Source organism: Oncorhynchus mykiss, chromosome 25 (assembly GCF_057628025.1).
Source record: "Oncorhynchus mykiss isolate SJ-2025 chromosome 25, ASM5762802v1, whole genome shotgun sequence".
Classification (NCBI taxonomy): domain Eukaryota; kingdom Metazoa; phylum Chordata; class Actinopteri; order Salmoniformes; family Salmonidae; genus Oncorhynchus; species Oncorhynchus mykiss.
The window spans coordinates 90,717,238-90,861,416 of record NC_143046.1 but is presented as its reverse complement, the minus strand read 5'-3'; the positions used below and the strand labels follow the sequence as shown (position 1 = coordinate 90,861,416).

General features: G+C 44.5%; 4 protein-coding genes across 10 annotated transcripts in view; 1 reads left to right on the top strand and 3 right to left on the bottom strand.

Moving 5' to 3' along the window:
- Positions 1 to 3,677, bottom strand: part of slc39a8 (solute carrier family 39 member 8) — a 27,498-nt gene extending 23,821 nt beyond the window's left edge. For both annotated transcript variants that reach the window (XM_036963121.2, XM_036963122.2), the window contains exon 1: positions 3,004 to 3,677. In XM_036963121.2, coding sequence (XP_036819016.2) covers positions 3,004 to 3,231 — 228 coding nt within the window. In that variant the 5' untranslated portion in view covers positions 3,232 to 3,677. The remainder of the gene's footprint in view (positions 1 to 3,003) is intronic.
- Positions 3,678 to 25,160: 21,483 nt separating this feature from the next.
- Positions 25,161 to 61,197, bottom strand: LOC110505938 (RING finger protein 145). 4 transcript variants are annotated; one of them, XM_090221470.1, is made up of 12 exons: positions 61,015 to 61,197; positions 60,249 to 60,553; positions 58,716 to 58,824; positions 57,993 to 58,084; positions 57,375 to 57,616; positions 55,612 to 55,787; positions 46,520 to 46,660; positions 43,333 to 43,515; positions 34,354 to 34,501; positions 34,132 to 34,231; positions 33,039 to 33,295; positions 25,161 to 27,028 (listed from the first exon to the last, which is right to left on the bottom strand). In XM_090221470.1, exons 2-12 carry the CDS (start codon positions 60,415 to 60,417, stop codon positions 25,850 to 25,852), a joined length of 2,796 nt encoding a protein of 931 aa, XP_090077596.1. In that variant the 5' UTR covers positions 60,418 to 60,553; positions 61,015 to 61,197; the 3' UTR covers positions 25,161 to 25,849. The 4 variants fall into 4 exon arrangements, with proteins under 4 accessions (XP_090077596.1, XP_090077597.1, XP_090077599.1 ...); XM_090221471.1 differs by having other exon boundaries at positions 58,716 to 59,481; positions 61,015 to 61,184; XM_090221473.1 differs by lacking the exon at positions 33,039 to 33,295.
- Positions 61,198 to 61,422: 225 nt separating this feature from the next.
- On the top strand, positions 61,423 to 98,905 carry cpxm1a (carboxypeptidase X, M14 family member 1a). 3 transcript variants are annotated; one of them, XM_090221466.1, is made up of 13 exons: positions 61,423 to 61,817; positions 71,689 to 71,798; positions 71,971 to 72,110; positions 74,768 to 74,852; positions 75,634 to 75,787; positions 79,872 to 79,966; positions 80,233 to 80,356; positions 84,258 to 84,454; positions 85,218 to 85,397; positions 89,870 to 90,164; positions 93,538 to 93,677; positions 94,090 to 94,192; positions 97,044 to 98,905. In XM_090221466.1, exons 1-13 carry the CDS (start codon positions 61,517 to 61,519, stop codon positions 97,382 to 97,384), a joined length of 2,265 nt encoding a protein of 754 aa, XP_090077592.1. In that variant the 5' UTR covers positions 61,423 to 61,516; the 3' UTR covers positions 97,385 to 98,905. The 3 variants fall into 3 exon arrangements, with proteins under 3 accessions (XP_090077592.1, XP_090077594.1, XP_090077593.1); XM_090221467.1 differs by having other exon boundaries at positions 61,485 to 61,817; positions 70,672 to 71,798; XM_090221468.1 differs by lacking the exons at positions 89,870 to 90,164; positions 93,538 to 93,677; positions 94,090 to 94,192; positions 97,044 to 98,905 and adding an exon at positions 89,562 to 89,624 and having other exon boundaries at positions 61,463 to 61,817.
- Positions 98,906 to 114,133: 15,228 nt separating this feature from the next.
- On the bottom strand, positions 114,134 to 140,988 carry marc1 (mitochondrial amidoxime reducing component 1). Its single transcript, XM_036963123.2, has 7 exons — positions 140,577 to 140,988; positions 131,624 to 131,794; positions 129,302 to 129,467; positions 123,898 to 124,038; positions 120,768 to 120,829; positions 116,323 to 116,394; positions 114,134 to 114,634 (listed from the first exon to the last, which is right to left on the bottom strand). Exons 1-7 carry the CDS (start codon positions 140,825 to 140,827, stop codon positions 114,508 to 114,510), a joined length of 990 nt encoding a protein of 329 aa, XP_036819018.1. The 5' UTR covers positions 140,828 to 140,988; the 3' UTR covers positions 114,134 to 114,507.
- Between the last annotated feature and the right edge of the window lie 3,191 nt (positions 140,989 to 144,179).

The following is a 144,179-nucleotide window of genomic DNA, read 5'->3' as shown; positions in this document are numbered from 1 at the left end:
CCACTAGTACCAGATAAAACCAAGTCACACCACTAGTACCAGATAAAACCAAGTCACACCACTAGTACCAGATAAAACCAAGTCACACCACTAGTACCAGATAAAACCAAGTCACACCACTAGTACCAGATAAAACCAAGTCACACCACTAGTACCAGATAAAACCAAGTCACACCACTAGTACCAGATAAAACCAAGTCACACCACTAGTACCAGATAAAACCAAGTCACACCACTAGTACCAGATACTACCTAGTCACACCACTACCTAGTCACACCACTAGTACCAGATACTACCTAGTCACACCACTACCTAGTCACACCACTAGTACCAGATACTACCTAGTCACACCACTAGTACCAGATAAAACCAAGTCACACCACTACCTAGTCACACCACTAGTACCAGATAAAACCAAGTCACACCACTAGTACCAGATAAAACCAAGTCACACCACTACCTAGTCACACCACTAGTACCAGATACTACCTAGTCACACCACTACCAAGTCACACCACTACCTAGTCACACCACTAGTACCAGATACTACCTAGTCACACCACTAGTACCAGATAAAACCAAGTCACACCACTACCTAGTCACACCACTAGTACCAGATAAAACCAAGTCACACCACTAGTACCAGATAAAACCAAGTCACACCACTACCTAGTCACACCACTAGTACCAGATACTACCTAGTCACACCACTAGTACCAGATAAAACCAAGTCACACCACTACCTAGTCACACCACTAGTACCAGATACTACCTAGTCACACCACTACCTAGTCACACCACTAGTACCATATAATACCTAGTCACACCACTAGTACCAGATACTACCTAGTCACACCACTACCTAGTCACACCACTAGTACCATATAATACCTAGTCACACCACTAGTACCATATAATACCTAGTCACACCACTACCTAGTCACACCACTACCTAGTCACACCACTACCTAGTCACACCACTACCTAGTCACACCACTACCTAGTCACACCACTACCTAGTCACACCACTACCTAGTCACACCACTACCTAGTCACACCACTAGTACCAGATAAAACCAAGTCACACCACTATTTCAATGTAATATATATATATATGAAATACCAAGGAATATACTCACAAAATGTAATTATATGGTAACACATTTTAGTCCCAAAGGTAAGTATTACTGGTAATACAGTCCTGGAAGGCTGTTTCAAAGTAATACCTAAGAAACATCAAAGAATATACATGGTCATGTATCATTTATTACCATGTAATTACCCATAACATACCTTGAAGTCATCTTCTCATCTTACCTTTTACATTCGTAGTAACAAGGCTATAAAATGAGCTTGGGTGTCTGTTTCCACATTGATAATAGTGTCGTTATTTGTAAGGTTGCACTGGATTGGATGACTCCTTCCCATAAAGACAACATAAACATGTTGTGTTTTTTTTACTCATAAAAAGCTGTTTTTATTTTAGTCCATTCAAACAGACCCCATGTAAAAGAAAACAAGCACTCAGATCAGGTGTTGCCAATTAGCCAACACACCTGAACACACTTAACAAGATAGAAGATAGAGGGTTTTTTTTAAGCTGAGAAAGGAATATTCTGTATACCTTAAAAAAAAAAAAAACATTCTTAGAACCTTCTTTGAACGTTACAACCATTGGTTGATGCATGCAACGTCCCGAGCAGTAGAACGCAACCAATATCTGTGATGCTGCTCCTTGCAACGTCATCTCGCTGAGTCTACCTTTAAATTAAAGTCAATCTCAGTGGGACCCGCAGATTCTGAAACTTGAAAACCCCATTAGAAAAAAAAGCTTGAGAACCCCATAAATGTTTCACCCACTATTTAGAGAGAAACTAATTGAACATAATTAATTATGTTTTTATTCTTATTTTAGAGTCATTTTTTAAACGGGTTTGTTAATTATTTTAGATGACTAAATCGTTTTTTAATGATTATTTATTGTTTTAGTTTCAGTGGTTCGAATAGATTCAAATGTTAGCTCCATCTTGGTTGCCCAGTGGATTAATTCCATTGACAGAGAATAGAGGATTATAGGTTCAAATCTCACTGATGCCGTGTCACAATGAAGAAATGTGTGTTTGCATGATTAATGCCTAAGGTAATGAATTTCCAAGTGTCCTATCTGTGCTTGGAATTATTTAAAAAAAAAAGTTTGCCCAAAAGAAGCTAGCAGTGTTAATAAAAGTCTAATTGAAACATTCGGTGAAAGTTTTAAAGATAATTTCTGTTTTCATAATTTTAATTTTCCTCCCAGGAACACTTTCAAGTAACCAGAGTAAAACGTTCTCAGAACATCCCTGCAACCTACAAATAAATGTTTCCAGAAAGGCATTTTCGCTTCAGTTCTCAGAACATCGGGAAAAAAAAGTTCAGTTTTACCGGTCAAGAAATGTATGGCTTCGTTCCCAGAACCAATGGGAAACCAACCATTGTACGTTTCAACAACTTCCAAGGAATCAAATGAGCTAGCTGGGTTACTATTGCATAATAAAAACGTACTATCTCATGATTATGACTTACTTTGTCATTATTATGACTTACTATCTCAACAGGCTTCCATAAAAATAAGACCGTTAATTGCATTACATTGTGCTGAGTAAGTCATTACTGAACATTGTATTTTTCAACAGTGGTCCTAAAAAAAAAAAAAAATTGATAACCTATTTCATTTTTTTTATTCTATTGATACCTTCTTGAATTTGCTTATAAGCACCGTAGAAACGGATTAAAATGTAATATATTTGAATGAGTTATCCACCCTGACATTTTTTGAAACGCAAGGTTTTTATTTTCACGGTTTCCTCATTACCATCGGAAAGTGACGTCATCGTTAGGACTGCTAGCAGAATAGTAGTGAATAACAAGATCAATACAATATTCATGGAGGGGGGGGGGGGGGGGGGAAACACTGTTTTGGGAGGAAAGTTGTTAAATGGCCTTAAATATATGGCGCAATGTACCTCAGAATTCATAAGTGGGTTTTCCTCATCCACAATAAAAGCTGGTCTTCTGGTTGATATTAGCAGCAGAAAGTGTTCAAGGTGTGCTGTTGAAATAGAGCCATTTTCACCGTAAAACCGCAATATGTCCTCAAGAAAGCCTTGTCCTTTCTTACTGTCCACTTGTACACATTTCGATAATGAAATAAAAAGAAGCGCGCACGTAACTAAAGATCTGAAGTGATACATTATATCTGGCGAGGACTGATCCTGGAGTCGCGCTGGAGAAAGTTTTGATGCGTCGCTTGCTCTAAAGAGAAAACGTGGAAATACTGCATGGAGTTTTCATTTAAATAAATATGCTTACAATCCTACAGAAAAACGGAAGGAACGCTTTTCAGCGAGGCAAAGTGTTCATCGATCCAAAGCTATTTCCTTTAACTTTCCGTTACATGTCATTATAATAAGGACTGCAATGATAAAGACAGGTCCTGTTGCACATTCAACTCCGTTCGTTCTGGGATGTTCACTGAATGAATCCTAGCAGGGCTATGCTATCAGTAGTTGCAGAGATTAGAAAGCGATCCAGCGGTTCAAAGATCACCTCGGCATGAGCCGGTTGGAAGGCGAATATTGAGGTGACTGTTTCTACGACATTTAGTGGCACAGGGGGGCTGTTTCAATGGGTTCTTTGTGACTTTTTCACTTGCTTGCCGACGTGTTCACTGAATTACCGTATTACAACATTAAAACGGCGGGTTAAATGGGGATAAATTGAGAGCCCCCTATGAGAAAAACGCACATGTAACAGGGAGTGCCAAATTCCTAATGGTAAAATGGACTGTTGCTTCAATCCGTGTGTTAACATGTGTAGTTTGTGGAGCAGGGACACTGAAGACCTTGTGAAATATAAAGGGAACTTCTTAGGTAATGTTCTTACTGCCTCGTTGTGGATAGTGGATATCACTTCATCCAATGACACAGTAACGGTACTAAAAGCCTCACCCAGAACATTGGCATTATATTCTAGTCTGAAATAGACTAATCTAATCTGAAATAGACTAATCTAATCTGAAATAGACTAATCTAGTCTGAAATAGACTAATCTAATCTGAAATAGACTAATCTAATCTGAAATACTAATCTAGTCTGAAATAGACTAATCTAGTCTGAAATAGACTAATCTAATCTGAAATAGACTAATCTAATCTGAAATAGACTAATCTAGTCTGAAATAGACTAATCTAATCTGAAATAGACTAATCTAATATGAAATAGACTAATCTAATCTGAAATAGACTAATCTAGTCTGAAATAGACTAATCTAATCTGAAAGACTAATCTAATCTGAAATAGACTAATCTAATCTGAAATACTAATCTAGTCTGAAATAGACTAATCTAATCGGAAATAGACTAATCTAGTTTGAAATAGACTAATCTAGTCTGAAATAGACTAATCTAGTCTGAAATAGACTAATCTAATCTGAAATAGACTAATCTAGTTTGAAATAGACTAATCTAGTTTGAAGTAGACTAATCTAATCTGAAATAGACTAATCTAATCTGAAATAGACTAATCTAATCTGAAATAGACTAATCTAGTTTGAAATAGACTAATCTAGTCTGAAATAGACTAATCTAATCTGAAATAGACTAATCTAATCTGAAATAGACTAATCTAGTTTGAAATAGACTAATCTAGTCTGAAATAGACTAATCTAGTCTGAAATAGACTAATCTAATCTGAAGTAGACTAATCTAATCTGAAGTAGACTAATCTAATCTGAAATACTAATCTAGTCTGAAATACAAATCTAAAATGTATCTACATTTACTTTATTATTGCAAATTCCTTATTTACATTGAATCTCACAAACAACATTGTTCATCCACATACCTGAGTAGGAGTGTTCAACTTCCAAGATAAAGTATATCGCAGTATTATTTTAGTTTAGGAATTTCTGGGTATACTGGGTACTGTAGGGGATCAGTAAACATCTCTCAAAGAGGTGATAGAGAGGGTTTAGCTGTTAGGTATTGGGTAGAGGATCAGTAAGTATGTCCGAAATGGCACCCAATCCCTATATAGTGCACACCTTTTGACCAGGGCCCATGGGGCTCCAACCAAGACCAACCAAGACCCGTGGGGCTCCAACCAAGAAGAACCAAGACCCGTGGGGCTCCAACCAAGACCTGTGGGGCTCCAACCAAGAAGAACCAAGACCCGTGGGGCTCCAACCAAGACCCGTGGGGCTCCAACCAAGACCAACCAAGACCCGTGGGGCTCCAACCAAGACCAACCAAGACCCGTGGGGCTCCAAACAAGACCAACCAAGACCTGTGGGGATCCAACCAAGACCAACCAAGACCCGTGAGGCTCCAACCAAGACCAACCAAGACCTGTGGGGCTGCAACCAAGACCTGTGGGGCTCCAACCAAGACCAACCAAGACCCGTGGGGCTCCAACCAAGACCAAACAAAGACCCGTGGGGCTCCAACCAAGAACAACCAAGACCCGTGGGGCTCCAACCAAGACCAACCAAGACCTGTGGGGCTCCAACCAAGACCTATGAGGCTCCAACCAAGACCAACCAAGACCTGTGGGGCTCCAACCAAGACCCGTGGGGCTCCAACCAACACCAACCAAGACCCTTGGGGCTCCAACCAAGACCCGTGGGGCTCCAAACAAGACCTGTGGGGCTCCAACCAAGACCCTGTGGGGCTCTAACCAAGACCTGTGGGGCTCCAACCAAGACCTGTGGGGCTCCAACCAAGAACCCGTGGGGCTCCAACCAAGACCCCGTGGGACTCCAACTAAGCCCAACCAAGACCCGTGGGTTCCCAACCAAGACCAACCAAGACCCGTGGGGCTCCAACTTCCAAGATAAAGTATATCGCAGTATTATTTTAGTTTAGGAATTTCTGGGTGTACTGGGTACTGTAGGGGATCAGTAAACATCTCTCAAAGAGGTGATAGAGAGGGTTTAGCTGTTAGGTATTGGGTAGAGGATCAGTAAGTATGTCCGAAATGGCACCCAATCCCTATATAGTGCACACCTTTTGACCAGGGCCCATGGGGCTCCAACCAAGACCAACCAAGACCCGTGGGGCTCCAACCAAGAAGAACCAAGACCCGTGGGGCTCCAACCAAGACCTGTGGGGCTCCAACCAAGAAGAACCAAGACCCGTGGGGCTCCAACCAAGACCCGTGGGGCTCCAACCAAGACCAACCAAGACCCGTGGGGCTCCAACCAAGACCAACCAAGACCCGTGGGGCTCCAAACAAGACCAACCAAGACCTGTGGGGATCCAACCAAGACCAACCAAGACCCGTGAGGCTCCAACCAAGACCAACCAAGACCTGTGGGGCTGCAACCAAGACCTGTGGGGCTCCAACCAAGACCAACCAAGACCCGTGGGGCTCCAACCAAGACCAAACAAAGACCCGTGGGGCTCCAACCAAGAACAACCAAGACCCGTGGGGCTCCAACCAAGACCAACCAAGACCTGTGGGGCTCCAACCAAGACCTATGAGGCTCCAACCAAGACCAACCAAGACCTGTGGGGCTCCAACCAAGACCCGTGGGGCTCCAACCAACACCAACCAAGACCCTTGGGGCTCCAACCAAGACCCGTGGGGCTCCAAACAAGACCTGTGGGGCTCCAACCAAGACCCTGTGGGGCTCTAACCAAGACCTGTGGGGCTCCAACCAAGACCTGTGGGGCTCCAACCAAGAACCCGTGGGGCTCCAACCAAGACCCCGTGGGACTCCAACTAAGCCCAACCAAGACCCGTGGGTTCCCAACCAAGACCAACCAAGACCCGTGGGGCTCCAACCAAGACCCCGTGGGGCTCCAACCAAGACCCCGTGGGACTCCAACCAAGCCCCGTGGGGCTCCAACCAAGACCAACCAAGACCCATGGGGCTCCAACCAAGACCAACCAAGACCCGTGGGTTCCCAACCAATACCAACCAAGACCTGTGGGGCTCCAACCAAGACCAACCAAGACCCGTGGGGCTCCAACCAAGACCCGTGGGGCTCCAACCAAGACCAACCAAGACCCGTGGGGCTCCAACCAAGACCAACCAAGACCTGTGGGGCTCCAACCAAGACCAACCAAGACCCGTGGGGCTCCAACCAAGACCCGTGGGGCTCCAACCAAGACCAACCAAGACCCGTGGGGCTCCAACCAAGACCCGTGGGGCTCCAACCAAGACCAACCAAGACCCGTGGGGCTCCAACCAAGACCTGTGGGGCTCCAACCAAGACCAACCAAGACCCGTGGGGCTCCAACCAAGACCCGTGGGGCTCCAACCAAGACCCGTGGGGCTCCAACCAAGACCAACCAAGACCCGTGGGGCTCCAACCAAGACCAAACAAAGACCCGTGGGGCTCCAACCAAGAACAACCAAGACCCGTGGGGCTCCAACCAAGACCAACCAAGACCTGTGGGGCTCCAACCAAGACCTATGAGGCTCCAACCAAGACCAACCAAGACCTGTGGGGCTCCAACCAAGACCCGTGGGGCTCCAACCAACACCAACCAAGACCCTTGGGGCTCCAACCAAGACCCGTGGGGCTCCAAACAAGACCTGTGGGGCTCCAACCAAGACCCTGTGGGGCTCCAACCAAGACCTGTGGGGCTCCAACCAAGACCTGTGGGGCTCCAACCAAGAACCCGTGGGGCTCCAACCAAGACCCCGTGGGACTCCAACTAAGCCCAACCAAGACCCGTGGGTTCCCAACCAAGACCAACCAAGACCCGTGGGGCTCCAACCAAGACCCTGTGGGGCTCCAACCAAGACCCCGTGGGACTCCAACCAAGCCCCGTGGGGCTCCAACCAAGACCAACCAAGACCCATGGGGCTCCAACCAAGACCAACCAAGACCCGTGGGTTCCCAACCAATACCAACCAAGACCTGTGGGGCTCCAACCAAGACCAACCAAGACCCGTGGGGCTCCAACCAAGACCCGTGGGGCTCCAACCAAGACCAACCAAGACCCGTGGGGCTCCAACCAAGACCAACCAAGACCTGTGGGGCTCCAACCAAGACCAACCAAGACCCGTGGGGCTCCAACCAAGACCCGTGGGGCTCCAACCAAGACCAACCAAGACCCGTGGGGCTCCAACCAAGACCCGTGGGGCTCCAACCAAGACCAACCAAGACCCGTGGGGCTCCAACCAAGACCCGTGGGGCTCCAACCAAGACCAACCAAGACCCGTGGGGCTCCAACCAAGACCCGTGGGGCTCCAACCAAGACCCGTGGGGCTCCAACCAAGACCAACCAAGACCCGTGGGGCTCCAACCAAGACCAACCCAGACCCGTGGGGCTCCAACCAAGACCCGTGGGGCTCCAACCAAGACCCGTGGGGCTCCAACCAAGACCTGTGGGGCTCCAACCAAGACCCGTTGGGCTCCAACCAAGACCAACCAAGACCCGTGGGGCTCCAACCAAGACCCGTGGGGCTCCAACCAAGACCAACCAAGACCCGTGGGGCTCCAACCAAGACCAACCAAGACCCGTGGGGCTCCAACCAAGACCAACCAAGACCTGTGGGGCTCCAACAAGACCCGTGGGGCTCCAACCAAGACCTGTGGGGCTCCAACCAAGACCCGTGGGGCTCCAACCAAGACCAACCAAGACCAGTGGGGCTCCAACCAAGACCTGTGGGGCTCCAACCAAGACCTGTGGGGCTCTGGTCAAAAGCAGAACACTATACAGGGTATAGACCACAGGGCACAGACAGGGTACAGACAGGGTACAGGATAGGGTCTCTCAGTGTCAGTATACATCTCTGAGGGTAGTAATGGTTACATCTCTGAGGGTAGTGATGGTTACATCTCTGAGGGTAGTAATGGTTACATCTCTGAGGGTAGTGATGGTTACATCTCTGAGGGTAGTGATGGTTACATCTCTGAGGGTAGTGATGGTTACATCTCTGAGGGTATTAAGGGTTTCATCACTGAGGGTAGTGATGGTTACATCTCTGAGGGTATTGATGGTTACATCTCTGAGTGTAGTAAGGGTTACATCTCTGAGTGTAGTAAGGGTTACATCTCTGAGGGTAGTGATGGTTACATCTCTGAGGGTAGTAAGGGTTACATCTCTGAGGGTAGTAAGGGTTACATCTCTGAGGGTAGTAATGGTTACATCTCTGAGGGTAGTGATGGTTACATCTCTGAGGGTATTGATGGTTACATCTCTGAGTGTAGTAAAGGTTACATCTCTGAGTGTAGTAAGGGTTACATCTCTGAGGGTAGTGATGGTTACATCTCTGAGGGTAGTAAGGGTTACATCTCTGAGGGTAGTAATGGTTACATCTCTGAGGGTAGTGATGGTTACATCTCCGAGGGTAGTGATGGTTACATCTCTGAGGGTAGTGAGGTTACATCTCTGAGGGTAGTAAGGGTTACATCTCTGAGGGTAGTAATGGTTACATCTCTGAGGGTAGTGATGGTTACATCTCTGAGGGTAGTGAGGTTACATCTCTGAGGGTAGTAAGGGTTACATCTCTGAGGGTAGTAATGGTTACATCTCTGAGGGTAGTGATGGTTACATCTCTGAGGGTAGTAAGGGTTACATCTCTGAGGGTAGTAAGGGTTACATCTCTGAGGGTAGTAAGTGTTACATCTCTGAGGGTAGTGATGGTTACATCTCTGAGGGTAGTGATGGTTACATCTCTGAGGGTAGTGATGGTTACATCTCCGAGGGTAGTGATGGTTACATCTCCGAGGGTAGTGATGGTTACATCTCTGAGGGTAGTGATGGTTACATCTCCGAGGGTAGTGATGGTTACGTCTCCGAGGGTAGTGATGGTTACATCTCCGAGGGTAGTGATGGTTAAGGCCTGGGCTAGGTACTGGGTCCTAGTGAGACCCCAGGTGTCAAAGGTCAGTCAAATCAAATCAGTGTTCTGTTCCTGGTGACCATGAGGAATACGCTGGTGCTGAATCGTCCTGTGTCGTCGCCCACATCCAGCCACAGGAAGGCAGATACACCAGAGAAATGGAGGGTCACGGTGTGTCCTGCCACCTCGTTCTGCTGCACCTTTGGCCTGAGAGCAGAGGACATTACGTCAGTCATATGCCCTGTCCAGAAACAACCCCTATATATTAATGACGACTCGGGTCCTTTCCACTCGACAGTCGAAGACTTTGTCTCCAGTCGCAGACTTCTCATCTATGGAGCAAAGTTGTTTACGCAGAGCTCCGAGAATTCTCTCTGAACATTCTGCTTCAGTGAACGCTTTTCTCATTGCATGTAGTGCTGAGCGGCTCGGGTCCCCCCCAACACTGCATCCGGGAGAACCATGTTGTACTCGCGCATTCTTTTGTACCGCTGTTCAAAGTCAATTATGTCGTCAGCCATTGCAACCGGAAATGTCTCTCATAACTCTGTCAAAGTTTGAATACGCCTCGTAAACACGGTCTTTCTCCTCTTTAGGAAACACCAAAATCCAGTGCTCTGGTCCAGTGGCGAACCGTCATTCCACCTGTTTGGGCCTGTTTTACATGTTATTTTGGCATTAATACGTGTCACATATCAGTTTGAAAACAATGTCAAAAATAAATAAAACATTGATTTAATAAAGCCGCGTATAAACATGAGCTGTGTTTGGATACCCATACTCACTACATACTTAATGAGTTATTATACTACATACTATTCGTTCATTTTGGTATACTGTAAACAAACGGCATCCTTTCAGTTGAGCGTACTAGCATCCTTTCAGTTGAGCGTACTAGCATCCTTTCAGTTGAGCGTACTAGCGCTTCGTCTGTCTACTGGAAGTTGATGCTGTTGCTATTCAACCTCTTGCTAGCTTGTTAGCATAACAAATGACTAGCTAGATATTTTATGATTTCGGGTGTGTTCGTAAATTAAATGGGGAGTGCCAGAGTGCCTTCAGAGTGTGCTCTGGGTGTTTGCAAATTAAATGTGGAGTGCCAGAGTGCCATCAGAGTGTGCTCTGGGTGTTTGCAAATTAAATGTGGAGTGCCAGAGTGCCTTCAGAGTGTGCTCTGGGTGTTTGTAAATTCAGAGCAGTATCAGATTGTCCTTTTGTAAATTCAGAGCATTTCGCTCTTGGAGCACTCTGGCCAAGAAGTAGGGTTTATCTGAGAGTTCTGACCTAACAAGCGTTTCGCTCTCGGAGCGCTCTGGCCGAGGAGTAGGGTTTATCTGAGAGTTCTGACCTAACAAGCGTTTCGCTCTGGGAGCACTCTGGCCGAGGAGTAGGGTTAATCTGAGAGTTCTGACCTAACAAGCGTTTCGCTCTCGGAGCGCTCTGGCCGAGGAGTAGGGTTTATCTGAGAGTTCTGACCTAACAAGCGTTTCGCTCTGGGAGCGCTCTGGCCGAGGAGTAGGGTTTATCTGAGAGTTCTGACCTAACAAGCGTTTCGCTCTTGGAGCACTCTGGCCGAGGAGTAGGGTTTATCTGAGAGTTCTGACCTAACAAGCGTTTCGCTCTGGGAGCACTCTGGCCGAGGAGTAGGGTTTATCTGAGAGTTCTGACCTAACAAGCGTTTCGCTCTGGGAGCACTCTGGCCGAGGAGTAGGGTTTATCTGAGAGTTCTGACCTAACAAGCGTTTCGCTCTGGGAGCACTCTGGCCGAGGAGTAGGGTTTATCTGAGAGTTCTGACCTAACAAGCGTTTCGCTCTGGGAGCACTCTGGCCGAGGAGTAGGGTTTATCTGAGAGTTCTGACCTAACAAGCGTTTCGCTCTGGGAGCACTCTGGCCGAGGAGTAGGGTTTATCTGAGAGTTCTGACCTAACAAGCGTTTCGCTCTGGGAGCACTCTGGCCGAGGAGTAGGGTTTATCTGAGAGTTCTGACCTAACAAGCGTTTCGCTCTGGGAGCACTCTGGCCGAGGAGTAGGGTTTATCTGAGAGTTCTGACCTAACAAGCGTTTCGCTCTGGGAGCGCTCTGGCCGAGGAGTAGGGTTTATCTGAGAGTTCTGACCTAACAAGCGTTTCGCTCTGGGAGCGCTCTGGCCGAGGAGTAGGGTTTATCTGAGAGTTCTGACCTAACAAGCGTCTCGCTCTCCGAGCGCTCTGGCCGAGGAGTAGGGTTTATCTGAGAGTTCTGACCTAACAAGCGTTTCGCTCTGGGAGCACTCTGGCCGAGGAGTAGGGTTTATCTGAGAGTTCTGACCTAACAAGCGTTTCGCTCTCCGAGCGCTCTGGCCGAGGAGTAGGGTTTATCTGAGAGTTCTGACCTAACAAGCGTTTCGCTCTGGGAGCACTCTGGCCGAGGAGTAGGGTTAATCTGAGAGTTCTGACCTAACAAGCGTTTCGCTCTGGGAGCACTCTGGCCGAGGAGTAGGGTTTATCTGAGAGTTCTGACCTAACAAGCGTTTCGCTCTCCGAGCGCTCTGGCCGAGGAGTAGGGTTTATCTGAGAGTTCTGACCTAACAAGCGTTTCGCTCTGGGAGCGCTCTGGCCGAGGAGTAGGGTTTATCTGAGAGTTCTGACCTAACAAGCGTTTCGCTCTCCGAGCGCTCTGGCCGAGGAGTAGGGTTTATCTGAGAGTTCTGACCTAACAAGCGTCTCGCTCTCCGAGCGCTCTGGCCGAGGAGTAGGGTTTATCTGAGAGTTCTGACCTAACAAGCGTTTCGCTCTGGGAGCACTCTGGCCGAGGAGTAGGGTTTATCTGAGAGTTCTGACCTAACAAGCGTCTCGCTCTCCGAGCGCTCTGGCCGAGGAGTAGGGTTTATCTGAGAGTTCTGACCTAACAACGGCAGTCAAGCATCCAAGCTAACTGGCTAACTTGCAGACTTCCAGACACAACACCTCACTCTGACCATTTTACTCCCCCTGTCAGAGCTGGTTAGGCTTCTTCATGTTATCCAGAGCGTTGGTGACTGTAAATGTGCTGCTGGCAACAATTGAATTACGCTTTTTTTTTGCCATCGTTTTACTGACGCCGGCGTATTCAACGGGCGTTGAGCGTTAGTAAATTCATCATTCTGCGCTCTGGCACACTCAGATGAGAGTGCTCTGAAATCGGAGTAGATAGCCAGAATTAACCATGTCCATTGAGAACTCACACCAACTATACCACTTAGCTAAGAATGACATGAATAATCAAGTCAATAAACATTGGGCATTTCAAACAATATATATATATATTTCACCTTTCTTTAACCAGGTTGGCCAGTTGAGAACAAGTTCGCATTTGCAACTGCGACCTGGCCAAGATAAAGCAAAGCAGTTCGACACAAACAACAACACAGAGTTACACATGGAGTAAAACAAACATACAGTCAATAATACAACAGAACAAGTCTATGTACAGCATGTGCAAATGAGGTAGGATAAGAGAGGTAAAGGCAATAAATAGGCCATGGTGGCAAAGTAATTACAATATAGCAATTAAACACTGGAATGGTAGGATGTACAGAAGATGAATGTGCAAATTGAGATACTGGGGGTGCAAAGGAGCAAGATAAATAAATAAATAACAGTATGGGGATGAGGTAGATTGGATGGGCTAATTACAGATGAGCTATGTACAGGTGCAGTGATCTGTGTTAGTTATATTAAAGTTAATACACTGCCTGGCAAGTTAGATGTATTAGTAACCAGCTAACGTTAGGTAACTAGGTAACATAGCGGAACACACTGCAGTAATGCTATGCGGTTCGTAAGGATAGCGTAGCTAACAAATTGTCAGCCAACAAAACATGTAACGTAACTTATTTGAAAATTCATTACTTTATTATACAATTTTCTCAACATTTTGTCACAAAGCAATGAATTTGTATCAGTTCTCGTCGGATTTCGGCTACATATTTTCCTGGCATTTTCTTCAAATCTGAAAACGTTGTGAAGCCACGCCCATTTTGTGAAGAATTGCATTATGGGCCCTAAAAGTACAGAAAGAGTGTCCTCTGTTTTTATACTTCGTATTTAGGGAACTTTTGGCACACTTACTATATCCATACTATGGCCAATAAGCTGACTACATAGTCAATTTACGTCCCACATAGTGCAGTTTAGTATGAGTATTTGAACGCAGCTACGGTCTCTCTTTTTGCTTTCTTTGAGTAAGGCAGCTCCAAAGTGCAGGTGTTTCAGCCTAGCTCAGTGCTTTCTGTGGTGGTGGGGCAGCGGGCGGAAAATTACAGAGGGGTTGGGTTTGGTAATGTTCTCTAGTTGCGCCGTGATTGGCTCAGTGTCCTGTCACTCATGGGGACACTCCATCGCTGCAAAATCTACAGGGAGAGCTGGAAAATTCAAGCCCCTTGGATGCTGCCATAGTTACATTAAAAGTGCCCATCCAAGGAGGCTCAATGTAATTTGATGTGAAATCACATTATATCTACAAATCACAAGATATCTACAGTAGCTTTGATTGGACTGATCATGTCAACATCATACTTTCAAAATCTTAGCTAGCTAGCTAGAAGTCATTGTGAATTAAGTCGACAATCTACTGGCAAATCCTATTCAATCCATCAATCTCATACGAAGAGAAATAATGAAGAGAAATTATAGATAAAACACATCGGTGCTCTTCGGCCATTGGACATAAACATTACACAAGTTGGAAATGAGTGGTTTGGAAGGACCCAGTCTCTAACTGCAAGCATTGCAAAGCAATCCCTAGCCTGCTATTCAGTGGAGTGGACGTGTGGTCCAAGTCTGGGTTTAAGGGTCTCTTTTCCAAGTTTAAAAGGATAAACATTTAACATTGGCCATGCTGTCAATCCAACATGACTTCTTCCGCACTCAAAACAACTGGAAAATCTCAGACTTCAGTGAATTCAAGACATCTGGGAACTCGGGGGGGGGGGGGGGGGGACGAGCTCCGACTGGGAAAATACGTTTTGAACGGTCATCCAACTCGGAATTGCAAGTTGGGAACTCTGGCCTCTTTCTAGAGCTCCAACCTGAAGATCACTGACGTCGTCATGATTCCAAGTCGGGAACTCTGGCCTCTTTCTAGAGCCCCGACCACTGACGTCGTCATGATTCAACATAGTTTTTTTTTCTTCAGAATTTGATGACAAAAATTTTCCCACAAGAAGGACCGCCGTGCCACCTTCCTGTTCAAGTGAGCACAGCACAACAAGGTGAGTCCCAAAATGTATTGTATGCTGCTGCATAAATTATGTAATATGCCAGGGAGATATGTATTCTGTAGCTAAGAAAGTAATACTAAGTGTATGTTGTGTAGTAAGCTGTTAGTAGCCCATGTGCCTCACCCTAATAATTTGGTCCCTTTCCACCTCATAATTTAGCTTACTGTTCTGACTTGGTGGTGCACATGTAGCCTATAGCTTGTTTTAGAGAAACATATTCAAATATTGTAAAAGCTTTCATTGTCTGCTTATGTATGCCCCCTTTATTTATCCTATGGTTCTGACTTGTACAGGGAGAATACTGTAAGGGCCCAGTGGCGATTTTAGCACGTAACTCTTCGTGTTGTGGGCCCACAAACTGTTAGGGCCTACATAAAGCTGTCCCAACACCTTACCACTGCTACACCTGGCTATCGGCAGAGACTTGTCTGGCAGCGAAACAGTTAATTCAGCCTCATTTACTGCCTTTAAAAGAAACAGAGCTGATATGGCTGACTTGCTTGAACAAATATGGGTTCTCCTGACAATTGATATGTACAAACTATGGCATAAGACAGGCCTGAGCAAAGGTCGGCCTGGGGGCCATATGCGACCCGCGACCTGATTCAATACGGCCTTTTGCGCTAGAGAAGTTGTGAAAAACGTATTTGTTATTCAAATTAAAAACCCAATGAATACTCTTCTTTGTGAAATGATTGTAACTCCCACCAATTGTGGGACATTTATTTTGAAAGCACGTATAAATAACAACTGTGTAGTGAATACTCAGGGAGAAAAAGGTGTAGATTCACGCGAAGAGCACGGCAGGTGTTCATTTCGCCTTGGCAGAAGGCAGGAATCGTGGTCACAGGCAGGCAATGGTCATACACAGGTGGACAAACAGGCAGATGAGTCACAACTAGGACTGAAGGCTATAACTGGTTCTCACAAACGAGTTAGGAAAAGGCTTAGTAGAGTCAAAACGAACAATACCTCACAAAGGCACAAACAGAATGAACTGAACTAAATAAGGAGCTGATGAGACCAGGTGAGTAACTAACACAGGTTAAATCAATGAACAAACATGAAAGACAGGGCTACGTTCCAGAACACAAAGAAACAGGGCTACGTTCCAGAACAAAAAGAAACAGGGCTACGTTCCAGAACACAAAGAAACAGGGCAACGTTCCAGAACACAAAGAAACAGGGCAACGTTCCAGAACACAAAGAAACAGGACTACGTTCCAGAACACAAAGAAACAGGGCAACGTTCCAGAACACAAAGAAACAGGGCAACGTTCCAGAACACAAAGAAACAGGGCAACGTTCCAGAACACAAAGAAACAGAACACAAGGTTGACTAAGACAATAAATACAGAACCTTACAAACTGCACAAGGACAGACAGTGACTGACAGGTTGACACACACACCACAGTTACAAATAGTAGCTAGCTAGAAATTCTGTAAAAGAAAAGGAAAGTAGATAATGAATGTAGGGTGTTCCAGCAAGAGCGGACATCGAAACATTTATTTATTTAGGTATCAGGGAAAGCTGTGTGCTTAGTGTCCAAAGAGAGCATCGCTGTCTTGAAAGACTACAACTTGTCCCGACACTTCCAGACGAGGCATGCAGAGAAATATAGGAATATGTCTCCTGAGCAGAGGGCAAGTGCATCGAAAGAGTTGCTTCCTCAGTTGCAAAAGCAGCAATGACTTTTCACAAATATTCTTATGAGGTCACAACCCCAGACATTGAAATGACAGAGGAGCTTGCTTCAGTGCAGTCAATGAAGAGCACAACCACGGGGAAAGATTTATTGGAGGAGGTTAATAAGTGTGTGGCAAAGCTGAGACTTGAGTTTTGAAAAGTTATCCAGTGTGACCTCTGATGGGTGCCCAAACTTGACAGGAAAAAACATTGGCCTTTTGAAAAGGACACAAGATCAAGTAGCTGAGCTGAACCCGGATCAGAAAATTATTTTCCTGCATTGCATTGTTCCTCAGAAGTTGCTCTGTCAACGTGTTCTGAAAATGAGCCATCTTGTGGATACAAGCACTAAAGTGGTCAACTTCATAAAGAGCTAAATCTTAAAACCACAGGCAGTTTGTCTCACTGTCGGAAGAGAGAGTCGGGTCATGCAGATCTTCCCTACCACACAAACGTGAGAGATGGCTGAGTTTGGGGAAGGTGCTTAAAAGGGTGTGGCATCTGAAGTCAGAGATTGCTGAATTTTTGCAAATGAAAGGAAAATAGGTGGATTTCCTTCAACTGCAAGATGAAGAATGGTTGGTTGGCTGATTTCTCCGACACCGTGGACATCATGGCCCTCATGAATGAACTGAACTCCAAACTACAAGGGAAGGAAGGGCCTTTTTACACATCAGATGTACAGCCTTGTCAAAGCCTTCAAGGGAAAACTACTCCTCCTGACCCGCCAAGTAGAAGCCAACAATCGCACCCACCTTCCGACACTACTAGTCTGTTCGCTATCAGACGACCTTCCGACACTACTGGTGTGTTCCCTATCAGATGACCTTCCGACACTACTAGTCTGTTCCCTATCAGATGACCTTCTGACACTACTAGTCTGTTCCCTATCAGATGACCTTCTGACACCTCTAGTCTGTTCCCTATAAGATGACCTTCTGACACAACTAGTCTGTTCCCTATCAGATGACACTACTAGTCTGTTCCCTATCAGATGACCTTCCGACACTACTAGTCTGTTCCCTATCAGATGACCTTCCGACACTACTAGTCTGTTCCCTATCAGATGACCTTCCGACACTACTAGTCTGTTCCCTATCAGATGACCTTCTGACACTACTAGTCTGTTCCCTATCAGATGACCTTCCGACACTACTAGTCTGTTCCCTATCAGATGACCTTCTGACACTACTAGTCTGTTCCCTATCAGATGACCTTCTGACACTACTAGTCTGTTCCCTATCAGATGACCTTCTGACACTACTAGTCTGTTCCCTATCAGACGACCTTCTGACACTACTAGTCTGTTCCCTATCAGATGACCTTCCGACACTACTAGTCTGTTCCCTATCAGATGACCTTCTGACACTACTAGTCTGTTCCCTATCAGACGACCTTCTGACACTACTAGTCTGTTCCCTATCAGACGACCTTCTGACACTACTAGTCTGTTCCCTATCAGATGACCTTCTGACACTACTAGTCTGTTCCCTATCAGATGACCTTCTGACACTACTAGTCTGTTCCCTATCAGATGACCTTCTGACACTACTAGTCTGTTCCCTATCAGATGACCTTCTGACACTACTAGTCTGTTCCCTATCAGACGACCTTCTGACACTACTAGTCTGTTTTCTATCAGATGACCTTCTGACATTACTAGTCTGTTCCCTATCAGACGACCTTCTGACACTACTAGTCTGTTCCCTATCAGACGACCTTCTGACACTACTAGTCTGTTTTCTATCAGATGACCTTCTGACATTACTAGTCTGTTCCCTATCAGACGACCTTCTGACACTACTAGTCTGTTTTCTATCAGATGACCTTCTGACATTACTAGTCTGTTCCCTATCAGACGACCTTCTGACACTACTAGTCTGTTCCCTATCAGATGACCTTCTGACATTACTAGTCTGTTCCCTATCAGATGACCTTCTGACACTACTAGTCTGTTCCCTATCAGATGACCTTCTGACACTACTAGTCTGTTCCCTATCAGACGACCTTCTGACACTACTAGTCTGTTCCCTATCAGATGACCTTCTGACACTACTAGTCTGCTCCCTATCAGATGACCTTCTGACACTACTAGTCTGTTCCCTATCAGATGACCTTCTGACACTACTAGTCTGTTCCCTATCAGACAACCTTCTGACACTACTAGTCTGTTCCCTATCAGATGACCTTCTGACATTACTAGTCTGTTCCCTATCAGATGACCTTCTGACACTACTAGTCTGTTCCCTATCAGATGACCTTCTGACACTACTAGTCTGTTCCCTATCAGACGACCTTCTGACACTACTAGTCTGTTCCCTATCAGACGACCTTCTGACACTACTAGTCTGTTCCCTATCAGACGACCTTCTGACACTACTAGTCTGTTCCCTATCAGACGACCTTCTGACACTACTAGTCTGTTCCCTATCAGACGACCTTCTGACACTACTAGTCTGTTCCCTATCAGACGACCTTCTGACACAACTAGTCTGTTCCCTATCAGACGACCTTCTGACACTACTAGTCTGTTCCCTATCAGACGACCTTCTGACACTACTAGTCTGTTCCCTATCAGATGACCTTCTGACACTACTAGTCTGTTCCCTATCAGACGACCAGGGGGAGAAGTATACATCACTGCTGCTGTGTCTCTTTGAACGGTGAGATTTCTCGTCGTTTTGGGGATTTCAAAGTGTTGGAGAATGACATGCTGTTGGTTTCTTCTCCTTTCACCTTCAATGTGGATAACGATCCCACTGACCTGCAACTTGAGCTTATCGATCTTCAGTCTGATGCAGTGATTGGAGAACTATTCAAAACAATGTCACTGACGAGGTTCTATGCACATCTCGAAGAACAAAATTTTCCAAAGATTAGGAGTCGAGCTCAGAAGATGTTTGTACTGTTTGGGTCAACCTATGTATGTGAACAGACATTTTCAGTGATGAAATATAACAAGTCATCTCTTACCGACTCTCACCAATCCTGCGCATAGCGACATAGGAAACTATACTTGACTTCACTGCTCTAGTCAACGCCCATCCGAGACTTCACTCCTCACATTGATTGAGTAGTTTAAATGTAATGTTGAGCTCTCTCTCTCTCGTGTTTCTGTGCATACCCGTTAACAAGAGTTCAGACAGACGTTAATTAACCGGCACAACAGCCTAGTAACGTTAATTAACCGGCACAACAGCCTAGTAACGTTAATTAACCGGCTCAACAGCCTAGTAACGTTAATTAACCGGAACAACAGCCTAGTAACGTTAATTAACCAGTGTAACGGATGTGAAACGCTAGCTTAGTTACCGGTGGTGCGCGCTAAATAGTGTTTCACTAGTGGAGCGATGGGTAAAGATGCTTCGTGGGTGACTGTTGTTGATGTGTGCGGAGGGTCCCTGGTTCGCGCCCGGGTATGGGCGAGGGGACGGTCTAAAGTTATACTGTCACACCGGCACAACAACCTAGTAACGTTAATTAACCGGCACAACAGCCTTGCTACAGACTGCAAAAGTTAAAATGGGGTGCGTGAATATGGGATTATGCTGAGTGTCATTATTGTAACTTTTATAACGTTTGCACGTCATTATTTGACCCTTTATCTTTTTTGACACGCAAAGACCCAAACGGCGTTCGATAGATACGCGAGATGATTCTCCATCATGTTTGCCCCTCTCCATAACCCCAATGATGACAACGGACAATTGGACCCACCAATATTTAGTAAGCGTAAATAACGGGTAAATTACCCATGCCTATAATGCACGTAAAAACTAACGTTAATGCTAACGTTACTTCACAACAATGTTACCGTTATCAGGCCCGTTTCAGCAGGTTGTTCTCCGAGGAACTTGCTTTGGTCTCTCCACAGTAGTTATATGCTGCCATGTTATCAATTAAACTACCTCAAGTGGCAGTTTAGAATTAATCTCCAATCTAATTGTATATATATATATATATATATATATATATATATATATATATATATATATATATATATATATATATATATATATATATATATTTTTTTTTTTTAAACTTGTTTTAATTAATTGAGCAACAGGTTTACAATTAATCTAGGTTTAAAGTGAAAACTACATTTAGATAAGAGGAATTATTTAATTTAACTAGGGTTCATTTAAAACTAGGTTTAAAATTTGGTGCAACAAGATTAATAGATCAACCTTGATTTGACCCGGTTTAAGAGTCAATCGATGTTGGTGCAACCCACCCTGTCTGTGTTTACAGGAAGTAGTAACAACATTGACTTTAGATCACAACAACACATTCACCAAAATACACATGAATGGATTTCTGAAAATACGTAAAACACCACAGGAGTCCTCTTACATTTGGGAACTTTACGGTCCTATTGATCAAACAACCATGAAAAGGTCGGCTATATTTCCCCATATGCACATCAACAAGATCAACAACTAATGCTAGCCAGAGCTAGATGAGCTCAAATCTAACGAAGGTAAACACTAAATAAACCTTCTTTAAACCTGTTCAGCTAGTTGACCGTCAAAAATTGCACTGATAAACGATGGGAAATAGTAATTAGCCTGCTCGTCTTTCTGCAGCTTGCCTGCCAATACATTCTTGTGACCGAGCAGAGCATATGAGCGTGGAGCCGAAGTTTCCCAAAGGCTGTGCGCGTCTTCCTTCTCGCCTGCTCCAGTAGCGCTCACTACACTAACTCAGGGCATGCCCACTCCAGCATGCATTTGTAGTCTACTTGTGTGCTGCTATAGCCCCTTGCTTTAGCTTCTGTCATTTACTTCGCTAAATATTTTCATAAAGAAACTGGTAAAACACACAGGTGGAAAATCAAGATGACTTACAAAGATGAGGACGACCAAACAGAGGGAGTGTGGTGGCGTAGTGTCCACATCTATATCATCATTGTGGCGTATTTACTATGTGTACATACTAACAGAAAGTAATGAGGTGGGTAGCTAGCTAAACTTATCATTGTAGCAAAGTATTAAAAAATAATAATCCCTTAAAGAGTTTCTTCATTTTCATTCTATTACCATAGAAGACTCATCATCGCTTTTGGCCCAATAGGCATATTCTTTCAATGAGCTTTCTGTTTTGATAGGATTATTTTACATACAATCCTTTAGGTCTACCTACAGAACAAAAATAAATAAAAGAAACGACACATCCTGCCCAGCTTGGCAAGAGTGTCCCTGAGGGTGTTTAGCATCCCACTGTTTAGCATCCCACATCCCACTGTATCGGCAGGATAGAACAGCGGCCTCTGGTAAGAACAAAGCGTAGCGGGATATGTATATTTGTAAACAACAGCTGGTGCACCATATCTATAGAAGTCTCAGGGTTTTGCTCGCCTGAGGTAGAGTATCTCATGATAAGCTGTAGACCACACTATCTACCTCGAGAGTTTTCACCTGTATTTTTTTTTCGTGGCGGTCTACATACCATCACAGACCGATGCTGGCACTAAGACCGCACTACCAAATTCCCACCAACATGTTAAATGTGCAACCAGAAGGGAAAAAAAATCTAGACCCCCTTTACTCCACACCCAGAGATGCATACAAAGCTCTCCCTCGCCCTCCATTTGGCAAATCTGACCATTATTCTATCCTCCTGATTCCTGCTTACAAGGAAAAACTAAAGCAGGAAGTACCAGTGACTCGGTAATATGGAAGTGGTCAGATGAAGCAGATGCTACGCTACAGGACTGTTTTGCTACCACAGACTGGAATATGTTCCGGGATTCCTCTGATGTCATTGAGGAGTACACCACATCAGTCACTGGCTTTATCAATAAGTGCATCGAGGACGTCGTCCCCACAGTTACCATACGTACATACTAGGGAAGGGAAAAGGACATTTTTTGTCCGATACCGATATCCAATATTTTCCTTGCCCAAAAAAAACAAAACCGATATTTAACATTTTAACTACCTTTTAAGCATTCTAGTACAGTTAAATAGTTAACACACACATACACACACGGGCACAGTAGTCTAAGGCACTGCATCTCAGTGCAAGAGGCGTCACTACAGTCCCTGGTTCAAATCCAGGCTGTATCACAACCGGCCGTGACTGGGAGTCCCATAGGGGCGGTGCACAATTGGCCCAGCGTCGTTCGGGTTTGGCCGGTGTAGGTCGTCACTGTAAAGAAGAATTTGTTCTTAACTGACTTGCCTAGTTAAATAAAGGTTACACACACATCACACCACAATGACCAAAAAGTTATTTTGTTGGCATTTACGTATGTCCCCATTACCAGTAAAACATCATCAAAACCTATTCGAGGCAAGTAACACTGAAACATGCGTGCTCAGTCCCCTCCTGTACTCCCTGTTCACTCATGACTGCACGGCCAAGCATGACTCCAACACCATCATTAAGTTTGCAGATGACACAACAGTGGTAGGCCTGATTCACATTCACATCGACAGGGCTGTAGTGGAGCAGGTTGACAGCTTCAAGATCCTTGGTATCCACATCACCAACAAACTATCATGGTCCAAACACACCCGTGAAGAGGGCAAGATAAAACCTATTCCCCCTCAGGAAACTAAAAATATTTGGCATGGGTCCTCAGATCCTCAAAAGGTTCTACAGATGCACCATCGAGAGCATCCTGACTGGTTGCATCACTGTCTGGTATGGCAACTGCTCAGTCTCCGACTGCAAGGCACTACAGAGGGTAGTGCGAACGGCCCAGTACATCACTGGGGGCAAGCTTCCTGCCATCCAGGAGATAGAAGCAGAGCTGCCATATCTGTCATGTCTTAGGAGATAGTAGCAGAGCTTCCATGTCTGTCATGTCTTAGGAGATAGTAGCAGCGCTTCCATATCTGTCATGTCTTAGGAGATAGTAGCAGAGCTTCCATGTCTGTCATGTCTTAGGAGATAGTAGCAGAGCTTCCATATCTGTCATGTCTTAGGAGATAGAAGCAGAGCTTCCATATCTGTCATTTCTTAGGAGATAGAAGCAGAGCTTCCATATCTGTCATGTCTTAGGAGATAGTAGCAGAGCTTCCATATCTGTCATGTCTTAGGAGATAGTAGCAGCGCTTCCATATCTGTCATGTCTTAGGAGATAGTAGCAGAGCTTCCATGTCTGTCATGTCTTAGGAGATAGTAGCAGAGCTTCCATATCGGTCATGTCTTAGGAGATAGTAGCAGAGCTTCCATATCTGTCATGTCTTAGGAGATAGTAGCAGAGCTTCCATATCGGTCATGTCTTAGGAGATAGTAGCAGAGCTTCCATATCTGTCATTTCTTAGGAGATAGAAGCAGAGCTTCCATATCTGTCATGTCTTAGGAGATAGAAGCAGAGCTTCCATATCTGTCATGTCTTAGGAGATAGAAGCAGAGCTTCCATATCTGTCATGTCTTAGGAGATAGTAGCAGAGCTTCCATATCGGTCATGTCTTAGGAGATAGTAGCAGAGCTTCCATATCTGTCATGTCTTAGGAGATAGTAGCAGCGCTTCCATATCTGTCATGTCTTAGGAGATAGTAGCAGAGCTTCCATGTCCGTCATGTCTTAGGAGATAGTAGCAGAGCTTCCATATCTGTCATGTCTTAGGAGATAGTAGCAGAGCTTCCATATCTGTCATGTCTTAGGAGATAGTAGCAGCGCTTCCATATCGGTCATGTCTTAGGAGATAGAAGCAGAGCTTCCATATCTGTCATGTCTTAGGAGATAGTAGCAGCGCTTCCATATCTGTCATGTCTTAGGAGATAGTAGCAGAGCTTCCATATCCGTCATGTCTTAGGAGATAGTAGCAGAGCTTCCATATCTGTCATGTCTTAGGAGATAGTAGCAGAGCTTCCATATCTGTCATGTCTTAGGAGATAGTAGCAGAGCTTCCATGTCCGTCATGTCTTAGGAGATAGTAGCAGAGCTTCCATATCCGTCATGTCTTAGGAGATAGTAGCAGAGCTTCCATGTCCGTCATGTCTTAGGAGATAGTAGCAGAGCTTCCATGTCCGTCATGTCTTAGGAGATAGTAGCAGAGCTTCCATATCTGTCATGTCTTAGGAGATAGTAGCAGAGCTTCCATATCCGTCATGTCTTAGGAGATAGTAGCAGAGCTTCCATATCGGTCGGGGACATCTTATTCCATTTGTAATTGAAATCTTACTGGATTTCAATAACTTTACTATTTATGTATTAAAAATTATTCTTAACACTTAAAAATTCCTCACAATGTATCATTTATATCCTGTTTTTAGAAGTTCATTGCCGTGTTCATGATAAAATGTTTCTGCACGGCAATCATTTGAGTCACAGTTTTGGTAATTGATTAAGCATTAAAGGCATCGTTGTTGTTGAGTAAAACACAGTGTGTTTGAGTGAGAGGGAAAGAGAGAGATAGTAATGACACCGTAAAATAAGTCATTTGACTCAACCAGTGTTTTTAATGTTAAAAAACAGCATTATTTTGAATCAGAAATGCAGAGACGCTCAGTCTAAAAGAGAAAAATACATTTTTTGTTAAATTTGATACGGTTTTCATTTGTCTAGAGAAGTGGTAGTTGACAATCATTCAACATGAGGGATTGTCCAGTTCAGATTTGTTATACTGTAATTGTTTCCCTCTGATGTTGAATCCTTGAGACCATGAACATATTCATGTTTTACTTTAAATAACGGTCAGAATATTTGTATATTTTTTATTTTTATTCTCCCCAAATTATTATTATTATTATTTTTTTAGGAGGTACATTTTAACAGTCAAAATGTTTTAAAAAATTGGGCGACAAACACTGAATATGCATAGGGAACATACAAAAGTGTTTCAAAATTAATATTTTTCCGCTTAATTTTTGTTTTACTTTTGAAAATCTTATTCATCATTGACCCATACAGTATACCGCCCAGCCTTAATCTATAATTGTGCATTTCATAGATATCATTTCTCATCTTGGGTTTTACATGTTTGCCCCTAAATCCAATCCAGTACACACACCATGAATTAAATAACGAAATAAACACATGTATTATCAGACTGCCAGCTGAAAGGTAGGACATTAATTTTCCAACGTTGTTTCACAAAAACAAGGCATTGTGGGGATTTTCAGTGGACTTCACCACTTCGCAAAGGTACTGTTGTGACGGAGTCCCTCCTCCTCTGTTCTGCTGTGACGGAGTCCCTCCTCCTCTGTTCTGTTGTGACGGAGTCCCTCCTCCTCTGTTCTGTTGTGACGGAGTCCCTCCTCCTCTGTTCTGTTGTGACGGAGTCCCTCCTCCTCTGTTCTGCTGTGACGGAGTCCCTCCTCCTCTGTTCTGTTGTGACGGAGTCCCTCCTCCTCTGTTCTGTTGTGACGGAGTCCCTCCTCCTCTGTTCTGTTGTGACGGAGTCCCTCCTCCTCTGTTCTGTTGTGACGGAGTCCCTCCTTCTCTGTTCTGGTGCTACTGCGTAGCCTAGATCTCTGTCGCCAGGTAGATTTAACATCCCAGGGCGTGTCCAGTTCTGATTGGCTTTCATCCTGCTGTGCATGTCCACCATCTAGAGTGTGTGACCGTGGTCGTCCCCTGTGTTCACGGATCTGTTGGGTGACGTCTCCTATCCCGCTCACACTCTTAGACCTTGAGGTCTTTCTGGTTGTTGTCCCTGACATAGGTCCACATTGGTTTTCTCCTACAAGGTTGTTCTCAGTCCGGCAGTTCTCTCTAGCCCCATTCATTCTAGTCAATACTCTGCCATTCTGCTCTTTGGGAGCAGATTGCACCAATAGTCCTTTGATCGTGTAGTCAACCCCTTCACCGTTGTACCTGTTGGTAGGATGAGCTCCATGCCAAGGCTCCAGGTTCTGCTTCCCTGGACTAGGACTACCCCCAGAAGAGCGTGGGCTGACAAAGCCTACAAAGTCCCCAGTGGAGCTGAAGTGGAGATCCTGGACAGGTTTCCTAAGTGGGCGTCCCGTTCTGTCCTCTCTATCTGAACCACTGGTTCCCTCTCCCAGGCTCTCTGTCCCTTCCTGCTGATCTGGGGAGCCTGGAGACGGCAGGTCAGCTGGGGGCTGGTGTGTGGCGTCCCTGCCTGGAGTCTGATCTCTGGAGTGTCTCCTCTCCTCTACCCGGCCTGGCCCAGTACCTCTAGAGGGCAGAGGAGCAGCCTGGAAGTCTCCTGCCGCTGGGGCTGGCGGGGTGGGGCGGACGGCCTGGTGGCACATGGGGCAAGTCTCCTGGACGTAGAGCCACTTACGCAGGCAGTTTCCATGGAAGAAATGTCCGCAGTACGTCAGCACGGCTGAGCTCATTTCCTGCAGAGGAAGAGATGTGTTTATTACTCAAATGAACTAACAAGAACGAACCAAACTCAAAACCCTCTCCAAGCTCTAATAGAAACCTCTTTAACCAACCCTCTGAACCAGGGCTGGTCCTGGCTGTTCTGCTGCACCAGATAAGACGACAACAAAAAAAAAGACGTCTAAAATAGGAATTTTCCCAGACGTTGAAATTATGTTATTTTATGTTCTGAATGAAAGTTGAACAGACGTATTTTCCGGACGTTGGAAATCAGGTTCATTTTTGGTTCTGAATGAAAGTTGAAATGACGTAATTTATAGAAGTCTATGTTTGAGCCAAATCAAGGCTGGTTCCTGACCGGACAAAATCCCAACCAAACATAGACATGGAAGTCGACCTAGAAATCAAGGGTAGTCTGGACAGGACAAAAACAAAAAAGACGTCGGCCCGTGCTTTCTGAGGTACAGCCTACAGTGTTGACTGAAAATACATTTTAGGAATGTCCATCTATGTGTTAGGCCGACCTTTGGTAAAACACAAAAAAAAAAGACTGAGGGTCCGGACAGGACCAAAAAATCTGTCCAAAAGACATCGGCCCGTGCTTACTGGGGTGTAGCCTTACCATGTCAGCCAGCAATGGAATTTTATGAATGCCCATCCATGTGGTAGACCCATACATGTGGTAGGCCCATCCATGTGGTAGGCCCATCCATGTGGTAGGCCCATACATGTGGTAGACCCATACATGTGGTAGGCCCATACATGTGGTAGGCCCATCCATGTGGTAGGCCCATCCATGTGGTAGGCCCATACATACATGTGGTAGACCCATACATACATGTGATAGACCCATACATACATGTGGTAAACCCATCCATGTGGTAGACCCATACATACATGTGGTAGACCCATACATACATGTGGTAGACCCATACATACATGTGGTAGACCCATACATACATGTGGTAGACCCATACATACATGTGGTAGACCCATACATACATGTGGTAGACCCATACATACATGTGGTAGACCCATACATACATGTGGTAGACCCGTACATGTGGTAGACCCGTACATGTGGTAGACTCGTACATGTGGTAGGCCCGTACATGTGGTAGACCCGTACATACATGTGGTAGACCCATACATACATGTGGTAGACCCATACATACATGTGGTAGACCCATACATACATGTGGTAGACCCATACATACATGTGGTAGGCCCGTACATGTGGTAGGCCCATCCATGTGGTAGACCCATCCATGTGGTAGACCCATCCATGTGGTAGACCCGTACATGTGGTAGACCCATCCATGTGGTAGACCCGTACATGTGGTAGACTCGTACATGTGGTAGACCCATCCATGTGGTAGACTCGTACATGTGGTAGACCCGTACATGTGGTAGACTCGTACATGTGGTAGACCCATCCATGTGGTAGACCCATCCATGTGGTAGACCCATCCATGTGGTAGACCCATCCATGTGGTAGACCCATCCATGTGGTAGACCCATACATACATGTGGTAGGCCCATCCATGTGGTAGACCCATCCATGTGGTAGACCCATTCATGTGGTAGACCCATCCATGTGGTAGACCCGTACATGTGGTAGACTCGTACATGTGGTAGACCCATCCATGTGGTAGACTCGTACATGTGGTAGACCCATCCATGTGGTAGACCCATCCATGTGGTAGACCCATCCATGTGGTAGACCCATCCATGTGGTAGACCCATCCATGTGGTAGACCCATACATACATGTGGTAGGCCCGTACATGTGGTAGGCCCATCCATGTGGTAGACCCATCCATGTGGTAGACCCATCCATGTGGTAGACCCGTACATGTGGTAGACTCGTACATGTGGTAGACCCATCCATGTGGTAGACCCGTACATGTGGTAGACTCGTACATGTGGTAGACCCATCCATGTGGTAGACCCGTACATGTGGTAGACCCATCCATGTGGTAGACTCGTACATGTGGTAGACCCATCCATGTGGTAGACCCGTACATGTGGTAGACCCATCCATGTGGTAGACCCATCCATGTGGTAGACCCATCCATGTGGTAGACTCGTACATGTGGTAGACCCATCCATGTGGTAGACCCATCCATGTGGTAGGCCCGTACATGTGGTAGACCCATCCATGTAGCAGGCCCACCATTTGTAAAACAGGCCATTACATTGACTTTATTAGTCCTGTTTCCTGTGACTAATCAATTTGGCTATTTAACATAACTTCATCAGGCGTTATCCTGAGCCTATTTACAATAAGAATCGATGTGTTTACAAAAGCTTTTTTCACTATGATCAGCTTGTCAAAAAAATGTAGCGATACAAACTTGAAACCACCGATCGTGACAGTTTGGCCCACGGGATGAAACTCCTGGTACAGGAGTTGTGAGTAGCCTGATTGGCCCGTTCCATACTGTCCGTTTCACTTTGACCAGTCCCGTTCGTTGGCATGTCAGGCCATTTTTGTTTATTTGATTGGGCAGCATTTAGGTTGGGCTATTCGATGGGAGAAACCGGCATGATGTGAAAAGTGTCCGTCTCATTACATTGTCATCCCCATTCTATTTCCAGGTCTGAAGGCTACAGAAAAGACCACCACACTGTGGGTCGCGTCGATGCATCTCTCCAAGGGTCGCGTCGATGCATCTCTCCAACAGCACCCTGGGAATGGACAAGATGAATATTGTGCTTGAGCACGGCTGATCATAGGGAGGCATCAGCGCTCACCTAATAAAAAAAAAAGCCCATATTCCACGGCTTGAGAGAAATATGGCATTGTTTTTTGAGCAGAATTATGTGAGGATTTATGTGTTATTGGAGGAGCGTGTTGGTCAGTTTAGCTCGGAAAACACTCGTCAATCTAATGAGCGGTCCCTGCTCTGAAGAGAAAAGTAACAAGTTAAACTATTTGGTTTAAATCATCTTATTTTTATGGGGAGGAGAAATCATTCATTGAGTTGATGGTTATTATTACGGTAACCTAAACATATTCACAGAACAGGTTAAACCATTGACCAGTATAGACACCATCCTCTGACCAATGAGGTCACCATGACCCTGACTGACCCCGGAAGCAGATGGCCATGACCAAACATGGATAGAGATGTTTTTTGAACATCATGGCCATGTTCTGTTATAATCTCCACCCGGCACAGCCAGAAGAGGACTGGCCACCCCTCATAGCCTGGTTCCTCTCTACCCAGAAGAGGACTGGTCACCCCTCATAGCCTGGTTCCTCTCTACCCAGCACAGCCAGAAGAGGACTGGCCACCCCTCATAGCCTGGTTCCTCTCTACCCAGCACAGCCAGAAGAGGACTGGCCACCCCTCATAGCCTGGTTCCTCTCTACCCAGAAGAGGACTGGCCACCCCACATAGCCTGGTTCCTCTCTAGGTTTATAATCTCCACCCGGCACAGCCAGAAGAGGACTGGCCACCCCACATAGCCTGGTTCCTCTCTAGGTTTATAATCTCCACCCGGCACAGCCAGAAGAGGACTGGCCACCCCACATAGCCTGGTTCCTCTCTAGGTTTATAATCTCCACCCGGCACAGCCAGAAGAGGACTGGCCACCCCACATAGCCTGGTTCCTCTCTACCCAGCACAGCCAGAAGAGGACTGGCCACCCCACATAGCCTGGTTCCTCTCTACCCAGCACAGCCAGAAGAGGACTGGCCACCCCACATAGCCTGGTTCCTCTCTACCTAGCACAGCCAGAAGAGGACTGGCCACCCCACATAGCCTGGTTCCTCTCTACCCAGCACAGCCAGAAGAGGACTGGCCACCCCACATAGCCTGGTTCCTCTCTAGGTTTATAATCTCCACCCGGCACAGCCAGAAGAGGACTGGCCACCCCTCATAGCCTGGTTCCTCTCTACCCGGCACAGCCAGAAGAGGACTGGCCACCCCACATAGCCTGGTTCCTCTCTAGGTTTATAATCTCCACCCGGCACAGCCAGAAGAGGACTGGCCACCCCACATAGCCTGGTTCCTCTCTAGGTTTATAATCTCCACCCGGCACAGCCAGAAGAGGACTGGCCACCCCACATAGCCTGGTTCCTCTCTAGGTTTATAATCTCCACCCGGCACAGCCAGAAGAGGACTGGCCACCCCACATAGCCTGGTTCCTCTCTACCCAGCACAGCCAGAAGAGGACTGGCCACCCCACATAGCCTGGTTCCTCTCTACCCAGCACAGCCAGAAGAGGACTGGCCACCCCACATAGCCTGGTTCCTCTCTACCTAGCACAGCCAGAAGAGGACTGGCCACCCCACATAGCCTGGTTCCTCTCTACCCAGCACAGCCAGAAGAGGACTGGCCACCCCACATAGCCTGGTTCCTCTCTACCTAGCACAGCCAGAAGAGGACTGGCCACCCCACATAGCCTGGTTCCTCTCTACCCAGCACAGCCAGAAGAGGACTGGCCACCCCACATAGCCTGGTTCCTCTCTAGGTTTATAATCTCCACCCGGCACAGCCAGAAGAGGACTGGCCACCCCTCATAGCCTGGTTCCTCTCTACCCGGCACAGCCAGAAGAGGACTGGCCACCCCACATAGCCTGGTTCCTCTCTAGGTTTATAATCTCCACCCGGCACAGCCAGAAGAGGACTGGCCACCCCACATAGCCTGGTTCCTCTCTAGGTTTATAATCTCCACCCGGCACAGCCAGAAGAGGACTGGCCACCCCACATAGCCTGGTTCCTCTCTAGGTTTATAATCTCCACCCGGCACAGCCAGAAGAGGACTGGCCACCCCTCATAGCCTGGTTCCTCTCTACCCGGCACAGCCAGAAGAGGACTGGCCACCCCACATAGCCTGGTTCCTCTCTAGGTTTATAATCTCCACCTGGCACAGCCAGAAGAGGACTGGCCACCCCACATAGCCTGGTTCCTCTCTACCCAGCACAGCCAGAAGAGGACTGGCCACCCCTCATAGCCTGGTTCCTCTCTACCCAGCACAGCCAGAAGAGGACTGGCCACCCCTCATAGCCTGGTTCCTCTCTAGGTTTATAATCTCCACCCGGCACAGCCAGAAGAGGACTGGCCACCCCTCATAGCCTGGTTCCTCTCTAGGTTTATAATCTCCACCCGGCACAGCCAGAAGAGGACTGGCCACCCCTCATAGCCTGGTTCCTCTCCACCCGGCACAGCCAGAAGAGGACTGGCCACCCCTCATAGCCTGGTTCCTCTCCACCCGGCACAGCCAGAAGAGGACTGGCCACCCCTCATAGCCTGGTTCCTCTCCACCCGGCACAGCCAGAAGAGGACTGGCCACCCCTCATAGCCTGGTTCCTCTCCACCCGGCACAGCCAGAAGAGGACTGGCCACCCCACATAGCCTGGTTCCTCTCCACCCGGCACAGCCAGAAGAGGACTGGCCACCCCTCATAGCCTGGTTCCTCTCCACCCGGCACAGCCAGAAGAGGACTGGCCACCCCTCATAGCCTGGTTCCTCTCCACCCGGCACAGCCAGAAGAGGACTGGCCACCCCTCATAGCCTGGTTCCTCTCCACCCGGCACAGCCAGAAGAGGACTGGCCACCCCTCATAGCCTGGTTCCTCTCCACCCGGCACAGCCAGAAGAGGACTGGCCACCCCTCATAGCCTGGTTCCTCTCCACCCGGCACAGCCAGAAGAGGACTGGCCACCCCTCATAGCCTGGTTCCTCTCCACCCGGCACAGCCAGAAGAGGACTGGCCACCCCACATAGCCTGGTTCCTCTCTAGGTTTCTTCCTAGGTTTTGGCCTTTCTAGGGAGTTTTTCCTAGCCACCGTGCTTCTACACCTGCATTGCTTGCTGTTTGGGGTTTTAGGCTGGGTTTCTGTACAGCACTTTGAGATATCAGCTGATGTACGAAGGGCTATATAAATAAATTTGATTTGATGTTCCAAATAGCACCCTATCCCATTTTTAAGTGCACTACTTTTGACCAGGGCCCATATAGAGAATAGGGTTGACATGTAGGATACATCATACAGCGTTTTATGACTGACTGACCTGGAAGCAAATGGCACAAACGTCGTTGTGTTGCTGCAGCTGATTGGCCGTGGCCCGGGGGAGGGAGTTGATCTTCTTGGCTGCTTCCTGTCTAAGCAGGAAGCTCCTCCAGCCGGTCTGGGCTCTGAGCCACACGTTGAAGTAGCAGTGTATGATGATGACTGAGGCACCCATCCAGCTCCACTCCCCAAACAGAGATTCCCAGGTCCCGTAGGCCACCACGCAGAGAGCCACAACGAACTCCAGCACGCGGCTGACTGGGAGTCACATTTGAGTCATTTAGCAGACTCTCTTACCCAGAAGGCCTTTACATACAACCGCATCTCAGTCAGAGTACAGGACAGGTCCCTACAGGACAGGTAAGTACAGGAGGGTACAGGACAGGTGACTACAGGACAGGTGACTACAGGACAGGTCACTGCAGGACAGGATAGTACAGGACAGGTGGCTACAGGACAGGAGAGTACAGGACAGGAGAGTACAGGAGGGTACAGGACAGGTGACTACAGGACAGGTGACTACAGGACAGGAGAGTACAGGACAGGAGAGTACAGGAGGATACAGGACAGGAGGGTACAGGACAGGTGGGTACAGGACAGGTGGGTACAGGACAGGTGACTACAGGACAGGTGACTACAGGACAGGTCACTGCAGGACAGGAGAGTACAGGACAGGTGGCTACAGGACAGGAGAGTACAGGACAGGAGAGTACAGGACAGGAGAGTACAGGAGGGTACAGGACAGGTGACTACAGGACAGGTGACTACAGGACAGGAGAGTACAGGACAGGAGAGTACAGGAGGATACAGGACAGGTGGGTACAGGACAGGTGGGTACAGGACAGGTGGGTACAGGACAGGTGGGTACAGGACAGGAGGGTACAGGACAGGAGAGTACAGGACAGGTGACTACAGGACAGGAGAGTACAGGACAGGAGAGTACAGGACAGGAGAGTACAGGACAGGAGAGTACAGGAGGGTACAGGACAGGAGGGTACAGGACAGGTGGGTACAGGACAGGAGGGTACAGGACAGGTGACTACAGGACAGGAGTGTACAGGACAGGTGACATCAGGACAGGTATTTTGTGTTACCTGCATTGACCCAATAGATGATCTCATCCAGGCTGTCTATAGGGTCGCTACAGGACAGCTCAACCATGAAGAGGGAGTAGATCAGCAAGGTACCTGTCACCTGGGAGACCAGCCAACAACAACAAAAAATATAGCATTAATTTCTAGACTGAGAAAAACGCAGTTTACTTCAGAGAAAAGGAGCCTGTTAAGAGATGACTCCTACAGTTATGTGAGTCTTACCTGCAGAGAGGTGAGCATGCAGCTGGAGACCAGGATGAGGAGCCAGAAGTCCATGTGGAAGAACTGGGAGATTTTATATGCCATGTATCCTGGGAACACCAGCAGGACCAGACACATACTGAGACCTCTGAAGTGTTTCCATAGACTCCTACAGGGAGAGAGAGAGGTAGAGAGAGAGAGAGGTAGAGAGAGAGAGGTAGAGAGAGAGAGAGAGAGAGAGAGGTAGAGAAAGAGAGAGTGGTAGAGAAAGAGAGAGAGGTAGAGAGGCAGAGAAAGAGAGAAAGAGAGAGGCAGCGAGAGAAAGAGAGAGAGGCAGACAGAGAAAGAGAGAGAGGCAGCGAGAGAAAGAGAAAGAAAGGGAGAGGAAAAGAGAAAGAAAGGGAGAGAAAAAGAGAAAGAGAGAGAGAGAAAAAGGGAGACAGAGGAGAGAACGGAGACGGAGAGAAAGAGGTCATCACCATAAACTCCTATAGACACAGAGCGAGAGAGAGGAAGGGCATCACTGGTCTCTTACCATAACTACAAGGACAGCAACCCTGAGTTGGTATAGCATGGCACTTGCAGGGTTGTGGGTTCGATTCCCACGGGGGATCAGTATGAAAGATGTATCACTCACTACTGCTAAATGACTAAAAATGTGTGGATATTGACAGAAGTCACTGTTGACAGACAGGAGTCTTGATCCACTGCCGTCGGGTCAACACAGAAAACGGTATAATATGAACCTGTTGGCCGTGACTAGTTGTTCTCAAACAAATCTAATCTAAATGAGTCACATGTGCTGAATACAACAGGTGAAAGACCTTACAGTGAAATGCTGAATACAACAGGTGTAGTAGACCTCACAGTGAAATGCTGAATACAACAGGTGTAGTAGACCTTACAGTGAAATGCTGAATACAACAGGTGTAGTAGACCTCACAGTGAAGTGCTGAATACAACAGGTGTAGTAGACCTCACAGTGAAATGCTGAATACAACAGGTGTAGTAGACCTCACAGTGAAATGCTGAATACAACAGGTGTAGTAGACCTCACAGTGAAGTGCTGAATACAACAGGTGTAGTAGACCTCACAGTGAAGTGCTGAATACAACAGGTGTAGTAGACCTTTCAGTGAAATGCTGAATACAACAGGTGTAGTAGACCTCACAGTGAAATGCTGAATACAACAGGTGTAGTAGACCTCACAGTGAAGTGCTGAATACAACAGGTGTAGTAGACCTTACAGTGAAATGCTGAATACAACAGGTGTAGTAGACCTCACAGTGAAGTGCTGAATACAACAGGTGTAGTAGACCTTACAGTGAAATGCTGAATACAACAGGTGTAGTAGACCTCACAGTGAAATGCTGAATACAACAGGTGTAGTAGACCTCACAGTGAAGTGCTGAATACAACAGGTGTAGTAGACCTTACAGTGAAATGCTGAATACAACAGGTGTAGTAGACCTCACAGTGAAGTGCTGAATACAACAGGTGTAGTAGACCTCACAGTGAAATGCTGAATACAACAGGTGTAGTAGACCTTACAGTGAAATGCTGAATACAACAGGTGTAGTAGACCTCACAGTGAAATGCTGAATACAACAGGTGTAGTAGACCTCACAGTGAAGTGCTGAATACAACAGGTGTAGTAGACCTCACAGTGAAATGCTGAATACAACAGGTGTAGTAGACCTCACAGTGAAATGCTGAATACAACAGGTGTAGTAGACCTTACAGTGAAATGCTGAATACAACAGGTGTAGTAGACCTCACAGTGAAATGCTGAATACAACAGGTGTAGTAGACCTTACAGTGAAATGCTGAATACAACAGGTGTAGTAGACCTTACAGTGAAATGCTGAATACAACAGGTGTAGTAGACCTCACAGTGAAATGCTGAATACAACAGGTGTAGTAGACCTCACAGTGAAGTGCTGAATACAACAGGTGTAGTAGACCTTACAGTGAAATGCTGAATACAACAGGTGTAGTAGACCTCACAGTGAAGTGCTGAATACAACAGGTGTAGTAGACCTTACAGTGAAATGCTGAATACAACAGGTGTAGTAGACCTCACAGTGAAATGCTGAATACAACAGGTGTAGTAGACCTCACAGTGAAGTGCTGAATACAACAGGTGTAGTAGACCTTACAGTGAAATGCTGAATACAACAGGTGTAGTAGACCTTACAGTGAAATGCTGAATACAACAGGTGTAGTAGACCTCACAGTGAAGTGCTGAATACAACAGGTGTAGTAGACCTTACAGTGAAATGCTGAATACAACAGGTGTAGTAGACCTCACAGTGAAATGCTGAATACAACAGGTGTAGTAGACCTCACAGTGAAGTGCTGAATACAACAGGTGTAGTAGACCTTACAGTGAAATGCTGAATACAACAGGTGTAGTAGACCTCACAGTGAAGTGCTGAATACAACAGGTGTAGTAGACCTCACAGTGAAATGCTGAATACAACAGGTGTAGTAGACCTCACAGTGAAATGCTGAATACAACAGGTGTAGTAGACCTCACAGTGAAATGCTGAATACAACAGGTGTAGTAGACCTCACAGTGAAGTGCTGAATACAACAGGTGTAGTAGACCTCACAGTGAAATGCTGAATACAACAGGTGTAGTAGACCTCACAGTGAAATGCTGAATACAACAGGTGTAGTAGACCTTACAGTGAAATGCTGAATACAACAGGTGTAGTAGACCTCACAGTGAAATGCTGAATACAACAGGTGTAGTAGACCTTACAGTGAAATGCTGAATACAACAGGTGTAGTAGACCTTACAGTGAAATGCTGAATACAACAGGTGTAGTAGACCTCACAGTGAAGTGCTGAATACAACAGGTGTAGTAGACCTCACAGTGAAATGCTGAATACAACAGGTGTAGTAGACCTTACAGTGAAATGCTGAATACAACAGGTGTAGTAGACCTCACAGTGAAATGCTGAATACAACAGGTGTAGTAGACCTCACAGTGAAATGCTGAATACAACAGGTGTAGTAGACCTCACAGTGAAATGCTGAATACAACAGGTGTAGTAGACCTCACAGTGAAATGCTGAATACAACAGGTGTAGTAGACCTTACAGTGAAATGCTGAATACAACAGGTGTAGTAGACCTTACAGTGAAATGCTGAATACAACAGGTGTAGTAGACCTTACAGTGAAATGCTGAATACAACAGGTGTAGTAGACCTTACAGTGAAATGCTGAATACAACAGGTGTAGTAGACCTTACAGTGAAATGCTGAATACAACAGGTGTAGTAGACCTTACAGTGAAATGCTGAATACAACAGGTGTAGTAGACCTCACAGTGAAATGCTGAATACAACAGGTGTAGTAGACCTTACAGTGAAATGCTGAATACAACAGGTGTAGTAGACCTTACAGTGAAATGCTGAATACAACAGGTGTAGTAGACCTCACAGTGAAATACTGAATACAACAGGTGTAGTAGACCTTACAGTGAAATGCTGAATACAACAGGTGTAGTAGACCTCACAGTGAAATGCTGAATACAACAGGTGTAGTAGACCTTACAGTGAAATGCTGAATACAACAGGTGTAGTAGACCTCACAGTGAAATGCTGAATACAACAGGTGTAGTAGACCTTACAGTGAAATGCTGAATACAACAGGTGTAGTAGACCTTACAGTGAAATGCTGAATACAACAGGTGTAGTAGACCTCACAGTGAAATGCTGAATACAACAGGTGTAGTAGACCTCACAGTGAAATGCTGAATACAACAGGTGTAGTAGACCTTACAGTGAAATGCTGAATACAACAGGTGTAGTAGACCTTACAGTGAAATGCTGAATACAACAGGTGTAGTAGACCTCACAGTGAAATGCTGAATACAACAGGTGTAGTAGACCTTACAGTGAAATGCTGAATACAACAGGTGTAGTAGACCTCACAGTGAAATGCTGAATACAACAGGTGTAGTAGACCTTACAGTGAAATGCTGAATACAACAGGTGTAGTAGACCTTACAGTGAAATGCTGAATACAACAGGTGTAGTAGACCTTACAGTGAAATGCTGAATACAACAGGTGTAGTAGACCTCACAGTGAAATGCTGAATACAACAGGTGTAGGTAGACCTCACAGTGAAATGCTGAATACAACAGGTGTAGTAGACCTCACAGTGAAATGCTGAATACAACAGGTGTAGTAGACCTTACAGTGAAATGCTGAATACAACAGGTGTAGTAGACCTCACAGTGAAATGCTGAATACAACAGGTGTAGTAGACCTTACAGTGAAATGCTGAATACAACAGGTGTAGTAGACCTTACAGTGAAATGCTGAATACAACAGGTGTAGTAGACCTCACAGTGAAATGCTGAATACAACAGGTGTAGTAGACCTCACAGTGAAATGCTGAATACAACAGGTGTAGTAGACCTTACAGTGAAATGCTGAATACAACAGGTGTAGTAGACCTTACAGTGAAATGCTGAATACAACAGGTGTAGTAGACCTCACAGTGAAATGCTGAATACAACAGGTGTAGTAGACCTTACAGTGAAATGCTGAATACAACAGGTGTAGTAGACCTCACAGTGAAATGCTGAATACAACAGGTGTAGTAGACCTTACAGTGAAATGCTGAATACAACAGGTGTAGTAGACCTTACAGTGAAATGCTGAATACAACAGGTGTAGTAGACCTTACAGTGAAATGCTGAATACAACAGGTGTAGTAGACCTCACAGTGAAATGCTGAATACAACAGGTGTAGGTAGACCTCACAGTGAAATGCTGAATACAACAGGTGTAGTAGACCTCACAGTGAAATGCTGAATACAACAGGTGTAGTAGACCTTACAGTGAAATGCTGAATACAACAGGTGTAGTAGACCTTACAGTGAAATGCTGAATACAACAGGTGTAGTAGACCTTACAGTGAAATGCTGAATACAACAGGTGTAGTAGACCTCACAGTGAAATGCTGAATACAACAGGTGTAGGTAGACCTCACAGTGAAATGCTGAATACAACAGGTGTAGGTAGACCTCACAGTGAAATGCTGAATACAACAGGTGTAGTAGACCTTACAGTGAAATGCTGAATACAACAGGTGTAGTAGACCTCACAGTGAAATGCTGAATACAACAGGTGTAGTAGACCTTACAGTGAAATGCTGAATACAACAGGTGTAGTAGACCTTACAGTGAAATGCTGAATACAACAGGTGTAGTAGACCTTACAGTGAAATGCTGAATACAACAGGTGTAGGTAGACCTCACAGTGAAATGCTGAATACAACAGGTGTAGTAGACCTTACAGTGAAATGCTGAATACAACAGGTGTAGTAGACCTCACAGTGAAATGCTGAATACAACAGGTGTAGTAGACCTCACAGTGAAATGCTGAATACAACAGGTGTAGTAGACCTCACAGTGAAATGCTGAATACAACAGGTGTAGTAGACCTTACAGTGAAATGCTGAATACAACAGGTGTAGTAGACCTTACAGTGAAATGCTGAATACAACAGGTGTAGTAGACCTCACAGTGAAATGCTGAATACAACAGGTGTAGTAGACCTTACAGTGAAATGCTGAATACAACAGGTGTAGTAGACCTTACAGTGAAATGCTGAATACAACAGGTGTAGTAGACCTTACAGTGAAATGCTGAATACAACAGGTGTAGGTAGACCTTACAGTGAAATGCTGAATACAACAGGTGTAGTAGACCTCACAGTGAAATGCTGAATACAACAGGTGTAGTAGACCTCACAGTGAAATGCTGAATACAACAGGTGTAGTAGACCTTACAGTGAAATGCTGAATACAACAGGTGTAGTAGACCTCACAGTGAAATGCTGAATACAACAGGTGTAGTAGACCTTACAGTGAAATGCTGAATACAACAGGTGTAGTAGACCTTACAGTGAAATGCTGAATACAACAGGTGTAGTAGACCTTACAGTGAAATGCTGAATACAACAGGTGTAGTAGACCTCACAGTGAAATGCTGAATACAACAGGTGTAGTAGACCTTACAGTGAAATGCTGAATACAACAGGTGTAGTAGACCTCACAGTGAAATGCTGAATACAACAGGTGTAGTAGACCTTACAGTGAAATGCTGAATACAACAGGTGTAGTAGACCTTACAGTGAAATGCTGACTTACAGGCCTTTTAACCAACAGTGCAGTTCAAGAAATACAGTTAAGAAAATATTTCCCAACTACAGTAAAACATTATAAAAAGTAACAGAATAAAATAACGAAGGGATATACAGGGTTATAGGTTAGTTGAGGTAATTTACAACATGTAAGTAGTGGTGAAGTAACTATGCATAGATAATAAACAGCGAGTAGCAGCAGTGTACAATGTAAATTGTCCGGTGGCCATTTGATTCATTGTTCAGCAGCCTTATGGCTTGGGGGGGGGGTAGAGAATCAGTGTACAACGATACATACCTACAACGATACATACCATTTTGAGCCAGAACATGTGTGACTGCTCTTAAGCTATTGACTGTACCTGTTTCTAGACACCCCCCAGGGCCAGGGGTTAGACTGTACCTTTTTCAAGACACCCCCCAGGGCCAGGGGTTAGACTGTACCTGTTTCTAGATACCCCCCAGGGCCAGGATGATGGGGTTAGACTGTACCTGTTTCTAGACGCCCCCCAGGGCCAGGGGTTAGACTGTACCTGTTTCTAGACACCCCCCAGGGCCAGGGGTTAGACTGTACCTGTTTCTAGACACCCCCAGGGCCAGGATGATGGGGTTAGACTGTACCTGTTTCTAGACACCCCCAGGGCCAGGATGATGGGGTTAGACTGTACCTGTTTCTAGACGCTCCCAGGGCCAGGATGATGGGGTTAGACTGTACCTGTTTCTAGACGCCCCCAGGGCCAGGATGATGGGGTTAGACTGTACCTGTTTCTAGACGCTCCCAGGGCCAGGATGATGGGGTTAGACTGTACCTGTTTCTAGACGCCCCCAGGGCCAGGATGATGGGGTTAGACTGTACCTGTTTCTAGACGCTCCCAGGGCCAGGATGATGGGGTTAGACTGTACCTGTTTCTAGACACCCCCCAGGGCCAGGATGATGGGGTTAGACTGTACCTGTTTCTAGACGCCCCCCAGGGCCAGGGGTTAGACTGTACCTGTTTCTAGACCCCCCCAGGGCCAGGATGATGGGGTTAGACTGTACCTGTTTCTAGACACCCCCAGGGCCAGGGGTTAGGCTGTACCTGTTTCTAGACACCCCCCAGGGCCAGGGGTTAGACTGTACCTGTTTCTAGACGCCCCCAGGGCCAGGGGTTAGACTGTACCTGTTTCTAGACGCCCCCCAGGGCCAGGGGTTAGGCTGTACCTGTTTCTAGACACCCCCAGGGCAAGGATGATGGGGTTAGACTGTACCTGTTTCTAGACACCCCCAGGGCCAGGATGATGGGGTTAGACTGTACCTGTTTCTAGACATCCCCAGGGCCAGGGGTTAGACTGTACCTGTTTCTAGACACCCCCAAGGCCAGGATGATGGGGTTAGACTGTACCTGTTTCTAGACGCCCCCAGGGCCAGGATGATGGGGTTAGACTGTACCTGTTTCTAGACGCTCCCAGGGCCAGGATGATGGGGTTAGACTGTACCTGTTTCTAGACGCCCCCAGGGCCAGGATGATGGGGTTAGACTGTACCTGTTTCTAGACACCCCCAGGGCCAGGATGATAGGGTTAGACTGTACCTGTTTCTAGACGCCCCCCAGGGCCAGGGGTTAGACTGTACCTGTTTCTAGACACCCCCCAGGGCCAGGGGTTAGACTGTACCTGTTTCTAGACGCCCCCAGGGCCAGGGGTTAGACTGTACCTGTTTCTAGACGCCCCCCAGGGCCAGGGGTTAGGCTGTACCTGTTTCTAGACACCCCCAGGGCAAGGATGATGGGGTTAGACTGTACCTGTTTCTAGACACCCCCAGGGCCAGGATGATGGGGTTAGACTGTACCTGTTTCTAGACACCCCCAGGGCCAGGGGTTAGACTGTACCTGTTTCTAGACACCCCCAGGGCCAGGATGATGGGGTTAGACTGTACCTGTTTCTAGACGCCCCCAGGGCCAGGGGCTGTTTCTAGACGCCCCCCAGGGCCAGGATGATGGGGTTAGACTGTACCTGTTTCTAGACGCCCCCAGGGCCAGGATGATGGGGTTAGACTGTACCTGTTTCTAGACACCCCCAGGGCCAGGATGATAGGGTTAGACTGTACCTGTTTCTAGACGCCCCCCAGGGCCAGGGGTTAGACTGTACCTGTTTCTAGACGCCCCCCAGGGCCAGGGGTTAGACTGTACCTGTTTCTAGACACCCCCCAGGGATAGGGGTTAGACTGTACCTGTTTCTAGACACCCCCCAGGGCCAGGGGTTAGACTGTACCTGTTTCTAGACGCCCCCAGGGCCAGGGGTTAGACTGTACCTGTTTCTAGACGCCCCCCAGGGCCAGGGGTTAGGCTGTACCTGTTTCTAGACACCCCCCAGGGCAAGGATGATGGGGTTAGACTGTACCTGTTTCTAGACACCCCCAGGGCCAGGATGATGGGGTTAGACTGTACCTGTTTCTAGACACCCCCAGGGCCAGGGGTTAGACTGTACCTGTTTTTAGACACCCCCAGGGCCAGGATGATGGGGTTAGACTGTACCTGTTTCTAGACGCCCCCAGGGCCAGGATGATGGGGTTAGACTGTACCTGTTTCTAGACGCTCCCAGGGCCAGGATGATGGGGTTAGACTGTACCTGTTTCTAGACGCCCCCAGGGCCAGGATGATGGGGTTAGACTGTACCTGTTTCTAGACACCCCCAGGGCCAGGATGATAGGGTTAGACTGTACCTGTTTCTAGACACCCCCAGGGCCAGGATGATGGGGTTAGACTGTACCTGTTTCTAGACACCCCCAGGGCCAGGGGTTAGACTGTACCTGTTTCTAGACACCCCCAGGGCAAGGATGATGGGGTTAGACTGTACCTGTTTCTAGACGCCCCCAGGGCCAGGATGATGGGGTCTGTGATCTCTATCATGGACTGCAGAGTGGAGGTGACGACGATGAAGAGGATGATACTGAGGAGGAAGGTGCGTTGCAGAGCCTGCATGTCTAAAAGACCCGTCTGAAGAGCCAGCAGCAGCAACGTTACCCCCTCAGTCACACCTCTGGTGGGGAGACACACAGACTCAACGTTACCCCCTCAGTCACACCTCTGGTGGGGAGACACACAGACTCAACGTTACCCCCTCAGTCACTCCTCTGGTGGGGGAAACACACACACACACACACAGACAGACAGAGACACGCACACACACACACACACAGACATGCACAGACAGAGACACGTACACACACACACACACACACACACACAGACAGACACAGACACAGACACACACACACAGACACACACACACACTAATACTTGTAATGGTGCTCCTGAGAGAAATTCAACCACATAATGAAACAGAGTCAAGAAGTATTGCTGATTCTGTATTCCCTCTATAGTGCACTGCAGAAGAGAATAGGGCCCTAGTCAACAGTAGTGTTCTATATAGGGCCCTAGTCAACAGTAGTGTTCTATATAGGGCCCTAGTCAACAGTAGTGTTCTATATAGGGTCCTGGTCAACAGTAGTGTTCTATATAGGGTCCTGGTCAACAGTAGTGTTCTATATAGGGTCCTGGTCAACAGTAGTGTTCTATATAGGGTCCTGGTCAACAGTAGTCTTCTATATAGGGTCCTGGTCAACAGTAGTGTTCTATATAGGGTCCTGGTCAACAGTAGTGTTCTATATAGGGTCCTGGTCAACAGTAGTCTTCTATATAGGGTCCTGGTCAACAGTAGTGTTCTATATAGGGTCCTGGTCTACAGTAGTGTACTATATAGGGAATAGGGTCCTGGTCAACAGTAGTGTTCTATATAGGGTCCTGGTCAACAGTAGTGTTCTATATAGGGTCCTGGTCTACAGTAGTGTTCTATATAGGGCCCTGGTCAACAGTAGTGTTCTATATAGGGAATAGGGTCCTGGTCAACAGTAGTGCTCTATATAGGGTCCTGGTCAACAGTAGTGTTCTATATAGGGAATAGGGTCCTGGACTACAGTAGTGTTCTATATAGGGTCCTGGTCTACAGTAGTGCTCTATATAGGGTCCTGGTCAACAGTAGTGTTCTATATAGGGTCCTGGTCAACAGTAGTGTTCTATATAGGGTCCTGGTCTACAGTAGTGTTCTATATAGGGTCCTGGTCAACAGTAGTGTTCTATATAGGGTCCTGGTCAACAGTAGTGTTCTATATAGGGTCCTGGTCTACAGTAGTGTTCTATATAGGGTCCTGGTCAACAGTAGTGTTCTATATAGGGTCCTGGTCAACAGTAGTGTTCTATATAGGGTCCTGGTCAACAGTAGTGTTCTATATAGGGTCCTGGTCAACAGTAGTGTTCTATATAGGGTCCTGGTCTACAGTAGTGTTCTATATAGGGTCCTGGTCAACAGTAGTGTTCTATATAGGGTCCTGGTCTACAGTAGTGTTCTATATAGGGAATAGGGTCCTGGTCAACAGTAGTGTTCTATATAGGGTCCTGGTCAACAGTAGTGTTCTATATAGGGTCCTGGTCTACAGTAGTGTTCTATATAGGGAATAGGGTCCTGGTCAACAGCAGTGTTCTATATAGGGTCCTGGTCAACAGTAGTGTTCTATATAGGGAATAGGGTCCTGGTCTACAGTAGTGTACTATATAGGGTCCTGGTCAACAGTAGTGTTCTATATAGGGTCCTGGTCAACAGTAGTGTTCTATATAGGGAATAGGGTCCTGGTCTACAGTAGTGTTCTATATAGGGTCCTGGTCTACAGTAGTGTTCTATATAGGGCCCTGGTCAACAGTAGTGTTCTATATAGGGTCCTGGTCAACAGTAGTGTTCTATATAGGGTCCTGGTCTACAGTAGTGTTCTATATAGAGTCCTGGTCAACAGTAGTGTTCTATATAGGGTCCTGGTCAACAGTAGTGTTCTATATAGGGTCCTGGTCTACAGTAGTGTTCTATATAGGGAATAGGGTCCTGGTCAACAGTAGTGTTCTATATAGGGAATAGGGTCCTGGTCAACAGTAGTGTTCTATATAGGGAATAGGGTCCTGGTCAACGGTAGTGTTCTATATAGGGTCCTGGTCTACAGTAGTGTACTATATAGGGAATAGGGTCCTGGTCAACAGTAGTGTTCTATATAGGGAATAGGGTCCTGGTCAACAGTAGTGTTCTATATAGGGAATAGGGTCCTGGTCAACAGTAGTGTACTATATAGGGAATAGGGTCCTGGTCAACAGTAGTGTACTATATAGGGAATAGGGTCCTGGTCAACAGTAGTGTACTATATAGGGAATAGGGTCCTGGTCAACAGTAGTGTTCTATATAGGGTCCTGGTCAACAGTAGTGTTCTATATAGGGTCCTGGTCAACAGTAGTGTTCTATATAGGGCCCTGGTCAACAGTAGTGTTCTATATAGGGTCCTGGTCTACAGTAGTGTTCTATATAGGGTCCTGGTCTACAGTAGTGTTCTATATAGGGTCCTGGTCTACAGTAGTGTACTATATAGGGAATAGGGTCCTGGTCAACAGTAGTGTTCTATATAGGGAATAGGGTCCTGGTCAACAGTAGTGTTCTATATAGGGTCCTGGTCAACAGTAGTGTTCTATATAGGGAATAGGGTCCTGGTCAACAGTAGTGTTCTATATAGGGTCCTGGTCTACAGTAGTGTTCTATATAGGGTCCTGGTCAACAGTAGTGTTCTATATAGGGTCCTGGTCTACAGTAGTGTAATATATAGGGAATAGGGCCCTGGTCAACAGTAGTGTACTATATAGGGTCCTGGTCTACAGTAGTGTACTATATAGGGAATAGGGCCCTGGTCAACAATATATAGGGAATAGGGCCCTGGTCAACAGTAGTGTTCTATATAGGGAATAGGGTCCTGGTCAACATTAGTGTTCTATATAGGGAATAGGGCCCTGGTCAACAGTAGTGTTCTATATAGGGAATAGGACCCTGGTCAACAGTAGTGTACTATATAGGGAATAGGGCCCTGGTCAACAGTAGTGTTCTATATAGGGAATAGGGTGCCATTTGGGATGTAGTCCTAGACACCTGCCTTGTGTAACCCAACCCCCCAGCCCACCTGTGCATGACGTTGTCATTCTGTACTGCAGTGTAGCCCCCCAGGTAGAACTTGGTGAGGTTGAGCAGCCCCAGGCCCAGGTAAGACACCACCGACGTCAGGCCCAGCAGGGAGTAGGGCGTGACACAGCACTCAGAGACACTGAGGAGAGAACACAGACAGACACAGCACTCAGAGACACTGAGGAGAGAGAGAGGGCGGGCGGGCGGGCGGACGGACAGGCGATGATAATATGTTGATCTTCTTTATCTTCAGAGCCTTCAGAAAGTATTCACACCTTTTTACAAATTTGGTTGTGTTACATAGTGGGATTAAAATGGATTCAATACATAGTGGGATTCAAATGGATTCAATACATAGTGGGATTCAAATGGATTCAATACACAGTGGGATTAAAATGGATTCAAGACACAGTGGGATTAAAATGGATTCAATACACAGTGGGATTAAAATGGATTCAATACATAGTGGGATTAAAATGGATTCAAGACACAGTGGGATTAAAATGGATTCAATACATAGTGGGATTAAAATGGATTCAATACATAGTGGGATTAAAATGGATTCAATACATAGTGGGATTAAAATGGATTCAATACATAGTGGGATTAAAATGGATTCAAGACATAGTGGGATTAAAATGGATTCAATACACAGTGGGATTAAAATGGATTCAAGACACAGTGGGATTAAAATGGATTCAATACATAGTGGGATTAAAATGGATTCAATACACAGTGGGATTAAAATGGATTCAAGACACAGTGGGATTAAAATGGATTCAATACATAGTGGGATTAAAATGGATTCAATATATAGTGGGATTAAAATGGATTCAATACATAGTGGGATTAAAATGGATTCAATATATAGTGGGATTAAAATGGATTCAATACATAGTGGGATTAAAATGGATTCAATACATAGTGGGATTAAAATGGATTCAATACATAGTGGGATTAAAATGGATTCAATACATAGTGGGATTAAAATGGATTCAAGACACAGTGGGATTAAAATGGATTCAATACATAGTGGGATTAAAATGGATTCAATACATAGTGGGATTAAAATGGATTCAATACATAGTGGGATTAAAATGGATTCAATACATAGTGGGATTAAAATGGATTCAATACATAGTGGGATTAAAATGGATTCAATACATAGTGGGATTAAAATGGATTCAAGACATAGTGGGATTAAAATGGATTCAAGACACAGTGGGATTAAAATGGATTCAAGACACAGTGGGATTAAAATGGATTCAATACATAGTGGGATTAAAATGGATTCAATATATAGTGGGATTAAAATGGATTCAATACATAGTGGGATTAAAATGGATTCAATATATAGTGGGATTAAAATGGATTCAATACATAGTGGGATTAAAATGGATTCAATACATAGTGGGATTAAAATGGATTCAATACATAGTGGGATTAAAATGGATTCAATACATAGTGGGATTAAAATGGATTCAAGACACAGTGGGATTAAAATGGATTCAATACATAGTGGGATTAAAATGGATTCAATACATAGTGGGATTAAAATGGATTCAATACATAGTGGGATTAAAATGGATTCAAGACATAGTGGGATTAAAATGGATTCAATACATAGTTGGATTAAAATGGATTCAAGACATAGTTGGATTAAAATGGATTCAAGACATAGTGGGATTAAAATGATTCAAGACACAGTGGGATTAAAATGGATTCAAGACACAGTGGGATTAAAATGGATTCAATACATAGTGGGATTAAAATGGATTCAATACATAGTGGGATTAAAATGGATTCAAGACATAGTGGGATTAAAATGGATTCAATACATAGTGGGATTAAAATGGATTCAAGACACAGTGGGATTAAAATGGATTCAATACATAGTGGGATTAAAATGGATTCAATATATAGTGGGATTAAAATGGATTCAATATATAGTGGGATTAAAATGGATTCAATACATAGTGGGATTAAAATGGATTCAATATATAGTGGGATTAAAATGGATTCAATACATAGTGGGATTAAAATGGATTCAATACATAGTGGGATTAAAATGGATTCAATACATAGTGGGATTAAAATGGATTCAATACATAGTGGGATTAAAATGGATTCAATACATAGTGGGATTAAAATGGATTCAAGACACAGTGGGATTAAAATGGATTCAATACATAGTGGGATTAAAATGGATTCAATACATAGTGGGATTAAAATGGATTCAATACATAGTGGGATTAAAATGGATTCAAGACATAGTGGGATTAAAATGGATTCAATACATAGTTGGATTAAAATGGATTCAAGACATAGTTGGATTAAAATGGATTCAAGACATAGTGGGATTAAAATGATTCAAGACACAGTGGGATTAAAATGGATTCAAGACACAGTGGGATTAAAATGGATTCAATACATAGTGGGATTAAAATGGATTCAATACATAGTGGGATTAAAATGGATTCAATACATAGTGGGATTAAAATGGATTCAATACATAGTGGGATTAAAATGGATTCAATACATAGTTGGATTAAAATGGATTCAAGACATAGTTGGATTAAAATGGATTCAATACATAGTGGGATTAACATGGATTCAAGACATAGTGGGATTAAAATGATTCAAGACACAGTGGGATTAAAATGAATTCAAGACATAGTGGGATTAAAATGGATTCAAGACATAGTGGGATTAAAATGGATTCAATACACAGTGGGATTAAAATGGATTCAAGACACAGTGGGATTAAAATGGATTCAATACATAGTGGGATTAAAATGGATTCAATATATAGTGGGATTAAAATGGATTCAATACATAGTGGGATTAAAATGGATTCAATACATAGTGGGATTAAAATGGATTCAATACATAGTGGGATTAAAATGGATTCAATACATAGTGGGATTAAAATGGATTCAATACATAGTGGGATTAAAATGGATTCAAGACACAGTGGGATTAAAATGGATTCAATATATAGTGGGATTAAAATGGATTCAATACATAGTGGGATTAAAATGGATTCAATATATAGTGGGATTAAAATGGATTCAAGACATAGTGGGATTAAAATGGATTCAAGACATAGTGGGATTAAAATGGATTCAAGACATAGTTGGATTAAAATGGATTCAATACATAGTTGGATTAAAATGGATTCAAGACATAGTTGGATTAAAATGGATTCAAGACATAGTGGGATTAAAATGGATTCAAGGCATACATAGTGGGATTCAAATGGATTCAAGGCATACATAGTGGGATTAAAATGGATTCAAGGCATACATAGTGGGATTAAAATGGATTCAATACATAGTGGGATTCAAATGGATTCAATACACAGTGGGATTAAAATGGATTCAAGACACAGTGGGATTAAAATGGATCTCATTGTCATTTCGTGTCAACGATCTACACAAAATACTCTGTAATGTCAAAGTGGAAGAAAAATTCAAAATTTTCTAAAAGATGAAAAATAAAACACTTTCTTGATGACATAAATGTTCAACCCTGAGTCAATAGATGTTAGAAGCACCTTTGGCAGCGATTACAGCTGTCTCTAAGTCTCTAAGAGCTGTGAGTCTTTCTGGGTAAATCTCTAAAAGCTGTGAGTCTTTCTGGGTAAGTCTCTAAGAGCTGTGAGTCTTTCTAGGTAAATCTCTAAGAGCTGTGAGTCTTTCTAGGTAAATCTCTAAGAGCCGTGAGTCTTTCTAGGTAAGTCTCTAAGAGCTGTGAGACTTTCTGGGTAAGTCTCTAAGAGCTGTGAGTCTTTCTGGGTAAGTATCTAAGAGCTGTGAGTCTTTCTGGGTAAGTCTCTAAGAGCTGTGAGTCTTTCTAGGTAAGTCTCTAAGAGCTGTGAGTCTTTCTGGGTAAGTCTCTAAGAGCTGTGAGTCTTTCTGGGTAAGTCTCTAAGAGCTTTGCACACCTGGAGTGTACAATATTTGCACATGATTAATTTTACAATTCTTTAAGCTCTGTCAAGTTGTTTGTTGATCATTGCTAGACAGCCATTTTCAAGCCGATTTAAACCTGTAACTTTTTGGGGCGACCGGACCAAATGCACATAGAAATGTGTGTTATAGATCAGTCATTCTCATTGAAAGCCAGTCTTAAGAAGCTGTAGATCTGTTCCATGTACGTTATTTCTATGCTTCCCGTTCTTAAATTTAGTTTTCATGTCTTTTACTTTCGGTTTTGTACACCAGCTTCAAAGAGCTGAAAACTAAATATTTTTTGGGGGTTATTGAAAATATATTTCACAACGGTTTAGATGGTACACTGATTCTCTACAACATATTAGTTTATATTTGTCACATAAACTGAAATTAGGACAAACTATTGTTGGAGCAATTTAGTGCATAGTGCATCTCTAAGTCAAAACTGTAACTAGGCCACTAGGGAACATTCAGTGTCGTCTTGGTAAGCGACTCCAGTGTAGATTTGGCCTTGTGTTTTTAGGTTATTGTCCTGCTGAAAGGTGAATTTCTTCTCCCAATGTCTGGTGGAAAGCAGACTGAACCAGGTTTTCCTCCAGAGTTTTTTTTTTTCCCCCTCAGCTTAACTCCAGTATGTTTATGTTTATCCTTAAACTCCCTAGTCAACAAACATGAATGACATCACACTTGCTCAGACCCACACGTTCCCACAATATCAACACCAAATGTTGTTTCTAATAACTTGTAAGACTCTGCCCCATATCACTTCAGATTGTGTTACGTTGTTTCTGTCGCTAGACAGATTTATTTTATTTTTTTATTTCAATAAAAAATCTGTTATGTTATTAATGTTTGTTGAAATGTATGCATGTAAATGTTACATTGTCTATTGTTTTTGTCGATGTATGTTTGTGTTTATTGTAAAAAAATATGAGCAAAAAAAACTCACTAGTCCTTGCCGATGACAAGCACACTCATAACATGATACAGCCACCACCATGCTTGAAAATATAAAGAGTGGTACTCAGTGATGTTGTGTTGGATTTGTTCCCAAACATACAGTACACGCTTTGTATTCATAAAGCCATATGTTTTTCAGTAATACTTTAGTGCCGTGTTGGAAACAGGAAGCATGTTTTGGAATATTGTTATTCTGTACAAGATTAATTATTTTCACTCTGTCATTCAGGTTATCATTGTTGATTAATTATCGTAGCCATTAAACTCTGTAACTGTTTTAAAGTTAACATTTGTCTCATGATGAAATCCCTGAGCGGTTTCCTTCCTCTCCGGCAACTGAGTTAGGAAGGACGCCTGTATCTTTGTAGTGACTGGGTGTATTGATACATCAGCCAGAGTGTAATTAATAACTTCACCATGCTCAAAGGGATATTCAGCCATCTACCAATAGGTGTCCTCCCTCAGTGAGGCATTGTAAAACCTCCCTGGTCTTTGTCGTTGAATCTGTGTTTGAAATCCACTGCTCGACTGAGGTACCTTACAGTCATTCAAAAATCATGTTAAACACTATTATTGCACACAGAGTGAGTCCATGAAACTTATTATGTGACTTGTTGAGCACATTTGTGATTCGTTTCAGGAAACTAGGAGTATGTCGTGGGTCACTACCTCACAGGAGACATTTGAAAGTCAACTTTGAATTTTTTGTTGTTGTCAGAAATGCCTTCTGGAACATTTGAACTTTCATGTGCCTTAACTCACTTGTATGCCATCTGTAAAAACGAATACAAATTTTTAATTACCAGCCTAGTTGTTTTAACCACAGAAAAAGGAAGGAACCTTCCCGCTAGCCATGATTGGCTGAGATAATGGGTGGGCTGGCATTGCCGAGAGATGCGTTCAGATTGGTCTGCCATGTAGCATGCTTCTGTCTTTCTAATGTGGCTTTTTTTTATAAAGATATCACGTAGTAGAACTGCAAAAGTGTTGCTTTCCACTTTCTGGAGGACTGAGTTTTGAAATCAGTGGAATCAGAGTACGATAGCTAAGGAGATGTAGAAATTTCTGCCGTTTGATTGCAAATATGCAGATATGCAGTCGAAAAGAGAACACACAGAAAGTCGTTTTCATTTCAAGTTAACTAGTGATCCCGCATGCGGGAGTGATCCCGCATCGACTGACATTAATTAGCATAACGCAACCGACATAAATATTCCTATTCATGAAAATCACAAATGAAATATATTGAGACAGAGCTTAGCCTTTTGTTAATCACCCTGTCATCTCAGATTTTCAAAATATGCTTTACAGCCAACGCTAGACAAGCATTTGTGTAAGTTTATCGATAGCCTAGCATAGCATTATGCCTTGCTAGCAGCAGGCAACCTTGAAAAAAAAAAAAATCAGAAAAGCAATCAAATGAAATCATTTACCTTTGATGAGCTTCGGATGTTTTCACTCACGAGACTCCCAGATAGATAGCAAATGTTAATTTTTTCCAAAAATATTATTTTTGTAGGCGAAATAGCTCCATTTGTTCTTCACGTTTGGCTGAGAAATCGCCCGGAAATTGTAGTCACGAAAACGGCGAAAAATATTCCAAATTAGCTCCATAATATTGACAGAAACATGGCAAACGTTGTTTATAATCAATCCTCAAGGTGTTTTTCAAATATATATTCGATAATATATCCGTTGGGACAATTAGTTTTTCAGTAGGACCGATTGGAATAATGGCTACCTCTGTATTTTACGCGAGAGTCACTCTGGGAGCCATCAGGTGACCACTTGCGCAATGTAGCCCCCTAAGGGTATTCTTCAACAGAAATGCGTAAAACTACGTCACAATGCTGTAGACACCTTGGGGAATACGTAGAAAGTGTAAGCTGGTTGATAGCCCATTCACAGCTGAATGGGGACGCATTGGAACGCAGCGCTTTCAAAACATGAGGCACTTCCGGATTGGATTTTTCTCAGACTTTCGCCTGCAATATCAGTTCTGTTGGACTCACAGACAATATTTTTACAGTTTTGGAAACTTTAGAGTGTTTTCTATCCTAAGCTGTCAATTATATGCATATTCTAGCATCTTGTTCTGACAAAATATCCCGTTTACTACGAGAACGTTATTTTTCCAAAAATGAAAATACTGCCCCCTAGACACAAAAGGTTAAAGCTAACATTAGCTGACTGGCTCACTAGCTAACATTACCTGTATGATCTGTGTAGTAATATTATTTGTATCTCAGAGCCATTTGCATTGCTAGTTACAGCCTAATGTTACCTAGTTAGCTAACATTGAACCTGTTTTGGTTAGCTACCTACAGATTCATGCAGGGTAGTAACGTTATGAGTTGGGATTATGGTTCATTGTTTAGCTAGCTAGCTACATGTCTAAACAAAAGACTCCACTATGCAAGTAACCATTTCGATAGAATGTTCATGGTGTCATTTGGACAACTGTTGATAGACGTAGCTGGTAAATTCACTCTCGTCTGAGTGCCACAGCGCAGACTAACTGACACATTTATGAACGCTCGACACCCGTTGAATACGGTCAGTGTGGGTAAACGTTGGCAAAAAAAAATGTTTTATTAAATTGTTGCCGGCAGCACAGTTACAAGTCACCAACGCTCTGGATAACATGAAAACAGCCTAACCAGCTCTGCTAGGGAAAGTAAAATGGTCAGAGTGAGGTGTTGTGTCTGGAAGTAGCTAGCAAGTTAGCCAACGTTAGCCAGTTAGCTTGGGTTCTTGACTGCTGTTGTAACTAATCCTCGGCCAGAGCGTCCAGTGTGAGCTCTGAACGCTCCGAGAGCAAAACGCTCTGAATTTACGAACGGACAATCTGACACAGCTCTGGGTTTATGAACGCCCAGAGTGCACTCTGGCACTCCAGATTGAATTTATGAACACACCCGTAGGATAAACCAGCCTTTAGTCTTGGTTGTTTAGTACATGGCATCCGATGTGAATCCTTAAAGAGATGGGTGGGGCTAAAGCTTAAGAGGGTGTGAACAATGCTGAATGGGTGGGGCTAAAGCTTAAGAGGGTGTGAACGATGCTGAATGGGTGGGGCTAAAGCTTAAGAGGGTGTGAACGATGCTGAATGGGTGGGGCTAAAGCTTAAGAGGGTGTGAACGATGCTGAATGGGTGTAGACAAAGAAGAGCTCTCCAGTAGGTGTACCAAAACATTCAAGGGCCATTTTCTCAAAAGTGTGTTTACAAGTTAATCAACTTTCAAAGCAGAATTACTTTCCCATTGTTCCTCAACTGTAGTATATGATATACCATTTTCTAGCTCTCTACTTTTATCCAATGTAAAAAACACAATTTCAAATGTTACTAGATGAGACCGAATCGTGCCAGTCAGTCACATGTTTACTCCTGAACTTATTTAGGCTTTGCCATAACAAAGGAGTTGAATACTTATTGACTCAAGACATTTCAGCTATTCATTAATTTGTAAAAATGTCTAAAAACATAATTCCACTTTGACATTATGGGGCATTGTGGTGACACAACATTTCAATTGAATCCATTTTAAAATTCTGTCTGTAAGATAACAAAATGTAGAAACACTTAAGGGGTATGAATACTTTCTGAAAGCACTGTAGATACACGTACTGGTATCATGGATCTACAGGAGACTCAATACACATTTCTACCCAGAGTATGAGTGGTTGAGTTAGTGTACCAGAGAATTACATGTATCTCTAATGACTGTACCAGTCATGGGAAGTCTATAGAAACCATGGCCCAGAGAGTCTCAGGAGCCAGGCGGTGAATTACCAGTCAGGGGAAGTCTACAGAGACCATGGCCCCGAGTGTTTTAGGAGCCAGGAGGTGAATTACATGCATCTCTAATGACTGTACCAGTCAGGGGAAGTCTACAGAGACCATGGCCCAGAGAGTCTTAGGAGCCAGGAGGTGAATTACCAGTCAGGGGAAGTCCATGGTGGTGGATGTGGAAACGCAGGTTTAAGTGTAGTGTAGTACATGTATCAAAGGGTTGCAGCTTTCCCAAAAAATCCCCGTTGGAGGATTCCTGAATTTCATGCTTATTGCCTTCTGATTCTATGGAATCTTCCAACCAGGATTTCTGGAAAACCTGTGAATCTTGGGAAAGTTAACTGAATTATGTAGCCCTTCGTGTATCTCTATGGAGTGTACCTTGTGAGGAGGAAGAACAGCACCCCCTCATGGTTGCCTGTTGTATTGTTGGTCATGGAGTAAGAACACAGCTGGACCACAAACAGCACAGACCAGAACACACTGAACAACACTGGCACTGCAAACTGATTCCAGAGAGAGATAGTCACCGCTAGGAGTCTATACAGCTCTATCACCTGAGAGAGAGAGACAGAGAGAGAGAGAGAGGAATGACGTGAGTGGGTTAGTCATGTGTGAAAAGAGACGGGTAGATGGTAGACTGGGTTAGTCATGTGTGAACAGAGACGGGTAGATGGTAGACTGGGTTAGTCATGTGTGAACAGAGACGGGTAGATGGTAGACTGGGTTAGTCATGTGTGAACAGAGACGGGTAGATGGTAGACTGGGTTAGTCATGTGTGAACAGAGACGGGTAGATGGTAGACTGGGTTAGTCATGTGTGAACAGAGACGGGTAGATGGTAGACTGGGTTAGTCATGTGTGAACAGAGACGGGTAGATGGTAGACTGGGTTAGTCGTGTGTGAACAGAGACGGGTAGATGGTAGACTGGGTTGGTCATGTGTGAACAGAGACAGGTAGATGGTAGACTGGGTTGGTCATGTGTGAACAGAGACGGGTAGATGGTAGACTGGGTTAGTCATGTGTGAACAGAGACGGGTAGATGGTAGACTGGGTTAGTCATGTGTGAACAGAGACGGGTAGATGGTAGACTGGGTTAGTCATGTGTGAACAGAGACGGGTAGATGGTAGACTGGGTTAGTCATGTGTGAACAGAGACGGGTAGATGGTAGACTGGGTTAGTCGTGTGAACAGAGACGGGTAGATGGTAGACTGGGTTGGTCATGTGTGAACAGAGACGGGTAGATGGTAGACTGGGTTGGTCATGTCTGAACAGAGACGGGTAGATGGTAGACTGGGTTAGTCATGTGTGAACAGAGACGGGTAGATGGTAGACTGGGTTAGTCATGTGTGAACAGAGACGGGTAGATGGTAGACTGGGTTAGTCATGTGTGAACAGAGACGGTTAGATGGTAGACTGGGTTAGTCATGTGTGAACAGACGGGTAGATGGTAGACTGGGTTGGTCATGTGTGAACAGAGAGGGGGGGTTAGAGGGGATATCACTGTGGTGAGGGGGTTAGAGGGGATATCACTGTGGTGAGGGGGTTAGAGGGGATATCACTGTGATGAGGGGGTTAGAGGGGATATCACTGTGGTGAGGGGGTTAGAGGGGATATCACTGTGGTGAGGGGGTTAGAGGGGATATCACTGTGTTGAGGGGGTTAGAGGGGATATCACTGTGTTGAGGGGGTAGAGGGGATATCACTGTGGTGAGGGGGTTAGAGGGGATATCACTGTGGTGAGGGGGTTAGAGGGGATATCACTGTGGTGAGGGGGTTAGAGGGGATATCACTGTGGTGAGGGGGTTAGAGGGGTTATCACTGTGGTGAGGGGGTTAGATGGGAGGGGGTTAGAGGGGATATCACTGTGGTGAGGGGGTTAGAAGGGATATCACTGTGGTGAGGGGGTTAGAGTGGAGGGGGTTAGAGGGGATATCACTGTGGTGAGGGGGTTAGAGGGGATATCACTGTGGTGAGGGGGTTAGATGGGATATCACTGTGGTGAGGGGGTTAGGTGGGAGGGGGTTAGAGGGGATATCACTGTGGTGAGGGGGTTAGAGTGGATATCACTGTGGTGAGGGGGTTAGAGGGGATATCACTGTGGTGAGGGGGTTAGAGTGGAGGGGGTTAGAGGGGATATCACCTCCAGTTGAAGCAGTTCAGAGTAGGCTGCCCTGGCCAGCCGGTACGGCACGAACAGATTGGACAGGAGGAACATGGCCACACCTATTCCAGTCAGGGCCGTGGAGAAGGAGTTGACCAATAGCAGGGTGTTATGGGGCATGGCACAGAGACGGGCCAATAGGGGCAGAAGGTGGGCAGAGAACAGCCACACCTTCCTGGTCTTCATGAGGAAGGCACACAACGTACTCAATATGACCTGACCTACACACACAGGGGCACATAAACACAAACCAACGAGAGAGAGAGAGAGAGAGAGAGAAGAGAAGAGAAGAGAAGAGAAGAGAAGAGAAGAGAAGAGAAGAGAAGAGAAGAGAAGAGAAGAGAAGAGAAGAGAAGAGAAGAGAAGAGAAGAGAAGAGAAGAGAAGAGAAGAGAAGAGAAGAGAAGAGAAGAGAAGAGAAGAGAAGAGAAGAGAAGAGAAGAGAAGAGAAGAGAAGATAAGAGAAGAGAAGAGAGAGAGAGAGAAAGAGAGTTAAAAAAAAAGCTATATTATGGTTTGTACAGAGAGTTGTCATGGACAGTAGCCAGTGATAACTATGGGAAAACAAAGGGATATCGTGCAAGTGTGTGTGACTTACTAGTCAGGGAAGAGACAAAGCGGTTGAAGGCCTGAGAGTCGAGGTACAGGGCTCCGTCATACCCATACTGCACCTCTCCATGGACATAGTCCCTGTGGAAAAAAACACATCAACGGTCACTCACCATGTCAACAAAAGCAAAGGGAAAACCTCTTTCAAATCTGGTTTTATAAAGATAGACCAAAGAGGAAAAACAGTAAATAAGCTTTTATGACCAATTAAGCTCTACTAGCATTCTGGGAAGTGTAGTTGTTCTCAACAGATTGACCCAAGTCGTACAGACTATCATAGAAGATGTCACACTCCGTATAGCTATAGAAAATCTATTTGCATTCTGGGAAGTGTAGTTGTTCTCAACAGATTGACCCAAGTCGTACAGACTATCATAGAAGATGTCACACTCCGTATAGCTATAGAAAATCTATTTGCATTCTGGGAAGTGTAGTTGTTCTCAACAGATTGACCCAAGTCGTACAGACTATCATAGAAGATGTCACACTCCGTATAGCTATAGAAAATCTATTTGCATTCTGGGAAGTGTAGTTGTTCTCATAAGAACTGTGAAGTTATAACAGGAGCGTTAGCTGTTTTAGTACTCAATACATTTTGGGGTTTTGTGACTAACCAGTCTCTCATAATAACAGCCTTAGCTGATTTGATTCTGTGTTGCTGAAATCGATCTGTATGTTTTTTGTGGCAATGTCTGAAAGTGTAGACACTCACTTGGAGATCTGGTGTCCCACGTAAAAGAGCAGAGTGGTGAGGATGTAGAGGTAGAGCTTGATGATGTGTCTCAATGGTAAAAGTAACATCACCACGTTGATCACGTGACCTGGAGGAGGACAGAGACTACAGCACTGATAGTGGTATTCACAGAGCAAAACAACTGGGGTGTATTCACACACACACACACAAAGGCGGGTATAATTTGTGGAACGTTCCAAAAAAACTTTGTAAAATAACAAGGTTGCCGACTAACAACGCATACAAAATAGCATGATCAATTCACCTAGCTAACTAGCTGCCGAATAGGCGTCAACTCACCACCTAGCTAACTAGCTGCCGAATAGGCGTCAACTCACCACGTAGCTTATTCTTAACGTTTGTCCATAGGCTATCAGAGTGAGAAGACATTTTTCGGGAATAAACGGTGACGAGTGGGAAAACTTAATGACATGGCCCACTCTCTACCCCGGTATCTTATTCGGCCGCTATACAACTTTTCCACAGGGTTTTCAACCGTGTTGTTCGTTGGCTACCTTGCTATTTACAACGGTTTTTTTTTGGAACAGATTCATGTTGGAACGTTCCAACAGATTCCAACAGACCCAAGACACACGCAACACAAAAATGTTTGCAACGTAGCTACCATCAGAAAATGTTTCTCAACAAAACTTGAGTTTCTATCGGGCAAATTCAGGTAAGTCCCTCCCTGTTTTGTTCCACTTGCTTCTGTTTGGTTCCTAGTGAATACAGCCCTGGTTTTCCTCTACGGTGAAATGGTGTTTCAGGAAAGACAACACAAATGGTTAAATTCACATTGGAGAAATATGTGATGACATGGTGATGGTTCTGTCCCAAATGGCACCCTATTCCCTATATAGTGCACTACTGTTGACCAGGGCCCTATTCCATATATAGAACACTACTGTTGACCAGGGCCCTATTCCCTATATAGAACACTACTGTTGACCAGGGCCCTATTCCCTATATAGAACACTACTGTTGACCAGGGCCCTATTCCCTATATAGAACACTACTGTTGACCAGGGCCCTATTCCCTATATAGAACACTACTGTTGACCAGGACCCTATATAGAACACTACTGTTGACCAGGACCCTATTCCCTATATAGTGCACTACTGTTGACCAGGGCCATATTCCCTATATAGTGCACTACTGTTGACCAGGGCCGTATTAGTGCACTACCGTTGACCAGGGCCATATTCCCTATATATAGTGCACTACTGTTGACCAGGGCCCTATTCCCTATATAGTGCACTACTGTTGACCAGGGCCATATTCCCTATATAGTGCACTACTGTTGACCAGGGCCATATTCCCTATATATAGTGCACTACTGTTGACCAGGGCCCTATTCCCTATATATTGTGCACTACCGTTGACCAGGGCCATATTCCCTATATATAGTGCACTACTGTTGACCAGGGCCATATTCCCTATATATAGTGCACTACTGTTGACCAGGGACCTATGGTGCCATTTGGGACGTAGCTGACGTGTATGAATGTTACCTAGGTAATAGAGGTTCCAGATAACATATTTGTATTTGAAGAGCATGTCTTCGTTCTTCGCCCTGAGGTGCTCTGTGAAGCTATCAATGTCACATTTATAGAGCAAGTCCAGTACCAGGATGCTTGGCACTCTCAGAACAATGTTGGCGACGTCTTCCAACCGAGGCATCTTGAGATAATTTGTCCCCTTTTGGCGTGGTAGAAAAATGTTTGGTGAGCAGAATACTTTTGTCACATGGTTAGAGAAGAGAGGAAGGTAGATGTCTGTCCATCTGACTGGTCCCTCTTCATGGTCGGTTATTCACCTGCCACACACACACACACACACACACGTCAGGCAATACCATTGACATTTACTGACATGATCAACATCAAAGTTGACAACAACAAAAAACTATCAATATGTCTACCAATGACCGTCGTCCTACTGGTGAAATCTATTAGTTGGCTTAGTTGGCCTTGTTTTCTGCCACAAGTATCCACATTACATAAAGGGACTATTTATATTGAAGGTGCACAACCCGAAGTGACCCCTTGATAGTTAACTGCCTTACGTTATACGTTCCTTAGTAATGACAAGTTTGTCAGCAAACTACATCTCCGTCTATTTATGTCGGCGGACAACAGCTAAACCACAGCATTTAATTGTAGCTAGCTAGAACCAGATGTTATTACAACATGCTAAGACGTTAGCATTGTAGCTAGCTACTTTTGATTCTGATATCACGCTTCTGTCATAGTGGCAACATTTCAAAATAAGTCGTACCGGTTGTAAAACCACGAACGATATCCAACGAAACGCATATGATACTGTAAATGAAGCTAATATCCTTCTTCTGACAGCATATTGTAAATGAAAATTGACAATTATCTAACTAGAGTTGTTATGGTTCTCCAAACAGTCCAGTCGCTTGCGTGGCCATTTCCGGGATAAACGTCATATGCCGATGACGCAGTAGTTTGCTGCCTTGAGATTATGTCAAATGGTTTTTACATTTTTTACCAAATTAGATGTGTCTCTTTCAAAATTAAAAGTCAATCATTGAAATAAAGCTATAATCAAATAAGACAGTCTCCGAAATCGGAATACAATAAAATGCAACAATGCTCTATTTCAAGCGTGTGCTCTCTTTTAAAAAAACTTTATATATAGCCGTACTGTAGGTTTTACGGTAATGTGTGCAGCTTATTGATATATTACGGTTTTATAAATACGGAGCGCTTGTGGGTTTAAGTGGACAGCTCTATGTTTCAAGCACAGAAAGAGAATGGCCAAGATATTGTGCATTTTGTCTGCAATAGTTTTTGTCGTGAAAACTGACGATGTCAGCGAATTTAATGCAACTATCACATCCGTTAACATGACATTGAACTCTACTGTTAACAGAACGATAACTTTTAAGACGCCCGTGTTCTCATTATTATCCACCACCACCACCACAGCCAATAAACCAGTTTTGGGAAAGAAAAATATGCGAAAGAAAAATGCAGATGACAAGCGCATCGATCAAGACGAGGATGGAAAACATGAAACCAAGAATGGCACAGCAGACGCAAAGAAAGAACCTGGTAAATGTATAACCTAGTCCTTTGCAAAGGAATTTATTCTGACATTTACATACGTCAGCATTTAACTGTATGACATTGTGCATGCCATGGAGGGATTTCCTCAACTTTTTTGTTTGTGCACGGATAGATGTTCTCTACTTTAATAATGGTTTATTTAGTTCATACGTTTTTTTTGTGTGCCTCAGTAATTGGTTCTGTATGTGCAGGAGTAACCTAGTAGCCTGTAATTAATGCGTTTAATAAAAGGGGCAGACAAGGCTACAGCGGCAGTCATGTAACAGTCGGTCTAATACTGTCATTCTGCCAGATACACTACTTCCTTTCCTTCTGTATATATATATATATATATATATATATATATATATATATATATATATATACACATTCTTGTTCTTGATATAAACTTTGAAGAAAATAAAGACTTGCCGGTATCACTTAGGCTTATTAAGCTGTAATTGATGTAAAGCATGCATTTCTAGCTAAGTCCTTATAACGTAATAATAATTCATTTGATAATATAATTATAATACTTGTCTAATATAATTATTTAAAGTAACTGCCCAGTGTTTCCAGATTTCAATGAAATAGGACCTATAATCACTTACAATATCAGTGAAATAGTTTTCCTTCCAAAAAAATGTTTAATTAAGTTTGTTAAAAATTAGGTTGTTTTCTATGTTTGAATGGTGTGTGCGGAAACCAGTCATTAAAAATAATAACGTTAATAGATTGCTGATTGTCTCGCGCATCCTCCTCAAGACCGCTGATTGGTCTGTTTATCCTCCCGAGGAGTATTTCCATATGAGGAAATAGCAAGCATTTTTCAAACGTCTGTTTGAGATACAAGTTTGAGGTGGGGTTTTTGAAGTGGTTTTTTTTCTTCTTCTCCAATTTATGCTTTGGCCACAAATACGACTAAGGACGAGTCAACAACATTATTTGGATATGAGTTAACAGAATATTAACTTTTAAACGTGAGATTTTCACAGTGCAGTTACTTTAATAATGTAATAACATAATAATAATCATATAATTACAAACAAAAAAACATAATAATCGCTTGAATACAGACCCTTTGGCACTCCTCCTTACAGGCTGACTACACCGCTCGCATCACGTGCACTGCAGAATACATCTAGAAATCCATGTTATTCAATTATTGCACCCACACTACTCGCGCGCGTCAACGAGCCTTTGCGTTGCCAAGGGCTAAAATACAAGTCCTTTCTATTTCTGACGCAGATCGCGCTGCAAGTCCTGCCTCTCCCATCTTCTCATTGGTTTATAGAAGTGGGTACCCAGGTGCCATCTCCTCATTATTTAAATCACATTTACATAAGTATTCAAACCCTTTACTCAGTACTTTGCACCTTTGGCAGTGATTACAGACTCGAGTCTTCTTGGATATGACGCTACAAGCTTGGCACACCTGTATTTGGGGAGTTTCTCCCATTTCTCTCTGCAGATCCTCTCAAGCTCTGTCAGGTTGGATGAAGAGTGTCACTGCACAGCTATTTTCAGGTCTCTCAAGAGACATTTGATCGGGTTCCAGTCCGGGCTCTGGCTTGGCCACTCAAGGACATTCAGAGACTTGTTCCTAAGCCACTTCTGCATTGTCTGAGGTCCTGAGCGCTCTGGAGCAGGTTTTCATCAAGGATCTCTCTGTACTTTGCTCCGTTCGTCTTTCCCATCGATCGTGTTTAGTCTCCCAGTTCCTACCGATGAAAAATCCCCACAGCATGATGCTGCCACCACCATGCTTCAACGTAGGGATGGTGCCAGGTTTCCTCCAGACGCTTAGCATTCAGGCCAGATAGTTCAATCTTGGTTTCATCAGACCAGAGAATCTTGTTTCTAATTTTTCTGAGAGTCCTTTAGGTGTCTTTTGGTAAACTCCCAGCGGGCTGTCACGTGCCTTTTACTGAGGAGTGGCTTCCGTCTGGCCACTCTACCATGAAGGCTTGATTGGTGGGGTACTGCAGAGATGGTTGTTCTTCTGTAAGTTTCTCCCATCTCCACAGAGGAACTCCAGAGCTCTGTCAAAGTGACCATTGGGTTCTTGGTCACCTCTCCTTATCCCCTTCTCCCCTGATTGCACAGTTTGGCTGGGCGGCCAGCTCTGGGAAGAGTCTTCGTGGTTCCAAACTTCTTCCATTTTAGAATGATGGAGGCCACTGTGTTCTTGGGGACCTTCAATGCTGCAGACATTTTTTGGTACCCTTCCCCAGATCTGTGCCTAGACAAAATCTTGTCTCGGAGCTCTACGGACAATTCCTTCCACCTCATAGCTTGTTTTTTTCTCTGACATGTACTGTCAACTGTAGGACCTTATATAGACAGGTGTGTGCTTTTCCAAATCATGTCCAATCAATATAATTTACTACAAGTGGACTGCAATCAAGTTGTAGAAACTTTTCAAGGATGATCAATGGAAACAGGATGCACCTGAGCTCAATTTAGAGTCTCATAGCAGGTTGTCACGTTCTGACCTTAGTTCTTTTGTTATGTCTTTGTTTTAGTATGGTCAGGGCGTGAGTTGGGAGGGTTGTCTATGTTAGTTTTTCTATGTTGTGTTTTGTGTTTGGCCTGGTATGGTTCTCAATCAGAGGCAGGTGTCTCTGATTGAGAATCATACTTAGGTAGCCTTTTCCCACTGGTGTTTGGTGGGTGATTGTTTTACTGTTTTGTTGTTTGTGTCACCATTCAGGACTGTTTCGGGTTTCGTTTCCATTCACTTTGTTGTTTTTGTATCGAGTCGTGTTCAGTTATTATTAAAGTATCATGGACACTTACCACGCTGCATATTGGTCCGATCTTTGCTACTCCTCCTCAGACGAAGAGGAGGAAATCTGTTACAGAATCACCCACCACCAAAGGACCAAGCAGTGTGGTATCGGGCAGCAGCATAAATCTCTGGACTCATGGACATGGGAGGAGATTCTGGACGGAGAAGGACCCTGGGCACAGGCTGGAGAATATCGCCGCCCCAAAGCAGAGCTGGAGGCAGCGAAAGTTGAGCGGCGGTGGTATGAGGAGGCAGCATGGCAGCGCGGCTGGGACGAAATGCAGCCCCCAAAAATTATTGGGGGAGGCACACGGGGAGTGTGGCTAAGTCAGGTAGGAGAACTGAGCCAACTCCCCGTGCTTACTGTGGAGAGAGGTGGACCGGTGCGGTACTTAGCAGCGCCTCGTATCAGCCGGGCTAGAGTGGGCATCGAGCCAGGTGCCATGAAGCCGGCTCAGCGCATCTGGTCTGGGCCGGGGTACATGGCACCAGCCCTACGCACGGTGTCCCCGGTTTGGCAGCACAGCCCAGTGTGGTCTGTTCCACCTCTCCGCACTGGCCTGGCGACGGGGAGTATCCAGCCAGGTAGGGTTGTGCAGGCTCGGTGCTCGAGACCTCCAGTGCGCCTCCACGGTCCGGTCTATTCGGTGCCTCCTCCACGCACCAGGCCTCCGGTGGCAGCCCAACGCACCAGGCTGTCTCTCCGTCTCCTTCCTCCAGGTGCTCCCTCCTGTCCAGCACTGCCAGAGTCTCCCGTCTGTCCTGAGATGCCAGAGTCTCCCGTCTGTCCTGAGCTTCCAGAGTCGCCCGTCTGTCCTGAGCTGCCAGAGCAGCCCGTGAGTCAGGAGCTGCCAGAGCAGCCCGTCAGTCAGGAGCTGCCAGAGCAGCCCGTCAGTCAGGAGCTGCCAGAGCAGCCCGTCAGTCAGGAGCTGCCAGAGCCGTCCGTCAGCCAGGAGCTGCCAGAATCGCCCCTCACTCCTCCGGCGCTGTCCGAGTCGCCCTTCACATCAGAGCTGCCAGAGTCTCCCGCCGGTCCGGTGCTGCCGGAGTCGCCCGGAGACCCGTTGCTAGGGTCCCCAGTCCGAGGTCGGCGGCGAGGGTCGCCGCTCAAAAGGCACCACGGAGGCGGGTTAAGAAGCGGGTAAAGACTATGATGGAGTGGGGTCCACGTCCCGCGCCAGAGCCGCCACCACAGAGAGACACCCACCCAGACCCTACCCTATAGGTATAGCATGGCGGATGTGTTGTTACCTACCCTTAAGCATGGGGGCGGCCCGTCAGGAAGTCCAGGATTCAGTTGCAGAAGGAGGTGTTTAGTCCCAGGGTCCTTAGCTTATTGATGAGCTTTGAGGGCACTATGGTATTGAACGCTGAGCTGTAGTCAATGAATAGCATTCTCACATAGGTGTTCCTTTTGTCCAGGTGGGAAAGGGCAGTGTGGAGTGCAATAGAGATTACATCATCTGTGGATCTGTTGGTGCGGTATGCAAATTGGGTGGGTCTAGGGTTTCTGGGATGATGGCGTTAATGTGAGCCATGACCAGCCTTTCGAAGCACTTCACGGCTACCGACATGAGTGCTACAGGTCGGTAGTCATTTAGGCAGGTTATCTTAGTGTTCTTGGGCACAGGGACTATGCTGGTCTGCTTAAAACATGTTGGGAGAGGTTGAAAATGTCAGTGAAGACACTTACCAGTTGGTCAGCGCATGCTCGCAGTACACGTCCTGGTAATCCGTCTGGCCCTGTGGCCTTGTGAATGTTGACCTGTTTAAAGGTCTTACTCACATCGGCTGCGGAGAGCGTGATCACACAGTTGTCCGGAACAGCTGGTGCTCTCATGCATGTTTCAGTTTTATTTGCCTATTTGCCTCGGAGGGTATAGTTGGATTACTTCTAAGCTTCCGGGTTAAAGTCCCGCTCCTTGAAAGAGGCAGCTCTAGCCTTTAGCTTAGTACGGATGTTGCCTGTAATCGATGGCTTCTGGTTGTGGTATGTACGTACGGTCACTGTGGGGACAACATCCTCGATGCACTTATTGATAAAGCCAGTGACTGATGTGTTGTACTCCTCAATACCATCGGAGGAATCCTGGAACATATTCCTGTCTGTGATAGCAAAACAGTCCTGTGGCTTAGCATCTGCTTCATCTGATCACTTTTTTATTGACTGAGTCACTGGTGCTTCCTGCTTTAAATTTGGCTTGTAAGCAGGAATCAGGAGGATAGAATTGTGGTCAGATTTCCAAATGGAGGGCGAGGGAGAGCTTTGTACACGTCTCTGTGTGTGGAGTAAAGGTGGTCTAGAGTTTTTTTCCCTCTGGTTGCACATTTAACATGTTGATAGATATTATGTAGAACTGATTTAAGTTTCCCCTGCATTAAAGTCCCCGGCCACTAGGCGCACCGCCTCTGGGTGAGCGTTTTCTTGTTTGCTTATGGCGGAATACAGCTCATTCAATGCTATCTTAGTGCCTCTGACTGTGGTGGTATGTAAACAGCTACAAAGAATACAGATGAAAACTCTCTAGGTAGATAGTGTGGTCTACAACTTATCATGAGATGCTCTACCTCAGGTGAACAAAACCTTGAGACTTCTTTAGAAGTGCACCAGCTGTTGTTTACAAATATACATTGTCCGCCTCCCCCTTGTCTAACCAGACGCCGCTGTTCCATCCTGCCGGTACATCGTATAACCAGCCTGCCATATGTTGATGATATCGTCGTTCAGCCACGACTCCGTGAAGCATAATATATTGCAGTTTTGAATGTCCCGTTGGCAGTTTAATCTTCCGCGTAGGTCTTCGATTTTATTTTCCAATTATTTTATGTGAGCTAGTAGAACGGAAGGAAGTGGGGGTTTATTCGATCGCCTACGAATTCTCCGAAGTCAGCCCGACCCCCCCGTCCTCTCTTCACGCAAATGACCGGGATTTGGGCCTGTTCCCGGGAAAGCAGTATGTCCTTCACGTCGACCTCGTCACACTCGTACATTTTTTTAAATGAAAAGCTTGCGCCAGTTCGTGGTGAGTAATCTCTGTTCTGATGTCCAGAAGTTATTTTGGTGATAGGAGACGGTAGCAGTAACATTATGTACAAAAGAAGTTAAAAAGAGAAGAGAAAAAAAAGAAGTTACAAACAACGGGAAAAAACAAAGAAAAAACAACCGCGCTTGGTTAGGAGCACGTAAAACGTCAGCCATCTTCTCCGGCGACGTGATACACACTAAGTCTCAGTTGACTCCCTTTTCTGCGTCTCACATGGCACCTTGTTCCCTTTCTAGTGCACTTCTTTCCTATAGGCTCTGGTCAAAAGTAGTGCACTATATACCTCCTGGGCTCTGGTCAAAAGTAGTGCACTATATAGGGAATAGGGTGCCATTTGAGATGCACTCCTGACTAACCCTGTCTGAGTCCCATATTACATCCCAGCTCTGCCCTGACTATAACCCTGTCTGAGTCTCATATTACATCCCAGCTCTGCCCTGACTATAAACCTGTCTGAGTCTCATATTACATCCCAGCTCTGCCCTGACTATAACCCTGTCTGAGTCTCATATTACATCCCAGCTCTGCCCTGACTATAACCCTGTCTAACTGAGTCTCATATTACATCCCAGCTCTGCCCTAACTATAACCCTGTCTGAGTCTCATATTACATCCCAGCTCTGCCCTGACTATAAACCTGTCTGAGTCTCATATTACATCCCAGCTCTGCCCTGACTATAACCCTGTCTGAGTCTCATATTACATCCCAGCTCTGCCCTGACTATAACCCTGTCTAACTGAGTCTCATATTACATCCCAGCTCTGCCCTAACTATAACCCTGTCTGAGTCTCCTATTACATCCCAGCTCTGCCCTGACTATAACCCTGTCTGAGTCTCCTATGACATCCCAGCTCTGCCCTGACTATAACCCTGTCTGAGTCTCCTATTACATCCCAGCTCTGCCCTGACTATAACCCTGTCTAACTGAGTCTCATATTACATCCCAGCTCTGCCCTGACTATAACCCTGTCTGAGTCTCATATTACATCCCAGCTCTGCCCTGACTATAACCCTGTCTGAGTCTCCTATTACATCCCAGCTCTGCCCTGACTATAACCCTGTTTGAGTCTCCTATTACATCCCAGCTCTGCCCTGACTATAACCCTGTTTGAGTCTCCTATTACATCCCAGCTCTGCCCTGACTATAACCCTGTCTGAGTCTCCTATTACATCCCAGCTCTGCCCTGACTAGAACCCTGTTTGAGTCTCCTATTACATCCCAGCTCTGCCCTGACTATAACCCTGTTTGAGTCTCCTATTACATCCCAGCTCTGCCCTGACTATAACCCTGTCTAACTGAGTCAAGTATTATGTAACAGCTCTGCATGATGCTCTGTTCCTTCCTGGTTCACTGATATCCAGCCCAATGCTCTGCACTCCCACTACACTGACTCCCCCATACGAGGAGTGGGGTGTGTATGTGAGGGAGGGAGGGAGGGAGGGAGGAACGGGTTCTCCTCAACTTCCAGGGAAGTTTTTTTGTCACACACACACACACACACACACACACACACACACACACACACACACTACAAGGGGAAGGGGGCTGTGAGTTCCTGTACACTTCCACAGAACTGACTAAGAGGAGAATTAGACATATTTCAGATCCTGGGGGGAACGTAAGGCACTCAGGAACTCAACTTCTTCTGCAACTTCACATTTCTACATTATCTCTGACAGCCGGGGGGTTTGTCTCTCAAAACATACATGACTTTCTCTCCTGCTGCCATTGAACATAACTGCCTTCTCCCGAACCCTGCAGACACACCGGGGCAAAGACACACACCGAGGCAAAGACACACACCGAGGCACAGACACACCGAGGCACACACACACACACCGAGGCACAGACACACTGAGGTACAGACACACCGAGGCACACACACACACACTGAGGCAAAGACACACCGAGGCACAGGCACACCGAGGCACAGACACACCGAGGAACACACACACCGAGGCACAGACACACAGAGTCACAGACACACAGAGTCACAGACACACAGAGTCACAGACACACGGAGGCACAGACACACCGAGGCACAGGCACACCGAGGCACAGGCACACCGAGGCACACACACACACACCGAGGCACAGACACACTGAGGCACAGACACACACTGAGGCACAGACACACACCGAGGCACAGACACACACCGAGGCACAGGCACACCGAGGCACACACACACCGAGGCACACACACACCGAGGCACAGACACACCGAGACACAGACACACGGCATCACAGACACATGGAGGCACAGACACACCGAGGCACAGACACACTGAGGCACAGACACACCGAAGCACAGGCACACCGAGGCACAGGCACACCGAGGCACACACACACCGAGGCACAGACACACCGAGACACAGACACACGGCATCACAGACACATGGAGGCACAGACACACCGAGGCACAGACACACCGAGGCACAGACACACTGAAGCACAGGCACACCGAGGCACAGGCACACCGAGGCACAGGCACACCGAGGCACACACACACCGAGGCACAGACACACCGAGGCACACACATCCTGCTTTGAGATAGTGGGTGCATTCCAGGTATTCTGTGCAGGTCTGTGCAGGTAATAGGATTGTTTGTGGTTCCTGAGATGTTAAACACTTCTCCAGTTAAGATCTGATCATCTACACGGATCAGAGACGTCTGTGTGTCTAGAACACAGCCCTGATCTAGCCTGGTCCCAGATCTAGTTGTGCTATCATTTCAACTCCATGTTTGCGGCAGGGTAGCCTATTGGTTAGAGTGTTGGACCGGTAACCGAACAGTTGCTAGATCGAATCCCCGAGCTGACAAGGTAGAAATCTGTCGTTCTGAACAAGGCAGTTAACCAACTGTTCCTAGGCTGTCATTGTAAATAAGAATTTGTTCTTAACTGAATTACCTAGTTAAATAAAGGTTAAATATATGTTTTTTTTTAAATGCCATACATGACAAGATGTGGCAAGGAGTGGCATGATGGCTATCCCTGATCCACCATGTGTTGTAACCTCTCCAGACTGTCCCCCTGCCAGCACCCCTGCTTCTCCTGGTCCCCCTGCCAGCACCCCTTCTTCTCCTGGTCCCCCTGCCAGCACCCTTTCTTCTCCTGGTCCCCCTGCCAGCACCCCTTCTTCTCAGGTCCCCCTGCCAGCACCCTTTCTTCGCCTTGTCCCCCTGCCAGCACCCCTTCTTCTCCTGGTTGCCCTGCCAGCACCCCTTCTTCTTCTGGTCCCCCTGCCAGCACACCTTCTTCTCTTAGTCCCCCTGCCTGCACCCCTTCTTCTCCTGGTTCCTCTGCCAGCACCCCTTCCACTCCTGGCCCCCCTGCCAGCACCCCTTCCACTCCTGGTCCCCCTGCCAGCATGATGGCTATCCCTGATCCACCATGTGTTGTAACCTCTCCAGACTGTCCCCCTGCCAGCACCCCTTCTACTCCTGGTCCCCCTGCCAGCACCCCTTCTTCTCCTGGTCCCCCTGCCAGCACCCCTTCTTCTCAGGTCCCCCTGCCAGCACCCCTTTTTCGCCTCGTCCCCCTGCCAGCACCCCTTTTTCTCCTGGTTGCCCTGCCAGCACCCCTTCTTCTTCTGGTCCCCCTGCCAGCACACCTTCTTCTCTTAGTCCCCCTGCCTGCACCCCTTCTTCTCCTGGTCCCCCTGCCAGCACCCCTTCCACTCCTGGTCCCCCTGCCAGCATGATGGCTATCCCTGATCCACCATGTGTTGTAACCTCTCCAGACTGTCCCCCTGCCAGCACCCCTTCTACTCCTGGTCCCCCTGCCAGCACCCCTTCTTCGCCTTGTCCCCCTGCCAGCACCCCTTCTTCTCCTGGTTGCCCTGCCAGCACCCCTTCTTCTTCTGGTCCCCCTGCCAGCACACCTTCTTCTCTTAGTCCCCCTGCCTGCACCCCTTCTTCTCCTGGTCCCCCTGCCAGCACCCCTTCTCTCCTGGTCCCCCTGCCAGCACCCCTTCCACTCCTGGTCCCCCTGCCAGCATGATGGCTATCCCTGATCCACCATGTGTTGTAACCGCTCCAGACTGTCCCCCGCTGGGTCTGAAGTCACTGAGGGTTGATGACAGCCAGTTCCAGGCTTCATCCTACCTGCGGATGGGACTTGGCCCTCACAGGGCAAGACTCAATATACAGGTGGGTCTATAGTCTAGATATTAATATATTATAGCCACCAAGTACTTAGTTGTTATTCTCCTTGTGATCTGCTTCCTAAATACAATGATACGTTTACCGGTAAGTTTATTGCAGAATGCTTCCTGAAAAACACTTTGAGCTATTTTGTGTGTGTGTGTGTGTGTGAGTCCAGTCAGGTATCGAGGACGGAGACATGTATGATGGCGCGTGGTGTGCTAAGTATGAGGACCAGCACCAGTGGCTGCAGGTGGATGCTCTGCGCCCCACGCTGTTCACAGGAGTCATCCTGCAGGGACGCAACTCCATCTGGAGGTAGGTCAGACAGGCCGGGTGCTGGGAGGGGGACCAGGAGAAGAAGGGGTGCTGGCAGGGGGACCAGGAGAAGAAGGGGTGCTGGCAGGGGGACCAGGAGAGAAGGGGTGCTGGCAGGGGGACCTGAGGAGAAGGGGTGCTGGCAGGGGGACCAGGAGAAGAAGGGGTGCTGGCAGGGGGACCAGGAGAAGAAGGGGTGCTGGCAGGGGGACCAGGAGAAGAAGGGGTGCTGGCAGAGGAACCAGGAGAAGAAGGGGTGCTGGCAGGGGGACCAGGAGAAGAAGGGGTGCTGGCAGAGGAACCAGGAGAAGAAGGGGTGCTGGCAGAGGAACCAGGAGAAGAAGGGGTGCTGGCAGAGGAACCAGGAGAAGAAGGGGTGCAGGCAGGGGGACTAAGAGAAGAAGGTGTGCTGGCAGGGGGACCTGAAGAGAAGGGGTGCTGGCAGGGGGACCAGGGGGTGCTGGCAGGGGGACCAGGAGTAGAAGGGGTGCTGGCAGGTGGACCAGGAGAAGAAGGGGTGCTGGCAGGGGGACCAGGAGAAGAAGGGGGCATCACAGGAGTCAACCTGCAGGGACGTAACTCCATCTGGACATAGGTCAGACAGTCCGGGTGCTGGGTGGGGGACCAGGAGTAGAAGGGGGCATAGCCTACACCTAGAGACACATAGTCGTGACTGGGATCTATGAATTTAGAGACGACCTAGTTAAAAAGGTCTGAATATTTATTAGGGTTATCCAGAGATATACTGTATATATATATATATATTACGGTATACTGTATATGTATATGATGGTATTGAAAATCATACCGTGAGTACAGTATGTCTAAATACTCCACTATACAGTATATCCTGTATGTCTATATACTCCACTATACCGTATATCTGGTATGTCTATATACTCCACTATACCGTATATACGGTATGTCTATATACTCCACTATACCGTATATCTGGTATGTCTATATACTCCACTATACTGTATATCTGGTATGTCTATATACTCCACTATACAGTATATCTGGTATGTCTATATACTCCACTATACCGTATATACGGTATGTCTATGTACTCCACTATACCGTATATCTGGTATGTCTATATACTCCACTATACCGTATATCTGGTATGTCTATATACTCCACTATACAGTATATCTGGTATGTCTATATACTCCACTATACCGTATATCTGGTATTTATGTATTTTCCCCCATATTCTATTTTATCTAGATTCATAATAATTAAAGTCGGTTAAGTTGTTTTTTGACAATGTGTAAACATTAATAAAACATCAACAGAGCCTTTACAATACATTTACTATACGTTTACTATACCTTTACTATCTGTTTACTATACATTTACTATCTGTTTACAATACGTTTACTATACCTTTACTATCTGTTTACTATACATTTACTATCTGTTTACAATACGTTTACTATACCTTTACTATCTGTTTACTATACATTTACTATCTGTTTACAATACGTTTACTATACCTTCACTATACATTTACTATACATTTACTATACCTTTACTATACTATTACTATATGTTTACTATACCTTTACTATACTATTACTATATGTTTACTATACCTTTACTATACGTATACTATATGTTTACTATACCTTTACCATACGTATACTATACATTTATTATACGTATACTATACATTTACTATACGTATACTATACATTTACTATACCTTTACTATACTATTACTATATGTTTACTATACCTTTACTATACTATTACTATATGTTTACTATACCTTTACTATATGTATACTATATGTTTACTATACCTTTACCATACGTATACTATACATTTATTATACGTATACTATACATTTACTATACGTATACTATACATTTACTATACATTTACTATACATGTAATATACATTTACTATACCTTTACTATACATGTAATATACATTTACTATATGTTTACTATACCTTTACTATACCTTTACTATACTATTACTATATGTTTACTAAACCTTTACTATACCTTTACTATACTATTACTATATGTTTACTATACCTTTACTATACTATTACTATATGTTTACTATACCTTTACTATACGTATACTATATGTTTACTATACCTTTACTATACGTATACTATACATTTACTATATCTTTACTATACCTTTACTATACTATTACTATATGTTTACTATACCTTTACTATACGTATACTATATGTTTACTATACCTTTACTATACGTATACTATATGTTTACTATACCTTTACTATACGTATACTATACATTTACTATATCTTTACTATACCTTTACTATACTATTACTATATGTTTACTATACCTTTACTATACGTATACTATATGTTTACTATACCTTTACTATACCTTTACTATACTATTACTATATGTTTACTATACCTTTACTATACTATTACTATATGTTTACTATACCTTTACTATACGTATACTATATGTTTACTATACCTTTACTATACGTATACTATATGTTTACTATACCTTTACTATACATTTTCTATATGTATACTATACCTTTACTATAGTTTAGTATACCTTTACTGTATGTTTACTTTACATGTATTACATAGTAATAAGATTTTACAAAGCATTAATGTGTTGTGTAATCCTTGTTAATGTCTTTGTAGCTGGGACTGGGTTGAAACCTACAAAGTGCAGCTGAGTAACGACTCCGAGACCTGGAAGACCTGCATGAACGGAACAGAGGAGGCGGTGAGCCGTTCTGAAGGGTTGTGGCGTTTTGACGTTACAGATACTGGAGAGTCAAGGAAGCTACTTAGTTAGTCCATTTGAGGAATATAAAATGTGTTCACTTTCCAAAAGTGATTGTAGGTTAAAAGAGTGATGAGTGGAATGATATGGATTCTAGCGTGGCGTGTTGGCGTAGATCAGGGGAATTCAAATCCAAGCCTGAAGGGCCAGAATACCACTGGTTTTCTCTCTGTTCGCCCTCATGGTGTCCCAGGTCTAAATCATTCCCTGATTAAAGGGGAAGAATGAAAATCAGACGACGAACTGGCTTAGAGGTCCCGGACTTGATTTGGCGTAGATAAATCAGCATGTGGTCCAGAAGCCCAGTTGATGTCAATCCATTTGAGAAGTAGAACAGGAGTTCATTGACTATTGAAGGGTAGACTGGTAGGAAGTTCAAAGGTGAAACGTGTGTTGTTTCTGTAGATTAAAGCTGAAACGTGTGTTGTTTCTGTAGATTAAAGCTGAAACATGTGTTGTTTCTGTAGATTAAAGCTGAAACGTGTGTTGTTTCTGTAGATTAAAGCTGAAACGTGTGTTGTTTCTGTAGATTAAAGGTGAAACGTGTGTTGTTTCTGTAGATTAAAGCTGAAACGTGTGTTGTTTCTGTAGATTAAAGCTGAAACGTGTGTGTTGTTTCTGTAGATTAAAGCTGAAACGTGTGTTGTTTCTGTAGATTAAAGCTGAAACGTGTGTGTTGTTTCTGTAGATTAAAGCTGAAATGTGTGTGTTGTTTCTGTAGGTGTTTGTTGGATCCCGAAATGAACCTGAGACACCCTATCTGGCCCTCTTCCCTCAGCCCGCGGTGGCTCGTTGGATCCGCATCAACCCCCTGACCTGGTACTGGAACGGGACAATCTGTCTCAGAGCAGAGGTACTGGGATGCCCCCTCCCAGGTGTGTTGTAATGGAACGATTGATCTGGCACACTGGCGTATATTTAGTTCGGCCTGACTTCAGTGTCATGTAAATGCGTCAAAATTCAGAAACCTCAATGTTCAGAAACCTCAATGCTATGGGAGCCTGTATATGTTCTGTATATGTATATGTTCTGTATATGTTCTGTATATGTTCTGTGTATGTTCTATGTTCTGTATATGTTCTGTATATGTATATGTTCTGTATATGTTCTGTATATGTATATGTTCTGTATATGTTCTGTATATGTATATGTTCTGTATATGTTCTGTATATGAATATGTTCTGTATATGTTCTGTATATGAATATGTTCTGTATATGTTCTGTATATGTTCTGTATATGTATATGTTCTGTATATGTTCTGTATATGTTCTGTATATGTATATGTTCTGGATATGTTCTGTATATGTATATGTTCTGTATATGTATATGTTCTGTATATGTTCTGTATATGTATATGTTCTGTATATGTTCTGTATATGTTCTGTATATGTTCTGTATATGTTCTGTATATGTTCTGTATATGTATATGTTCTGTATATGTTCTGTATATGTTCTGTATATGTATATGTTCTGGATATGTTCTGTATATGTATATGTTCTGTATATGTATATGTTCTGTATATGTATATGTTCTGTATATGTTCTGTATATGTATATGTTCTGTATATGTTCTGTATATGTTCTGTATATGTTCTGTATATGTTCTGTATATGTTCTGTATATGTATATGTTCTGTATATGTTCTGTATATGTTCTGTATATGTATATGTTCTGGATATGTTCTGTATATGTATATGTTCTGTATATGTATATGTTCTGTATATGTATATGTTCTGTATATGTTCTGTATATGTATATGTTCTGTATATGTTCTGTATATGTTCTGTATATGTTCTGTATATGTTCTGTATATGTTCTGTATATGTATATGTTCTGTATATGTATATGTTCTGTATATGTATATGTTCTGTATATGTTCTGTATATGTTCTGTATATGTATATGTTCTGTATATGTTCTGTATATGTTCTGTATATGTTCTGTATATGTATATGTTCTGTATATGTTCTGTATATGTATATGTTCTGTATATGTTCTGTATATGTTCTGTATATGTTCTGTATATGTTCTGTATATGTTCTGTATATGTTCTGTATATGTTCTGTATATGTTCTGTATATGTATATGTTCTGTATATGTTCTGTATATGTTCTATGCAGTAACGCTAGAGCAACGACACTACACTTGGAAGAAGGGTTTACTACAAAGCAGGATCGATGATTTAGCCAGCTAACTTTTATAAACATCCAGAAATAATTACTGATTTCCTGGTTAATAAGAAAGATAAACGTAGATCTGTGTTTCTAGGTCATGCTCATTGTGTTTTTAGGTCATGCTCATTGTGTTTTTAGGTCATGCTCATTGTGTTTTTAGGCCATGCTCATTGTGTTTTTAGGTCATGCTCATTGTGTTTTTAGGTCATGCTCATTGTGTTTTTAGGTCATGCTCATTGTGTTTCTAGGCCATGCTCATTGTGTTTCTAGGTCATGCTCGTTGTGTTTTTAGGTCATGCTCGTTGTGTTTTTAGGCCATGCTCATTGTGTTTTTAGGTCATGCTCATTGTGTTTTTAGGTCATGCTCATTGTGTTTTTAGGTCATGCTCATTGTGTTTTTAGGTCATGCTCATTGTGTTTTTAGGTCATGCTCATTGTGTTTTTAGGTCATGCTCATTGTGTTTTTAGGTCATGCTCATTGTGTTTTTAGGTCATGCTCATTGTGTTTTTAGGTCATGCTCATTGTGTTTTTAGGTCATGCTCATTGTGTTTTTAGGTCATGCTCGTTGTGTTTTTAGGTCATGCTCGTTGTGTTTTTAGGCCATGCTCGTTGTGTTTTTAGGCCATGCTCGTTGTGTTTTTAGGCCATGCTCATTGTGTTTTTAGGCCATGCTCATTGTGTTTTTAGGCCATGCTCATTGTGTTTTTAGGCCATGCTCATTGTGTTTTTAGGTCATGCTCGTTGTGTTTTTAGGTCATGCTCATTGTGTTTTTAGGTCATGCTCGTTGTGTTTTTAGGTCATGCTCATTATGTTTTTAGGTCATGCTCATTGTGTTTTTAGGTCATGCTCGTTGTGTTTTTAGGTCATGCTCATTGTGTTTCTAGGCCATGCTCATTGTGTTTTTAGGCCATGCTCATTGTGTTTTTAGGCAATGCTCGTTGTGTTTTTAGGTCATGCTCATTGTGTTTCTAGGCCATGCTCATTGTGTTTTTAGGTCATGCTCATTGTGTTTTTAGGTCATGCTCATTGTGTTTTTAGGTCATGCTCATTGTGTTTTTAGGTCATGCTCATTGTGTTTCTAGGCCATGCTCATTGTGTTTCTAGGTCATGCTCGTTGTGTTTTTAGGTCATGCTCGTTGTGTTTTTAGGCCATGCTCATTGTGTTTTTAGGTCATGCTCATTGTGTTTTTAGGTCATGCTCATTGTGTTTTTAGGTCATGCTCATTGTGTTTTTAGGTCATGCTCATTGTGTTTTTAGGTCATGCTCATTGTGTTTTTAGGTCATGCTCATTGTGTTTTTAGGTCATGCTCATTGTGTTTTTAGGCCATGCTCATTGTGTTTTTAGGTCATGCTCATTGTGTTTTTAGGCCATGCTCGTTGTGTTTTTAGGCCATGCTCATTGTGTTTTTAGGCCATGCTCATTGTGTTTTTAGGTCATGCTCATTGTGTTTTTAGGTCATGCTCATTGTGTTTTTAGGTCATGCTCATTGTGTTTTTAGGTCATGCTCATTGTGTTTTTAGGTCATGCTCGTTGTGTTTTTAGGTCATGCTCGTTGTGTTTTTAGGCCATGCTCGTTGTGTTTTTAGGCCATGCTCGTTGTGTTTTTAGGTCATGCTCATTGTGTTTTTAGGTCATGCTCATTGTGTTTTTAGGTCATGCTCATTGTGTTTTTAGGCCATGCTCATTGTGTTTTTAGGCCATGCTCGTTGTGTTTTTAGGTCATGCTCATTGTGTTTTTAGGTCATGCTCATTGTGTTTTTAGGTCATGCTCATTGTGTTTTTAGGTCATGCTGATTGTGTTTTTAGGCCATGCTCATTGTGTTTTAGTTGTTCGAGTCAATTAGACCATGCCCATTTCAAGATTATCCCCTGGTACAACAACTACTGGTAGGCTGACAGTAGCTGGTAGGCTTATCCCCTGGTAAAACAACTACTGTCATGGTATCAACAGCCTGGTAGGCTTATCCCCTGGTAAAACAACTACTGTCATGGTATCAACAGCCTGGTAGGCTTATCCCCTGGTAAAACAACTACTGTCATGGTATCAACAGCCTGGTAGGCTTATCCCCTGGTACAACTACTGTCATGGTATCAACAGCCTGGTAGGCTTATCCCCTGGTACAACTACTGTCATGGTATCAACAGCCTGGTAGGCTTATCCCCTGGTAAAACAACTACTGTCATGGTATCAACAGCCTGGTAGGCTTATCCCCTGGTACAACTACTGTCATGGTATCAACAGCCTGGTAGGCTTATCCCCTGGTACAACAACTACTGTCATGGTATCAACAGCCTGGTAGGCTTATCCCCTGGTAAAACAACTACTGTCATGGTATCAACGGCCTGGTAGGCTTATCCCCTGGTAAAACAACTACTGTCATGGTATCAACAGCCTATTTACACCAGGTAGTGCATTCTGGTAGGCTTATCCCCTGGTACAACAACTACTGTCATGGTATCAACAGCCTATTTACACCAGGTAGTGCATTCTGGTAGGCTTATCCCCTGGTACAACAACTACTGTCATGGTATCAACAGCCTATTTAAACCAGTGTGTTGTCATTTATCTCTACACACTGGGCTTGTAAAGCAGCATGTTACAGGGTTTGGGTCAATTCCATTTCAAATCCAGTCACTTCAGAATTGTAAACCATTGAAAATATTTGAAGTTGGAAGGTCAGTGTATGTCCTGAATTGACTGGTACCCCACACCCTGGCATGTCATCTTGACCCTGGTCAAGGACACACAGAGATCTTATCAACCGGCCTTCATTCTCTTAGATCCGGACAACGTTTGGCAACACTTCTCTGAAAAACTGTCTGGCTCTAAAGATAACCTGGACTTCAGACACCACAACTACAAGGAGATGAGGAAGGTGAGATCTCACACACACGCTCTCTCTCACACACACACACACACGCACACACACACACACACACACACACACACACACACACACACACACACACACACACACACACACACACACAGCTGTCCTACCTGTACCTGTCCTCTGTATGTGTTAAGTGCTTATCCAATATCTCTTTATTTAAAAACACCTATTTAGTGCTTATCCAATAAAAACACATCGTTTTACTGTCCAATGAGGTCCCACCACTGGTGTGTCTGTCTTCTCTGCAGCTGATGAAGGCTGTGAATGAAGAATGCCCTCGTATCACTCGTATCTACACCATTGGAAAGAGCTACACCGGACTGAAGCTGTACGTCATGGAGATCTCTGATAACCCAGGAAAACATGAACTAGGTCAGAAAGATGTCTTCAATGGCACCCTATTCCCTATATAGTGCACTACTTCTTCTTTTTTGTTGCCAGGGCTCATAGGGACCACACTGGGACTAAACAGCTCTGGGGACAGGGCTTCATGAACAGCTCTGGGGACAGGGCTTCATGAACAGCTCTGGAAACAGGGCTTCATGAACAGCTCTGGGAACAGGGCTTCATGAACAACTCTGGGGACAGGGCTTCATGAACAGCTCTGGGAACAGGGCTTCATGAACAGCTCTGAGAACAGGGCTTCATGAACAGCTCTGGGTACAGGGCTTCGTGAACAGCTCTGGGAACAGGGCTTCATGAACAGCTCTGGGAACAGGGCTTCGTGAACAGCTCTGGGAACAGGGCTTCGTGAACAGCTCTGAGAACAGGGCTTCATGAACAGCTCTGGGTACAGGGCTTCATGAACAGCTCTGGGAACAGGGCTTCATGAACAGCTCTGGGAACAGGGCTTCGTGAACAGCTCTGGGTACAGGGCTTCGTGAACAGCTCTGGGAACAGGGCTTCATGAACAGCTCTGGGAACAGGGCTTCGTGAACAGCTCTGGGAACAGGGCTTCGTGAACAGCTCTGAGAACAGGGCTTCATGAACAGCTCTGAGAACAGGGCTTCATGAACAGCTCTGAGAACAGGGCTTCATAAAGGGTAGAAGTCAACCCCTCTGGCTGTGTGTGTGTGTGTGTGTGTGTGTTACTCGTGTGTGTGTGTGTGTGTGTGTGTGTGTGTGTGTGTGTGTGTTACTCGTGTGTGTGTGTGTGTTACTGTGTGTGTCTGGCATGCCTGACAAAGCTGTTTATCCTCAGACAGTCTGCCAAGTATTTCTGCAGGGTTCTGTGGGTTATTGGAGCCGTTTTCAGAGAAAACACACACACACACACTGCTGTTTTCAGAGAGAGGAGGCCTCTCTTATATCAACAAATGGATAATGATTTCAAGTGAAGACCAAGCAACACAAGACAGATTCCTCCATCGTTTGTATTGGTAGAAATGTCAGTTCTAGTTGTATTTACAGTCTCTTTTTACTTCTGCAATATACATATAATAATAATATACAAGTGAAAAACTACTTTTTAGCTACCCTTGAAAGACGAGTTATATAAACAGATTGTTTTAGAAAAGGAAAAGCTGCTCTCTCTAGTAGCTCCGACGCTTTCGTTTATTCACCAACGTTACAGCAAGCTGTCTTCAACAGGGTTTCACGTCAACAGATTGGGAAATATCTACACTCTTAGATAAGAAAAGGATTCTAGGCAGAAGCATACAGGGTTCTTCAGTTTGTCCCCATAGGGGATCCCTACATGGTGCTGGGTAAAACCCTCTTCCTAGAACCCTCTTCCTAGAACCCTCTTCCTAGAACCCTGTATAGATGGTTTTTACCACAAACCATTTTATCATCTAAAGGTTGAGTTCCACCTTCCGCCTTTTTACCCTTTAAAATGGTAACTCTTTATTTAAAAGAAAGAGAGAAAAAAAATCCTATAAAATGTTTATTCGGATTCAGAAGAGTTGTATGTAAAACCTTACCTTTTCTAAGAATCATCAAAGAACCATTTCTTTAAAAAACTTTTAAAAAAACCAATTCTTACGATAAAAAAGGTTCTAGGTGGAACCCTTTACGCTACAAAGACACCTCATTTTCCAGAAAGGGTTCGTCCAATGAAAAGAGTTATTGGTAGAATCCTATCCATCTGCGAAGAACCATTTTGGAAGAGCTGATATTGTTTTTTGTTTTTTTTCAGTTTGAGTTTCAAGGGTAATTTGATTCTCTACACTGGAGCCTGTTGTTTTGAATCAGGGCAGAGAGGAGAAGAGATCCTCATGTGTTTTTCATTAGAACCAGGAAGGACAGAAAATGACAGGGAGCTTTACCAATAAGTACCTTATGATAGAAGGTAGAATACGAGCGCTGATGATACCTAATAAGGAGTGTTGATCTAGGATCAAATCACTTCCTGTCAGTGTAATATTAATTCGTTGTTCTGAAAGCCTGAACTGATCCTTAAATGGCCTTCCAGTCTGAGACACTTGATACATACAGCCCCCTTGGTTTCGTTTCTTTAGGTCTCTCTTCTCCCATCTGTACAGGATGTGTGTTGTTCGGGCCACAGTGGTCCATTTTGTACACTTTGGCAGCCATAGCTGTAGCACACTGATCACTAGGAAACACACAGTGATTTCGGGACGTTTGAAAAGATCCCCCAGAACGTCAATATATGCCTTCCTCAGCACGATTAAAACTATTCCGCAGCACTGGGTGCCAACTCGTGATGCTCGCAGACGGAGAGCGCTGCTCAGACCACCGCGCTAGCCGCAGTTCACAGAATACCTCATGGTATTAGCGTGTCATTTTTTATTATTTTGTTTTAAGCCTACGCCAAACTATAGCTCTAATCTTAACCACTCAGAATGAATACCGAAACTTAACCCTTTGAGTTGTTTCTGTTTTAAACCTGTAACCAAGCAGAATTAACCTTGTAACCATGCAGAATTAACCCTGTAACCATGCAGAATTAACCCTGTAACCAAGCAGAATTAACCCTGTAACCATGGAGAATTAACCCTGTAACCAAGGAGAATTAACCCTGTAACCATGGAGAATTAACCCTGTAACCATGCAGAATTAACCCTGTAACCATGCAGAATTAACCCTGTAACCAAGCAGAATTAACCCTGTAACCATGGAGAATTAACCCTGTAACCATGCAGAATTAACCCTGTAACCATGCAGAATTAACCCTGTAACCATGCAGAATTAACCCTGTAACCATGCAGAATTAACCCTGTAACCATGCAGAATTAACCCTGTAACCATGCAGAATTAACCTTGTAACCATGCAGAATTAACCCTGTAACCATGCAGAATTAACCCTGTAACCATGCAGAATTAACCCTGTAACCATGCAGAATTAACCCTGTAACCAAGCAGAATTAACCCTGTAACCATGGAGAATTAACCCTGTAACCAAGCAGAATTAATCCTGTAACCATGCAGAATTAACCCTGTAACCAAGCAGAATTAACCCTGTAACCATGGAGAATTAACCCTGTAACCATGCAGAATTAACCCTGTAACCATGGAGAATTAACCCTGTAACCATGGAGAATTAACCCTGTAACCAAGCAGAATTAACCCTGTAACCATGCAGAATTAACCCTGTAACCATGCAGAATTAACCCTGTAACCAAGCAGAATTAACCCTGTAACCATGGAGAATTAACCCTGTAACCAAGCAGAATTAACCCTGTAACCATGCAGAATTAACCCTGTAACCATGCAGAATTAACCCTGTAACCATGGCGAATTAACCCTGTGACCAAGCAGAATTAACCCTGTAACCAAGCAGAATTAACCCTGTAACCAAGCAGAATTAACCCGGTAACCATGCAGAATTAACCCTGTAACCAAGCAGAATTAACCCTGTAACCAAGCAGAATTAACCCTGTAACCAAGCAGAATTAACCTTGTAACCATGCAGAATTAACCCTGTAACCAAGCAGAATTAACCTTGTAACCAAGCAGAATTAACCCTGTAACCAAGCAGAATTAACCTTTTAACCATGCAGAATTAACCCTGTAACCAAGCAGAATTAACCCTGTAACCTTGCAAAATGAATGCGTCAAAAATAGACATTCATCCATAATACGTTGAATTTTGAAGGGGAAACTATGAGATCTTGTTGAGCTGGAGTCACTGCCCAACACAATAATGAAAGCTTGGAAGCTTTATCAAGTAGAAAGAATGCATTGCTGATGTTGACATCATGACAACAAAACCCTGCCTGGAGCAGAAGGCCAATTTCCGTTGTTCACTGTAACATGGACAATAAAGTTGTATCGTATTCACATTGTAGAAACATCCCCTGTTCCCCTGCAGGTGAGCCAGAGTTCCGCTATGTGGCAGGTATGCATGGCAACGAGGTGGTTGGCAGAGAGCTGGTGCTGAACCTCATGCAGTACATCTGTCGGGAGTTTAGACGAGGCAACCCACGCATCGTCCGTCTGGTGACCACCACACGTATCCACCTACTGCCGTCTATGAACCCTGATGGATATGAAACAGCCTTTGAAAAGGTAGGATGAGGGGTGGAGCAGGGGATAAGGGATGTATTGATTGATTGAATTATTGACTGGTTAATTGACTGGCTGACTGTGTGGTAATGGGTGATGTCGAAAAACTGCATTTCCTCACTGGTTGAAATCTGCCTCAAAGGACCATGGAAAGAGCACCACCTTGTGGTCAGAGAACTCTAGAGAGAGGACTCAGAACGTCCTCGTGATGACTTCATATTAGAACTCTAGAGAGAGGACTCAGAACCTCCTCATGATGACTTTATATTAGAACTCTAGAGAGAGGACTCAGAACCTCCTCGTGATGACTTCATATTAGAACTCTAGAGAGAGGACTCAGAACCTCCTCATGATGACTTTATATTAGAACTCTAGAGAGAGGACTCAGAACCTCCTCGTGATGACTTTATATTAGAACTCTAGAGAGAGGACTCAGAACCTCCTCGTGATGACTTCATATTAGAACTCTAGAGAGAGGACTCAGAACCTCCTCGTGATGACTTCATATTAGAACTCTAGAGAGAGGACTCAGAACCTCCTCGTAATGACTTCATATTAGAACTCTAGAGAGAGGACTCAGAACCTCCTCATGATGACTTTATATTAGAACTCTAGAGAGAGGACTCAGAACCTCCTCATGATGACTTCATATTAGAATAAGGAAGGGATGTAGGACATATTGATTGATCGATCGACTGACTGATCGATCGATTGTGTGATATTGAAACTAGCTTTAAACATGCATCTCAACTTAACTTCTCTCCAGGGGTCAGAGCTGGCAGGTTGGGCTCTGGGGCGCTACAGCTACGAATGGGTCGATATGAACCACAACTTCCCCGACCTGAACAATATCATGTGGGACGCCAAGGAGAATGACACAGACATGGTTAAAACAGCCAACCACTACATCCCCATACCAGAGTACTACACTAAAGAGGATGCCTTCGTAAGTACTGTACACTACACATCAACTCCACCACAGAGTATGACTCAACATTATGTTTTCAGTTTTATTTTTCCTGGTTTTACATTTGTTTTGTTTTTCCACTCTTAAAATTCAAATTGTTCATAGAGAAACAATGAAATTGGATGTGCTGAGTCAATGATCAAATCACACCTGAAAGGGAAAAAAATGGTGTAATTCCCCTCTTAAGGATCGGAACCCTTTTTTTCCAATTTCATCCTAAAATGACATACCTGAATCTAACTGCCTGTAACCCAATACCTTGAAGCAAGGATATGCATATTCTTGATACCATTTAAAATGAAACACTCTGAAATGTGTGGAAATGTGAAATTAATGTAGGAGAATATAACACAATAGATCTGGTAAAAGATAATACAAAGAAAAAAAAACATGTGTTTTCACATTTTCTTTTCTCCATCAGCTTTTGAAATGCCATACATTAAGATAGGATCCTGGGTGTAATTTAAATGTTGTCCACCAGATGGCAGCAGTGTGTGTACAAAGTGTCAGACTGATCCAGTGAAGAATTACATTACTACTCAACATTTTGGATAAAGTCTGCCAGGAGTTTGCCCAAATGTGCCGAATTGGTCAATATATTCATTTTCAACTACATAACTATAGAGAACATACATAAATGCTATGGTAATAAAACATGTAAGTTTACACACTTCCAGAAATGTCATACATGATGGATCATTAGCTTATACATAAACTATCACACATCTAGATGTCCGGATGGGATGAGTTTGGAGCCAGAGACAACAGTGGGGTCAATCTGTAGAATATAAAACTGGATTTTATTAAACAAAACTATTATACATTTTATCTCTGGGAGCCTCAGGATGACACATCAGAGCTAGATTATTGAATGTAAGTACATTATTTACCTTCAGAGGTGAATGTATCAAACCAGTTGCCGTGATAAAAGTGTTTTGTTCCTCAAACAATAGCACAGTATTATTTCACTGTAAAAGCTACTGTAAATTGGACAGTGCATTTACAGTAACACGAATTTAAGCTTTCTGCTCGTATAAGACATGTCAATGTCCTGGAAAGTTGGCTGTTGTATACAACATAATTCTAGTCACATTATCGCATGTTGAGCAACAACCGTCCCGGTGTAGGGACACCGGTCCCGTAGAAGTATAAAAAGTACGGACAATTTAAATTCTGCATAATGGCACAGCATTTCATCAACTTTCCTGCTTCAGTTTGCTGCCATATGACTGGTTTCACATTTGTCTCCAGAGATTATAAGGTAAACTAGAAATAAAATTATTGTAATTTATATTTACAATTCCCTTCTCCAAACGAATTACTAATTGACCTAGTTCTTATCAATAGTTCTTATCAATAGTTCTTATCAATAGTTCTTATCAATAGCTCTTATCAATAGCTCTTATCAAGAGGTAAATGACAGTCCATGGAGAAGGGTGTTATTTCTACAGTGAAAAATGAAGTAGGTGCTTTTTCCACGTGGAACCGGAAGGTTCTCTAGACCTTATTCATGGTTTTGTTGGTCATAAAGGTGGAGGCCTTATCAGGGAATTAAGGCAAGGTCAGAATACGGCGTGTCTGTAGACCAGTGGAGGCTGCTGAGGGGAGGACGGCTCATAATAATGTCTGGAATGAAGTCCATTCCTATGAGCCGTCTTCCCCTCAGCAGCCTCTACTGTTGTAGACACACCTCCATTAATACAGTGTATCAGTAGACACACCTCCATTAATACAGTGTATCTGTAGACACACCTCCATTAATACAGTGTATCAGTAGACACACCTCCATTAATACAGTGTATCTATAGACACACCTCCTCCACACCTCCATTAATACAGTGTATCAGTAGACACACCTCCATTAATACAGTGTATCAGTAGACACACCTCCAGTAAACAGTGTATCTGTAGACACACCTCCATTAATACAGTGTATCAGTAGACACACCTCCATTAATACAGTGTATCTGTAGACACACCTCCATTAATACATTGTATCAGTAGACACACCTCCATTAATACAGTGTATCAGTAGACACACCTCCTCCACACCTCCATTAATACAGTGTATCTGTAGACACACCTCCATTAATACATTGTATCAGTAGACACACCTCCATTAATACAGTGTATCAGTAGACACACCTCCTCCACACCTCCATTAATACAGTGTATCTGTAGACACACCTCCATTAATACAGTGGATCTATAGACACACCTCCATTAATACAGTGTATCTATAGACACACCTCCATTAATACAGTGGATCTATAGACACACCTCCATTAATACAGTGGATCTATAGACACACCTCCATTAATACAGTGTATCTGTAGACACACCTCCTCCACACCTCCATTAATACAGTGTATCAGTAGACACACCTCCATTAATACAGTGTATCAGTAGACACACCTCCTCCACACCTCCATTAATACAGTGTATCTGTAGACACACCTCCATTAATAGTGTATCTGTAGACACGCCTCCATTAATACAGTGTATCTGTAGACACGCCTCCATTAATACAGTGTATCTGTAGACACACCTCCATTAATACAGTGTATCAGTAGACACACCTCCATTAATACAGTGTATCTATAGACACACCTCCATTAATACAGTATATCTGTAGACACACCTCCATTAATACAGTGTATCTGTAGACACGCCTCCATTAATACAGTGTATCTGTAGACACACCTCCATTAATACAGTGCATCTGTAGACACACCTCCATTAATACAGTGTATCTGTAGACACGCCTCCATTAATACAGTGTATCTGTAGACACACCTCCATTAATACAGTGTATCTATAGACACACCTCCATTAATACAGTGAATCTGTAGACACACCTTCATTAGTACAGTATCTGTAGACACACCTCCTCCACACCTCCATTAATACAGTGTATCAGTAGACACACCTCCATTAATACAGTGTATCAGTAGACACACCTCCATTAATACAGTGAATCTGTAGACACACCTTCATTAGTACAGTATCTGTAGACACACCTCCTCCACACCTCCATTAATACAGTGTATCAGTAGACACACCTCCATTAATACAGTGTATCAGTAGACACACCTCCATTAATACAGTAACTATAGACACACCTCCTCCACACCTCCATTAATACAGTGTGTCAGTAGATACACCTTCACCACACCTTTGATCTCCACCCCAAACAAATACCAGGTGAATAGCAGGTGAATAGCAGATTAATAGCAGGTGAATAGCAGGTGAATAACAGGTGAATAACAGGTGAATAGCAGATGAATAGCAGGTGAATAACAGGTGAATAACAGGTGAATAACAGGTGACTAGCAGGTGAATAGCAGGTGAATAACAGGTGAATAACAGGTGAATAACAGGTGAATAGCAGATGAATAGCAGGTGAATAGCAGGTGAATAGCAGGTGAATAGCAGGTGAATAGCAGGTGAATAACAGGTGAATAACAGGTGTATAACAGGTGAATATCAAGTGAATAGCAGGTGTATAACAGGTGTATAACAGGTGAATAACAGATTAATAACAGGTGAATAGCAGCTGAAGAAAAGTTCATAAAAATTGAATTAATTACAAGCCCTTAACTCTGTTTGGAATTGGCCCCTTGCTGAACACATTGAAAACAGAACATTCAGAGTATGAAGGACAGCTGATCTGTAGGAAGGTGTGTACTTCCTCTCAGTGGGCCTCCGTCTCTCGACAGCCTAGTGGGCCTCCGTCTCTCTACAGCCTAGTGGGCTGTGGGCCTCCGTCTCTCTACAGCCTAGTGGGCTGTGGGCCTCCGTCTCTCTACAGCCTAGTGGGCTGTGGGCCTCTGTCTCTCTACAGCCTAGTGGGCTGTGGGCCTCCGTCTCTCTACAGCCTAGTGGGCTGTGGGCCTCCGTCTCTCTACAGCCTAGTGGGCTGTGGGCCTCCGTCTCTCTACAGCCTAGTGGGCCTCCGTCTCTCTACAGCCGAGTGGGCTGTCAGTACTGTCCCAGGCTGTCTGTACTGTTCCAGGCTGTCAGTACTGTCCCAGGCTGTCTGTACTGTCCCAGGCTGTCAGTACTGTCCCAGGCTGTCAGTACTGTCCCAGGCTGTCAGTACTGTCCCAGGCTGTCTGACATGTGAGTCTGTCCCTTTCCCAGGTGACCCCAGAGACACGTGTTAGTAACATGTTATTCTGTCCCAGGTGACCCCAGAGACACGTGTTAGTAACATGTTCTTCTGTCCCAGGTGACCCCAGAGACACGTGTTAGTAACATGTTCTTCTGTCCCAGGTGACCCCAGAGACACGTGTTACTAACATGTTCTTCTGTCCCAGGTGACCCCAGAGACACGTGTTAGTAACATGTTATTCTGTCCCAGGTGACCCCAGAGACACGTGTTAGTAACATGTTCTTCTGTCCCAGGTGACCCCAGAGACACGTGTTAGTAACATGTTCTTCTGTCCCAGGTGACCCCAGAGACACGTGCGGTCATCAGCTGGATGCAGGACATCCCCTTTGTCCTGAGTGCCAACCTCCACGGGGGGGAACTGGTGGTTACCTACCCCTTCGACTGCACCCGGGACTGGGCCCCTCAGGAAAACACCCCTACAGCTGACGATAGTTTCTTCCGCTGGCTGGCCACGGTCTACGCCTCCACCAACCTGGTCATGGCCAACCCTGATAGGAGGATCTGCCACTCTGAAGACTTCCAACAGCACAACAACATCATTAACGGAGGAGCCTGGCACACCGTCCCTGGGAGTCAGTAGTTCTCCTATATATATATATACAGTGGGGAGAACAAGTATTTTATTCACTGCCGATTTTGCAGGTTTTCCTACTTACAAAGCATGTAGAGGTCTGTAATTTTTTATCATAGGTACACTTCAACTGTGAGAGACGGAATCTAAAACAAAAATCCAGAAAATCACATTGTATGATTTTTAAGTAATTCATTTGCATTTTATTGCATGACATAAGTATTTGATACTTCAGAAAAGCAGAACTTAATATTTGGTACAGAAACCTTTGTTTTCAATTACAGAGATCATACGTTTCCTGTAGTTCTTGACCAGGTTTGCACACACTGCAGCAGGGATTTTGGCCCACTCCTCCATACAGACCTTCTCCAGATCCTTCAGGTTTCGGGGCTGTCGCTGGGCAATACGGACTTTCAGCTCCCTCCAAAGATTTTCTATTGGGTTCAGGTCTGGAGACTGGCTAGGCCACTCCAGGAGCTTGAGATGCTTCTTACGGAGTCACTCCTTACTTGCCCTGGCTGTGTGTTTCGGGTCATTGTCATGCTGGAAGACCCAGCCACGACCCATTTTCAATGCTCTTAATGAGGGAAGGAGTTTGTTGGCCAAGATCTCGCGATACATGGCCCCATCCATCCTCCCCTCAATACGGTGCAGTCGTCCTGTCCCCTTTGCAGAAAAGCATCCCCAAAGAATGATGTTTCCACCTCCATGCTTCACGGTTGGGATGGTGTTCTTGGGGTTGTACTCATCCTTCTTCTTCCTCCAAACACGGCGAGTGGAGTTTAGACCAAAAAGCTCTATTTTTGTCTCATCAGACCACATGACCTTCTCCCATTCCTCCTCTGGATCATCCAGATGGTCATTGGCAAACTTCAGACGGGCCTGGACATGCGCTGGCTTGAGCAGGGGGACCTTGCATGCGCTGCAGGATTTTAATCCATGACGGCGTAGTGTGTTACTAATGGTTTTCTTTGAGACTGTGGTCCCAGCTCTCTTCAGGTCATTGACCAGGTCCTGCCGTGTAGTTCTGGGCTGATTCCTCACCTTCCTCATGATTATCGATGCCCCACGAGGTGAGATCTTGCATGGAGCCCCAGACCAAGGGTGATTGACCGTCATCTTGAACGTCTTTAATTTTCTAATAATTGCGCCAACAGTTGTTGCCTTCTCACCAAGCTGCTTGCCTATTGTCCTGTAGCCCATCCCAGCCTTGTGCAGGTCTACAATTTAACCCTGATGTCCTCACACAGCTCTCTGGTCTTGGCCATTGTGGAGAGGTTGGAGTCTGTTTGATTGAGTGTGTGGACAGGTGTCTTTTATACAGGTAACGAGTTCAAACAGGTGCAGTTAATACAGGTAATGAGTGGAGAACAGGAGGGCTTCTTAAAGAAAAACTAACAGGTCTGTGAGAGCCGGAATTCTTACTGGTAGGTAGGTGATCAAATACTTATGTCATGCAATAAAATGCAAGTGAATTACATAAAAATCATACAATGTGATTTTCTGGATTTCTGGATTAGATTCCGTCTCTCACAGTTGAAGTGTACCTATGATTAAAATTACAGACCTCTACATGCTTTGTAAGTAGGAAAACCTGCAAAATCGGCAGTGTATCAAATACAGTGCCTTGCGAAAGTATTCGGCCCCCTTGAACTTTGCGACCTTTTGCCACATTTCAGGCTTCAAACATAAAGAGATAAAACTGTATTTTTTTGTGAAGAATCAACAACAAGTGGGACACAATCATGAAGTGGAACGACATTTATTGGATATTTCAAACTTTTTTAACAAATCAAAAACTGAAAAATTGGGCGTGCAAAATTATTCAGCCCCCTTAAGTTAATACTTTGTAGCGCCACCTTTTGCTGCGATTACAGCTGTAAGTCGCTTGGGGTATGTCTCTATCAGTTTTGCACATCGAGAGACTGACATTTTTTCCCATTCCTCCTTGCAAAACAGCTCGAGCTCAGTGAGGTTGGATGGAGAGCATTTGAGAACAGCAGTTTTCAGTTCTTTCCACAGATTCTCGATTGGATTCAGGTCTGGACTTTGACTTGGCCATTCTAACACCTGGATATGTTTATTTTTTAACCATTCCATTGTAGATTTTGCTTTATGTTTTGGATCATTGTCTTGTTGGAAGACAAATCTCCGTCCCAGTCTCAGGTCTTTTGCAGACTCCATCAGGTTTTCTTCCAGAATGGTCCTGTATTTGGCTCCATCCATCTTCCCATCAATTTTAACCATCTTCCCTGTCCCTGCTGAAGAAAAGCAGGCCCAAACCATGATGCTGCCACCACCATGTTTGACAGTGGGGATGGTGTGTTCAGCTGTGTTGCTTTTACGCCAAACATAACGTTTTGCATTGTTGCCAAAAAGTTCAATTTTGGTTTCATCTGACCAGAGCACCTTCTTCCACATGTTTGGTGTGTCTCCCAGGTGGCTTGTGGCAAACTTTAAACAACACTTTTTATGGATATCTTTAAGAAATGGCTTTCTTCTTGCCACTCTTCCATAAAGGCCAGATTTGTGCAATATATGACTGATTGTTGTCCTATGGACAGAGTCTCCCACCTCAGCTGTAGATCTCTGCAGTTCATCCAGAGTGATCATGGGCCTCTTGGCTGCATCTCTGATCAGTCTTCTCCTTGTATGAGCTGAAAGTTTAGAGGGATGGCCAGGTCTTGGTAGATTTGCAGTGGTCTGATACTCCTTCCATTTCAATATTATCGCTTGCACAGTGCTCCTTGGGATGTTTAAAGCTTGGGAAATCTTTTTGTATCCAAATCCGGCTTTAAACTTCTTCACAACAGTATCTCGGACCTGCCTGGTGTGTTCCTTGTTCTTCATGATGCTCTCTGCGCTTTTAACGGACCTCTGAGACTATCACAGTGCAGGTGCATTTATACGGAGACTTGATTACACACAGGTGGATTGTATTTATCATCATTAGTCATTTAGGTCAACATTGGATCATTCAGAGATCCTCACTGAACTTCTGGAGAGAGTTTGCTGCACTGAAAGTAAAGGGGCTGAATAATTTTGCACGCCCAATTTTTCAGGTTTTGATTTGTTAAAAAAGTTTGAAATATCCAATAAATGTCGTTCCACTTCATGATTGTGTCCCACTTGTTGCTGATTCTTCACAAAAAAATACAGTTTTATATCTTTATGTTTGAAGCCTGAAATGTGGCAAAAGGTCGCAAAGTTCAAGGGGGCCGAATACTTTCGCAAGGCACTGTATATAATAACCAGCACCGTCCCTGGGAGTCAGTAGTTATTTATATATATATATATATATATATATAAATTCAGGCCCTTATCAAAGACTATTTGTTTTTCATGTGTTTTGTTACCATATTTTTGTCCCCCAGGTATGAATGACTTCAGCTACATGCACACTAACTGCTTCGAGGTGACGGTGGAGCTGTCGTGTGACAAGTTTCCTCATGCCAGCGAGCTTCCTACAGAGTGGGAGAACAACAAGGAGTCTCTGCTTGTCTACATGGAGCAGGTCTACTGTTCTTTACATGGATTATTTACCAAAGTTATACTGTATCGGAGTTATTCAAACTACTGGAAATGGCCCCAATTGGAAAGACTTCACTTGTAGAATACTGTCCTACTGCATATCCCAGCTCTCTCTTACCAGCTCTCCAATTTGTAGATATTTCCCTGATCATCTCTGTTTCTGATGTTCCCTGACGATCTCTGCTTCTGATGTTCCCTGACGATCTCTGCTTCTGATGTTCCCTGATTATCTCTGTTTCTGATGTTCCCTGATCATCTCTGTTTCTGATGTTCCCTGATTATCTCTGTTTCTGATGTTCCCTGATCATCTCTGTTTCTGATGTTCCCTGGTCATCTCTGTTTCTGATGTTCCCTGATCATCTCTGTTTCTGATGTTCTGTCCTTGCCTCTACCAGGTTCACAGAGGCATCAAAGGAGTGGTGAGAGACAAGATGACGAAGAAAGGCATTGCAGACGCCATTGTGAAAGTGGAAGACCTGGACCACGACATACGATCAGGTAGACATAAGATTCTACAACGATTTACATGATGCACTACACTACACTACACAGAAGAAACAGGGGGAAAAAAATCGGCCATTTTTTCTGTTTACCTCGCACTGCTTGTATGTCAAATTCCTGCCAGCACCAATTTCTAACTGCTTGTAGTAGCAGACACAATGCTCCGTGCTCGGGATTTACGGTGTTACCGGCATAGCACACAAGGGGGTGCTGAAAACACAAGAAAAGCCCATTTGGCCTCTATTAACAGAATGCTAACAAAATGTGCACAATCTAATAGCGAAATCTCAGACGCTAAGATGCTAAACTAGCGAAAACTAACATAAACAAATTGCAAAGACGGGCAAATCCAGCTCATGAAGTTATACAAGCATAGTTAGTAGCTACAGAATATCATTTTTTTTAGGTGTGTGTTCAATTACAAGGGAAAGTAAATGAGAGAAATTGTGCAAATGAACAAAGTTGTGATGCTTTTCTGAAGGAAGAGCAGCTTGTGTCCACGGAGCAGAGGGGAGAAGAATGGAGGGAAAACACGCTAACAGGAAGCACAGGGAAAAAATGACAACTGTACAGAACTACTGGCAGAAAGCCATTATAAGATATCTGATAACTTAATAATCATAATATAACAGTTCTGGGGAACTACGGTAAACTTCATGCTAAATAAAGAGACTGGCTCAACTGTCCTGGGGAACTACGGTAAGCTTCATAATGTGACTGTCTCAACTGTCCTGGGGAACTACGGTAAGCTTCATAATGTGACTGTCTCAACTGTCCTGGGGAACTACGGTAAGCTTCATAATGTGACTGTCTCAACTGTCCTGGGGAACTACGGTAAGCTTCATAATGTGACTGTCTCAACTGTCCTGGGGAACTACGGTAAGCTTCATAATGTGACTGTCTCAACTGTCCTGGGGAACTACGGTAAGCTTCATAATGTGACTGTCTCAACTGTCCTGGGGAACTACGGTAAGCTTCATAATGTGACTGTCTCAACTGTCCTGGGGAACTACGGTAAGCTTCATAATGTGACTGGCTCAACTGAACTACGGTAAACTTCATGTAAAATAATGAGACATGAAAAACGCAATCTTCTTTACCTCCTGACGTATTGCACAAGTTGACTGCAGGTACTTAAAAAGTAGCTACAAATATTCAAATTTATTGGAAAAACATCTAAGAAATATTTGACGGTAATTGAAAAACCATCCTGTGGCCTTTTCCAAATCAAATGAAATCAAATGTAATTTGTCACATGCGCCGAATACAACACTGAAGTGCTTACTAACACTCCCTTAATTAACCATCAATGCAGTTAAGAAAAAATGAGTGTTAAAGTATTTACTAAATAAACTAAATGTTAAGGGCTTGTAAGTAAGCATTTCCTAGTAAGGTCTACTACACCTGTTGAATTTGTACGCACCGTCACTGTGGGGACGACGTCCTCGATGCTCTTATTGATTGACCAATAGACCTCCACCCTTTGTCTTACCGGAGGCAGCTGTTATTGACCAATAGACACAGACCTCCACCCTTTGTCCTACCGGAGGCAGCTGTTATTGACCAATAGACACAGACCTCCACCCTTTGTCCTACCGGAGGCAGCTGTTATTGACCAATAGACACAGACCTCCACCCTCTGTCTTACCGGAGGGAGCTGTTATTGACAAATAGACACAGACCTCCACCCTTTGTCTTACCGGAGGCAGCTGTTATTGACCAATAGACACAGACCTCCACCCTTTGTCTTACCGGAGGCAGCTGTTATTGACCAATAGACACAGACCTCCACCCTTTGTCTTACCGGAGGCAGCTGTTATTGACCAATAGACACAGACCTCCACCCTCTGTCTTACCGGAGGGAGCTGTTATTGACAAATAGACACAGACCTCCACCCTTTGTCTTACCGGAGGCAGCTGTTATTGACCAATAGACACAGACCGCCACCCTTTGTCTTACCGGAGGCAGCTGTTATTGACCAATAGACACAGACCTCCACCCTTTGTCTTACCGGAGGGAGCTGTTTTATCTTGCCGATGCAGCATAAACCCAGCCAGCTGTATATTATCCATGTCGTCGTTCAGCCAAGACTAGGTGAAACATAAGATATTACAGTTTTTAATGTCCCGTTGATAGTCTTGATCGGCGCTGTTATGGTGTTATCCAATGATTGCTCGTTGGCTAATAGGACTGATGGTAGAGGAGAATTATCCACTAGCCGTCGGATTCTTACAAGGCACCCTGACCTACGACCCCTATATATCCGACTCTTCTTCATGTGAATGACGGGGATTTGAGCCTTGTCGGGTGTCTGAAGTAAATCCTTCGTGTCCTACTAGTTAACGAAAAAATCTTCTTCCAGTACGAGGCGAGGAATCGCTGTTCTGACATCCAGAAGCTCTTTTCGGTCATAACGTATGTACAAAATAAGTTACCAACAACGTGAAAAAACACACACAATAACACAATTGGTTAGGAGCCCCAGTAAAAACGGCAGCCATCTTCTCCGGATCCGTTATTACAGCAAATACGGTACATATACAATACACCGCCAAAACACAGTCCGTGCTCTCTCTCGTATCTTCATTTAATTTACCCCTGGCTTCCATTTATTTTATTCTACTCCCAAGATGCAACAGTATCTTTAAAAAAACGGATACTTTACTGTCTTTGTTACACCATTACATGTATCTCTTTAGTTTCAAGCCATGTATTTTATTCTACTGTAAACATCAGTTTGTATCAGCTAGGTCCCCATCCCCCTTTAATTGTGGTATTATCGACAAAATATTTTTGATACATTTTCTGAATGAATGATCTTGAGACTCTCCTGTGTATCTCCTTTAGCGGCTGATGGGGACTACTGGCGTCTGTTGAACCCCGGGGAATACAAAGTGACAGTGTGGGCGGAGGGATACCTTCCCTCCATGAGGCGGTGCAACGTCGGGACCGAAGCACGCCCCACCATCTGTGACTTCATCTTGATCAAGACTCCACGGCAGAGGATGAACGAGATCCTAGCTAAAGGGGGGAAGTTACCCCAGGATCTACAACTGAAACTGAGAGCACTGAGGCTCCGGAAACTAAGAGCCTCCACCAAGGCCATCAACCAGCGGAGGGAGCACAGCCGCAAGGCCAGGGGAACACGGTTCGCTAGGGCACCACGCCCTCTCACACCCCTGGCCTGAGAGACAGGGGACAGACTGTGTCTCTAATGACACCCTATTCCCCACATGGCTCTGGTCAAAAGAAGTGCACTATATAGGGAATAGGGTGCCATAGGGCTCTGGTCTAAAGTACTGCACTATATAGAGAATAGGGTGCCATTTGGGACTCACCTTGAGGCTTTGAAACGACCGGGGTGTTTGAGATGGACTACATTGTAGTCAGCGACGACAGACAGACTGAAATACAAAACGTCAATGAGAAGTAATTTTTAGGAAGGTGATTTGTAAATCCGACTGCAATGTAGTCGATCTGAAACAAGACACAGCGGCTTCAACACAAGTCTGTATTCCCAGTGAACGTTGTGATTTCAGATTTGAATAGCAGAGTAGTACAGGGAGATTTAATGTGTTCTAACTAGCTTGTTGGGACACTGGTCAACATGTCAGTTGTTTGTTAAAAAGGTAGAGAGATAATGTAGTTGATGAGGCTGTATCTTTACATTGGTAGGAATATTTCATACCTTCATAACTAGTTGTTTCGCTTGTTGGGAAAGTGGTCAACAGTAGCTAGGTTTCCATCCAATTGGCGACAAATTTTCATGCGAATATATTTTTTAAAAAAAATCTGCATAAAAAAAATCTGCATAAAAAAAATCTGCATATTTTCCCACCAGTGGTGTTTCCACCAAACTGGATTTGTTGCGGATAAAACATCAGTCCGTGATGACGTAGTGCGCACAAATAGTACTTCTTCACTTAAAAGGTTTTCACGTTACCGAATTAAAATGTTTTTTCCATCGCATTTTCAACTCGTATCGATAGTTTGTTGCGCTGAATAGCACACACGTGCGTACTCTAGCCAACAGCTCGGGTAAAGCCATCAGATTATTATGATCAGATTATTATGGATCAGAGAGAAGATATTTTAGTTGTTGTCGACCCGGCAGTCAAGCATCGATCATCATGTCACCAGACTAAGGAACGTCCAGCTCACAGCATCCATTCACCACCCTGTGATGTTCATCATAAATCAGTTCATCTGTAGCCTAATAAACTACATGGTTTCCCCGTAGTGAGAGGACCACACGCCAATATCATCTCGTGACTCCCAACTTTACTTTGATACGGTTCGATAGCAATTATATCAATATTTGCGCATAAAATACGCCATTTCTCGCATAATTTAAATTTTCCCGACAAGAAAAAAGATGTTTGAACGAAACAAATAGTCTGTCGAGATTTATAAAATTGTACTGAAACGACCTGTTTCCATCACAGTTTCCATTTGTCCATTTTTTGTTTTTATACGGTATGACTTTACTGAAATAGACACTGTGAATGGAAACGTGGTTAATGACAACAGGAGTCTGCAAGACGGCACAAAAAGGTCTTTAGTACAGCTGTTTTTACACTAACTATGAACAATATAGAAGAAGACCTTTTATGATGACGAGGGGAGGCCACGGCAGTATCAGCTGGCCTGATACGTTGTATATCATTGTGTGTTTTGACTATTTCATTAAAGGACAATTTGGGTAGAAAGAGTCGGGGTCAATAATGTACTTGTTCAGAACCAGGAGAACTGTGATGAAAACGTGTGTTGTTTCCTCTCTTGCCGCGTAGGACCTGCTGTCAGTTTGAGGTTAAGGTTAGTAAATTTATACGCACACACACACACACACACGAAAGACAAACATAGAGGATTTTTAAAAACAAGGTAAAAAGGCAGGGCAAGGGGACTTAGAACTCCAGAGAAGAACAACGTATACAAAACAGATTGTTCAATTAATGTTAAGCTTCTAATACCCCTGAAGGAGAAGGTATCACACACACACACACACAGGCTCATTCCCCTAACCAATACGATCGTGTGGAGTGAATGTGATTGAACTCAAATGCTGATATAGTGGGAAATTATTTGATTTATAATACATTAGCAGAGGAATCAAAACTGAAAGAGCTTTGTCTTCCAGCACCACCTAGAAACACCCTGTGGGTATTACATCCTGTACCAGCACCACCTAGACACACCCTCTGGGTATTACATCCTGTACCAGCACCACCTAGAGACATCCTCTGGGTATTACATCTTGTACCAGCACCACCTAGAAACACCCTGTGGGTATTACATCCTGTACCAGCACCACCTAGAAACACCCTCTGGGTATTACATCTTGTACCAGCACCACCTAGACACCCTGTGGGTATTACATCTTGTACCAGCACCACCTAGAGACATCCTCTGGGTATTACATCTTGTACCAGCACCACCTAGACACCCTCTGGGTATTACATCTTGTACTAGCACCACCTAGACCCTCTGGGTATTACATCCTGTACCAGCACCACCTAGACACACCCTGTGGGTATTACATCCTGTACCAGCACCACCTAGAGACCCTGTGGGTATTAAATCTTGTACCAGCACCACCTAGAGACACCCTCTGGGTATTACATCTTGTACTAGCACCACCTAGACCCTCTGGGTATTACATCCTGTACCAGCACCACCTAGACACCCTCTGGGTATTACATCTTGTACCAGCACCACCTAGCGACACCCTGTGGGTATTACATCTTGTACCAGCACCACCTAGAGACACCCTCTGGGTATTACATCTTGTACTAGCACCACCTAGACCCTCTGGGTATTACATCCTGTACCAGCACCACCTAGACACCCTCTGGGTATTACATCTTGTACCAGCACCACCTAGCGACACCCTGTGGGTATTACATCTTGTACCAGCACCACCTAGAGACACCCTCTGGGTATTACATCTTGTACCAGCACCACCTAGAAACACCCTGTGGGTATTACATCTTGTACCAGCACCACCTAGCGACACCCTGTGGGTATTACATCTTGTACCAGCACCACCTAGAGACACCCTCTGGGTATTACATCTTGTACCAGCACCACCTAAAGACACCCTGTGGGTATTACATCCTGTACCAGCACCCTCTGGGTGTCTCCAGGAACAGGGTTGGAGATAAAACCTACAGGAGGGTATTTCTCCAGGGACAGGGTTGGAGTTCAAACCTACAGGAGGGTAGCTCTCCCCAGGGACAGGGTTGGAGTTCAAACCTACAGGAGGGTTTCTCTCTCCAGGGACAGGGTTGGAGTTAAAACCTACAGGAGGGTATCTCTCTCCAGGGACAGGGTTGGAGTTAAAACCTACAGGAGGGTATCTCTCTCCAGGGACAGGGTTGGAGTTCAAACCTACAGGAGGGTAGCTCTCCAGAAAAATCACTCTGGAGCAGGTTTTCATCAAGGATCTCTCTTCTCTGTACTTTGCTTCATCCATCTTTCCCTCAATCCTGACTAGTCTCCCAGTCCCTGCCACTGAAAAACATCCACACATCATGATCAAATCAAAGTTTGTCACGTGAACCGAATACAACAGATAGACCTTACAGTGAAATGCTTACAAATGCTGCCACCACCATGCTTCACTGTAGGGATGGTGCCAGGTTTCCTCCAGACGTGACGCTTGGCATGCAGGCCAAAGAGTTAAATCTTGGTTTCCTCATACCAGAGGATCTTGTTTCTCATGGTCTTGGAGAGTCCTTTAGTTGCTTTTTGGCAAACTCCAAGCAGGCTGTCATGTGCCTTTTACTGAGAAGTGGCTCCCGTCTGGCCACTCTACCATAAAGGCCTGATTGGTGAAGTGCTGCAGAGGTGGTTGTCCTTATGGAAGGTTCCCCCATCTCCACAGAGGAACTCTGGAGCTCTGTCAGAGTGACCATCAGGTTCTTGGTCACCTCCCTGACCAAGACCCTTATTCCCCGATTGCTCAGTTCTAGGAAGAGTTTTGGTGGTTCTAAATATCTTCCATTTAAGAATGATGGAGGCCACTTTGTTTTTGGGGACCTTCAATGCTGCAGAAATGTTTTGGTATCCTTCCCCAGATCTGTGCCTCGACACAATCCGGTCTCAGACCTCTACGACATTACCTTCGACCTCATGAAAATCCACTGTCAACTTGTGGGACCTTATATAGACAGGTGTGTGCCTTTCCAAATCATGTCCCATCAATTGAATTTACCTCAGGGGGACTCTAATCAAGTTGTAGAAACATCTCAAGGATGATCAATGGAAACAGGATGCACCTGAGCTCAATTTCATGTCTCATAGCAAAGGGTCTGAATACTTATGTAAATAAGGACTTTTTTCTTTCTTTCTTTTTTGCAAAAAGATCTAAAAACCTGTTTTCGCTTTGTCATTATGGGATATTGTGATGTCATTATGTGATATTGTGATGTCATTATGGGGTATTGTGATGTCATTATGGGGTATTGTGATGTCATTATGGGATATTGTCATTATGGGGTATTGTGATGTCATTATGTGATATTGTGATGTCATTATGGGGTATTGTGATGTCATTATGGGGTATTGTGATGTCATTATGGGATATTGTGATGTCGTTATGGGATATTGTGTGTAGATTTTGATGAGGACATTTTTTTATTCAATCCATTTTACAATAAGGCTGTAACATAACGAAATGTGTGGAAAAGTCAAGGGGTCTGAATACTTTCCGAATTCACTGTATGTTGTGGTTGGTTTGGTAATTGGCGTGTCCTGTGGGTTACGGTACCAAAAGAGATGCACTCAATTTACTCCGTTTGGGGCCCGTTCCGTGCTGACACACACACACACACACGAGGCGTCATGCCCCCTCAGATTTGTCCTGTTAAAAAAAAAGAATAATAATATGTTGTTGTTTCTCTGTCATACTATTAGCTACCCAGAACTTTGATGAAGAAGTCTTTAGCTAGCCCAGATAGGTTCCGAACTTCCGTTCCTCATAACTAGCTACCCAGAAGCCATTTCAGGCTAGAGTCAAGTTAGAGTAGCTAGCCCAGATAGGTTCCCTACCTCCCATCCTCATAACTAGTTACCCAGAAGCCATTTCAGGCTAGAGTCCAGTTAGAGTAGCTAGCCCAGATAGGTTCCCTACCTCCCATCCTCATAACTAGTTACCCAGAAGCCGTTTCAGGCTAGAGTCCAGTTAGAGTAGCTAGCCCAGATAGGTTCCCTACCTCCCATCCTCATAACTAGTTACCCAGAAGCCATTTCAGGCCAGAGTCAAGTTAGAGTAGCTAGCTTGTCTAACTATCTTAGTTGCCTCCCCTCTGGCAATAACTAAATGTACTAAATAAGACTCACATTCCTTTCCACCTTTATTTTAGCAGAGAACCCCCCCACCCCTCATAATATTGAGTTGAGCGTAAAAAAAAAACGCAGCAGCATTATCAGCTCAAACCGGTGTGCCTGGCACCTACCAGCGTACCCTGTTCAAAAGCACCTACCACCGTATCCTGTTCAAAAGCACCTACCACCGTACCCTGTTCAAAAGCACCTACCACCGTATCCTGTTCAAAAGCACCTACCACCGTACCCTGTTCAAAGGCACCTACCACCGTACCCTGTTCAAAGGCACCTACCACCGTACCCTGTTCAAAAGCACCTACCACCGTACCCTGTTCAAAAGCACCTACCACCGTACCCTGTTCAAAAGCACCTACCACCGTACCCTGTTCAAAAGCACCTACCACCGTACCCTGTTCAAAGGCACCTACCACCGTACCCTGTTCAAAGGCACCTACCACCGTACCCTGTTCAAAGGCACCTACATATTTTGTCTTGTCCATTCACCCTCTGAATGACACACGAACCCAACCCATGTCTCAATTGTCGCAAGGCTTAGAAATCTTTCTTTGACCACCTGTCTCCTCCCCTTCATCTACACTGATTGAAGTGGATTTAACAGGTGACATCAATAAGGGATTATAACCTGGATTCACCTGGTCAGTCTACACGGTACGTCATGGAAAGAGCAGGTGTTCGTATTGTTGGGGATACTCAGTGTAATTGACTGTCGACTCATTGGCCAAGGGAATGGGTATATTTATCAGTAGATCACAGTAGATTTTAACGTTTTATTATTTTAATTCAAAATGCCTAGCTCTTAGCTCAATGGCCTCATACATTTTAAACTATGTATTTTACAACAGTAAAATTAACACAATATTTATCATGTTCACTCACAGGAGGTTGGTGGGTCCTTAATTGGGGAGAACGTGCTCGTGGTAATGGCCTGAGCGAAATGATATCAAATACATCAAACACATGGTTTCCATGGTTTCGATTCCATTCCATTTGCTCCGGTCCAGACGTTATTATGAGCCGTCCTCCCCTCAGCAGCCGTATTCACCCAACAGTTCCATGTGCTGTGTCAGTAGGGTTGAAAAATTACAGTAACTTTAACAAAACGCCCAGGTTTTCACAAAATCCTGGTAGGAAGATTCCCGGAATCAGGAGGGGGTGAAACATGGTAATCCGGAATCCTCGAACCAGGATTTTGGAAAAAACCTTATTGGGGAAATTACCAGAATTTTGCAACCCTACCTGTGTGTCTCATGTAGAAGGGCTCTCCTTAGTCCTGTGTCTCATGTAGAAGGGCTCTCCTTAGTCCTGTGTCTCATGTAGAAGGGCTCTCCTTAGTCCTGTGTCTCATGTAGAAGGGCTCTCCTTAGTCATGTGTCTCATGTAGAAGGGCTCTCCTTAGTCCTGTGTCTCATGTAGAAGGGCTCTCCTTAGTCCTGTGTCTCATGTAGAAGGGCTCTCCTTAGTCCTGTGTCTCATGTAGAAGGGCTCTCCTTAGTCCTGTGTCTCATGTAGAAGGGCTCTCCTTAGTCCTGTGTCTCATGTAGAAGGGCTCTCCTTAGTCCTGTGTCTCATGTAGAAGGGCTCTCCTTAGTCCTGTGTCTCATGTAGAAGGGCTCTCCTTAGTCCTGTGTCTCATGTAGAAGGGCTCTCCTTAGTCCTGTGTCTCATGTAGAAGTGCTCTCCTTAGTCCTGTGTCTCATGTAGAAGGGCTCTCCTTAGTCCTGTGTCTCATGTAGAAGTGCTCTCCTTAGTCCTGTGTCTCATGTAGAAGGGCTCTTCTCAGTTCTGTGTGTCATTATAGAAGTACTCAGCCCATCTGTTTAATGCAGTGGACCCATACACTACAGTTAGACACCTGCCTGGTCTCTGCTCCACCTACTGCTGAGTACCTTGCCAAATATCACTCCATGGTCAAATTCCTGTCGGAAAGCACCGCCCTGCAGGACACCCAGTGAGAAGGACAGCTCTAGGTTCTCCACCCTGGTCAACCTGTCTGACCAGAACTACTGTTACTCCAACGTTCTGAAGAGCACAGACCTCAACACAACCCTGGGCAAGGTCACAGCCATATAGTTAGAGACAACTTTTAGATTTGTAAAAATATATTGTTCTAATTGTAAAGTAATTGTAATCCACGCTATGAACCTGTCTAATCACCACTTAGAGGGGATGGATAGAGCAGGGGGTATTCAGCTCTTACTCTACGAGGTTCGGACTACTGTTGATTCTGTTCTATCTGATCCTTAATATCAACCCCACCTGATGTCCCAGGTCTAAATCAGCCCCTGATCCTTAATATCAACCCCACCTGGTGTCCCAGGTTTAAATCAGCCCCTGATCCTTAATATCACCCCACCTGGTGTCCCAGGTCTAATTCAGTCCCCAATCCTTAATATCAACCCCACCTGATGTCCCAGGTCTAAATCAGCCCCTGATCATTAATATCACCCCACCTGGTGTCCCAGGTTTAAATCAGGCCCTGATCATTAATATCACCCCATCTGGTGTCCCAGGTCTAAATCAGGCCCTGATCTTTAACATCACCCCACCTGGTGTCCCAGGTCTAAATCAGGCCCTGATCCTTAACATCACCCCACCTGGTGTCCCAGGTCTAAATCAGGCCCTGATCATTAATATCACCCCACCTGGTGTCCCAGGTCTAAATCAGCCCCTGATCCTTAATATCAACCCCACCTGGTGTCCCAGGTCTAAATCAGGCCCTGATCATTAATATCAACCCCACCTGGTGTCCCAGGTCTAAATCAGGCCCTGATCATTAATATCAACCCCACCTGGTGTCCCAGGTCTAAATCAGGCCCTGATCATTAATATCAACCCCACCTGGTGTCCCAGGTCTAAATCAGGCCCTGATTAGAGTGGACTGATTAAAAAAAGCAGTGGAACTGGCTCGGCGGTCCAGATTTGGCCGTGTTTATTAACCCTTAGGTCCTGGGGATGGCTTGATGAGGAGCTGATTAGTGGATTCAGGAGTGTAGTGATAAGGCAAACACAACAATGTGCCCCCTTTGTGTGGCCCTAGGACCAGGATTAACAAACACTGCTCTGGGCATTTCTGCTGGTGTCCCCAGTACCAGGATTAAGAAACACGACTCTGGGCCTTTCTGTTGATGTCCCCAGTACCAGGATTAAGAAACACGACTATGGGCCTTTCTGTTTTCACTTCACTTAGTAAATACATGAAAACACCACAAGGTGGTAGCAGAGGATAAGGAATGACTGACTGTTCAGCTGTTTGATTATTTGTTGACTACTGCGTTGGGACTTTGGGGATTGGATTGAGAGACACAAGAAATCCAGCCGGGTGAAGTGTACCCATCCACGGGTGTAAACTACATCAGCCTCTGGCCCTGACCCTGACAGACCTCCACCTCCTTGACCTGCCTCTGCCCCTGACTGACCTCCACCTCCTTGACCTGCCTCTGACCCTGACAGACCACCTCCTTGACCTGCCTCTGACCCTGACAGACCTCCACCTCCTTGACCTGCCTCTGACCCTGACCCTGACAGACCTCCACCTCCTTGACCTGCCTCTGGCCCTGACAGACCTCCACCTCCTTGACCTGCCTCTGCCCCTGACACACCTCCACCTTCTTGACCTGCCTCTGCCCCTGACAGACCTCCACCTCCATGACCTGCCTCTAGCACTGACAGACCTCCACCTCCTTGACCTGCCTCTGCCCCTGACACACCTCCACCTTATTGAACTGCCTCTAGCCCTGACAGACCTCCACCTCCTTGACCTGCCTCTGGCCCTGACAGACCTCCACCTCCTTGACCTGCCTCTGCCCCTGACTGACCTCCACCTCCTTGACCTGCCTCTGACCCTGACAGACCACCTCCTTGACCTGCCTCTGACCCTGACACACCTCCACCTTCTTGACCTGCCTCTGACCCTGACAGACCTCCACCTCCTTGACCTGCCTCTGACCCTGACCCTGACAGACCTCCACCTCCTTGACCTGCCTCTGGCCCTGACAGACCTCCACCTCCTTGACCTGCCTCTGCCCCTGACACACCTCCACCTTCTTGACCTGCCTCTGCCCCTGACAGACCTCCACCTCCTTGACCTGCCTCTAGCACTGACAGACCTCCACCTCCTTGACCTGCCTCTGCCCCTGACACACCTCCACCTTATTGAACTGCCTCTAGCCCTGACAGACCTCCACCTCCTTGACCTGCCTCTAGCACTGACAGACCTCCACCTCCTTGACCTGCCTCTGGCCCTGACAGACCTCCACCTCCTTGACCTGCCTCTGGCCCTGACAGACCTCCACCTCCTTGACCTGCCTCTGCCCCTGACTGACCTCCACCTCCTTGACCTGCCTCTGACCCTGACAGACCACCTCCTTGACCTGCCTCTGACCCTGACACACCTCCACCTTCTTGACCTGCCTCTGACCCTGACAGACCTCCACCTCCTTGACCTGCCTCTGACCCTGACCCTGACAGACCTCCACCTCCTTGACCTGCCTCTGGCCCTGACAGACCTCCACCTCCTTGACCTGCCTCTGCCCCTGACACACCTCCACCTTCTTGACCTGCCTCTGCCCCTGACAGACCTCCACCTCCTTGACCTGCCTCTAGCACTGACAGACCTCCACCTCCTTGACCTGCCTCTGCCCCTGACACACCTCCACCTTCTTGAACTGCCTCTAGCCCTGACAGACCTCCACCTCCTTGACCTGCCTCTAGCACTGACAGACCTCCACCTCCTTGACCTGCCTCTGGCCCTGACAGACCTCCACCTCCTTGACCTGCCTCTGGCCCTGACAGACCTCCACCTCCTTGACCTGCCTCTGGCCCTGACAGACCTCCACCTTCTTGACCTGACCCTGACAGAACTCCACCTCCTTGACCTGCCTCTGGCCCTGACAGACCTCCACCTCCTTGACCTGCCTCTGCCCCTGACAGACCTCCACCTCCTTGACCTGCCCCTGACAGACCTCCACCTTCTTGACCTGCCCCTGACAGACCTCCACCTCCTTGACCTGGCCCTGACAGACCTCCTCCTCCTTGACCTGACCCTGACAGACCTTCTCCTCCTTGACCTGACCACTGACAGACCTCCACCTTCTTGACCTGCCTCTGGCCCTGCCCCTGACAGAACTCCACCTTCTTGACCTGCCCCTGACAGACCTCCACCTCCTTGACCTGGCCCTGACAGACCTCCTCCTCCTTGACCTGACCCTGACAGACCTTCTCCTCCTTGACCTGACCACTGACAGACCTCCACCTTCTTGACCTGCCTCTGGCCCTGCCCCTGACAGAACTCCACCTTCTTGACCTGCCCCTGACCCTCACAGACCTCCACCTCCTTGACTTGCCTCTGCCTCTGACCCTGACAGAACTCCACCTTCTTGACCTGCCTCTGACCCTGACAGAACTCCACCTCCTTGACCTGCCTCTGACCCTGACAGACCTCCACCTCCTTGACCTGCCTCTGGCCCTGACAGACCTCCACCTTCTTGACCTGCCCCTGACAGACCTCCACCTTCTAGACCTGCCCCTGCTCCTGACAGACCTCCACCTCCTTGACCTGCCATTGGCCCTGACAGACCTCCACCTCCTTGACCTGCCCCTGACCCTGACAGACCTCCACCTCCTTGACCTGCCCCTGCTCCTGACAGACCTCCACCTCCTTGACCTGCCATTGGCCCTGACAGACCTCCACCTCCTTGACCTGCCTCTGCCCCTGACCCTGACAGACCTCCACCTCCTTGACCTGCCCCTGACACTGACAGAACTCCACCTCCTTGACCTGCCTCTGCCCCTGACAGAACTCCACCTTCTTGACCTGCCTCTGCCCCTGACAGACCTCCACCTTCTTGACCTGTCCCTGACCCTGACAGACCTCAACCTTCTTGACCTGCCTCTGATCCTGACAGACCTCCACCTCCTTGACCTGCCTCTGGCCCTGACAGACCTCCACCTTCTTGACCTGCCTCTGACAGACCTCCACCTTCTAGACCTGCCTCTGACCCTGACCCTGACAGACCTCCACCTCCTTGACCTGCCCCTGTCCCTGCCAGACCTCCACCTCCTTGACCTGCCCCTGACCCTGACAGACCTCCACCTCCTTGACCTGCCTCTTACCCTGCCAGACCTCCACCTCCTTGACCTGCCTCTGACCCTGCCAGACCTCCACCTCCTTGACCTGCCCCTGCTCCTGACAGACCTCCACCTCCTTGGCCTGCCCCTGACCATGACAGACCTCCACCTTCTTGACCTGCCCCTGACAGACCACCTTCTTGACCTACCTCTGCCCCTGACCCTGACAGACCTCCACCTCCTTGACCTGCCTCTGCCCTTGACCCTGACAGGCCTCCACCTCCTTGACCTGCCCCTGCCCCTGACAGACCTCCACCTCATTGACCTGCCCCTGACAGACCTACACCTTCTTGACCTGCCCCTGACAGACCACCTTCTAGACCTGCCTCTGCCCCTGACCCTGACAGACCTCCACCTCCTTGACCTGCCTCTGCCCCTGACAGACCTCCACCTCCTTGACCTTCCTCTGACCCTGACAGACCTCCCCCTCCTTGACCTGCCCCTGACAGAACTCCACCTTCTTGACCTGCCCCTGACCCTGACAGACCTCCACCTCCTTGACCTGCCTCTGCCCCTGACAGACCTCCACCTCCTTGACCTGCCTCTGACCCTGATAGACCTCCCCCTCCTTGACCTGCCCCTGACCCTGACAGACCTCCACCTTCTTGACCTGCCTCTGACCCTGACCCTGACAGACCTCCACCTTCTTGACCTGCCCCTGACAGACCTCCACCTCCTTGACCTGCCTCTGACCCTGACAGACCTCCCCCTCCTTGACCTGCCCCTGACCCTGACAGACCTCCCCCTCCTTGACCTGCCCCTGCCCCTGACAGACCTCCACCTTCTTGACCTGCCTCTGACCCTGACAGACCTCCACCTTCTTGACCTGCCCCTGACAGACCTCCACCTCCTTGACCTGCCCCTGACAGAACTCCACCTTCTTGACCTGCCTCTGACCCTGACAGAACTCCACCTTCTTGACCTGCCTCTGACCCTGACAGACCTCCACCTCCTTGACCTGCCTCTGACCCTGATCCTGACAGACCTCCACCTCCTTGACCTGCCTGCTGTAGATGAATCCTATGATCCAGAATGTGTCCTTTATATCCGCAACTGTTGCGTAGAAGAATAAAAAATATATAATTATAATACTATATTATCCAGACATGACAGAAATACACACACAAGTTGGAGAGGCTGGATCAGCAGCCAAATTAACATACATATGGGGTTGGCTTGGTTAGATGAATCTGACTATTATTTAATAACAAGCTTCATCAAGTTTTCAAGCTGATAGGTCTTTACATCAAATGATGTAGATGTTGGAGGATGTCCAACCATGTTTAAAGCTTGAGTTGGAGTGTCTGGCTTCTGTCAGTCCGCTAAACCAACTCTAGAAGGCACAGCCTGGCTGCAAGCAAACTGTCCACATGTTACGGTTTGAGACTGTGGGGGGTTAACCGTGGTCACATGTTACGGTTTGAGACTGTGGGGGGTTAACCGTGTCTACGTTACGGTTTGAGACTGTGGGGGGTTAACCGTGGTCGCATATTACGGTTTGAGACTGTGGGGGGTTAACCGTGTCTACATGTTATGATTTGAGACTGTGGGGGGTTAACCGTGTCCACATGTTACGGTTTGAGACTGTGGGGGGTTAACCGTGGTCGCATTTTACGGTTTGAAACTGTGGGGGGTTAACCGTGGTCGCATATTACGGTTTGAGACTGTGGGGGGTTAACCGTGTCCACATGTTACGGTTTGAGACTGTGGGGGGTTAACCGTGGTCGCATGTTACGGTTTGAGACTGTGGGGGGTTAACCGTGGCCGCATGTTACGGTTTGAGACTGTGGGGGGTTAACCGTGTCCATGTTACGGTTTGAGACTGTGGGGGGTTAACCGTGGCCACATGTTACGGTTTGAGACTGTGGGGGGGTTAACCGTGGCCGCATGTTACGGTTTCAGACTGTGGGGGGTTAATCGTGGTCGCATGTAAACACATCTCAACATCTGGATCTGGTTAACCAGCGCTGTGGTAACCAGCGCCATGTTATTGGAGTAAACTGTTGCCATGGTATTGGGGTAAACTGTTGCCATGGTATTGGGGTAAACTGTTGCCATGGTATTGGGGTAAACTGTTGCCATTGTATTGGGGTAAAATGTTGCCATGGTATTGGAGTAAACTGTTGACATGGTATTGGGGTAAACTGTTGCTAGCTAGCTGACTCCATAAGAAGCCTGTTATAGTTTCTCTTAGTTTTAGTTATCCCAAGAGTTTACATTAACATTACATAGCTTTTTTTTTATTTTTACCTATTCTAGCTAGCTAGCTTACATTACTCGCTATCCTGCATTCCACTTAGCGTTGCGAGTGATCAAAGTATGACAGACCATAATAATTTACCAGTGACAGTGGTGGTACTGAATGTGTGCATTAAATTCAATATCCTAACACACATTTCTAAATGATAAGATTCTAATACAATTTCTGTTGGCACTGAAATCGCTCCATACATGAGGCCACTAGGTCATTTGATTGCCGGGTCACCGACAGGAAATGACTTAAGGTAGGAATCAATCTTCCATTCCTCTAAGTGGATTATCATGTACACCATGGCTCAGTGGATAAAATATCTTAAGTCATTTTTTCCCTTAACTTTAAGCCAGTTGCACAAAACATTTTAAGGCGAATTTCCCCCTTAAATGAAGTGAAAAAGTTACTGGAGGCTGAGATCCCCTTTGTCTCAGCCTCCAGTATTGATGCTCTACAAGTCTGCTAGTGCAATTCCTACGACCATGCCTCAGGACTACCTGGCCTGATGACTCATTGCTGTCCCCAGTCCACCTGGCCGTACTGCTGCTCCAGTTTCAACTGTTCTGCCTGCGGCTATGGAACCCTGACCTGTTCACCGGACGTGCTACCTGTCCCGACCTGCTGTATTTGTATTCATCTTTTTCTCTCTCTCTCTCTCTCTCTCTCTCTCTCTCTCTCTCTCTCTCTCTCTCTCTCTCTCTCTCTCTCTCTCTCTCTCTCTCTCTCTCTCTCTCTCTCTCTCTCTCTCTCTCTCTCTCTCTCTCTCTCTCTCTCTCTCTCTCTCTCTCTCTCTCTCTCTCTCTCTCTCTCTCTCTCTCTCTCTCTCTCTCTCTCTCTCTCTCTCTCTCTCTCTCTCTCTCTCTCACTCTCTCACTCTCTCACTCTCTCACTCTCTCACTCTCTCACTCTCTCTCACACACACACACACACACACACCTGCTGTCTCAACCTCTGACTGCTCGGCTATAAAAAGCCAACTGACATTTACTCCTGAGGTGCTGACCTGTTGCACCCTCGACAACTACTGTGATTATTATTATTATTATTATTATATTATAATCTCCACCAGGCACAGGACTGGCCACCCCCCAGAAGAGGACTGGCCACCCCTCATAGCCTGGCTCCTCTCTAGGTTTCTTCCTAGGTTTTGGCCTTTCTAGGGAGTTTTTTCTAGCCACCGCGCTTCTACACCTCCATTACTTGCTGTTTGGGGGATTTAGGCTGGGTTTCTGTACAGCACTTTGAGATATCAGCTGATGTAAGAAGGGCTTTATAAATACATTTGATTTGATCTTATACCGCTGCGCCACTAGGGAGGACCTGGCGTTTCTATCTGAAACGGTGGTAGAAGAGAAGTGGTAAAGATGAACAATATTTAGAAATGGGACGTTTGCTGAAGATGAGTTGATTAGTTGAATCAAGTGTTATTGCAAAAAATGTGCCAGAAGGTCACAGAACTTCAACCCCATCTGACCAGACTCTGCCGTGACCAAGGAGAGTCCCCTCCCAGACTCTGCCTGCCGTGACCAAGGAGGCTCCTCTCCCAGACTCTGCCTGCCGTGACCAAGGAGGCTCCTCTCCCAGACTCTGTCTGCCGTGACCAAGGAGGCTCCTCTCCCAGACTCTGCCTGCCGTGACCAAGGAGGCTCCTCTCCCAGACTCTGCCTGCCGTGACCAAGGAGGCTCCTCTCCCAGACTCTGCCTGCCGTGACCAAGGAGGCTCCTCTCCCAGACTCTGCCTGCCGTGACCAAGGAGGCTCCTCTCCCAGACTCTGCCTGCCATGACCAAGGAGGCTCCTCTCCCAGACTCTGCCTGCCATGACCAAGGAGGCTCCTCTCCCAGACTCTGCTGTGACCAAGGAGGCTCCTCTCCCAGACTCTGCCTGCCGTGACCAAGGCGGCTCCTCTCCCAGACTCTGCCTGCCGTGACCAAGGAGGCTCCTCTCCCAGACTCTGCTGTTGCCAAGGAGGCTCCTCTCCCAGACTCTGCTGTTGCCAAGGAGGCTCCTCTCCCAGACTCTGCCTGCCGTGACCAAGGAGGCTCCTCTCCCAGACTCTGCTGTGACCAAGGAGGCTCCTCTCCCAGACTTTGCTGTGACCAAGGAGGCTCCCCTCCCAGACTCTGTCTGCCGTGACCAAGGAGGCTCCTCTCCCAGACTCTGCTGTGACCAAGGAGGCTCCTCTCCCAGCCCTCATGCTGTGTTCATAAACAAATGGGAAGGTGGTAATTACCCGTTGTGAAGTTGTAAATACGAGTTAGATGCATTCAAGTGCTTTGAACTCGTTGAGAAACGCCGATTGGCTAATGGAAAACAAGCTGCGTCAACCATGAACTAAAAGTACAGCTATTATGCTCGCAAATAAATGATAGTGTTCAAAAACCATAGTATTCTATATATATTTTTTAAATAAATGAATGTTTTGTTGTTGGAGTTGGATGACTATTAAAAAAATATGAATAATCCCAGTCGGAGCCGTTTTCCCAGTTGTTTTGAATGCAGCATTCCCAGTGGGAAACTAGTCCGTCATCCGTAGCTCCCACTTCTCCCACATGCTGACCTCTGACCTCTGACGTCCCCTACTAAAGCAAATGACCTCAACAGGATTTTCAGCAGTTAAAACGCAACAAAACATTTATTTAAAAAACGATCTATTAATTATTGTTTTTTTTTTAACACTAAATTTTAAGTTTATGGCTTCACAACTGGTAAATTCTCAACCTCTCACTGGGTTACGAATGCAGCATAAGGGGATGTTGATGTTACGTGGGACTGCAGGAGAGAGTTAGAGGGGAGGAGTTGCCCCTTAGGCTAAAGGGCCAAGGTCTCGTTCCAACAGGACTCAATGGCGTGCAACTTTTAATGGAAACTGTGCTGTTCTGAACAACCAGTTGAAGAATGTTGTGATCGTGGGCAGCGTTTACACGGGCAGCCCAATTCTGATCTTTTTTTTTCACTAATTGGTCTTTTGGCCATATCAGATCAGCTCTGAAAAGAGCTGATGTGAAAAAAATATGTTGTGATTAATCAAAAGAACAATTAGTGGGGAAAAAAAGATGAGAATTGGGCTGCCTGTGTAAACGCAGCCACAGTGGCCCCAGAGCGTGTGTGTGTGTGTTTTGATCAGGCCACACCCCTCCACACACACCAAATTGGAGAAAACATACCTCAAGGCTGTTGAAAAAATGGAGCGCAAAAAAAAAAAACATCACTGAATGTAGCAAAAACGTTTATTGAACTGAACGCACCCCGGTAGACTTGCCCTCTCAGCACTAGCACTGTTTGATTGGTTGTTTTCCTTTCCATGATAAACATTTATATTTTCAAGCTCATACAGAACACACATTAAAACCAACTACAAAATGTTCTCAATCATAAAAAAGGAGATTTTTTTTTTTAAAACAAATTCCTATTTTTCCCCTCCATATAATCTCATAATCTTCAGCCTACTTAGAAAGAATGATTTAACTGCAAAATATGAAAAGCGCATTCTGTTCTAATTGTTATTTTGTGACTTTCTAATAATCTATGCCATCACACTACTACATGTAAAGCATATATTATAGTAGCTAGTCTTCCATCCATCTCAGTGGCTGGTCTTGTACACCACATCTCCAACCTGGAGTACCCCTGTCTTGCTGACGATATACATCTGTCCAAACAGGGGTGCTGCCTTATAGATGTTCTTCTGGGATGGGTCACACATTCGATAGCTGGGAAGCAAATCAAACCGTAGGAGTTAATACCTTCTATAGGCAATTACTTGTTCTAGTTGTTCTAGAACAGAAGTCACATTGTGCTTGATCACAGATGGCAGTTTTTCGAGAGAATCACATTTGTAATGCATTGTGGGTAAATTGTGACTGACTGATCTTCAAATAATAATGAGTAGTCATTTATGATGCGAGGTGATTTGTAGATCAGTCCGTCGGCAGTTACTTGCACTATCGAGCTGCAATATCGAACAAACCCAAAGACAGACAAATCCCACACTGAACAAAAAATATAAAACACTAAGATTTTACTGAGTTACAGTTCATATAAAAGAAATCAGTTAATTGAAATAAATAAATTAGGTCCCTAATCTATGAATTTCACATGACTGGGAATACAGATATGCATCTGTTGGTCTCAGAGCTTGGGGTGTGGATCAGAAAACCAGTCAGTATCTGGTGTGACCACCATTTGCCTCATGCAGCGCGACACATCTCCTTCACATAGAGTTGATCAGCAGCCGAAACGCGTCAGATTTTTTAAAACCTTGCTTCTATTGAACATGCCATACAAATAAAGGAATTGTTATTAATTATATGAAGAGTGCCTTGGTCCTCCTTTCGTTTTGTTGATCAGGCTGTTGATTATGGCCTGTGGAATGTTGTCCCACTCCTCTTCAATGACTGTGTTTAGATCTTGGATATTGGCGGGAACTGGAACACGCTGTCGATCCAGAGCATCCCAAACATGCTCAATGGGTGACATGTCTGGTGAGTATGCAGGCCATGGGACATTTTCAGTGTCCAGGAATTGTGTACAGATAGATCCTCGCGACATGGGGCCGTGCATTATCATGCTGAAACATGAGGTGATGGCGGTGGATGAATGGCACGACAATGGGCCTCAGGATCTCGTCACGGTATCTCTGTGCATTCAAATTGACATCGATAAAATGCAATTATGTTTGTTGTCCATAGCTTATGTCTGCGCATACCATAACCCCACCATGGGGCACTCTGTTCACAACGTTGACATCAGCAAATTTCTCGCCCACACAATGCCATACACGCTGTCTGCCATGTAGACAGGATGAGATGCCATCTGCTCGGTACAGTTGAAACCGGGATTCATCCGTGAAGAGCTCACTTCTCCAGTGTGCCAGTGGCCATCGAAGGTGATCATTTGACCACTGAAGTCAATTACGATGCTGAACGGTTGGATGACCAAATTCTTTTAAAAAAAACGAAGTTGGAGGCGGCTTATGGTTGAGAAATGAACATTCAACAATCTGGCAACAGCTGTGGTGGAAATTCCTGCAGCCAGCATGCCAATTGCACACTCCCTCATAATTTGACATCTGTGGCATTATGTTGTGTGACAAAACTGCACATTTTATAATGGCCTTTTATTGTACCCAGCACAAGGTGCTCCTGTGTAACGATCATGCTGTTTAATCAGCTTTTTGATATGCCACACCTGTCAGGTGGATGGATTATCTTGGCGAAGGAGAAATGCTCACTAAAGGGGATGTAAACAAATTTTTGCCCAAAAGATGAATAAGCTTTTGGTGCGTATGGAACATTTGTTTGTTCTTTTCTTCCAGCTCATGAAACATGGGACCAACACTTTACATGTTGCGTTTTAGATTTTTGTTCAGTGTATATATAGTGCCAGCTACTCTTGTTACCTTTTGAGTGTGTCCAGTGGTTGTTTCCTGCTGATGACTCCTGTTTCAGGGTCAACCGTGGTGGAGATGCATCTGGCGAGGATGACAAATGAGGATGACAAATGAGGATGACAAATGAGGATGACATCCTTTACTTATTAACACCTTAATAGTAATTTTATATAATGTTGGGTTCTGAGGTCCTGAGAAAATGAAAATATACAGTGGGGAGAAGAATAAAATGCTAATTAATTACTTAAAATCATACAATGTGATTTTCTGGATTTTTGATTCCGTCTCTCACAGTTGAAGTGTACCTATGATAAAAATTACAGACCTCTACATGCTTTGTAAGTAGGAAAACCTGCAAAATCGTCCGTGTATCTAATACTTGTTCTCCCCACTGTACTTATTCATGTTACTGGGGGAGTGCTGAGGTTTAGAGGGTCGACACTAGAAGTTAATGGTTGTAGGAGGAAGGTAGTGCAGGGAAGCGAGTACATGTGGCAGGCATTGATAAGCGGAGAGAGCCATAGATTAGTGGTGAAGGGGGGGGGGGGGTTGAGGTCAAGTCAGGTCACGTTAAGGGAGAAATAAAAGTTTATGGCCCGTATCACTTAGTGTCCTGCCTAGCAGTAAAGATACAATGTTTGTACAGATGTGTAGGAGGAGACTCAGCCTAGGTCTAATGGAGCTGTATTGATCCTCTGGGGATGAATAAACTTGGTTAAGCTTTCATAGTGTCTGTTGAGTTTTTACTCTGAGGAAGAGAACCTAACAATAATACAGTGACCCTGTGTTTATATAATATAGTGACCCTGTGTTTATATAATATAGTGACCCTGTGTTTATATAATATAGTGACCCTGTGTTTATATAATATAGTGACCCTGTGTTTATATAATATAGTGACCCTGTGTTTATATAATATAGTGACCCTGTGTTTATATAATATAGTGATCCTGTGTTTATATAATATAGTGACCCTGTGTTTATATAATATAGTGACCCTGTGTTTATATAATATAGTGATCCTGTGTTTATATAATATAGTGACCCTGTGTTTATATAATATAGTGACCCTGTGTTTATATAATTTAGTGACCCTGTGTTTATATAATATAGTGACCCTGTGTTTATATAATATAGTGACCCTGTGTTTATATAATATAGTGACCCTGTGTTTATATAATATAGTGATCCTGTGTTTATATAATATAGTGACCCTGTGTTTATATAATATAGTGACCCTGTGTTTATATAATATAGTGACCCTGTGTTTATATAATATAGTGATCCTGTGTTTATATAATATAGTGACCCTGTGTTTATATAATATAGTGACCCTGTGTTTATATAATATAGTGACCCTGTGTTTATATAATATAGTGACCCTGTGTTTATATAGTTGTATATAATATAGTGACCCTGTGTTTATATAATATAGTGACCCTGTGTTTATATAATATAGTGACCCTGTGTTTATATAATATAGTGACCCTGTGTTTATATAATATAGTGACCCTGTGTTTATATAATATAGGGACCCTGTGTTTATATAATATAGTGACCCTGTGTTTATATAATATAGTGACCCTGTGTTTATATAATATAGTGACCCTGTGTTTATATAATATAGTGACCCTGTGTTTATATAGTTTATATAATATAGTGACCCTGTGTTTATATAGTTTATATAATATAGTGACCCTGTGTTTATATAGTTTATATAATATAGTGACCCTGTGTTTATATAATATAGTGACCCTGTGTTTACATAGTTTATATAATATAGTGACCCTGTGTTTATATAATATAGTGACCCTGTGTTTATATAATATAGTGACCCTGTGTTTATATAATATAGTGACCCTGTGTTTATATAATATAGTGACCCTGTGTTTATATAACATAGTGACCCTGTGTTTATATAATATAGTGACCCTGTGTTTATATAATATAGTGACCCTGTGTTTATATAATATAGTGACCCTGTGTTTATATAATGTAGTGACCCTGTGTTTATATAATATAGTGATCCTGTGTTTATATAATATAGTGACCCTGTGTTTATATAATATAGTGACCCTGTGTTTATATAATATAGTGAGTGACCCTGTGTTTATATAATATAGTGATCCTGTGTTTATATAATATAGTGATCCTGTGTTTATATAATATAGTGACCCTGTGTTTATATAATATAGTGACCCTGTGTTTATATAATATAGTGACCCTGTGTTTATATAATATAGTGACCCTGTGTTTATATAATATAGTGACCCTGTGTTTATATAATGTAGTGACCCTGTGTTTATATAATATAGTGATCCTGTGTTTATATAATATAGTGACCCTGTGTTTATATAATATAGGGACCCTGTGTTTATATAATATAGTGACCCTGTGTTTATATAATATAGTGACCCTGTGTTTATATAATATAGTGACCCTGTGTTTATATCACATAGGGACCCTGTGTTTATATAATGTAGTGACCCTGTGTTTATATAGTTGTATATAATGTAGTGACCCTGTGTTTATATAATATAGTGACCCTGTGTTTATATAATATAGGGACCCTGTGTTTATATAGTATAGTGACCCTGTGTTTATATAATATAGTGACCCTGTGTTTATATAATATAGTGACCCTGTGTTTATATAATATAGTGACCCTGTGTTTATATAATACAGTGACCCTGTGTTTATATAATATAGTGACCCTGTGTTTATATAATATAGTGACCCTGTGTTTATATAATATAGTGACCCTGTGTTTATATAATATAGTGACCCTGTGTTTATATAATATAGTGACCCTGTGTTTATATAATGTAGTGACCCTGTGTTTATATAATATAGTGACCCTGTGTTTATATAATATAGTGACCCTGTGTTTATATAATATAGTGACCCTGTGTTTATATAATATAGTGACCCTGTGTTTATATAGTATAGTGACCCTGTGTTTATATAATATAGTGACCCTGTGTTCATATAATATAGGGACCCTGTGTTTATATAATATAGTGACCCTGTGTTTATATAATATAGTGACCCTGTGTTTATATAATATAGTGACCCTGTGTTTATATAGTATAGTGACCCTGTGTTTATATAATATAGTGACCCTGTGTTTATATAATATAGGGACCCTGTGTTTATATAATACAGTGACCCTGTGTTTATATAATATAGTGACCCTGTGTTTATATAATATAGTGACCCTGTGTTTATATAATATAGTGACCCTGTGTTTATATAATATAGTGACCCTGTGTTTATATAATATAGTGATCCTGTGTTTATATAATATAGTGACCCTGTGTTTATATAATATAGTGACCCTGTGTTTATATAATATAGTGACCCTGTGTTTATATAATATAGTGACCCTGTGTTTATATAATATAGTGACCCTGTGTTTATATAATATAGTGACCCTGTGTTTATATAATATAGTGACCCTGTGTTTATATAATGTAGTGACCCTGTGTTTATATAATATAGTGACCCTGTGTTTATATAATATAGTGACCCTGTGTTTATATAATATAGTGACCCTGTGTTTATATAATGTAGTGACCCTGTGTTTATATAATATAGTGACCCTGTGTTTATATAGTGTAGTGACCCTGTGTTTATATAATATAGTGACCCTGTGTTTATATAATATAGTGACCCTGTGTTTATATAATATAGTGACCCTGTGTTTATATAATATAGTGACCCTGTGTTTATATAGTGTAGTGACCCTGTGTTTATATAATATAGTGACCCTGTGTTTATATAATATAGTGATCCTGTGTTTATATAATATAGTGACCCTGTGTTTATATAGTTTATATAATATAGTGACCCTGTGTTTATTTAATATAGTGACCCTGTGTTTATTTAATATAGTGACCCTGTGTTTATATAATATAGTGACCCTGTGTTTATATAGTTTATATAATATAGTGACCCTGTGTTTATATAGTTTATATAATATAGTGACCCTGTGTTTATATAATATAGTGACCCTGTGTTTATTTAATATAGTGACCCTGTGTTTATATAATATAGTGACCCTGTGTTTATATAATATAGTGACCCTGTGTTTATATAATATAGTGACCCTGTGTTTATATAGTTTATATAATAGGGTCCCTATATTATATAAACACAGGGTCACTATATTATATAAACACAGGGTCACTATATTATATAAACACAGGGTCCCTATATTATATAAACACAGGGTCCCTATATTATATAAACACAGGGTCCCTATATTATATACAACTATATAAACACAGGGTCACTATATTATATAAACACAGGGTCCCTATGTGATATAAACACAGGGTCACTATATTATATCCATCTATATAAACACGACAATAGCAAACCTTTCTTGTGCCCGTAGCAACGGGAGGAAGTTTGTGATGATAAATGATGATCAGTAGTTAAGACCACATTACCTCCCACACGCCATCACACGGTGCAGCCGCACATTGCCAATCTGAAGATCTTCCCAAGAATCCTAACCGAGAGGAAGATTTAAATTAACGTTTTGGGAATATAATTAGTATCCTAAAACCCCAACACAATAAAACAAAGTAATGACTAAGTGGAATTACAAGAGGCCACTTTTAGCCTCAAAAGACCAGGATATTCCCCATAGAATGACATCTAGAATAACATAGAAACTCTGGATATACCAATTAAACCTCCTCAATTATAGAATTAACAAGGTTTACAAAAATGTGATATTGTTGGATGATGTTGGTTGATGTATGATGGTGGTGGTTGATGTATGATGTTGGTTGATGTATGATGGTGGTGGTTGATGTATGATGTTGGTTGATGTATGATGTTGATGATGTATGATGGTGGTTGATGTATGATGTTGGTTGATGTATGATGTTGTTGGTTGATGTTGGTTGATGTATGATGGTGGTTGATGTATGATGTTGGTTGATGTATGATGGTGGTTGATGGTGGTTGATGTATGATGGTGGTTGATGTATGATGTTGTTGGTTGATGTTGGTTGATGTATGATGTTGGTGGTTGATGTTGGTTGATGTATGATGTTGGTGGTTGATGGTGGTTGATGTATGATGTTGGTGGTTGATGTTGGTTGATGTATGATGTTGGTGGTTGATGTTGGTTGATGTATGATATTGTTGGATGATGTTGGTTGATGTATGATGTTGTTGGTTGATGTTGGTTGATGTATGATGTTGTTGGTTGATGATGTATGATGTTGGTTGATGTATGATGTTGGTTGATGTATGATGTTGTTGGTTGATGATGTATGATGGTGGTTGATGTATGATGTTGGTTGATGTATGATGTTGGTTGATGTATGATGTTGGTTGATGTATGATGTTGTTGGTTGATGATGTATGATGTTGGTTGATGTATGATGTTGGTTGATGATGTATGATGTTGGTTGATGTTGGTTGATGATGTATGATGTTGGTTGATGATGTATGATGTTGGTTGATGTTGGTTGATGATGTATGATGATGTTGGTTGATGGTGGTTGATGTTGGTTGATGTATGATGTTGGTTGATGTATGATGTTGTTGGTTGATGTTGGTTGATGTATGATGGTGGTTGATGTATGATGGTGGTTGATGTATGATGTTGGTTGATGTATGATGGTGGTTGATGTTGGTTGATGTATGATGTTGGTTGATGTTGGTTGATGATGTATGATGATGTTGGTTGATGTATGATGTTGGTTGATGATGTATGATGTTGGTTGATGATGTATGATGATGTTGGTTGATGATGTATGATGTTGGTTGATGTATGATGTTGATTGCTGTTGGTTGATGTTTGATGTGTGTGTGATGTTTGTTGATGTGGTGTGGTGTGTTGATGCTGTTTGATGTGTGTTGATGTGTGATGTTGTGTGATGTGATGATGCTGTTTGATGTGTGATGCTGTTTGATGTGTGATGTTGTGTGATGTGATGTGGTGTGATGTGGTGTGTGATGTGGTGTGTGATGGGTGGTGTGGTGTGTGATGTGTGGTGTGTGATGTGGTGTGATGTGATGTGATGTGGTGTGATGTGGTGTGGTGTGTGATCTGGTGTGGTGTGATGTGATGTGGTGTGTTGTGATGTGTGGTGTGGTGTGTGATATGATGTGGTGTGGTGTGGTGTGTGATGTTGTGTGATGTGGTGTGGTGTGATGTGGTGTGGTGTGATGTGATGTGATGTGGTGTGATGTGGTGTGGTGTGTGATCTGGTGTGGTGTGATGTGATGTGGTGTGGTGTGGTGTGGTGTGGTGTGGTGTGTTGTGGTGTGATGTGGTGTGATGTGGTGTGGTGTGGTGTGGTGTGATGTGGTGTGGTGTGGTGTGATGTGGTGTGGTGTGATGTGATGTGGTGTGTTGTGATGTGTGGTGTGGTGTGTGATATGATGTGATGTGGTGTGGTGTGGTGTGTGATGTTGTGTGATGTGGTGTGGTGTGGTGTGATGTGGTGTGGTGTGATGTGGTGTGGTGTGGTGTGATGTGATGTGGTGTGGTGTGATGTGATGTTGTGTGGTGTGATGTGTGTTGATGTGTAATGTTGTGTGGTGTGTTGATGTGTAATGTTGTGTGGTGTGTTGATGTGTAATGTTGTGTGGTGTGTTGATGTGTAATGTTGTGTGGTGTGTGTTGATGTGTAATGTTGTGTGGTGTGGTGTAATGTGTGTGGTGTGTAGATGTGTAATGTGTGTGGTGTGTTGATGTGTAATGTTGTGTGGTGTGTGTTGATGTGTGATGTGTGTTGATGTGTGTGGTGTGTTGATGTGTGATGTGTGATGCTGTGTGGTGTGTTGATGTGTAATGTTGTGTGGTGTGTGTTGATGTGTGATGTGTGTGGTGTGTTGATGTGTAATGTGTGTGGTGTGTTGATGTGTAATGTTGTGTGGTGTGTTGATGTGTAATGTTGTGTGGTGTGTTGATGTGTAATGTTGTGTGGTGTGTGTTGATGTGTAATGTTGTGTGGTGTGGTGTAATGTGTGTGGTGTGTAGATGTGTAATGTGTGTGGTGTGTTGATGTGTAATGTTGTGTGGTGTGTGTTGATGTGTGATGTGTGTTGATGTGTGTGGTGTGTTGATGTGTGATGTGTGATGCTGTGTGGTGTGTTGATGTGTAATGTTGTGTGGTGTGTGTTGATGTGTGATGTGTGTGGTGTGTTGATGTGTGATGTGTGTGGTGTGTGTTGATGTGTGATGTGTGTTGATGTGTGTGGTGTGTTGATGTGTAATGTTGTGTGGTGTGTGTTGATGTGTGATGTGTGTGGTGTGTGTTGATGTGTGATGTGTGTGATGTGTGTTGATGTGTGATGTGTGATGTTGTGTGGTGTGTGTTGATGTGTAATGTTGTGTGGTGTGTGTTGATGTGTGATGTGTGTGGTGTGTTGATGTGTAATGTTGTGTGGTGTGTGTTGATGTGTGATGTGTGTTGATGTGTAATGTTGTGTGGTGTGTGTTGATGTGTGATGTGTGTGGTGTGTGTTGATGTGTGATGCTGTGTAGATGCTGTGTGATGTGTGATGCTGTGTGGTGTGTGCGTGTTGATAAAGCTGAAAGCAATAACACTGTACCTCGTCAAAAGCATCACAATCACTGACCACGATGCTGGGTCGGAACCGTGCCACGGTGACCTCCTTCTCCAGCCTGCTGCTCAGGTCCTTCACAGAGGCTTCAGACAGCAGCATGATAGGGCCAAGGTCATTGTACACTATCTAGACAACAACATGACAGGACCAAATGTCAGGGTACACAACAACATGACAGGACCAAATGTCAGGGTACACAACAACATGACAGGACCAAATGTCAGGGTACACAACAACATGACAGGACCAAATGTCAGAGTACACAACAACATGCCAGGACCAAATGTCAGAGTACACAACAACATGACAGGACCAAATGTCAGAGTACACAACCTAGGGATGTAGCTGAGGTAAGTCGGACAGGCTCTCATGATGAGATAGCTCTGCCTGTGACTTAAAATGTAGTGTCACCCTTGACCTAAAAAGATAATTTCCTTTTGGCCTATTGGTTACGTCGGGTTGGTTTCCTGACTGGGAGACCAGGGTTCAGATCCTACCCGTGACAGACACAGAGTCTGACGACAATTAGGATATGTTGCACTTTGTGTTGTTGAACCCAGACTCACGAGTGAAAACAACGGAAGACTTCCATAACTTCTGAAATCAGTCGTGAGGACTAGAAAATCAGGAAAATAAAACAATTTACAGTCATGAAGTGGTTCTTATTTATATCGTAAAAAGGTGTGTTTCTTTAATCATGTAGGGAATACTGGTGACATTATAGGTGTGTGTTTAGAAAACTATGAGTCCTACTTTATTTAAACTTTTCTTATCCAGGAAGTCAAATCAATAAATTATTATTTGTGACCCACCGTCTCTTTTCAGTCTTTATGTTACATCGGATAAAAGTACAGACTCAAGAGTTTCTATATGACGTATCATACACGGTAGATGGAGGAAACTGTCACGCCCTGATCTGTTTCACCTGTCCTTGTGATTGTCTCCACCCCCTCCAGGTGTCACTTATTATCCCCAGTGTATTTATCCCTGTGTTTTCTGTGTCTCTGTACCAGTTTGTCCTGTTTCCAAGTCAACCAGCTTTTTCCCCGTTCTCCTGCTTTTTCCCCGTTCTCCTGCTTTTTTTATTCTCCTTTTTCTAGTCCTCCCGGTTTTGAGCCTTGCCTGTTTCTGGACTTTGTATCCGCCTGCCTGACCATTCTGCCTGCCTTGACCACGAGTCTGTCTGCCACTCTGTACCTCCTGGACTCTGAACTGGTTTTGATCTTTTAGTCTGTCCAACGACCGTTCTCTTGTCTACGCTTTTGGATGAATAAACATCGTAAGACTCCAACCATCTGCCTCCTGTGTCTCGCCTTGTGCCTTGATAGAAACATGAGGAAGTGATGCAACTTCAAAAGTTGATACACTTAGAATCTAATTCAGGACAAAAAAAAAAGGCATTCAAACATTTTGCTGTGATTTTCACACTTGCTCTACACTAATCCTTGAGAAATATATTTAGAAAATAAATACTTTCACTAAATTGCAAAAAAAATGGATTCTCTGAACATTATCTCACCAAGTAACCTCACTAGGGAAGCCATTTACGGCATTAAAATGGTCTCTTGTTGTGATAATAAAGATATCCTTTCACATTGAACAGCCAGTGCTGTTCTTTGTTTACGCTCATTGTAGCCTACAATTATGTTTTAAAAAAGTAAACAAACAAAGGCTTAGCCTAGTGGTTAGAGTGTAGAGGAGGCAGGGTAGCCTAGTGGTTAGAGTGTAGAGGAGGCAGGGTAGTCTAGTGGTTAGAGTGTAGGGGTGGCAGCGTAGCCTAGTGGTTAGAGTGTAGAGGAGGCAGGTAGCCTAGTGGTTAGAGTGTAGGGGTGGCAGCGTAGCCTAGTGGTTAGAGTGTGGAGGAGGCAGGTAGCCTAGTGGTTAGAGTGTAGGGGAGGCAGCGTAGCCTAGTGGTTAGAGTGTAGGGGAGGCAGGTAGCCTAGTGGTTAGAGTGTAGGGGCGGCAGCGTAGCCTAGTGGTTAGAGTGTAGGGGCGGCAGCGTAGCCTAGTGGTTAGAGTGTAGAGGAGGCAGGGTAGCCTAGTGGTTAGAGTGTAGAGGAGGCAGCGTAGCCTAGTGGTTAGAGTGTAGGGGTGGCAGGTAGCCTAGTGGTTAGAGTGTAGGGGAGGCAGCGTAGCCTAGTGGTTAGAGTGTAGGGGAGGCAGGTAGCCTAGTGGTTAGAGTGTAGGGGAGGCAGGTAGTCTAGTAGTTAGAGTGTAGGGGCGGCAGCGTAGTCTAGTGGTTAGAGTGTAGGGGTGGCAGCGTAGTCTAGTGGTTAGAGTGTAGGGGAGGCAGGTAGCCTAGTGGTTAGAGTGTAGGGGTGGCAGGTAGCCTAGTGGTTAGAGTGTAGGGGAGGCAGCGTAGCCTAGTGGTTAGAGTGTAGGGGAGGCAGGTAGCCTAGTGGTTAGAGTGTAGAGGAGGCAGCGTAGCCTAGTGGTTAGAGTGTAGGGGAGGCAGGTAGCCTAGTGGTTAGAGTGTAGGGGCGGCAGCGTAGCCTAGTGGTTAGAGTGTAGGGGCGGCAGCGTAGCCTAGTGGTTAGAGTGTAGGGGAGGCTGCGTAGTCTAGTGGTTAGAGTGTAGGGGCGGCAGTGTAGCCTAGTGGTTAGAGTGTAGGGGTGGCAGGTAGCCTAGTGGTTAGAGTGTAGGGGAGGCAGCGTAGCCTAGTGGTTAGAGTGTAGGGGAGGCAGGTAGCCTAGTGGTTAGAGTGTAGGGGAGGCAGGTAGTCTAGTGGTTAGAGTGTAGGGGAGGCAGGTAGCCTAGTGGTTAGAGTGTAGGGGTGGCAGGTAGCCTAGTGGTTAGAGTGTAGGGGAGGCAGCGTAGCCTAGTGGTTAGAGTGTAGGGGAGGCAGGTAGCCTAGTGGTTAGAGTGTAGGGGAGGCAGGTAGTCTAGTGGTTAGAGTGTAGAGGTGGCAGGTAGCCTAGTGGTTAGAGTGTAGAGGTGGCAGCGTAGCCTAGTGGTTAGAGTGTAGAGGTGGCAGCGTAGTCTAGTGGTTAGAGTGTAGGGGAGGCAGGTAGTCTAGTGGTTAGAGTGTAGGGGAGGCAGGTAGACTAGTGGTTAGAGTGTAGGGGAGGCAGGTAGTCTAGTGGTTAGAGTGTAGAGGCAGGTAGTCTAGTGGTTAGAGTGTAGAGGTGGCAGGTAGCCTAGTGGTTAGAGTGTAGGGGTGGCAAGTAGCCTAGTGGTTAGAGTGTAGGGGAGGCAGGTAGCCTAGTGGTTAGAGTGTAGGGGTGGCAGGTAGCCTAGTGGTTAGAGTGTAGGGGAGGCAGGTAGTCTAGTGGTTAGAGTGTAGGGGAGGCAGGTAGTCTAGTGGTTAGAGTGTAGGGGGGGCAGGTAGTCTAGTGGTTAGAGTGTAGGGGAGGCATGTAGCCTAGTGGTTAGAGAGTTGTACTAGTAACCGAAAGGTTGCATAGATCAAATCAATGAGCTGAAAAGGTACAAATTAGTCATTCTGCCCTTGAACAAGGCAGTTAACCCACTGTTCCTAGGCCATCATTGAAAATAAGACTTGCCTAATTAAATAAAGGTCAAATAACATTTAAAAAAATCTAGGCCTATATCATAAGATGCTTTGACTTCAGAAACTTTAGCTCAGTAAATCCGATGGATCTTTCAAATATCCATGGTAACAGAGACCAGGAAGTGCCATTTGACAGAGAATCTTTGAGTGACAGAATGGACACTCTTTCTCCTGAATGTCCCAGCCCCCTTATTATCTCAACCAATCATGGCTAGGCGAGATTCTGTATTTTCTCTGTGTCTAAACAGCTTAGTGATTTTCACATATGTACAAATTACAAACAGGTTTGTTATTAAGGCACATTCTGATCAAATGTTTACTTTTTTACGTTCAAATGCCTCTCCTGTAAAGTAGTAACGTCCGTCACACTGAGGGGGAAAGGGGTTTTTGTGTCTTCTTCACGACTGTATTGGTCTGCGTGGACCATGTTAATTCCTTAGTGATGTGGACACTCAGTCGTGGGTGAACAGGGAGTAGAGGAGGGGACTGAGCCTGACACCCACGAGGTTCCCGTGTTGAGGGTCAGCGTGGCGGATGTGTTGTTGCCTACCCTCACCACCTGGGGGGGGGGCGGCCCGTCAGGAAATCCAGGATCCAGTTTCAGAGGGAGGTGTTCAGGTCCTGAGATTAGTGATGAGCTTTGTGGGCACTATGGTGTTGAAAGCTGAGCTGTCGTCATTGAACAGCATTCTCACATAGGTATTCCTCTTGTCCAGGTGTGGAGTGCAATAGAGATTGCGTCATCTGTGGATCTGTGAATTGGAGTGGGTCTAGGGTTTCTGGGATAATGGTGTTGATGTGACCCATGACCAGCCTTTCAAAGCACTTCATGGCTACAGAGGTGAGTGCTACGGGGCCATAGTCATTTAGACAGGTTACCTTGGTGTTCTTGGACACAGGGACTATGGTGGTCTGCTTGAAACATGTAGGTATTACAGACTGGGTCAGGTTGAGACATGTAGGTATTACAGACTGGGTCAGGTTGAGACATGTAGGTATTACAGACTGGGTCAGGTTGAGACATGTAGGTATTACAGACTGGGTCAGGTTGAGACATGTAGGTATTACAGACTGGGTCAGGTTGAGACATGTAGGTATTACAGACTGGGTCAGGTTGAGACATGTAGGTATTACAGACTGGGTCAGGTTGAGACATGTAGGTATTACAGACTGGGTCAGGTTGAGACATGTAGGTATTACAGACTAGGTTAGGGACAGGTTGAACATGTAGGTATTACAGACTGGGTCAGGGAGAGGTTGAAAATGTCAGTGAAGACACTTGACATCTGATCAGCAGTGTATGTTCTGAGTTTGCAACCTGGTAATCCATCTGGCCCCGCGGCCTTGTGAATGTTCATCTCTTTAAAGGTTTTACTCACATCGGCTACAGAGAGCAAGATCACACAGTCGTCGGGAACAGCTGGTGCTCTGATGCATGGTTCCAGTGTTTCTTGCTTCGATGCGAGTATCGAAGGAATTTAGCTCGTCTGATAAGCTCGCGTGACTTGGCAGCTCGCGTGACTTGGCAGCTCGCGGCTGGGTTTCCATGTGTAATCCGCGATAGGGTTCAAAGCCCTGTCACATCCGACGAGCGTCAGACCCGATGTAGTATTGATCTTAGTCCTGTGTTGAAGTCCCACTGAGGTCAGAAGTCCTCTTTTAAAAAAAGGGAGGAAATGCAAGTGTGGAATAAGCATAACTTTACTATGTTAATCAAACCCGTCAACTAAGTCATAAAGTGATAACTAAAGGTATTAAGACAAACAAAAACCTTTGTCCTTGATCCCTTTAATGTTTGCAATTTTCTCTCTGGCTGGAGCTGCCTACTACTTTGAATGATCAAATATATTAAAATCTATCCACCAACTGAGCTGTTACCTTTTCATTGCGAGGAAAGAGAGGCTCGCTATCCGCTGATCTCCTGTGTGTCATGTGGGGTTCAAAGTGCACCAGGCGATAGGTTTTACCTGCCCCCAGGTAGCGGGTCAGCCAGCTAGACGCCTCGTCCCCACAGTCCCTGCCCTGGATGTCTGTACTAAACACTCTGGGACACAGAGAAGAAGAGTTAAGACACTTCCTGCTGACACAGACAGAAGGGTTAAGACACTTCCTGCTGACACAGACAGAAGTTAAGACACTTCCTGCTGACACAGACAGAGGTTAAGACACTTCCTGCTGACACAGACTGAAGGGTTAAGACGCTTCCTGCTGACACACACAAAAGGGTTAAGACACTTCCTGCTGACACAGACAGAAGGGTTAAGACACTTCCTGCTGACACAGACAGAAGGGTTAAGACACTTCCTGCTGACACAGACAGAAGGGTTAAGACACTTCCTGCTGACACAGACAGAAGGGTTAAGACACTTCCTGCTGACACAGACAGAAGGGTTAAGACACTTCCTGCTGACACAGACAGAAGGGTTAAGACACTTCCTGCTGACACAGACAGAAGGGTTAAGACACTTCCTGCTGACACAGACAGAAGGGTTAAGACACTTCCTGCTGACACAGACAGAGGTTAAGACACTTCCTGCTGACACAGACTGAAGGGTTAAGACACTTCCTGCTGACACACACAAAAGGGTTAAGACACTTCCTGCTGACACAGACAGAAGGGTTAAGACACTTCCTAATGACACAGACAAAAGGGTTAAGACACTTCCTGCTGACACAGACAGAAGGGTTAAGACACTTCCTGCTGACACAGACAGAAGGGTTAAGACACTTCCTGCTGACACAGACAGAAGGGTTAAGACACTTCCTCTTGACAAATACAGAAGGGTTAAGACACTTCCTCTTGACACAGACAGAAGGGTTAAGACACTTCCTGCTGACACAGACAGAAGGGTTAAGACACTTCCTCTTGACACAGACAGAAGAGTTAAGACACTTCCTGCTGACACAGACAGAAGAGTTAAGACACTTCCTGCTGACACAGACAGAAGGGTTAAGACACTTCCTCTTGACACAGACAGAAGAGTTAAGACACTTCCTGCTGACACAGACAGAAGGGTTAAGACACTTCCTGCTGTCACAGACAGAAGGGTTAAGACACTTCCTGCTGACACAGACAGAAGGATTAAGACACTTCCTGCTGACACAGACAGAAGGGTTAAGACACTTCCTGCTGACACAGACAGAAGAGTTAGACACTATATAGAAAAATACAAGTTTGAAAATTTCGGAAAGAATAGACAACTGGTTCGACCAATATTTATTTTAGTTGGGGACAGACCCTAATTACAATATATGTCACAAGAGATTTCACAACACATTAAGTGTGTGCCAACAGGCCCCTACTCTACAACACAAAATCCATGTGTACATGTGTGTGTGTGTATATATGTGTGTACATGTTTGTAATCCATGTGTACGTGTGTGTATGTTATCCGTGTGTGTGTATGTTATCGTGTGTCTGTACCAATGTTTGTGTTGCTTCACAGTCCCTGCTGTTCCATAAGGTGTGACAAAACTAGGGCCTGTAGGACCTGCCTTGTTGATAGTGTTGTTAAGAAGGTAGAAACTAGGGCCTGTAGGCCCTGCCTTGTTGATAGTGTTGTTAAGAAGGTAGAAACTAGGGCCTGTAGGACCTGCCTTGTTGATAGTGTTGTTAAGAAGGTAGAAACTAGGGCCTGTAGGACCTGCCTTGTTGATAGTGTTGTTAAGAAGGTAGAAACTAGGGCCTGTAGGACCTGCCTTGTTGATAGTGCTGTTAAGAAGGTAGAAACTAGGGCCTGTAGGACCTGCCTTGTTGATAGTGTTGTTAAGAAGGTAGAAACTAGGGCCTGTAGGACCTGCCTTGTTGATAGTGTTGTTAAGAAGGCAGAGTAGCGCTGTATTATGGACAGACTTCTCCCCATCTTAGCTACTGTTGTATCAATATGTTTTGACCATGACAATTCAGGGTTACTCCAAACAGTTTAGTCACCTCAACTTGCTCAATTTCTACATTATTCATTACAAGATTTAGTTGAGGTTTAGGGTTTAGTGAATGATTTGCCCCAAATACAACGCATTTTAATAGTTAGGACTAACTTATTCCTTGCCACCCACTCTGAAACTAACTGCATTTCTTTGTTAAGTGTTGCAGTCATTTCAGTCGCTGTGGTAGCTGACGTGTACAGTGTTGAGTCATCCACATACACAGACACACTGGCTTTACTCAAAGCCCAGTGGCATGTCATTAGTAACACATACCTGCAGTCAATGACAGGGTTGTCGGGCTGCAGTAGGGGGAACCTGAGCTCCTCCATGTCTGGACCGTTCAGACACACCTGCCCCCCCTCGCTGGTCAGAGATACCAGAACAAGGCGAGGCTCCTGTCTGCCCGTCACGAAATGACCATCCTCAGTGATCACCAGCCAGTGCCTGCAGAAAAACACAGCATTATCCAGGGGGTGACAGTTAGTTAGTGGGGCGGCAGGGTAGACTTAGTGGTTAGAGAGTTGGACTAGTAACCGGAAGGTTGCAAATTCAAACCCCAGAGCTGACAAGGTACAAATCTGTCGTTCTGCCCCTGAACAGGCAGTTTAACCCACTGTTAGGGCACTACTTTAGACCAGGACCCATAGGGAATAGGGCACTACTTTAGACCAGGGCCCATAGGGAATAGGGCACTACTTTAGACCAGGGCCCATAGGGAATAGGGCACTACTTTAGACCAGGGCCCATAGGGAATAGGGCACTACTTTAGACCAGGGCCCATAGGGAATAGGGCACTACTTTAGACCAGGGCCCATAGGGAATAGGGCACTACTTTAGACCAGGGCCCATAGGGAATAGGGCACTACTTTAGACCAGGGCCCATAGGGAATAGGGCACTACTTTAGACCAGTCCCATAGGGAATAGGGCACTACTTTAGACCAGGGCCCATAGGGAATAGGGCACTACTTTAGACCAGGGCCCATAGGGAATAGGGCACTACTTTAGACCAGGACCCATAGGGAATAGGGCACTACTTTAGACCAGGGCCCATAGGGAATAGGGCACTACTTTAGACCAGGGCCCATAGGGAATAGGGCACTACTTTAGACCAGGGCCCATAGGGAATAGGGCACTACTTTAGACCAGGGCCCATAGGGAATAGGGCACTACTTTTGACCAGGGCCCATAGGGAATAGGGCACTACTTTAGACCAGGGCCCATAGGGAATAGGGCACTACTTTAGACCAGGGCCCATAGGGAATAGGGCACTACTTTAGACCAGGGCCCATAGGGAATAGGGCACTACTTTAGACCAGGGCCCATAGGGAATAGGGCACTACTTTAGACCAGGGCCCATAGGGAATAGGGCACTACTTTAGACCAGGGCCCATAGGGAATAGGGCACTACTTTAGACCAGGGCCCATAGGGAATAGGGCACTACTTTAGACCAGGGCCCATAGGGAATAGGGCACTACTTTAGACCAGGGCCCATAGGGAATAGGGCACTACTTTAGACCAGAATGACAGAAATCCCCTTCAGAATATGGTAATTAATCTTAACAAAACACGCAAGCTTGAAGACGTTAGAATAAGTGTCCACGGGGCCTCCCGATTGGTTAAAGCTGTCATCGAGGCAAAGGGTGGCTACTTTGAAGAATCTCAAATATATTTTGATTTGTTTAACACTTTTTTGGTTACTACATGATTCCATATGTGTTATTTCATAGTTTTGATGTCTTCACTATTATTCTACAATGTAGAAAATATTAAAAATAAAGAAAAACCCTGGAATGAGTTGGTGTGTCCAAACTGTTGACTGGTACTGTCCACTGAATATAAACGCAACATGTAAAGTGTTGGTCCCATGTTTCACGAGCTAAAATAAAAGACCACAGAAATGTTCCATATGTACAAAAAGCGTATTTATTTCAAATTTGGTGCACAAATGTGTTTACATCCCTGTTAGTGAGCATTTCTCCTTTGCCAAGAAAATCCATCCACTCTGACAGGTGTGGCATATCAAGAAGCTGATTAAACAGCATGATCATTACACAGGTGCACCTTGTGCTGGAGACAATAAAAAAAGGCCAGTTTAAAATGTGCAGAAGAGAGAAAGAAAAAAAGTCAAGAAGCTTGTCGCCTTGCCTTCCCGCCTTTCGGCGGAGACATGAGCATCTGTCATTATATTCAGATCTCGGGTGTAAATGTGAAGGTGCACTGTCCAGAGGAGTGAAGGAAACGAGACCAAAAAAGACACCGTGAGAGCAAGTCGGACGTAAACGCTCAGACAAACTAAAAATAACAAAATCTTGATTCTTGTGACACAGGCATTTGGAATATCGTGTGAAAAACATACATTTGAATGAATTCAACATACGGAAAGTATTCAGACCCTTTGACTTTTTACACATTGTTACGTTACAGCCTTATTCTAAAATATATATATATATATATATATATATATTTTATTTTTATTTTTTTATCTAAAACACAATACCCCCATAATGACAGACTGAAAAAAAAATGTTTTTTTGAAATTTTGGCAAATGTATTAAAAATGGTAAACAGAAATACCTTATTTACATAAGTATTCAGACCCTTTGCTATGAGACTCTAAATTGAGCTCAGGTGCATCCTGTTTCCATTGATCATCCTTGAGATGTTTCTACAACTTGATTTACCGGTGGTAAATTCAATTGATTGGACATGATTTGGAAAGGTACACCCCTGTCTATAGAAGGTCCCACAGTTGACAGTGCATGTCAGAGCAAAAACCAAGCCATGAGGTCGGCGGAATTGTCGGTAGAGCTCCGAGACAGGATTGTGTCTAGGCACAGATCTGGGGAAGGGTACCAAAACATTTCTGCAGCATTGAAGGTCCCCAAGAACCCAGTGGTCTCCATCATTCTTAAATGGAAGAAGTATGGAACCACCAAGACTCTTTCTAGAGCTGGCCGCCAAACTGAGCAATCAGAGGAGAAGGGCCTTGGTCAGGGAGGTGACCAAGAACCCAATGGTCACTCTGACAGAGCTCCAGAGTTCCTCTGTGGAGATGGCAGGACCTTCCAGAAGAACAACCATCTCTGCAGCACTCCACCAATCAGGCCTTTATGGTAGAGTGGCCAGACGGAAGCCACTCCTCAGTAAAAGGATGCTCTCAATTGTGGCATCTGTAGAAATTTGTGAGTGTTTCCGATGACAAGCCACATTTTTCAGCCTCCTGGGGATGAAGAGGCGCTGTTGTGCCTTCTTCACCACACTGTCTGTATGAGTGGACCATTTCAGTTTGTCCGTGATGTCTACTGTACATCGAGGAACTTGAAACTTTCCACCTTCTCCACTGCTGTCCTGTTGATGTGGATAGGGGCGTGCTCCCTCTGCTGTTTCCTGAAGTCCACGATCATCTCCTTTGTTTTGTTGACGTTGAGTGAGAGGTTGTTTTCCTGACGCCACAATCCGAGTGCCCTCACCTCCCATTATGGGCTATTGTGATGTCATTATGGGGTATTGTGATGTCATTATGGGGTATTGTGATGTCATTATGGGGTATTGTGATGTCATTATGGGGTATTGTGATGTCATTATGGGGTATTGTGTGTAGATTGATGAGGGGGAAAAAAACTATTTAATACAATTTTTCGAATTAGGCCGTAATGTAACAAAATGTGGAAAAAGTCAAGGGGTCTGAATACTTTGTGATTATTGCCCCGTCCTACGCGGCACTGATGTCACAGAGACACGCCACGCTGAAGAGTAAAGCTACCGTCTGTTACTTAATACAGCTCCAATGTGTTTACAGTGTAAACTCAGCCTTGTCTCAGGATGGTAAGTTGGTGGTTGAAGATATCCCTCTAGTGGTGTGGGGGCTGTGCTTTGGCAAAGTGGGTGGGGTTATATCCTTCCTGTTTGGCCCTGTCCGGGGGTGTCCTCGGATGGGGCCACAGTGTCTCCTGACCTCTCCTGTCTCAGCCTCCAGTATTTATGCTGCAGTAGTTTATGTGTCGGGGGGCTAGGGTCAGTTTGTTATATCTGGAGTACTTCTCCTGTCCTATTCGGTGTCCTGTGTGAATCTAAGTGTGCGTTCTCTAATTCTCTCCTTCTCTCTTTCTTTCTCTCTCTCGGAGGACCTGAGCCCTAGGACCATGCCCCAGGACTACCTGACATGATGACTCCTTGCTGTCCACTGTCCACCTGGCCGTGCTGCTGCTCCAGTTTCAACTGTTCTGCCTTATTATTATTCGACCATGCTGGTCATCTATGAACATTTGAACATTTTTTTTTTATTTTTTTTATTTAACCTTTATTTAACCAGGCAAGTCAGTTAAGAACAAATTCTTATTTTCAATGACGGCCTGGGAACAGTGGGTTAACTGCCTGTTCAGGGGCAGAACGACAGATTTGTACCTTGTCAGCTTGGGGGTTTGAACTCACAACCTTCCGGTTACTAGTCCAACGCTCTAACCACTAGGCTACCCTGCCGCCCAACATCTTGGCCATGTTCTGTTATAATCTCCACCCCGCACAGCCAGAAGAGGACTGGCCACCCCACATAGCCTGGTTCCTCTCTAGGTTTCTTCCTAGGTTTTGGCCTTTCTAGGGAGTTTTTCCTAGCCGCCGTGCTTCTACACCTGCATTGCTTGCTGTTTGGGGTTTTAGGCTGGGTTTCTGTACAGCACTTTGAGATATCAGCTGATGTACGAAGGGCTATATAAATACATTTGATTTGATTTGATTTAAAGCTGTTGTCTGTTACTTAATACAGCTCCAATGTGTTTACAGTGTAAAGCTGTTGTCTGCTACTTAATACAGCTCCAATATGTTTACAGTGTAAAGCTGTTATCTGTTACTTAATACAGCTCCAATGTGTTTACAGTGTAAAGCTGTTGTCTGTTACTTAATACAGCTCCAATGTGTTTACAGTGTAAAGCTATCGTCTGTTACTTAATACAGCTCCAATATGTTTACAGTGTAAAGCTGTTGTCTGTTACTTAATACAGCTCCAATGTGTTTACAGTGTAAAGCTTTATTCTGGAACATTCTAATGCCTTGATTTTATCTGAAATACACAGTGAAATGATTGAAAACTTCATTGAGTTCACCTCCCAGATCGGAAACATTTGTTGTGATATTGTGTATAAAGAAAGACACAACTTTACAATTTAAAATGACTGAAATGGTATAAAATTCTATGTATTGTTAGTTTGGGATTTTGTCTAGACCTATACAACTAAGACTATTTTCGAAGTAAGAGAACATTTATCCTTTAACATGTCATGTGTTCTCTTGAGATGAAAGTGTTATGTACAGTTTTACTACAAGATATGAATTGCCACAATGTTTGTTCTTCATAGTATGTATTTTATTAAAATACATAATATTATTATTATTACAAAAATGAAGTTCTAAGCTAACATACGGAATTGTTTTAAGTTAGCTAAATGATCCTTGATATGACTATTTGACTTTGAATGTTAAGACCCCTTAAGGTGTCAACGAATACAAAAACCTTATTAGATGAAACATTGAATTTAGCATTACTGCTATTAGCCCATAGAAACACATTGAATAACAGATAGTCCTTACTGCTATTAGCCAATAGAAACACATTGAATAACAGATAGGCCTTACTGCTATTAGCCCATAGAAACACATTGAATAACAGATAGTCCTTACTGCTATTAGACCATAGAAACACTGTGAATAACAGATAGTCCTTACTGCTATTAGCCAATAGAAACACATTGAATAACAGATAGTCCTTACTGCTATTAGCCCATAGAAACACATTGAATAACAGATAGTCCTTACTGCTATTAGCCAATAGAAACACATTGAATAACATATAGTCCTTACTGCTACTAGCCAATAGAAACACACTGAATAACGGATAGTCCTTACTGCTATTAGCCCATAGAAACACATTGAATAACAGATAATCCCAAAATGAAGTTTGTTCTGAAGTATCTGTCCTGTTGACATGCATGTATCCCCTTATTTTAGGCACTAAACTATCTACATACAGTACCAGTCTAAAGTTTGGACACACCTGCTCATTCAAGGGTTTTTATTTATTTTTTACTATTATCTACATTATAGAATAATAGTGAAGACATCAAAACTATGAAATAACACACATTGAATCATGTAGTAAACAAATAAGTCTTAACCAAAGCTAAATATATTTTATATTTGAGATTCTTCAAAGTAGCCACCCTTTGCTTTGATGAAAGCTTTGCACAGGCTTGGCATTCTCTCAACCAGCTTCGTGAGGTAGGCACCTGGAATGCATTTCAATTAGCAGGTGTAACTTGTTAAAAGTTCACTTGTGGAATTTCTTTCCTTCTTAATGCGTTTGAGCCAATCAGTTGTGTTGTGACAAGGTAGGGGGGGGGGGGGGGGGGTATACAGAAGATATCCCTATTTGGTAAAAGACCAAGTCCATATTATGGCAAGAACAGCTCAAATAAGCAAAGAGAAACGACAGTCCATCATTACTGTTATTTATTCGTGTTGATGTTTTGACTATTATTCTACAATGTAGAAAATAGTTCAAATAAAGAAAAACCCTGGAATGAGTCGGTGTGTCCAAACTGTTGACCAGCACTGGATGTGTTTTACTATTATGACCTGCAGCTGACGGTCAAGCAGTGAGGCAGGCTGTTGCGGAGTGACTGAGTTGGGAGAGAGGCCGGAGGGGTGTGTCTGCCGCGCTACAGCTATTGGCTGAGTCATGTGAGAGCGCCGCGTGTGCACGTCGTCGTGACAACTTTTTTTTTTTTTTTTTTTACCTGTTTGTAGGTATGCTATTTAAGCGAGTCAATGGGGACAAAGCACTGGAAAACAACATTGGGCGCACCAGAGGGCATTACATTTATTCGCCTGGAGGTGGTTTGAACTGCGTTCTAATGTTGCCTGCTTAAAGAAAACATGCTCAGTTCCTGGGTCTCGAGGGGCTGCCCCGAGTGGAAATTTAAAATGGAAGTTATGGAACTCCCTCGCGTAGTTATTTTTTAATGGGGAAAAGTCCTCAATGAAACTGACATTAGGCCAAATGTGGAGAATTATATATTTGTCTCTGTTGGCCATCAAATAGCCTATTCATTTAAATGGAATTGTAGGCTACCACAATAAATATGTTGAAATGACGATATCACGGAAGTTATTGCAAATTAATTTTTGACACTTGTGTAGCCTACCTGGAAAACCAATTGAATAAATAGCCTATAAAACTTCAGTGTATTATTGTTGTAGCCTTGTGTTACTGTGCTATTATTCATGGGCATGTTTAGTTCATTAAATTGTAAATGATCAAAGCTTAATCGCAATTGCCAATCAGTTAGACAAGTATATTCAGTTCATATACATATTATTAATATTTCATTCAGGGATTTAAATGATGACCCCCCTCCCCCCCATCCATCCTCTGTATTCCTGCAGGCTATTGGGGAAACAAAGCACAAACATCAAAATCGCCTCACTATTCATGTTGAATAAATGAGTCTGTCAATTTGAACTAGGCAAGCTGCTAAATCTAAATCGTTCTTGTCTACATCTTGTCTAGGTTACTGTAGGTTATCTGACATTAGATGTAGACCTATCAGGGGCTATAGGCTACCTGCCTTTATCTACTCAAAACCACGGCAAAACTGAATTACAATCATAAACCCAGATTTTAGTCTGTAGCCTATGTCTATTGAAATGACAAGTCAATCTCGCAAATGGGCCATTTTATAACGGTTTGTAGTCTTAACATCTGGCACATAATAACGGCACAATTGCCAGAAAAAAAAGCCCAACATTCGTTTTTTTTTTACGTTCATCCAAGTGTTTCTTACTCAGAGATTGAGGTCCTCTGTCCAACTTTCTTCACTCAGTCTCTCCTGTCGGATTTATCTATAGCTATCCACATGCGCAAAGGCGATTTATTTACAATTATAAACCTGGTTAGAGCCCTGAATGCTGATTGGCAGAAAGCCGTGGAATATTAGATCATATACCACAGGTATGACAAAACATTTAGTTTGACTACTAATTGCGTTGGTAACCAGTTTATAATAGCAATAAGGCACCCCGGGGGTTAGTGATATACGGCCATTATACCACCGCTTAACCGCTGTATCCAGGCACCCCGCGTGTAGCGTCATGCTTAAAAAAAACAGCTCTTAGCCGTGGAATATTGGCCATATACCACACCCCCCTTGTGACGTATAGCTTAATCATAGCAGTCAAACGAGTTAAACGGACATCCATTGATGGAGAATTATCTGGCGAGTTTAATAAGGGCAAATTATATTTTCTCTTGCCACATATTGAAATTCCTTTATTATGTACATTTCATAGCTTGTAATAATCATTATTTTGAGGAAACACAATATTTGCTGCTAAAGTTGTTACAAGTTACTATGATATTCATTCTTAAATGGCTCGATAACGTTGTGGAAAAAGGGGGTTTATTGTATAAAATATGGCAACTCCTCTTGCTGTGAAAATAAAATAATTGGGCTCGTTTTTATGCCTTGTGGGCAGCATTTCATTGGTCATTGGTTTTAGAAATGTTTGCTTGACCTGGCAATGCGGGGTGGTTACAGCCAACCACAACCTTCCTGACAAGTTTGGATGATGACACTTGGGGACCTCCTGATTCAAAAACGGACAAACGTGCAATTTGTTGTTGTGGTGAACATGCAATTTGTTCAACATGATAATCACCAATGATAATCAACCCTGGATTTCTGATGCTACATGTATTGGACTTTGAGAGGCTTTGAAGCCTCTGGTCGGGCCATATTGGCACTCCGCCATAGGAATTAATAGAATTGTGCAGTATCAATTAAATGTTTTAAGGACAAAATTACATGTATTTAATGGCAGGGCGCTGGACACTGGATATCTGCTACATTGCCATGCTGGGATTGTTCGCTCTCTTTTCATGTCCTGACAGTGAGTAAGTAGCTGTGATTGTTTTATCAGTTATCTGGCGTAGGCTACGGTCAGACTGGCCTGTGAGTTTGGAGTCAATATACCGTCAAATAGAGAACTGCAATGGTCATTCTCTCATTTCTGATCTGTGGTCATAACGGTGGGTAAAAGTAGTACTGACGCCTATAAATCATTGATAATCACTAACACGAATCAACATGTGTCACCAATTCAAGCAGTGTCGGCCAACATTAGCCTAAACTCAATAACATTCATTTATAGTTATGAAAATAAATGCTACTGACCGATCTTGTAGTTCACCGCACTTCAAACCAATCTGTTGACATTCTGCGAGGGCCACGGACACGGCTTTCCCCGATTTCAGTGGGTGAATGAGCAGCTGTGACACAACTCCCACACGGACAACTTTCTCCGGCTTGAGGAAATACTTATACCCAAGTCCCAGTCCGACAACAGTAAGACCAGCACCTCCAGCTAACAGCAGGGCTTTCCTATTCTCTGTGAACGCATTAATTAACACTTCTTTAAAGTACATCTTTACTTTTCAAACGGCTCAGATGGACATTGAACCAGAGACTGTTTCGTGTTGAACTTGTTAGTGAAGGGGCTGTTCTATGATGACGTCAGATAAACAGGACTAGTTCCTGGGCTCTGAATTGTACGAAGGACTAGTTCCTGGGTCCTGAATTTAGGAATGGATTATTGAAGGTGCTGAAGTTGGAAGACTATCAGCTTGTCATTATAACATTATTTGCAGACCAATTTGTACACAATAATTCTACATATACACAGTGGTGTAAAGGGTTAGGGTTAGGGTTAATTCTACATATACACAGTGGTGTAAAGTACTTAAGTAAAAAATAATTTAAAGTCAAATCAAATAATTTTTTATTTGTTGCATGCAGATGTTAATGGTCACATACACATGGTTAGCAGATGTTGATGCGAGTGTAGCGAAATGCTTGTGTTTCTAGATCCGACAATGCAGTAATAACCAACGAGTAATCTAACCTAAACAATTCCAAAACTACTACCTTATACACACAAGTGTAAAGGGATAAAGAATATGTACATAAAGATATATGAATGAGTGATGGTACAGAACGGCATAGGCAAGATGGAGTATAGAGTACAGTATATACATATGAGATGAGTATGTAAACAAAGTGGCATAGTTTAAAGTGGCTAGTGATACATGTATTACATAAAGATGCTGTAGATGATATAGAGTACAGTATATACATATGAGATGAGTAATGTAGGGTATGTAAACATTATATTAAGTGGCATTGTTTAAAATGTCTAGTGATACATTTTTTACATCAATTTCCATCAGTTTCCATTATTAAAGTGGCTGGAGTTGTAGTGGCAGTAGTTATATATGTAACGGATGTGAAATAGCTAGCTTAGTTAGCGGTGGTGCGCGCTAAATAGCGTTTCAATTGGTGACGTCACTTGCTCTGAGACCTTGAAGTAGTGGTTCTCCTTGCTCTGCAAGGGCCATGGCTTTTGTGGAGCGATGGGTAACGATGCTTTGAGGGTGACTGTTGATGTGTGCAGAGAGTTCCTGGTTCGCGCCCGGGTATGGGCGAGGGGACGGTCTAAAGTTATACTGTTACATTGAGTCAGTATGTTGGCAGCAGCCACTCAATGTTAGTGGTGGCTGTATAACAGTCTGATGGCCTTGAGATAGAAGCTGTTTTTCAGTCTCTCGGTCCCAGCTTTGATGCACCTGTACTGACCTCGCCTTCTGGATGATAGCGGGGTGGGGGTGAACAGGCAGTGGCTCGGGTGGCTGTTGTCCTTGATGATCTTTATGGCCTTCCTGGGACATCAGGTGGTGTAGGTGTCCTGGAGGGCAGGTAGTTTGCCCCCGGTGATGCGTTGTGCAGACCTCACTACCCTCTGGAGAGCCTTACGGTTGTGGGCTGAGCAGTTGCCGTACCAGGCGGTGATACAGCCCGACAGGATGCTCTCGATTGTGCATCTGTAGAAGTTTGTGAGTGCTTTTGGTGACAAGCCAAATTTCTTCAGCCTCATGAGGTTGAAGAGGCGATGCTGCGCCTTCTTCACGACGCTGTCTGTGTGGGTGGACCAATTCAGTTTGTCCGTGATGTGTATGCCAAGGAACTTGAAACTTACTACCCTCTCCACTACTGTCCTGTCGATGTGGATAGGGGGATGCTCCCTCTGCTGTTTCCTGAAGTCCACAATAATCTCCTTAGTTTTGTTGACGTTGAGTGTGAGGTTATTTTCCTGACACCACACTCCGAGGGCCCTCACCTCCTCCCTGTAGGCTGTCTCGTCGTTGTTGGTAATCAAGCCTACCACTGTAGTGTCGTCCGCAAACTTGATGATTGAGTTGGAGGCGTGCATGGCCACGCAGTCGTGGGTGAACAGGGAGTACAGGAGAGGGCTCAGAACGCACCCTTGTGGGAACCCAGTGTTGAGGATCAGCGGGGTGGAGATGTTGTTACCTACCCTCACCACCTGGGGGCGGCCCGTCAGGAAGTCCAGGATCCAGTTGCATAGGGTGAGGTTCAGACCCAGGGTCTCAAGCTTGATGACGAGTTTGGAGGGTACTATGGTGTTAAATGCTGAGCTGTAGTTTATGAACAGCATTCTCACATAGGTATTCCTCTTGTCCAGATGGGTTAGGGCAGTGTGCAGTGTGGTTGCGATTGCGTCGTCTGTGGACCTATTGGGGCGGTATGCAAATTGGAGTGGGTCTAGGGTGTCAGGTAGGGTGGAGGTGATATGGTCCCACTAAACAGAGAACATCCCTGGTCATCCCTACTGGCTCTGATCTGGAGGACTCACTAAACAGAGAACATCCCTGGTCATCTTTACTGCCTCTGATCTGGAGGACTCACTAAACAGAGAACATCTCTGGTCATTCCTACTGTCTCTGATCTGGAGGACTCACTAAACAGAGAACATCCCTGGTCAGCTTTACTGCCTCTGATCTGGAGGACTCACTAAATAGAGAACATCCCTGGTCCTCCCTACTGCCTCTGATCTGGAGGACTCACTAAACAGAGAACATCCCTGGCCATCCCTACTGCCTCTGATCTGGCAGACTCACTAAGCAGAGAACATCCCTGGTCCTCCCTACTGCCTCTGATCTGGAGGACTCACTAAACAGAGAACATCCCTGGCCATCCCTACTGCCTCTGATCTGGAGGACTCACTAAACAGAGAACATCCCTGGTCCTCCCTACTGCCTCTGATCTGGAGGACTCACTAAACACACATGCTTTGTTTGTAAATTGTGTCTGAGTGTTGGAGTGTGCTTTACGTAAATAAAAACATTTGAAATTATGTGTACTTTCACTTTTGATACTTAAGTATATTTAAAACCAAATACTTTTTGACTTTTACTCAAGTGATATTTTACCGGGCGACTTTCACTTTTACTTGAGTCATTTTCTATTAAGGTATCTTTACTTTTACTACAGTATGACAATTGGGTACTTTTTCTGTCCTAATATGGTCAAGGCAGTGATGATTAGAAGACTTCCTGTGATGATGTAATGTCATCTCTGACCTTCCCAGGGAAACTATTTCTGTCTTTGACATGACTACCAAAGTCTGTGGCCAAGCAGAAAACAGCAGATGCTCTCTTCATAGGGAGGCAATACAGGGATTTGTTAAATGGATCCTCCTTCTGTTGCTGTTTTGTGCGGGAGTGCTTCCCAAGCTACTTTTGACCAGAGAATGGGCACCTTATGCCCTATATAGTACACTACTTTTTGACCAGAGAATGTGCACCCTATGCCCTACATAGTACACTACTTTTTGACCAGAGAATGGGCACCCTATGCCCCATATAGTACACTACTTTTTGACCAGAGCCCTATTGAAGCCCAAATAAGTGCACTACATAG

What these genes read in the sequence shown, in the direction of transcription:
- marc1 (XM_036963123.2), bottom strand. Translation starts at nt 140,827, where the DNA reads ATGTACTTTAAAGAAGTGTTAATTAATGCGTTCACAGAGAATAGGAAA. An exon ending in TGCGGTGAACTACAAGATCG is followed by an intron (nt 131,795 to 140,576) that starts GTCAGTAGCATT and finishes GTTTTTCTGCAG; the next exon opens with GCACTGGCTGGTGATCACTG. An exon ending in AACCCTGTCATTGACTGCAG is followed by an intron (nt 129,468 to 131,623) that starts GTATGTGTTACT and finishes TCTGTGTCCCAG; the next exon opens with AGTGTTTAGTACAGACATCC.
- cpxm1a (XM_090221466.1), top strand. Translation starts at nt 61,517, where the DNA reads ATGGCCAAGATATTGTGCATTTTGTCTGCAATAGTTTTTGTCGTGAAA. An exon ending in TGAACGGAACAGAGGAGGCG is followed by an intron (nt 74,853 to 75,633) that starts GTGAGCCGTTCT and finishes TTGTTTCTGTAG; the next exon opens with GTGTTTGTTGGATCCCGAAA. An exon ending in TGCTTGTCTACATGGAGCAG is followed by an intron (nt 93,678 to 94,089) that starts GTCTACTGTTCT and finishes TGCCTCTACCAG; the next exon opens with GTTCACAGAGGCATCAAAGG.
- LOC110505938 (XM_090221470.1), bottom strand. Translation starts at nt 60,417, where the DNA reads ATGCCTCGGTTGGAAGACGTCGCCAACATTGTTCTGAGAGTGCCAAGC. An exon ending in GTGGGACACCAGATCTCCAA is followed by an intron (nt 58,085 to 58,715) that starts GTGAGTGTCTAC and finishes TTTTTTCCACAG; the next exon opens with GGACTATGTCCATGGAGAGG. An exon ending in AATGACAACGTCATGCACAG is followed by an intron (nt 43,516 to 46,519) that starts GTGGGCTGGGGG and finishes TCTCCCCACCAG; the next exon opens with AGGTGTGACTGAGGGGGTAA.